Source organism: Sinohyriopsis cumingii, chromosome 13 (genome assembly GCF_028554795.1).
Source record: "Sinohyriopsis cumingii isolate HCF-2022 chromosome 13, ASM2855479v2, whole genome shotgun sequence".
In the NCBI taxonomy this organism is placed as follows: Eukaryota; Metazoa; Mollusca; class Bivalvia; order Unionida; family Unionidae; genus Sinohyriopsis; species Sinohyriopsis cumingii.
Window position 1 is genome coordinate 55,274,081 of NC_142973.1, and position 120,090 is coordinate 55,394,170.

At 35.4% G+C, this 120,090-nt stretch overlaps 1 protein-coding gene across 1 annotated transcript; it reads right to left on the bottom strand.

Moving 5' to 3' along the window:
* Positions 1-52,789: 52,789 nt before the first annotated feature.
* Positions 52,790-118,331, bottom strand: LOC149785600 (uncharacterized). Its single transcript, XM_089979409.1, has 12 exons — positions 117,947-118,331; positions 115,827-115,884; positions 114,552-114,760; positions 109,265-109,381; positions 71,336-71,452; positions 67,044-67,207; positions 66,015-66,261; positions 64,568-64,693; positions 62,501-62,692; positions 58,680-58,885; positions 55,778-57,767; positions 52,790-55,460 (listed from the first exon to the last, which is right to left on the bottom strand). The coding sequence occupies exons 2-12, from the start codon at positions 115,879-115,881 to the stop codon at positions 55,317-55,319; spliced, it is 3,567 nt and encodes a 1,188-aa protein (XP_089835535.1). The 5' UTR covers positions 115,882-115,884; positions 117,947-118,331; the 3' UTR covers positions 52,790-55,316.
* Positions 118,332-120,090: the final 1,759 nt, after the last annotated feature.

Consider the following 120,090-nt stretch of genomic DNA (forward strand, 5'->3'; position numbering starts at 1 on the left):
ACAGTCATGTGCTTCATCAGTCTGAATGTAGTGTTAAATACATTCATGCCTCTCATCACTTTTCATGTAGTGTTAAATACATTCATGTCGTTCATCAATGTTGATGTAGTGTTAAATACATTCATGTCGTTCATCAGTCTTGATGTAGTGTCAAATAGATTCATGCCGTTCATCAGTCTTGATGTAGTGTTAAATACATTCATGCCGTTCATCATTCTTGATGTAGTGTTACATACATTCATGCCGTTCATCAGTCTTGATGTAGTGTTAAATACATTCATGTCGTTCATCAGTCTTGATGTAGTGTTAAATACAGTCATGTCGTTCATCAGTCTGGATGTAGTGTTAAATTCAGGCATGTCGCTCATCAGTCTTGATGTAGTGTTAAATACAGTCATTTCCTTCATCAGTATGGATGTAATGTTAAAAACAGTCATGCCGTTCATCAGTCTTGATGTCGTGTTAAATGCATTCATGTCCTTCATCAGTCTGGATGTAGTGTTAAATACATTCATCTCGTTCATCATTCTTGATGTAGTGTTAAATACATTCATGTCGTTCATCAGTCTTGATGTAGTGTTAAATACATTCATGTCCTTCATCAGTCTGGATGTAGTGTTAAATACAGTCATGCCGTTCATCAATGTTGATGTAGTGTTAAATACATTCATGTCGTTCATCAGTCTTGATATAGTGTTAAATACATTCATGTCGTTCATCAGTCTTGATGTAGTGTTAAATACAGTCATCTCCTTCATCAGTCTGAATGTAGTGTTAAATTCATTCATGTCGTTCATCAGTCTGGATGTAGTGTTAAAGACATTCCTTCCGGTCATCAGTCTTGATGTAGTGTTAAAAACAGTCATGGCCTTCATCAGTCTGTATGTAGTGTTAAATACAGTCATGTCCTTCATCAGTCTTGATGTAGTGTTAAATACATTCATGTCTTTCATCAGTCTGGATGCAGTGTTAAATACAGTCATGTCCATCATCAGTGTTGATGTAGTGTTAAATACATTCATGTCCTTCATCAGTGTTGATGTAGTGTTAAATACAGTCATGTCCTTCATCAGTCTGGATGTAGTGTTAAATACAGTCATGCCGTTCATCAGTGTTGATGTGGTGTTAAATACATTCATGTCCTTCATAAGTCTGGATGTAGTGTTAAATACTTTCATCCCGTTCATCAGTGTTGATGTAGTGTTAAATACATCCATGTCGTTGATCAGTCTTGATGTAGTGTTAAATACAGTCATGTCCTTCATCAGTCTGGATGTAGTGTTAAATACAGTCATGCCGTTCATCAGTCTTGATGTAGTGTTAAATACATTCATGTCCTTCATCAGTCTTGATGTAGTGTTAAATACATCCGTGCCGATCATCAGTCTTGAAGTAGTGTTAAATGCATTCATGTCGTTCATCAGTCTTGATGTAGTGTTAAATACATTCATGTCGTTCATCAGTCTTGATGTAGTGATAAATATATTCATGTCCTTCATCAGTCTGCATTAGTGTTAAATACAATCATGCCGTTCATCAGTCTTCATGTAGTGTTAAATACATTCATGTCGTTCATCATTCTTGATGTTGTGTTAAATACATGCATGCCGCTCATCAGTCTTGATGGAGTGTTAAATACATTCATGCCGTTCATCAGTCTTGATGTAGGGTTAAATACATTCATGCCGTTCATCAGTCTTGATGTAGTGTTAAATACATTCATGTCGTTCATCAGTCTTGATGTAGTGTTAAATACATTCATGCCGTTCATCAGTCTTGATGTAGTGTTAAATATTTTCATGCCGTTCATCAGTCTTGATGTAGTGTTAAATACATTCAGTCTTGATGTAGTGTTAAATACATTCATGTCGTTCATCAGTGTTGATGTAGTGTTAAATACAGTCATGTCGTTCATCCGTCTTGATGTAGTGTTAAATACAGTCATGTCCTTCATCAGTCTCGATGTAGTGTTAAATACAATCATGCCGTTCATCAGTGTTGATGTTGTGTTAAATACATTCATGTCGTTCATCAGTCTTGATGTAGTGTTAAATACATTCATGTCGTTCATCAGTCTTGATGTAGTGTTAAATACATTCATGTCCTTCATCAGTCTGGATGTAGTGTTAAATACATTCATGTCGTTCATCAGTCTTGATGCAGTGTTAAATACATTCATGCCGTTCATCAGTCTTCATGTAGTGTTAAATACATTCATGTCGTTCATCAGTCTTGATGCAGTGTTAAATACATTCATGCCGTTCATCAGTCTTGATGTAGTGTTAAATACAGTCATGTCCTTCATAAGTCTGGATGTAGTGTTAAATACAGTCATGTCCTTCATCAGTCTGGATGTAGTGTTAAATACAATCATGCCGTTCATCAGTGTTGATGTCGTGTTAAATACATTCATGTCGTTCATCAGTCTTGATGTAGTGTTAAATACATTCATGTCCTTCATCAGTCTTGATGTAGTGTTAAATACATTCATGTCGTTCATCAGTCTGGATGTAGTGTTAAATACATTCATGCCGTTCTTCATTCTTGATGTAGTGTTAAATACATTCATGTCGTTGATCAGTCTTGATGTAGTATTAAATACATTCATGCCGTTCATCAGTCTTGATGTAGTGTTAAATACATTCATGCCGTTCATCAGTCTTGATGTAGTGTTAAATACAGTCATGTCCTTCATCATTCTACATGTAGTGTTAAATACAGTCATGTCGTTCAGCAGTCTTGATGTAGTGTTAAATACAGTCATGTCCTTCATCAGTCTGGATGTAGTGTTAAATACAGTCATGCCGTTCGTCAGTGTTGATGTAGTGTTTAATACATTCATGTCGTTCATCAGTCTTGATGTAGTGGTAAATACAGTCATGTCCTTCATCAGTCTGAATGTAGTGTTATATCCATTCATGTCGTTCATCAGTCTTGATGTAGTGTTAAATACATCCATGCCGTTCATCAGTCTTCATGTAGTGTTAAATATAGTCATGCCGTTCATCAGTGTTGATGTAGTGTTAAATACATTCATGTCGTTCATCAGTCTTCATGTAGTGTTAAATACATTCATGTCGTTCATCAGTCTTGATGTAGTGTTTAATACAGTCATGTCCATCATCAGTCTGGATGTAGTGTTAAAATATATTCATGATGTTCATCAGTCTTGATGTAGTGTTAAATATATTCATGCCTTTCATCACTCTTCATGTAGTGTTAAATACATTCATGTCGCTCATCAATGTTGATGTAGTGTTAAATACATTCATGTCGTTCATCAGTCTTGATGTAGTGTTAAATACAGTCATGTCCTTCATCAGTCTGGATGTAGTGTTAATACAGGCATGTCGTTCGTCAGTCTTGATGTAGTGTTAAATACAGTCATGTCCTTCATCAGTCTGGATGTAGTGTTAAATACAGTCATGCCGTTCATCAGTGTTGATGTGGTGTTAAATACATTCATGTCGTTCATCAGTCTTGATGTACTGTTAAATACATTCATGTCCTTCATCAGTCTGGATGTAGTGTTAAATACATTCATGTCGTTCATCAGTCTTGATGTAGTGTTAACTACATTCTTGCCGTTCATCAGTCTTCATGTAGTGTTAAATACATTCGTGTCGTTCATCAGTCTTGATGTAGTGTTAAATACATTCATGCCGTTCATCAGTCTTGATGTAGTGTTAAATACAGTCATGTCGTTCATCAGTCTTGATGCAGTGTTAAATACATTGATGCCGTTCATCAGTCTTGATGCAGTGTTAAATACATTCATGTCGTTCATCAGTCTTGATGTAGTGTTAAATACATTCATGCCGTTCATCAGTCTTGATGTAGTGTTAAATACAGTCATGTCGGTCATCAGTCTTGATGTAGTTTTAAATAAACTCATGTCCTTCATCAGTGTTGATGTAGTGTTAAATAGATTCATGTCCTTCATCAGTGTTGATGTAGTGTTAAATAAAGTCATGTCCTTCATCAGTCTGGATGTAGTGTTAAATACAGTCATGCCGTTCATCAGTGTTGATGTAGTGTTAAATACATTCATGTCCTTCATCAGTCTGGATGTAGTGTTAAATACATTCATGCCGTTCATCAGAGTTGATGTAGTGTTAAATACATTCATGTCGTTCGTCAGTCTTGATGTAGTGTAAAATACAGTCATGTCCTTCATCAGTCTGCATTAGTGTTAAATACATTCATACCTTTCATCAGTCTTGATGTAGTGTTAAATACATGCATGCCGTTCATCAGTCTTGATGTAGTGTTAAATACATTCATGCCGTTCATCAGTCTTGATGTAGTGTTAAATACATGCATGCCGTTCATCAGTCTTGATGTGGTGTTAAATACATTCATGCCGTTCATCAGTCTTGATGTAGTGTTAAATACATTGATGTCGTTCATCAGTGTTGATGTAGTGTTAAATACATTCATGTCCTTCATCAGTCTGGATGTAGTGTTAAATACATTCATGTCGTTCATCAGTTTTGATGTAGTGTTAAATACATTCATGTCGTTCATCAGTCTTGATGTAGTGTTAAAAACATTCATGTCCTTCATCAGTCTGGATGTAGTGTTAAATACCGTCATGCCGTTCATCAATGTTGATGTAGTGTTAAATACATTCATGTCGTTCATCAGTCTTGATATAGTGTTAAATACATTCATGTCGTTCATCAGTCTTGATGTAGTGTTAAATACAGTCACCTCCTTCATCAGTCTGAATGTAGTGTTAAATTCATTCATGTCGTTCATCAGTCTGGATGTAGTGTTAAATACATTCATTCCGGTCATCAGTCTTGATGTAGTGGTAAATACAGTCATGGCCTTCATCAGTCTGTATTTAGTGTTAAATACAGTCATGTCCTTCATCAGTCTTGATGTAGTGTTAAATACATTCATTCCGTTCATCAGTCTTGATGTGGTGTTAAAAACATGCATGCCGTTCATCAGTCTTGATGTAGTGTTAAATACATTCATGTCCTTCATCAGTCTGGATGCAGTGTTAAATACAGTCATGTCCATCATAAGTGTTGATGTAGTGTTAAATACATTCATGTCCTTCTTCAGTGTTGATGTAGTGTTAAATACAGTCATGTATTTCATCAGTCTGGATGTAGTGTTAAATACATTCATGTCCATCATCAGTCTGGATGTAGTGTTAAATACATTCATGCCGTCCATCAGTGTTGATGTAGTGTTAAATACATCCATGTCGTTCATCAGTCTTGATGTAGTGTTAAATACAGTCATGTCCTTCATCAGTCTGGATCTAGTGTTAAATACAGTCATGCCGTTCATCAGTCTTGATCTAGTGTTAAATACATTCATGTCCTTCATCAGTCTTGATGTAGTGTTAAATACATCCGTGCCGTTCATCAGTCTTGAAGTAGTGTTAAATACATTCATGTCGTTCATCATTCTTGATGTAGTGTTGAATACATTCATGCCGTTCATCAGTCTTGATGTAGTGTTAAATACATTCATGTCGTTCATCAGTATTGATGTAGTGTTAAATACATTCATGTCGTTCATCAGTCTTGATGTAGTGTTAAATATATTCATGTCCTTCATCAGTCTGCATTAGTGTTAAAAACATTCATGCCGTTCATCAGTCTTCATGTAGTGTTAAATACATTCATGTCGTTCATCATTCTTGATGTAGTGTTAAATACATGCATGCCGTTCATCAGTCTTGATGTAGTGTTATATACATTCATGCCGTTCATCAGTCTTGATGTAGGGTTAAATACATTCATGCCGTTCATCAGTATTGATGTAGTGTTAAATACATTCATGCCGATCATCTGTCTTGATGTAGTGTTAAATACAGTCATGTCCTTCATCAGTCTGGATGTAGTGTTAAATACAGTCAAGCCGTTCGTCAGTGTTGATGTAGTGTTAAAAACAGTCATGTCCTTCATCAGTCTGAATGTAGTGTTAAATCCATTCATGTCGTTCAACAGTCTTGATGTAGTGTTAAATACATTCATGCCGTTCATCAGTCTTCATGTAGTGTTAAATACAGTCATGCCGTTCATCAGTGTTGATGTAGTGTTAAATACATTCATGTCGTTCATCAGTCTTGATGTAGTGTTAAATACATTCATGTCGTTCATCAGTCTTGATGTAGTGTTTAATACAGTCATGTCCTTCATCAGACTGGATGTAGTGTTAAAATACATTCATGTCGTTCATCAGTCTTGATGTAGTGTTAAATACATTCATGCCTTTCATCACTTTTCATGTAGTGTTAAATACATTCATGTCGTTCATCAATGTTGATGTAGTGTTGAATACATTCATGTCGTTCATCAGTCTTGATGTTGTGTTAAATAGATTCATGCCGTTCATCAGTCTTGATGTAGTGTTAAATACATTCATGCCGTTCATCAGTCTTGATGTAGTGTTACATACATTCATGCCGTTCATCAGTCTTGATGTAGTGTTAAATACATTCATGTCGTTCATCAGTCTTGATGTAGTGTTAAATACAGTCATGTCGTTCATCAGTCTGGATGTAGTGTTAAATTCAGGCATGTCGCTCATGAGTCTTGATGTAGTCTTAAATACAGTCATTTCCTTCATCAGTATGGATGTAATGTTAAATACAGTCATGCCGTTCATCAGTCTTGATGTAGTGTTAAATGCATTCATGTCCTTCATCAGTCTGGATGTAGTGTTAAATACATTCATGTCGTTCATCATTCTTGATGTAGTGTTAAATACATTCATGTCGTTCATCAGTCTTGATGTAGTGTTAAATACATTCATGTCCTTCATCAGTCTGGATGTAGTGTTAAATACAGTCATGCCGTTCATCAATGTTGATGTAGTGTTAAATACATTCATGTCGTTCATCAGTCTTGATATAGTGTTAAATACAGTGATTTCCTTCATCAGTATGGATGTAATGTTAAATACAGTCATGCCGTTCATCAGTCTTGATGTAGTGTTAAATACATTCATGTCCTTCATCAGTCTGGATGTAGTGTTAAATACATTCATGTCGTTCATCAGTCTTGATGCAGTGTTAAATACATTCATGTCGTTCATCAGTCTTGATGTAGTGTTAAATACATTCATGCCCTTCATCAGTCTGGATGTAATGTTAAATACAGTCATGCCGTTCATCAATGTTGATGTAGTGTTAAATACATTCATGTCGTTCATCAGTCTTGATATAGTGGTAAATACATTCATGTCGTTCATCAGTCTTGATGTAGTGTTAAATACAGTCATCTCCTTCATCAGTCTGAATGTAGTGTTAAATTCATTCATGTCGTTCATCAGTCTGGATGTAGTGTTAAATACATTCCTTCCGGTCATCAGTCTTGATGTAGTGTTAAATACAGTTATGGCCTTCATCAGTCTGTATGTAGTGTTAAATACAGTCATGTCCTTCATCAGTCTTGATGTAGTGTCAAATACATTCATTCCGTTCATCAGTCTTGATGTGGTGTTAAATACATGCATGCCGTTCATCAGTCCTGATGTAGTGTTAAATACATTCATGTCCTTCATCAGTCTGGATGCAGTGTTAAATACAGTCATGTCCATCATCAGTGTTGATGTAGTGTTAAATACATTCATGTCCTTCATCAGTGTTGATGTAGTGTTAAATACAGTCATGTCCTTCATCAGTCTGGATGTAGTGTTAAATACAGTCATGCCGTTCATCAGTGTTGATCTGGTGTTAAATACATTCATGTCCTTCATCAGTCTGGATGTAGTGTTAAATACATTCATGCCGTTCATCAGTGTTGATGTAGAGTTAAATACATCCATGTCGTTCATCAGTCTTGATGTAGTGTTAAATACAGTCATGTCCTTCATCAGTCTGGATCTAGTGTTAAATACAGTCATGCCGTTCATCAGTATTGATGTAGTGTTAAATACATTCACGTCCTTCATCAGTCTTGATGTAGTGTTAAATACATCCGTGCCGTTCATCAGTCTTGATGTAGTGTTAAATACATTCATGCCGTTCATCAGTCTTGATGTAGGGTTAAATACATTCATGCCGTTCATCAGTCTTGATGTAGTGTTAAATACATTCATGTCGTTCATCAGTCTTGATGTAGTGTTAAATACATTCATCCCGTTTATCAGTCTTGATGTAGTGTTAAATACATTCATGCCGTTCATCAGTCTTGATGTAGTGTTAAATACATTCAGTCTTGATGTAGTGTTAAATACATTCATGTCGTTCATCCGTCTTGATGTAGTGTTAAATACAGTCATGTCTTTCATCAGTCTCGATGTAGTGTTAAATACAATCATGGCGTTCATCACTGTTGATGTAGTGTTAAATACATTCATGTCGTTCATCAGTCTTGATGTAGTGTTAAATACATTCATGTCGTTCATCAGTCTTGATGTAGTGTTAAATACATTCATGTCCTTCATCAGTCTGGATGTAGTGTTAAATACATTAATGTGGTTCATCAGTCTTGATGTAATGTTAAATACATTCATGCCGTTCATCAGTCTTGATGTAGTGTTAAATACATTCATACCGTTGATCAGTCTTGATGTAGTGTTAAATACATTCATGCCGTTCATCAGTCTTGATGTAGTGTTAAATACAGTCATGTCCTTCATCAGTCTGGATGTAGTGTTAATACAGGCATGTCGTTCATCAGTCTTGATGTAGTGTTGAATACAGTCATGTCCTTCATCAGTCTGGATGTAGTGTTAAATACAGTCATGCCGTTCATCAGTGTTGATGTTGTGTTAAATACATTCATGTCGTTCATCAGTCTTGATGTAGTGTTAAATACATTCATGTCGTTCATCAGTCTTGATGTAGTGTTAAATACATTCATGTCCTTCATCAGTCTGGATGTAGTGTTAAATACATTCATGTCGTTCATCAGTCTTGATGTAGTGTTAAATACATTCATGCCGTTCATCAGTCTTCATGTAGTGTTAAATACATTCATGTCGTTCATCAGTCTTGATGCAGTGTTAAATACATTCATGCCGGTCATCAGTCTAGATGTAGTGTTAAATACAGTCATGTCCTTCATAAGTCTGGATGTAGTGTTAAATACAGTCATGTCCTTCATCAGTCTGGATGTAGTGTTAAAAACAGTCATGCCTTTCATCAGTCTTCATGTAGTGTTAAATACATTCATGCCGTTCATCAGTGTTGATGTCGTGTTAAATACATTCATGTCGTTCATCAGTCTTGATGTAGTGTTAAATACATTCATGTCCTTCATCAGTCTTGATGTAGTGTTAAATCCAGTCATGTCCTTGATCAGACTCGATGTAGTGTTAAATACAATCATGCCGTTCATCAGTGTTGATGTTGTGTTAAATACATTCATGTCGTTCATCAGTCTTGATGTAGTGTTGAATACATTCATGTCGTTCATCAGTCTTGATGTAGTGTTAAATACATTCATGTCGTTCATCAGTCTTGATGTAGTGTTAAATACATTAATGCCGTTCTTCATTCTTGATGTAGTGTTACATACATTCATGTCGTTCATCAGTCTTGATGTAGTGTTAAATACATTCATGCCGTTCATCAGACTTGATGTAGTGTTAAATACAGTCATGTCCTTCATCAGTCTGGATGTAGTGTTAAATACAGTCATGTCGTTCATCAGTCTTGATGTTGTGTTAAATACAGTCATGTCCTTCATCAGTCTGGATGTAGTGTTAAATACAGTCATGCCGTTCGTCAGTGTTGATGTAGTGTTAAAAACAGTCATGTCCTTCATCAGTCTCAATGTACTGTTAAATCCATTCATGTCGATCAACAGTATTGATGTAGTGTTAAATACATTCATGCCGTTCATCAGTCTTCATGTAGTGTTAAATACAGTCATGCCGTTCATCAGTGATGATGTAGTGTTAAATACATTCATGTCGTTCATCAGTCTTGATGTAGTATTAAATACATTCATGTCGTTCATCAGTCTTGATGTAGTGTTTAATACAGTCATGTCCTTCATCACACTGGATGTAGTGTTGAAATACATTCATGTCGTTCATCAGTCTTGATGTAGTGTTAAATACATTCATGCCTTTCATCACTTTTCATGTAGTGTTAAATACATTCATGTCGTTCATCAATGTTGATGTAGTGTTAAATACATTCATGTCGTTCATCAGTCTTGATGTAGTGTTAAATAGATTCATGCCGTTCATCAGTCTTGATGTAGTGTTAAATACATTCATGCCGTTCATCATTCTTGATGTAGTGTTACATACATTCATGCCGTTCATCAGTCTTGATGTAGTGTTAAAAACATTCATGTCGTTCATCAGTCTTGATGTAGTGTTAAATACAGTCATGTCGTTCATCAGTCTGGATGTAGTGTTAAATTCAGGCATGTCGCTCATCAGTCTTGATGTAGTGTTAAATACAGTCATTTCCTTCATCAGTATGGATGTAATGTTAAATACAGTCATGCCGTTCATCAGTCTTGATGTCGTGTTAAATGCATTCATGTCCTTCATCAGTCTGGATGTAGTGTTAAATACATTCATCTCGTTCATCATTCTTGATGTAGTGTTAAATACATTCATGTCGTTCATCAGTCTTGATGTAGTGTTAAATACATTCATGTCCTTCATCAGTCTGGATGTAGTGTTAAATACAGTCATGCCGTTCATCAATGTTGATGTAGTGTTAAATACATTCATGTCGTTCATCAGTCTTGATATAGTGTTAAATACATTCATGTCGTTCATCAGTCTTGATGTAGTGTTAAATACAGTCATCTCCTTCATCAGTCTGAATGTAGTGTTAAATTCATTCATGTCGTTCATCAGTCTGGATGTAGTGTTAAAGACATTCCTTCCGGTCATCAGTCTTGATGTAGTGTTAAATACAGTCATGGCCTTCATCAGTCTGTATGTAGTGTTAAATACAGTCATGTCCTTCATCAGTCTTGATGTAGTGTTAAATACATTCATGTCTTTCATCAGTCTGGATGCAGTGTTAAATACAGTCATGTCCATCATCAGTGTTGATGTAGTGTTAAATACATTCATGTCCTTCATCAGTGTTGATGTAGTGTTAAATACAGTCATGTCCTTCATCAGTCTGGATGTAGTGTTAAATACAGTCATGCCGTTCATCAGTGTTGATGTAGTGTTAAATACATCCATGTCGTTGATCAGTCTTGATGTAGTGTTAAATACAGTCATGTCCTTCATCAGTCTGGATGTAGTGTTAAATACAGTCATGCCGTTCATCAGTCTTGATGTAGTGTTAAATACATTCATGCCGTTCATCAGTCTTGATGTAGTGTTAAATACATTCATGTCGTTCATCAGTCTTGATGTAGTGTTAAATACATTCATGTCGTTCATCAGTCTTGATGTAGTGATAAATATATTCATGTCCTTCATCAGTCTGCATTACTGTTAAATACAATCATGCCGTCCATCAGTGTTGATGTAGTGTTAAATACATCCATGTCGTTCATCAGTCTTGATGTAGTGTTAAATACAGTCATCTCCATCATCAGTCTGGATCTAGTGTTAAATACAGTCATGCCGTTCATCAGTCTTGATCTAGTGTTAAATACATTCATGTCCTTCATCAGTCTTGATGTAGTGTTAAATACAGTCATCTCCTTCATCAGTCTGGATCTAGTGTTAAATACAGTCATGCCGTTCATCAGTCTTGATCTGGTGTTAAATACATTCATGTCCATCATCAGTGTTGATGTAGTGTTAAATACATTCATGTCCTTCTTCAGTGTTGATGTAGTGTTAAATACAGTCATGTCCTTCATCAGTCTGGATCTAGTGTTAAATACAGTCATGCCGTTCATCAGTCTTGATCTAGTGTTAAATACATTCATGTCCTTCATCAGTCTTGATGTAGTGTTAAATACATCCGTGCCGTTCATCAGTCTTGAAGTAGTGTTAAATACATTCATGTCGTTCATCATTCTTGATATAGTGTTGAATACATTCATGCCGTTCATCAGTCTTGATGTAGTGTTAAATACATTCATGTCGTTCATCAGTATTGATGTAGTGTTAAATACATTCATGTCGTTCATCAGTCTTGATGTAGTGTTAAATATATTCATGTCCTTCATCAGTCTGCATTAGTGTTAAAAACATTTATGCCGTTCATCAGTCTTCATGTAGTGTTAAATACATTCATGTCGTTCATCATTCTTGATGTAGTGTTAAATACATGCATGCCGTTCATCAGTCTTGATGTAGTGTTAAATACATTCATGCCGTTCATCAGTCTTGATGTAGGGTTAAATACATTCATGCCGTTCATCAGTATTGATGTGGTGTTAAATACATTCATGTCGTTCATCAGTCTTGATGTAGTGTTAAATACATTCATGCCGTTCATCTGTCTTGATGTAGTGATAAATACAGTCATGTCCATCATCAGTCTGGATGTAGTGTTAAATACAGTCAAGCCGTTCGTCAGTGTTGATGTAGTGTTAAAAACAGTCATGTCCTTCATCAGTCTGAATGTAGTGTAAAATCCATTGATGTCGTTCAACAGTCTTGATGTAGTGTTAAATACATTCATGCCGTTCATCAGTCTTCATGTAGTGTTAAATACAGTCATGCCGTTCATCAGTGTTGATGTAGTGTTAAATACATTCATGTCGTTCATCAGTCTTGATGTAGTGTTAAATACATTCATGTCGTTCATCAGTCTTGATGTAGTGTTTAATACAGTCATGTCCTTCATCAGACTGGATGTAGTGTTAAAATACATTCATGTCGTTCATCAGTCTTGATGTAGTGTTAAATACATTCATGCCTTTCATCACTTTTCATGTAGTGTTAAATACATTCATGTCGTTCATCAATGTTGATGTAGTGTTAAATACATTCATGTCGTTCATCAGTCTTGATGTAGTGTTAAATAGATTCATGCCGTTCATCAGTCTTGATGTAGTGTTAAATACATTCATGCCGTTCATCAGTCTTGATGTAGTGTTACATACATTCATGCCGTTCATCAGTCTTGATGTAGTGTTAAATACATTCATGTCGTTCATCAGTCTTGATGTAGTGTTAAATACAGTCATGTCGTTCATCAGTCTGGATGTAATGTTAAATTCAGGCATGTCGCTCATCAGTCTTGATGTAGTCTTAAATACAGTCATTTCCTTCATCAGTATGGATGTAATGTTAAATACAGTCATGCCGTTCATCAGTCTTGATGTAGTGTTAAATGCATTCATGTCCTTCATCAATCTGGATGTAGTGTGAAATACATTCATGTCGTTCATCATTCTTGATGTAGTGTTAAATACATTCATGTCGTTCATCAGTCTTGATGTAGTGTTAAATACATTCATGTCCTTCATCAGTCTGGAAGTAGTGTTAAATACAGTCATGCCGTTCATCAATGTTGATCTAGTGTTAAATACATTCATGTCGTTTATCAGTCTTGATATAGTGTTAAATACATTCATGTCGTTCATCAGTCTTGATGTAGTGTTAAATACAGTCATCTCCTTCATCAGTCTGAATGTAGTGTTAAATTCATTCATGTCGTTCATCAGTCTGGATGTAGTGTTAAATACATTCCTTCCGGTCATCAGTCTTGATGTAGTGTTAAATACAGTCATGGCCTTCATCAGTCTGTATGTAGTGTTAAATACAGTCATGTCCTTCATCAGTCTTGATGTAGTGTTAAATACATTCATGTCTTTCATCAGTCTGGATGCAGTGTTAAATACAGTCATGTCCATCATCAGTGTTCATGTAGTGTTAAATACATCCATGTCCTTCATCAGTGTTGATGTAGTGTTAAATACAGTCATGTCCTTCATCAGTCTGGATGTAGTGTTAAATACAGTCATGCCGTTCATCAGTGTTGATGTGGTGTTAAATACATTCATGTCCTTCATCAGTCTGGATGTATTGTTAAATACATTCATGCCGTTCATCAGTGTTGATGTAGTGTTAAATACATCCATGTCGTTGATCAGTCTTGATGTAGTGTTAAATACAGTCATGTCCTTCATCAGTCTGGATGTAGTGTTAAATACAGTCATGCCGTTCATCAGTCTTGATGTAGTGTTAAATACATTCATGTCCTTCATCAGTCTTGATGTAGTGTTAAATACATCCGTGCCGTTCATCAGTCTTGAAGTAGTGTTAAATACATTCATGTCGTTCATCATTCTTGATGTAGTGTTAAATACATTCATGCCGTTCATCAGTCTTGATGTAGTGTTAAATACATTCATGTCGTTCATCAGTCTTGATGTAGTGTTAAATACATTCATGTCGTTCATCAGTCTTGATGTAGTGATAAATATATTCATGTCCTTCATCAGTCTGCATTAGTGTTAAATACATTCATGCCGTTCATCAGTCTTCATGTAGTGTTAAATACATTCATGTCGTTCATGATTCTTGATGTAGTGTTAAATACATGCATGTCGTTCATCAGTCTTGATGGAGTGTTAAATACATTCATGCCGTTCATCAGTCTTGATGTAGGGTTAAATACATTCATGCCGTTCATCAGTCTTGATGTAGTGTTAAATACATTCATGTCGTTCATCAGTCTTGATGTAGTGTTAAATACATTCATGCCGTTCATCAGTCTTGATGTAGTGTTAAATACTTTCATGCCGTTCATCAGTCTTGATGTAGTGTTAAATACATTCAGTCTTGATGTAGTGTTAAATACATTCATGTCGTTCATCAGTGTTGATGTAGTGTTAAATACAGTCCTGTCGTTCATCCGTCTTGATGTAGTGTTAAATACAGTCATGTCCTTCATCAGTCTCGATGTAGTGTTAAATACAATCATGCCGTTCATCAGTGTTGATGTTGTGTTAAATACATTCATGTCGTTCATCAGTCTTGATGTAGTGTTAAATACATTCATGTCGTTCATCAGTCTTGATGTAGTGTTAAATACATTCATGTCCTTCATCAGTCTGGATGTAGTGTTAAATACATTCATGTCCTTCATCAGTCTTCATGTAGTGTTAAATACATTCATGCCGTTCATCAGTCTTCATGTAGTGTTAAATACATTCATGTCGTTCATCAGTCTTGATGCAGTGTTAAATACATTCATGCCGTTCATCAGTCTTGATGTAGTGTTAAATACAGTCATGTCCTTCATAAGTCTGGATGTAGTGTTAAATACAGTCATGTCCTTCATCAGTCTTGATGTAGTGTTAAATACAATCATACCGTTCATCAGTGTTGATGTCGTGTTAAATACATTCATGTCGTTCATCAGTCTTGATGTAGTGTTAAATACATTCATGTCCTTCATCAGTCTTGATGTAGTGTTAAATACATTCATGTCGTTCATCAGTCTGGATGTAGTGTTAAATACATTCATGCCGTTCTTAATTCTTGATGTAGTGTTAAATACATTTATGTCGTTGATCAGTCTTGATGTAGTATTAAATACATTCATGCCGTTCATCAGTCTTGATGTAGTGTTAAATACATTCATGCCGTTCATCAGTGTTGATGTAGTGTTAAATACAGTCATGTCCTTCATCATTCTAGATGTAGTGTTAAATACAGTCATGTCGTTCAGCAGTCTTGATGTAGTGTTAAATACACTCATGTCCTTCATCAGTCTGGATGTAGTGTTAAATACAGTCATGCCGTTCGTCAGTGTTGATGAAGTGTTTAATACATTCATGTCGTTCATCAGTCTTGATGTAGTGGTAAATACAGTCATGTCCTTCATCAGTCTGAATGTAGTGTTAAATCCATTCATGTCGTTCATCAGTCTTGATGTAGTGTTAAATACATTCATTCCGTTCATCAGTCTTCATGTAGTGTTAAATATAGTCATGCCGTTCATCAGTGTTGATGTAGTGTTAAATACATTCATGTCGTTCATCAGTCTTGATGTAGTGTTAAATACATTCATGTCGTTCATCAGTCTTGATGTAGTGTTTAATACAGTCATGTCCATCATCAGTCTGGATGTAGTGTTAAAATACATTCATGTCGTTCATCAGTCTTGATGTAGTGTTAAATATATTCATGCCTTTCATCACTCTTCATGTAGTGTTAAATACATTCATGTCGATCATCAATGTTGATGTAGTGTTAAATACATTCATGTCGTTCATCAGTCTTGATGTAGTGTTAAATACATTCATGTCCTTCATCAGTCTGGATGTAGTGTTAAATACATTCATGTCGTTCATCAGTCTTGATGTAGTGTTAAATACATTCATGCCGTTCATCAGTCTTGATGTAGTGTTAAATACATTCATACCGTTGATCAGTCTTGATGTAGTGTTAAATACATTCATGCCGTTCATCAGTCTTCATGTAGTGTTAAATACAGTCATGCCGTTCATCAGTGTTGATGTAGTGTTAAATACATTCATGTCGTTCATCAGTCTTGATGTAGTGTTAAATACATTCATGTCGTTCATCAGTCTTGATGTATTGTTTAATACAGTCATGTCCTTCATCAGTCTGGATGTAGTGTTAAAATACATTCATGTCGTTCATCAGTCTTGATGTAGTGTTAAATACATTCATGCCTTTCATCACTCTTCATGTAGTGTTAAATACATTCATGCCGTTCATCAGTGTTGATGTAGTGTTAAATACATTCATGTCGTTCATCAGTCTTGATGTAGTGTTAAATACAGTCATGTCCTTCATCAGTCTGGATGTAGTGTTAATACAGGCATGTCGTTCATCAGTCTTGATGTAGTGTTAAATACAGTCATGTCCTTCATCAGTCTGGATGTAGTGTTAAATACAGTCATGCCGTTCATCAGTCTTGATGTAGTGTTAACTACATTCTTGCCGTTCATCAGTCTTCATGTAGTGTTAAATACATTCGTGTCGTTCATCAGTCTTGATGTAGTGTTAAATACATTCATGCCGTTCATCAGTCTTGATGTAGTGTTAAATACATTCATGTCGTTCATCAGTCTGGATGTAGTGTTAAATACATTCATGCCGTTCATCAGTCTTGATGTAGTTTTAAATACAGTCATGTCGGTCATCAGTCTTGATGTAGTGTTAAATAAAGTCATGTCCTTCATCAGTGTTGATGTAGTGTAAATAGATTCATGTCCTTCATCAGTGTTGATGTAGTGTTAAATACAGTCATGTCCTTCATCAGTCTGGATGTAGTGTTAAATACAGTCATGCCGTTCATCAGTGTTGATGTAGTGTTAAATACATTCATGTCCTTCATCAGTCTGGATGTAGTGTTAAATACATTCATGCCGTTCATCAGTGTTGATGTAGTGTTAAATACATTCATGTCGATCGTCAGTCTTGATGTAGTGTAAAATACAGTCATGTCCTTCATCAGTCTGCATTAGTGTTAAATACATTCATGCCGTTCATCAGTCTTGATGTAGTGTTAAATACATGCATGCCGTTCATCAGTCTTGATGTAGTGTTAAATACATTCATGCCGTTCATCAGTCTTGATGTAGTGTTAAATACATGCATGCCGTTCATCAGTCTTGATATGGTGTTAAATACATTCATGGCGTTCATCAGTCTTGATGTAGTGTTAAATACATTGATGTCGTTCATCAGTGTTGATGTAGTGTTAAATACATTCATGTCCTTCATCAGTCTGGATGTAGTGTTAAATACATTCATGTCGTTCATCAGTCTTGATGTAGTGTTAAATACATTCATGTCGTTCATCAGTCTTGATGTAGTGTTAAATACATTCATGTCCTTCATCAGTCTGGATGTAGTGTTAAATACCGTCATGCCGTTCATCAATGTTGATGTAGTGTCAAATACATTCATGTCGTTCATCAGTCTTGATATAGTGTTAAATACATTCATGTCGTTCATCAGTCTTGATGTAGTGTTAAATACAGTCATCTCCATCATCAGTCTGAATGTAGTGTTAAATTCATTCATGTCGTTCATCAGTCTGGATGTAGTGTTAAATACATTCATTCCGGTCATCAGTCTTGATGTAGTGGTAAATACAGTCATGGCCTTCATCAGTGTGTATGTAGTGTTAAATACAGTCATGTCCTTCATCAGTCTTGATGTAGTGTTAAATACATTCATTCCGTTCATCAGTCTTGATGTGGTGTTAAAAACATCCATGCCGTTCATCAGTCTTGATGTAGTGTTAAATACATTCATGTCCTTCATCAGTCTGGATGCAGTGTTAAATACAGTCATGTCCATCATAAGTGTTGATGTAGTGTTAAATACATTCATGTATTTCATCAGTCTGGATGCAGTGTCAAATACAGTCATGCCGTTCATCAGTGTTGATCTGGTGTTAAATACATTCATGTCCATCATCAGTCTGGATGTAGTGTTAAATACATTCATGCCGTCCATCAGTGTTGATGTAGTGTTAAATACATCCATGTCGTTCATCAGTCTTGATGTAGTGTTAAATACAGTCATGTCCTTCATCAGTCTGGATCTAGTGTTAAATACAGTCATGCCGTTCATCAGTCTTGATCTAGTGTTAAATACAGTCATGTCCTTCATCAGTCTTGATGTAGTGTTAAATACATCCGTGCCGTTCATCAGTCTTGAAGTAGTGTTAAATACATTCATCTCGTTCATCATTCTTGATGTAGTGTTGAATACATTCATGCCGTTCATCAGTCTTGATGTAGTGTTAAATACATTCATGTCGTTCATCAGTATTGATGTAGTGTTAAATACATTCATGTCGTTCATCAGTCTTGATGTAGTGTTAAATATATTCATGTCCTTCATCAGTCTGCATCAGTGTTAAAAACATTCATGCCGTTCATCAGTCTTCATGTAGTGTTAAATACATTCATGTCGTTCATCATTCTTGATGTAGAGTTAAATACATGCATGCCGTTCATCAGTCTTGATGTAGTGTTAAATACATTCATGCCGTTCATCAGTCTTGATGTAGGGCTAAATACATTCATGCCGTTCATCAGTCTTGATGTAGTGTTAAATACATTCATGTCGTTCATCAGTCTTGATGTAGTGTTAAATACATTCATGCCGTTCATCAGTCTTGATGTAGTGTTAAATACATTCATGGCGTTCATCAGTCTTGATGTAGTGTTAAATACATTCAGTCTTGATGTAATGTTAAATACATTGATGTCGTTCATCAGTGTTGATATAGTGTTAAATACATTCATGTCGTTCATCAGTGTTGATGTAGTGTTAAATACAGTCATGTCCTTCATCACTCTCGATGTAGTGTTAAATACAATCATGGCGTTCATCAGTGTTGATGTTGTGTTAAATACATTCATGTCGTTCATCAGTCTTCATGTAGCGTTAAATACATTCATGTAGTTCATCAGTCTTGATGTAGTGTTAAATACAGTCATGTCCTTCATCACTCTGGATGTATTGATAAAATACATTCATGTCGTTCATCAGTCTTGATGTAGTGTTAAATACATTCATGACTTTCATCAGTCTTCATGTAGTGTTAAATACATTCAAGTCGTTCATCAGTGTTGATGTAGTGTTAAATACATCAATTTCCCTCATCAGCCTTGATGTAGTGTTAAATACATTCATTTCGGTCTTCAGCCTTGATGTAGTGTTAAACACATTCATGTCCTTCATCAGTCTTGATGTAGTGTTAAATACAGTCATGTCCTTCATCAGTCTGGATGTAGTGTTAAAAACATTCATGTCGTTCATCATTCTTGATGTAGTGTTAAATACATTCATGTCGTTCATCAGTCTTGATGTAGTGTTAAATACATTCATGCCGTTCATCAGTCTTGATGTAGTGTTACATACATTCATGCCGTTCATCAGTCTTGATGTAATGTTAAATACATTCATGTCGTTCATCAGGCTTGATGTAGTGTTAAATACAGTCATGTCGTTCATCAGTCTGGATGTAGTGTTAAATACATGCATGTCGCTCATCAGTCTTGATATAGTGTTAAATACAGTGATTTTCTTCATCAGTATGGATGTAATATTAAATACAGTCATGCCGTTCATCAGTCTTGATGTAGTGTTAAATACATTCATGACCTTCATCAGTCTGGATGTAGTGTTAAATACATTCATGTCGTTCATCAGTCTTGACGCAGTGTTAAATACATTCATGTCGTTCATCAGTCTTGATGTAGTGTTAAATACATTCATGTCCTTCATCAGTCAGGATGTAGTGTTAAATACAGTCATGCCGTTCATCAATGTTGATGTAGTGTTAAATACATTCATGTCGTTCATCAGTCTTGATATAGTGTTAAATACATTCATGTCGTTCATCAGTCTTGATGTAGTGTTAAATACAGTCATCTCCTTCATCAGTCTGAATGTAATGTTAAATTCATTCATGTCGTTCATCAGTCTGGATGTAGTGTTAAATACATTCGTTCCGGTCATCAGTCTTGATGTAGTGTTAAATACAGTCATGGCCTTCATCAGTCTGTATGTAGTGTTAAATACAGTCATGTCCTTCATCAGTCTTGATGTAGTGTCAAAAACATTCATTCCGTTCATCAGTCTTGATGTGGTGTTAAATACATGCATGCCGTTCATCAGTCTTGATGTAGTGTTAAATACATTCATGTCCTTCATCAGTCTGGATGCAGTGTTAAATACAGTCATGTCCATCATCAGTGTTGATGTAGTGTTAAATACATTCATGTCCTTCATCAGTGTTGATGTACTGTTAAATACAGTCATGTCCTTCATCAGTCTGGATGTAGTGTTAAATACAGTCATGCCGTTCATCAGTGTTGATCTGGTGTTAAATACATTCATGTCCTTCATCAGTCTGGATGTAGTGTTAAATACATTCATGCCGTTCATCAGTGTTGATGTAGTGTTAAATACATCCATGTCGTTCATCAGTCTTGATGTAGTGTTAAATACAGTCATGTCCTTCATCAGTCTGGATCTAGTGTTAAATACAGTCATGCCGTTCATCAGTCTTGATGTAGTGTTAAATACATTCACGTCCTTCATCAGTCTTGATGTAGTGTTAAATACATCCGTGCCGTTCATCAGTCTTGATGTAGTGTTGAATACATTCATGCCGTTCATCAGTCTTGATGTAGGGTTAAATACATTCATGCCGTTCATCAGTCTTGATGTAGTGTTAAATACATTCAGTCTTGATGTAGTGTTAAATACATTCATGTCGTTCATCAGTGTTGATGTAGTGTTAAATACATTCATGTCGTTCATCAGTGTTGAAGTAGTGTTAAATACAGTCATGTCGTTCATCCGTCTTGATGTAGTGTTAAATACAGTCATGTCCTTCAGCAGTCTCGATGTAGTGTTAAATACAATCATGGCGTTCATCAGTGTTGATGTAGTGTTAAATACATTCATGTCGTTCATCAGTCTTGATGTAGTGTTAAATACATTCATCTCCTTCATCAGTCTTGATGTAGTGTTAAATACATTCATGTCCTTCATCAGTCTGGATGTAGTGTTAAATACATTCATGTGGTTCATCAGTCTTGATGTAATGTTAAATACATTCATGCCGTTCATCAGTCTTGATGTAGTGTTAAATACATTCATACCGTTGATCAGTCATGATGTAGTTTTAAATACATTCATGCCGTTCATCAGTCTTGATGTAGTGTTAAATACATTCATGTCGTTCATCAATCTTGATGTAGTGTTAAATACAGTCATGTCCTTCATCAGTCTGGATGTAGTGTTAAATACATTCATGTCGTTCATCAGTCTTGATGTATTGTTAAATACATTCATGCCGTTCATCAGTCTTCATGTAGTGTTAAATACATTCATGTCGTTCATCAGTCTTGATGCAGTGTTAACTACATTCATGCCGTTCATCAGTCTAGATGTAGTGTTAAATACAGTCATGTCCTTCATAAGTCTGGATGTAGTGTTAAATACAGTCATGTCCTTCATCAGTCTGGATGTAGTGTTAAAAACAGTCATGCCTTTCATCAGTCTTCATGTAGTGTTAAATACATTCATGCCGTTCATCAGTGTTGATGTCGTGTTAAATACATTCATGTCGTTCATCAGTCTTGATGTAGTGTTAAATACATTCATGTCCTTCATCAGTCTTGATGTAGTGTTAAATCCAGTCAAGTCCTTGATCAGTCTCGATGTAGTGTTAAATACAATCATGCCGTTCATCAGTGTTGATGTAGTGTTAAATACATTCATGTCGTTCATCAGTCTTGATGTAGTGTTAAATACATTCATGTCGTTCATCAGTCTGGATGTAGTGTTAAATACATTCATGCCGTTCTTCATTCTTGATGTAGTGTTACATACATTCGTGTCGTTCATCAGTGTTGATGTAGTGTTAAATACATTCATGCCGTTCATCAGTCTTGATGTAGTGTTAAATACATTCATGCCGTTCATCAGTCTTGATGTAGTGTTAAATACAGTCATGTCCTTCATCAGTCTGGATGTAGTCTTAGATACAGTCATGTCGTTCATCAGTCTTGATGTAGTGTTAAATACAGTCATGTCCTTCATCAGTCGATATGTAGTGTTAAATACAGTCATGCCGTTCGTCAGTGTTGATGTAGTGTTTAATACATTCATGTCGTTCATCAGTCTTGATGTAGTGGTAAATACATTCGTGTCGTTCATCAGCCTTGATGTAGTGTTAAAAACAGTCATGTCCTTCATCAGTCTGAATGTAGTGTTAAATCCATTCATGTCGTTCAACAGTCTTGATGTAGTGTTAAATAAATTCATGCCGTTCATCAGTCTTCATGTAGTGTTAAATACAGTCATGCCGTTCATCAGTGTTGATGTAGTGTTAAATACATTCATGTCGTTCATCAGTCTTGATGTAGTGTTAAATACATTCATGTCGTTCATCAGTCTTGATGTAGTGTTTAATACAGTCATGTCCTTCATCAGACTGGATGTAGTGTTAAAATACATTCATGTCGTTCATCAGTCTTGATGTAGTGTTAAATACATTCATGCCTTTCATCACTTTTCATGTAGTGTTAAATACATTCATGTCGTTCATCAATGTTGATGTAGTGTTAAATACATTCATGTCGTTCATCAGTCTTGATGTAGTGTTAAATAGATTCATGCCGTTCATCAGTCTTGATGTAGTGTTAAATACATTCATGCCGTTCATCAGTCTTGATGTAGTGTTACATACATTCATGCCGTTCATCAGTCTTGATGTAGTGTTAAATACATTCATGTCGTTCATCAGTCTTGATGTAGTGTTAAATACAGTCATGTCGTTCATCAGTCTGGATGTAGTGTTAAATTCAGGCATGTCGCTCATCAGTCTTGATGTAGTGTTAAATACAGTCATTTCCTTCATCAGTATGGATGTAATGTTAAATACAGTCATGCCGTTCATCAGTCTTGATGTAGTGTTAAATGCATTCATGTCCTTCATCAGTCTGGATGTAGTGTTAAATACATTCATGTCGTTCATCATTCTTGATGTAGTGTTAAATACATTCATGTCGTTCATCAGTCTTGATGTAGTGTTAAATACATTCATGTCCTTCATCAGTCTGGATGTAGTGTTAAATACATTCATGCCGTTCATCAGTGTTGATGTAGTGTTAAATACATTCATGTCGTTCGTCAGTCTTGATGTAGTGTAAAATACAGTCATGTCCTTCATCAGTCTGCATTAGTGTTAAATACATTCATGCCGTTCATCAGTCTTGATGTAGTGTTAAATACATGCATGCCGTTCATCAGTCTTGATGTAGTGTTAAATACATTCATGCCGTTCATCAGTCTTGATGTAGTGTTAAATACATGCATGCCGTTCATCAGTCTTGATATGGTGTTAAATACATTCATGGCGTTCATCAGTCTTGATGTAGTGTTAAATACATTGATGTCGTTCATCAGTGTTGATGTAGTGTTAAATACATTCATGTCCTTCATCAGTCTGGATGTAGTGTTAAATACATTCATGTCGTTGATCAGTCTTGATGTAGTGTTAAATACATTCATGTCGTTCATCAGTCTTGATGTAGTGTTAAATACATTCATGTCCTTCATCAGTCTGGATGTAGTGTTAAATACCGTCATGCCGTTCATCAATGTTGATGTAGTGTTAAATACATTCATGTCGTTCATCAGTCTTGATATAGTGTTAAATACATTCATGTCGTTCATCAGTCTTGATGTAGTGTTAAATACAGTCATCTCCTTCATCAGTCTGAATGTAGTGTTAAATTCATTCATGTCGTTCATCAGTCTGGATGTAGTGTTAAATACATTCATTCCGGTCATCAGTCTTGATGTAGTGGTAAATACAGTCATGGCCTTCATCAGTCTGTATGTAGTGTTAAATACAGTCATGTCCTTCATCAGTCTTGATGTAGTGTTAAATACATTCATGTCCTTCATCAGTCTGGATGCAGTGTTAAATACAGTCATGTCCATCATAAGTGTTGATGTAGTGTTAAATACATTCATGTATTTCATCAGTCTGGATGTAGTGTTAAATACAGTCATGCCGTTCATCAGTGTTGATCTGGTGTTAAATACATTCATGTCCATCATCAGTCTGGATGTAGTGTTAAATACATTCATGCCGTCCATCAGTGTTGATGTAGTGTTAAATACATCCATGTCGTTCATCAGTCTTGATGTAGTGTTAAATACAGTCATGTCCTTCATCAGTCTGGATCTAGTGTTAAATACAGTCATGCCGTTCATCAGTCTTGATCTAGTGTTAAATACATTCATGTCCTTCATCAGTCTTGATGTAGTGTTAAATACATCCGTGCCGTTCATCAGTCTTGAAGTAGTGTTAAATACATTCATCTCGTTCATCATTCTTGATGTAGTGTTCAATACATTCATGCCGTTCATCAGTCTTGATGTAGTGTTAAATACATTCATGTCGTTCATCAGTATTGATGTAGTGTTAAATACATTCATGTCGTTCATCAGTCTTGATGTAGTGTTAAATATATTCATGTCCTTCATCAGTCTGCATCAGTGTTAAAAACATTCATGCCGTTCATCAGTCTTGATGTAGTGTTAAATACATTCATGCCGTTCATCAGTCTTGATGTAGGGTTAAATACATTCATGCCGTTCATCAGTCTTGATGTAGTGTTAAATACATTCATGTCGTTCATCAGTCTTGATGTAGTGTTAAATACATTCATGCCGTTCATCAGTCTTGATGTAGTGTTAAATACATTCATGGCGTTCATCAGTCTTGATGTAGTGTTAAATACATTCAGTCTTGATGTAGTGTTAAATACATTCATGTCGTTCATCAGTGTTGATATCGTGTTAAATACATTCATGTCGTTCATCAGTGTTGATGTAGTGTTAAATACAGTCATGTCCTTCATCAGTCTCGATGTAGTGTTAAATACAATCATGGCGTTCATCAGTGTTGATGTTGTGTTAAATACATTCATGTCGTTCATCAGTCTTCATGTAGCGTTAAATACATTCATGTAGTTCATCAGTCTTGATGTAGTGTTAAATACAGTCATGTCCTTCATCACTCTGGATGTAGTGATAAAATACATTCATGTCGTTCATCAGTCTTGATGTAGTGTTAAATACATTCATGACTTTCATCAGTCTTCATGTAGTGTTAAATACATTCATGTCGTTCATCAGTGTTGATGTAGTGTTAAATACATCAATTTCCCTCATCAGCCTTGATGTAGTGTTAAATACATTCATTTCGGTCTTCAGCCTTGATGTAGTGTTAAACACATTCATGTCCTTCATCAGTCTTGATGTAGTGTTAAATACAGTCATGTCCTTCATCAGTCTGGATGTAATGTTAAATACATTCATGTCGTTCATCATTCTTGATGTAGTGTTAAATACATTCATCTCGTTCATCAGTCTTGATGTAGTGTTAAATACATTCATGCCGCTCATCAGTCTTGATGTAGTGTTACATACATTCATGCCGTTCATCAGTCTTGATGTAATGTTAAATACATTCATGTCGTTCATCAGGCTTGATGTAGTGTTAAATACAGTCATGTCGTTCATCAGTCTGGATGTAGTGTTAAATACATGCATGTCGCTCATCAGTCTTGATATAGTGTTAAATACAGTGATTTCCTTCATCAGTATGGATGTAATATTAAATACAGTCATGCCGTTCATCAGTCTTGATGTAGTGTTAAATACATTCATGTCCTTCATCAGTCTGGATGTAGTGTTAAATACATTCATGTCGTTCATCAGTCTTGATGCAGTGTTAAATACATTCATGTCGTTCATCAGTCTTGATGTAGTGTTAAATACATTCATGTCCTTCATCAGTCAGGATGTAGTGTTAAATACAGTCATTCCGTTCATCAATGTTGATGTAGTGTTAAATACATTCATGTCGTTCATCAGTCTTGATATAGTGTTAAATACATTCATGTCGTTCATCAGTCTTGATGTAGTGTTAAATACAGTCATCTCCTTCATCAGTCTGAATGTAATGTTAAATTCATTCATGTCGTTCATCAGTCTGGATGTAGTCTTAAATACATTCGTTCCGGTCATCAGTCTTGATGTAGTGTTAAATACAGTCATGGCCTTCATCAGTCTGTATGTAGTGTTAAATACAGTCATGTCCTTCATCAGTCTTGATGTAGTGTCAAATACATTCATTCCGTTCATCAGTCTTGATGTGGTGTTAAATACATGCATGCCGTTCATCAGTCTTGATGTAGTGTTAAATACATTCATGTCCTTCATCAGTCTGGATGCAGTGTTAAATACAGTCATGTCCATCATCAGTGTTGATGTAGTGTTAAATACATTCATGTCCTTCATCAGTGTTGATGTACTGTTAAATACAGTCATGTCCTTCATCAGTCTGGATGTAGTGTTAAAAACAGTCATGCCGTTCATCAGTGTTGATCTGGTGTTAAATACATTCATGTCCTTCATCAGTCTGGATGTAGTGTTAAATACATTCATGCCGTTCATCAGTGTTGATGTAGTGTTAAATACATCCATGTCGTTCATCAGTCTTGATGTAGTGTTAAATACAGTCATGTCCTTCATCAGTCTGGATCTAGTGTTAAATACAGTCATGCCGTTCATCAGTCTTGATGTAGTGTTAAATACATTCACGTCCTTCATCAGTCTTGATGTAGTGTTAAATACATTCATGCCGTTCATCAGTCTTGATGTAGGGTTAAATACATTCATGCCGTTCATCAGTCTTGATGTAGTGTTAAATACATTCAGTCTTGATGTAGTGTTAAATACATTCATGTCGTTCATCAGTGTTGATGTAGTGTTAAATACATTCATGTCGTTCATCAGTGTTGAAGTAGTGTTAAATACAGTCATGTCGTTCATCCATCTTGATGTAGTGTTAAATACAGTCATGTCCTTCAGCAGTCTCGATGTAGTGTTAAATACAATCATGGCGTTCATCAGTGTTGATGTAGTGTTAAATACATTCATGTCGTTCATCAGTCTTGATGTAGTGTTAAATACATTCATGTCGTTCATCAGTCTTGATGTAGTGTTAAATACATTCATCTCCTTCATCAGTCTTGATGTAGTGTTAAATACATTCATGTCCTTCATCAGTCTGGATGTAGTGTTAAATACATTCATGTGGTTCATCAGTCTTGATGTAATGTTAAATACATTCATGCCGTTCATAAGTCTTGATGTAGTGTTAAATACATTCATGCCGTTCATCAGTCATGATGTAGTGTTAAATACATTCATGCCGTTCATCAGTCTTGATGTGGTGTTAAACACATTCATGTCGTTCATCAATCTTGATGTAGTGTTAAATACAGTCATGTCCTTCATCAGTCTGGATGTAGTGTTAATACAGGCATGTCGTTCATCAGTCTTGATGTAGTGTTGAATACAGTCATGTCCTTCATCAGTCTGGATGCAGTGTTAAATACAGTCATGCCGTTCATCAGTGTTGATGTTGTGTTAAATACATTCATGTCGTTCATCAGTCTTGATGTAGTGTTAAATACATTCATGTCGTTCATCAGTCTTGATGTAGTGTTAAATACATTCATGTCCTTCATCAGTCTGGATGTAGTGTTAAATACATTCATGTCGTTCATCAGTCTTGATGTATTGTTAAATACATTCATGCCGTTCATCAGTCTTCATGTAGTGTTAAATACATTCATGTCGGTCATCAGTCTTGATGCAGTGTTAACTACATTCATGCCGTTCATCAGTCTAGATCTAGTGTTAAATACAGTCATGTCCTTCATAAGTCTGGATGTAGTGTTAAATACAGTCATGTCCTTCATCAGTCTGGATGTAGTGTTAAAAACAGTCATGCCTTTCATCAGTCTTCATGTAGTGTTAAATACATTCATGCCGTTCATCAGTGTTGATGTCGTGTTAAATACATTCATGTCGTTCATCAGTCTTGATGTAGTGTTAAATACATTCATGTCCTTCATCAGTCTTGATGTAGTGTTAAATCCAGTCAAGTCCTTGATCAGTCTCGATGTAGTGTTAAATACAATCATGCCGTTCATCAGTGTTGATGTAGTGTTAAATACATTCATGTCGTTCATCAGTCTTGATGTAGTGTTAAATACATTCATGTCGTTCATCAGTCTGGATGTAGTGTTAAATACATTCATGCCGTTCTTCATTCTTGATGTAGTGTTACATACATTCGTGTCGTTCATCAGTGTTGATGTAGTGTTAAATACATTCATGCCGTTCATCAGTCTTGATGTAGTGTTAAATACATTCATGCCGTTCATCAGTCTTGATGTAGTGTTAAATACAGTCATGTCCTTCATCAGTCTGGATGTAGTCTTAGATACAGTCATGTCGTTCATCAGTCTTGATGTAGTGTTAAATACAGTCATGTCCTTCATCAGTCGATATGTAGTGTTAAATACAGTCATGCCGTTCGTCAGTGTTGATGTAGTGTTTAATACATTCATGTCGTTCATCAGTCTTGATGTAGTGCTAAATACATTCGTGTCGTTCATCAGTCTTGATGTAGTGTTAAAAACAGTCATGTCCTTCATCAGTCTGAATGTAGTGTTAAATCCATTCATGTCGTTCAACAGTCTTGATGTAGTGTTAAATACATTCATGCCGTTCATCAGTCTTCATGTAGTGTTAAATACAGTCATGCCGTTCATCAGTGTTGATGTAGTGTTAAATACATTCATGTCGTTCATCAGTCTTGATGTAGTGTTAAATACATTCATGTCGTTCATCAGTCTTGATGTAGTGTTTAATACAGTCATGTCCTTCATCAGACTGGATGTAGTGTTAAAATACATTCATGTCGTTCATCAGTCTTGATGTAGTGTTAAATACATTCATGCCTTTCATCACTTTTCATGTAGTGTTAAATACATTCTTGTCGTTCATCAATGTTGATGTAGTGTTAAATACATTCATGTCGTTCATCAGTCTTGATGTAGTGTTAAATAGATTCATGCCGTTCATCAGTCTTGATGTAGTGTTAAATACATTCATGCCGTTCATCAGTCTTGATGTAGTGTTACATACATTCATGCCGTTCATCAGTCTTGATGTAGTGTTAAATACATTCATGTCGTTCATCAGTGTTGATGTAGTGTTAAATACAGTCATGTCGTTCATCAGTCTGGATGTAGTGTTAAATTCAGGCATGTCGCTCATCAGTCTTGATGTAGTGTTAAATACAGTCATTTCCTTCATCAGTATGGATGTAATGTTAAATACAGTCATGCCGTTCATCAGTCTTGATGTAGTGTTAAATGCATTCATGTCCTTCATCAGTCTGGATGTAGTGTTAAATACATTCATGTCGTTCATCATTCTTGATGTAGTGTTAAATACATTCATGTCGTTCATCAGTCTTGATGTAGTGTTAAATACATTCATGTCCTTCATCAGTCTGGATGTAGTGTTAAATACAGTCATGCCGTTCATCAATGTTGATGTAGTGTTAAATACATTCATGTCGTTCATCAGTCTTGATATAGTGTTAAATACATTCATGTCGTTCATCAGTCTTGATGTAGTGTTAAATACAGTCATCTCCTTCATCAGTCTGAATGTAGTGTTAAATTCATTCATGTCGTTCATCAGTCTGGATGTAGTGTTAAATACATTCATTCCGGTCATCAGTCTTGATGTAGTGGTAAATACAGTCATGGCCTTCATCTGTCTGTATATAGTGTTAAATACAGTCATGTCCTTCATCAGTCTTGATGTAGTGTTAAATACATTCATTCCGTTCATCAGTCTTGATGTGGTGTTAAAAACATCCATGCCGTTCATCAGTCTTGATGTAGTGTTAAATACATTCATGTCCTTCATCAGTCTGGATGCAGTGTTAAATACAGTCATGTCCATCATAAGTGTTGATGTAGTGTTAAATACATTCATGTATTTCATCAGTCTGGATGTAGTGTTAAATACAGTCATGCCGTTCATCAGTGTTGATCTGGTGTTAAATACATTCATGTCCATCATCAGTCTGGATGTAGTGTTAAATACATTCATGCCGTCCATCAGTGTTGATGTAGTGTTAAATACATCCATGTCGTTCATCAGTCTTGATGTAGTGTTAAATACAGTCATGTCCTTCATCAGTCTGGATCTAGTGTTAAATACAGTCATGCCGTTCATCAGTCTTGATCTAGTGTTAATTACATTCATGTCCTTCATCAGTCTTCAGGTAGTGTTAAATACATCCGTGCCGTTCATCAGTCTTGAAGTAGTGTTAAATACATTCATCTCGTTCATCATTCTTGATGTAGTGTTGAATACATTCATGCCGTTCATCAGTCTTGATGTAGTGTTAAATACATTCATGTCGTTCATCAGTATTGATGTAGTGTTAAATACATTCATGTCGTTCATCACTCTTGATGTAGTGTTAAATATATTCATGTCCTTCATCAGTCTGCATCAGTGTTAAAAACATTCATGCCGTTCATCAGTCTTCATGTAGTGTTAAATACATTCATGTCGTTCATCATTCTTGATGTAGAGTTAAATACATGCATGCCGTTCATCAGTCTTGATGTAGTGTTAAATACATTCATGCCGTTCATCAGTCTTGATGTAGGGTTAAATACATTCATGCCGTTCATCAGTCTTGATGTAGTGTTAAATACATTCATGTCTTTCATCAGTCTTGATGTAGTGTTAAATACATTCATGCCGTTCATCAGTCTAGATGTAGTGTTAAATACATTCATGGCGTTCATCAGTCTTGATGTAGTGTTAAATACATTCAGTCTTGATGTAGTGTTAAATACATTCATGTCGTTCATCAGTGTTGATATAGTGTTAAATACATTCATGTCGTTCATCAGTGTTGATGTAGTGTTAAATACAGTCATGTCCTTCATCAGTCTCGATGTAGTGTTAAATACAATCATGGCGTTCATCAGTGTTGATGTTGTGTTAAATACATTCATGTCGTTCATCAGTCTTCATGTAGCGTTAAATACATTCATGTAGTTCATCAGTCTTGATGTAGTGTTAAATACAGTCATGTCCTTCATCACTCTGGATGTAGTGATAAAATACATTCATGTCGTTCATCAGTCTTGATGTAGTGTTAAATACATTCATGACTTTCATCAGTCTTCATGTAGTGTTAAATACATTCATGTCGTTCATCAGTGTTGATGTAGTGTTAAATACATCAATTTCCCTCATCAGCCTTGATGTAGTGTTAAATACATTCATTTCGGTCTTCAGCCTTGATGTAGTGTTAAACACATTCATGTCCTTCATCAGTCTTGATGTAGTGTTAAATACAGTCATGTCCTTCATCAGTCTGGATGTAGTGTTAAATACATTCATGTCGTTCATCATTCTTGATGTAGTGTTAAATACATTCATGTCGTTCATCAGTCTTGATGTAGTGTTAAATACATTCATGCCGTTCATCAGTCTTGATGTACTGTTACATACATTCATGCCGTTCATCAGTCTTGATGTAATGTTAAATACATTCATGTCGTTCATCAGGCTTGATGTAGTGTTAAATACAGTCATGTCGTTCATCAGTCTGGATGTAGTGTTAAATACATGCATGTCGCTCATCAGTCTTGATATAGTGTTAAATACAGTGATTTCCTTCATCAGTATGGATGTAATGTTAAATACAGTCATGCCGTTCATCAGTCTTGATGTAGTGTTAAATACATTCATGTCCTTCATCAGTCTGGATGTAGTGTTAAATACATTCATGTCGTTCATCAGTCTTGATGCAGTGTTAAATACATTCATGTCGTTCATCAGTCTTGATGTAGTGTTAAATACATTCATGTCCTTCATCAGTCAGGATGTAGTGTTAAATACAGTCATGCCGTTCATCAATGTTGATGTAGTGTTAAATACGTTCATGTCGTTCATCAGTCTTGATATAGTGTTAAATACATTCATGTCGTTCATCAGTCTTGATGTAGTGTTAAATACAGTCATCTCCTTCATCAGTCTGAATGTAATGTTAAATTCATTCATGTCGTTCATCAGTCTGGATGTAGTGTTAAATACATTCGTTCCGGTCATCAGTCTTGATGTAGTGTTAAATACAGTCATGGCCTTCATCAGTCTGTATGTAGTGTTACATACAGTCATGTCCTTCATCAGTCTTGATGTAGTGTCAAATACATTCATTCCGTTCATCAGTCTTGATGTGGTGTTAAATACATGCATGCCGTTCATCAGTCTTGATGTAGTGTTAAATACATTCATGTCCTTCATCAGTCTGGATGCAGTGTTAAATACAGTCATGTCCATCATCAGTGTTGATGTAGTGTTAAATACATTCATGTCCTTCATCAGTGTTGATGTACTGTTAAATACAGTCATGTCCTTCATCAGTCTGGATGTAGTGTTAAATACAGTCATGCCGTTCATCAGTGTTGATCTGGTGTTAAATACATTCATGTCCTTCATCAGTCTGGATGTAGTGTTAAATACATTCATGCCGTTCATCAGTGTTGATGTAGTGTTAAATACATCCATGTCGTTCATCAGTCTTGATGTAGTGTTAAATACAGTCATGTCCTTCATCAGTCTGGATCTAGTGTTAAATACAGTCATGCCGTTCATCAGTCTTGATGTAGTGTTAAATACATTCACGTCCTTCATCAGTCTTGATGTAGTGTTAAATACATCCGTGCCGTTCATCAGTCTTGATGTAGTGTTAAATACATTCATGCCGTTCATCAGTCTTGATGTAGGGTTAAATACATTCATGCCGTTCATCAGTCTTGATGTAGTGTTAAATACATTCAGTCTTGATGTAGTGTTAAATACATTCATGTCGTTCATCAGTGCTGATGTAGTGTTAAATACATTCATGTCGTTCATCAGTGTTGAAGTAGTGTTAAATACAGTCATGTCGTTCATCCGTCTTGATGTAGTGTTAAATACAGTCATGTCCTTCAGCAGTCTCGATGTAGTGTTAAATACAATCATGGCGTTCATCAGTGTTGATGTAGTGTTAAATACATTCATGTCGTTCATCAGTCTTGATGTAGTGTTAAATACATTCATGTCGTTCATCAGTCTTGATGTAGTGTTAAATACATTCATCTCCTTCATCAGTCTTGATGTAGTGTTAAATACATTCATGTCCTTCATCAGTCTGGATGTAGTGTTAAATACATTCATGTGGTTCATCAGTCTTGATGTAATGTTAAATACATTCATGCCGTTCATCAGTCTTGATGTAGTGTTAAATACATTCATGCCGTTGATCAGTCATGATGTAGTGTTAAATACATTCATGCCGTTCATCAGTCTTGATGTAGTGTTAAATACATTCATGTCGTTCATCAATCTTGATGTAGTGTTAAATACAGTCATGTCCTTCATCAGTCTGGATGTAGTGTTAATACAGGCATGTCGTTCATCAGTCTTGATGTAGTGTTGAATACAGTCATGTCCTTCATCAGTCTGGATGTAGTGGTAAATACAGTCATGCCGTTCATCAGTGTTGATGTTGTGTTAAATACATTCATGTCCTTCATCAGTCTGGATGTAGTGTTAAATACATTCATGTCGTTCATCAGTCTTGATGTATTGTTAAATACATTCATGCCGTTCATCAGTCTTCATGTAGTGTTGAATACATTCATGTCGTTCATCAGTCTTGATATAGTGTTAAATACATTCATGTCGTTCATCAGTCTTGATGTAGTGTTAAATACAGTCATCTCCTTCATCAGTCTGAATGTAGTGTTAAATTCATTCATGTCGTTCATCAGTCTGGATGTAGTGTTAAATACATTCATTCCGGTCATCAGTCTTGATGTAGTGGTAAATACAGTCATGGCCTTCATCAGTCTGTATGTAGTGTTAAATACAGTCATGTCCTTCATCAGTCTTGATGTAGTGTTAAATACATTCATTCCGTTCATCAGTCTTGATGTGGTGTTAAAAACATCCATTCCGTTCATCAGTCTTGATGTAGTGTTAAATACATTCATGTCCTTCATCAGTCTGGATGCAGTGTTAAATACAGTCATGTCCATCATAAGTGTTGATGTAGTGTTAAATACATTCATGTATTTCATCAGTCTGGATGTAGTGTTAAATACAGTCATGCCGTTCATCAGTGTTGATCTGGTGTTAAATACATTCATGTCCATCATCAGTCTGGATGTAGTGTTAAATACATTCATGCCGTCCATCAGTGTTGATGTAGTGTTAAATACATCCATGTCGTTCATCAGTCTTGATGTAGTGTTAAATACAGTCATGTCCTTCATCAGTCTGGATCTAGTGTTAAATACAGTCATGCCGTTCATCAGTCTTGATCTAGTGTTAATTACATTCATGTCCTTCATCAGTCTTGATGTAGAGTTAAATACATCCGTGCCGTTCATCAGTCTTGAAGTAGTGTTAAATACATTCATCTCGTTCATCATTCTTGATGTAGTGTTGAATACATTCATGCCGTTCATCAGTCTTGATGTAGTGTTAAATACATTCATGTCGTTCATCAGTATTGATGTAGTGTTAAATACATTCATGTCGTTCATCAGTCTTGATGTAGTGTTAAATATATTCATGTCCTTCATCAGTCTGCATCAGTGTTAAAAACATTCATGCCGTTCATCAGTCTTCATGTAGTGTTAAATACATTCATGTCGTTCATCATTCTTGATGTAGAGTTAAATACATGCATGCCGTTCATCAGTCTTGATGTAGTGTTAAATACATTCATGCCGTTCATCAGTCTTGATGTAGGGTTAAATACATTCATGCCGTTCATCAGTCTTGATGTAGTGTTAAATACATTCATGTCGTTCATCAGTCTTGATGTAGTGTTAAATACATTCATGCCGTTCATCAGTCTAGATGTAGTGTTAAATACATTCATGGCGTTCATCAGTCTTGATGTAGTGTTAAATACATTCAGTCTTGATGTAGTGTTAAATACATTCATGTCGTTCATCAGTGTTGATATAGTGTTAAATACATTCATGTCGTTCATCAGTGTTGATGTAGTGTTAAATACAGTCATGTCCTTCATCAGTCTCGATGTAGTGTTAAATACAATCATGGCGTTCATCAGTGTTGATGTTGTGTTAAATACATTCATGTCGTTCATCAGTCTTCATGTAGCGTTAAATACATTCATGTAGTTCATCAGTCTTGATGTAGTGTTAAATACAGTCATGTCCTTCATCACTCTGGATGTAGTGATAAAATACATTCATGTCGTTCATCAGTCTTGATGTAGTGTTAAATACATTCATGACTTTCATCAGTCTTCATGTAGTGTTAAATACATTCATGTCGTTCATCAGTGTTGATGTAGTGTTAAATACATCAATTTCCCTCATCAGCCTTGATGTAGTGTTAAATACATTCATTTCGGTCTTCAGCCTTGATGTAGTGTTAAACACATTCATGTCCTTCATCAGTCTTGATGTAGTGTTAAATACAGTCATGTCCTTCATCAGTCTGGATGTAGTGTTAAATACATTCATGTCGTTCATCATTCTTGATGTAGTGTTAAATACATTCATGTCGTTCATCAGTCTTGATGTAGTGTTAAATACATTCATGCCGTTCATCAGTCTTGATGTACTGTTACATACATTCATGCCGTTCATCAGTCTTGATGTAATGTTAAATACATTCATGTCGTTCATCAGGCTTGATGTAGTGTTAAATACAGTCATGTCGTTCATCAGTCTGGATGTAGTGTTAAATACATGCATGTCGCTCATCAGTCTTGATATAGTGTTAAATACAGTGATTTCCTTCATCAGTATGGATGTAATGTTAAATACAGTCATGCCGTTCATCAGTCTTGATGTAGTGTTAAATACATTCATGTCCTTCATCAGTCTGGATGTAGTGTTAAATACATTCATGTCGTTCATCAGTCTTGATGCAGTGTTAAATACATTCATGTCGTTCATCAGTCTTGATGTAGTGTTAAATACATTCATGTCCTTCATCAGTCAGGATGTAGTGTTAAATACAGTCATGCCGTTCATCAATGTTGATGTACTGTTAAATACGTTCATGTCGTTCATCAGTCTTGATATAGTGTTAAATACATTCATGTCGTTCATCAGTCTTGATGTAGTGTTAAATACAGTCATCTCCTTCATCAGTCTGAATGTAATGTTAAATTCATTCATGTCGTTCATCAGTCTGGATGTAGTGTTAAATACATTCGTTCCGGTCATCAGTCTTGATGTAGTGTTAAATACAGTCATGGCCTTCATCAGTCTTTATGTAGTGTTAAATACAGTCATGTCCTTCATCAGTCTTGATGTAGTGTCAAATACATTCATTCCGTTCATCAGTCTTGATGTGGTGTTAAATACATGCATGCCGTTCATCAGTCTTGATGTAGTGTTAAATACATTCATGTCCTTCATCAGTCTGGATGCAGTGTTAAATACAGTCATGTCCATCATCAGTGTTGATGTAGTGTTAAATACATTCATGTCCTTCATCAGTGTTGATGTACTGTTAAATACAGTCATGTCCTTCATCAGTCTGGATGTAGTGTTAAATACAGTCATGCCGTTCATCAGTGTTGATCTGGTGTTAAATACATTCATGTCCTTCATCAGTCTGGATGTAGTGTTAAATACATTCACGCCGTTCATCAGTGTTGATGTAGTGTTAAATACATCCATGTCGTTCATCAGTCTTGATGTAGTGTTAAATACAGTCATGTCCTTCATCAGTCTGGATCTAGTGTTAAATACAGTCATGCCGTTCATCAGTCTTGATGTAGTGTTAAATACATTCACGTCCTTCATCAGTCTTGATGTAGTGTTAAATACATCCGTGCCGTTCATCAGTCTTGATGTAGTGTTAAATACATTCATGCCGTTCATCAGTCTTGATGTAGGGTTAAATACATTCATGCCGTTCATCAGTCTTGATGTAGTGTTAAATACATTCAGTCTTGATGTAGTGTTAAATACATTCATGTCGTTCATCAGTGTTGATGTAGTGTTAAATACATTCATGTCGTTCATCAGTGTTGAAGTAGTGTTAAATACAGTCATGTCGTTCATCCGTCTTGATGTAGTGTTAAATACAGTCATGTCCTTCAGCAGTCTCGATGTAGTGTTAAATACAATCATGGCGTTCATCAGTGTTGATGTAGTGTTAAATACATTCATGTCGTTCATCAGTCTTGATGTAGTGTTGAATACATTCATGTCGTTCATCAGTCTTGATGTAGTGTTAAATACATTCATCTCCTTCATCAGTCTTGATGTAGTGTTAAATACATTCATGTCCTTCATCAGTCTGGATGTAGTGTTAAATACATTCATGTGGTTCATCAGTCTTGATGTAATGTTAAATACATTCATGCCGTTCATCAGTCTTGATGTAGTGTTAAATACATTCATACCGTTGATCAGTCTTGATGTAGTGTTAAATACATTCATGCCGTTCATCAGTCTTGATGTAGTGTTAAATACATTCATGTCGTTCATCAATCTTGAGGTAGTGTTAAATACAGTCATGTCCTTCATCAGTCTGGATGTAGTGTTAATACAGGCATGTCGTTCATCAGTCTTGATGTAGTGTTGAATACAGTCATGTCCTTCATCAGTCTGGATGTAGTGTTAAATACAGTCATGCCGTTCATCAGTGTTGATGTTGTGTTAAATACATTCATGTCGTTCATCAGTCTTGATGTAGTGTTAAATACATTCATGTCGTTTATCAGTCTTGATGTAGTGTTAAATACATTCATGTCCTTCATCAGTCTGGATGTAGTGTTAAATACATTCATGTCGTTCATCAGTCTTGATGTAGTGTTAAATACATTCATGCCGTTCATCAGTCTTCATGTAGTGTTAAATACATTCATGTCGTTCATCAGTCTTGATGCAGTGTTAACTACATTCATGCCGTTCATCAGTCTAGATGTAGTGTTAAATACAGTCATGTCCTTCATAAGTCTGGATGTAGTGTTAAATACAGTCATGTCCTTCATCAGTCTGGATGTAGTGTTAAAAACAGTCATGCCTTTCATCAGTCTTCATGTAGTGTTAAATACATTCATGCCGTTCATCAGTGTTGATGTCGTGTTAAATACATTCATGTCCTTCATCAGTCTTGATGTAGTGTTAAATACATTCATGTCCTTCATCAGTCTTGATGTAGTGTTAAATCCAGTCAAGTCCTTGATCAGTCTCGATGTAGTGTTAAATACAATCATGCCGTTCATCAGTGTTGATATTGTGTTAAATACATTCATGTCGTTCATCAGTCTTGATGTAGTGTTAAATACATTCATGTCGTTCATCAGTCTGGATGTAGTGTTAAATACATTCATGCCGTTCTTCATTCTTGATGTAGTGTTACATACATTCATGTCGTTCATCAGTGTTGATGTAGTGTTAAATACATTCATGCCGTTCATCAGTCTTGATGTAGTGTTAAATACATTCATGCCGTTCATCAGTCTTGATGTAGTGTTAAATACAGTCATGTCCTTCATCAGTCTGGATGTAGTCTTAGATACAGTCATGTCGTTCATCAGTCTTGATGTAGTGTTAAATACAGTCATGTCCTTCATCAGTCGATATGTAGTGTTAAATACAGTCATGCCGTTCGTCAGTGTTGATGTAGTGTTTAATACATTCATGTCGTTCATCAGTCTTGATGTAGTGGTAAATACATTCGTGTCGTTCATCAGTCTTGATGTAGTTTTAAAAACAGTCATGTCCTTCATCAGTCTGAATGTAGTGTTAAATCCATTCATGTCGTTCAACAGTCTTGATGTAGTGTTAAATACATTCATGCCGTTCATCAGTCTTCATGTAGTGTTAAATACAGTCATGCCGTTCATCAGTGTTGATGTAGTATTAAATACATTCATGTCGTTCATCAGTCTTGATGTAGTGTTAAATACATTCATGTCGTTCATCAGTCTTGATGTAGTGTTTAATACAGTCATGTCCTTCATCAGACTGGATGTAGTGTTAAAATGCATTCATGTCGTTCATCAGTCTTGATGTAGTGTTAAATACATTCATGCCTTTCATCACTTTTCATGTAGTGTTAAATACATTCATGTCGTTCATCAGTCTTGATGTAGTGTTAAATACATTCATGCCGTTCATCAGTCTTGATGTAGTGTTAAATACATTCATGTCGTTCATCAGTCTTGATGTAGTGTTAAATACAGTCATGTCGTTCATCAGTCTGGATGTAGTGTTAAATTCAGGCATGTCGCTCATCAGTCTTGATGTAGTGTTAAATACAGTCATTTCCTTCATCAGTATGGATGTAATGTTAAATACAGTCATGCCGTTCATCAGTCTTGATGTAGTGTTAAATGCATTCATGTCCTTCATCAGTCTGGATGTAGTGTTAAATACATTCATGTCGTTCATCATTCTTGATGTAGTGTTAAATACATTCATGTCGTTCATCAGTCTTGATGTAGTGTTAAATACATTCATGTCCGTCATCAGTCTGGATGTAGTGTTAAATACAGTCATGCCGTTCATCAATGTTGATGTAGTGTTAAATACATTCATGTCGTTCATCAGTCTTGATATAGTGTTAAATACATTCATGTCCTTCATCAGTCTTGATGTAGTGTTAAATACAGTCATCTCCTTCATCAGTCTGAATGTAGTGTTAAATTCATTCATGTCGTTCATCAGTCTGGATGTAGTGTTAAATACATTCCTTCGGGTCATCAGTCTTGATGTAGTGTTAAATACAGTCATGGCCTTCATCAATCTGTATATAGTGTTAAATACAGTCATGTCCTTCATCAGTCTTGATATAGTGTTAAATACATTCATGTCCTTCATCAGTCTGGATGCAGTGTTAAATACAGTCATGTCCATCATCAGTGTTGATGTAGTGTTAAATACATTCATCTCCTTCATCAGTGTTGATGTAGTGTTAAATACAGTCATGTCCTTCATCAGTCTGGATGTAGTGTTAAATACAGTCATGCCGTTCATCAGTGTTGATGTGGTGTTAAATACATTCATGTCCTTCATCAGTCTGGATGTAGTGTTAAATACATCCGTGCCGTTCATCAGTCTTGAAGTAGTGTTAAATACATCCATGTCGTTGATCAGTCTTGATGTAGTGTTAAATACAGTCATGTCCTTCATCAGTCTGGATGTAGTGTTAAATACAGTCATGCCGTTCATCAGTCTTGATGTAGTGTTAAATACATTCATGTCCTTCATCAGTCTTGATGTAGTGTTAAATACATCCGTGCCGTTCATCAGTCTTGAAGTAGTGTTAAATACATTCATGTCGTTCATCATTGTTGATGTAGTGTTAAATATATTCATGCCGTTCATCAGTCTTGATGTAGTGTTAAATACATTCATGTCGTTCATCAGTCTTGATGTAGTGTTAAATACATTCATGTCGTTCATCAGTCTTGATGTAGTGATAAATATATTCATGTCCTTCATCAGTCTGCATTAGTGTTAAATACATTCATGCCGTTCATCACTCTTCATGTAGTGTTAAATACATTCATGTCGTTCATCATTCTTGATGTAGTGTTAAATACATGCATGCCGTTCATCAGTCTTGATGGAGTGTTAAATACATTCATGCCGTTCATCAGTCTTGATGTAGGGTTAAATACATTCATGCCGTTCATCAGTCTTGATGTAGTGTTAAATACATTCATGTCGTTCATCAGTCTTGATGTAGTGTTAAATACATTCATGCCGTTCATCAGTCTTGATGTAGTGTTAAATACTTTCATGCCGTTCATCAGTCTTGATGTAGTGTTAAATATATTCAGTCTTGATGTAGTGTTAAATACATTCATGTCGTTCATCAGTGTTGATGTAGTGTTAAATACAGTCATGTCGTTCATCCGTCTTGATGTAGTGTTAAATACAGTCATGTCCTTCATCAGTCTCGATGTAGTGTTAAATACAATCATGCCGTTCATCAGTGTTGATGTTGTGTTAAATACATTCATGTCGTTCATCAGTCTTGATGTAGTGTTAAATACAGTCATGTCGTTCATCAGTCTTGATGTAGTGTTAAATACATTCATGTCCTTCATCAGTCTGGATGTAGTGTTAAATACATTCATGTCGTTCATCAGTCTTGATGTAGTGTTAAATACATTCATGCCGTTCATCAGTCTTCATGTAGTGTTAAATACATTCATGTCGTTCATCAGTCTTGATGCAGTGTTAAATACATTCATGCCGTTCATCAGTCTTGATGTAGTTTTAAATACAGTCATGTCCTTCATAAGTCTGGATGTAGTGTTAAATACAGTCATGTCCTTCATCAGTCTGGATGTAGTGTTAAATACAGTCATGTCCTTCATCAGTCTTGATGTAGTGTTAAATACATTCATGTCGTTCATCAGTCTGGATGTAGTGTTAAATACATTCATGCCGTTCTTCATTCTTGATGTAGTGTTAAATACATTCATGTCGTTGATCAGTCTTGATGTAGTATTAAATACATTCATGCCGTTCATCAGTCTTGATGTAGTGTTAAATACATTCATGCCGTTCATCAGTCTTGATGTAGTGTTAAATACAGTCATGTCCTTCATCATTCTGGATGTAGTGTTAAATACAGTCATGTCGTTCAGCAGTCTTGATGTAGTGTTAAATACAGTCATGTCCTTCATCAGTCTTGATGTAGTGTTAAATACAGTCATGCCGTTCGTCAGTGTTGATGTAGTGTTTAATACATTCATGTCGTTCATCAGTCTTGATGTAGTGGTAAATACAGTCATGTCCTTCATCAGTCTGAATGTAGTGTTAAATCCATTCATGTCGTTCATCAGTCTTGATGTAGTGTTAAATACATTCATGCCGTTCATCAGTCTTCATGTAGTGTTAAATATAGTCATGCCGTTCATCAGTGTTGATGTAGTGTTAAATACATTCATGTCGTTCATCAGTCTTGATGTAGTGTTAAATACATTCATGTCGTTCATCAGTCTTGATGTAGTGTTTAATACAGTCATGTCCTTCATCAGTCTGGATGTAGTGTTAAAATACATTCATGTCGTTCATCAGTCTTGATGTAGTGTTAAATACATTCATGCCTTTCATCACTCTTCATGTAGTGTTAAATACATTCATGTCGTTCATCAATGTTGATGTAGTGTTAAATACATTCATGTCGTTCATCAGTCTTGATGTAGTGTTAAATACATTCATGTCCTTCATCAGTCTGGATGTAGTGTTAAATACATTCATGTCGTTCATCAGTCTTGATGTAGTGTTAAATACATTCATGCCGTTCATCAGTCTTGATGTAGTGTTAAATACATTCATACCGTTGATCAGTCTTGATGTAGTGTTAAATACATTCATTCCGTTCATCAGTCTTCATGTAGTGTTAAATACAGTCATGCCGTTCATCAGTGTTGATGTAGTGTTAAATACATTCATGTCGTTCATCAGTCTTGATGTAGTGTTAAATACATTCATGTCGTTCATCAGTCTTGATGTAGTGTTTAATACAGTCATGTCCTTCATCAGTCTGGATGCAGTGTTAAAATACATTCATGTCGTTCATCAGTCTTGATGTAGTGTTAAATACATTCATGCCTTTCATCACTCTTCATGTAGTGTTAAATACATTCATGCCGTTCATCAGTGTTGATGTAGTGTTAAATACATTCATGTCGTTCATCAGTCTTGATGTAGTGTTAAATACAGTCATGTCCTTCATCAGTCTGGATGTAGTGTTAATACAGGCATGTCGTTCATCAGTCTTGATGTAGTGTTAAATACAGTCATGTCCTTCATCAGTCTGGATGTAGTGTTAAATACAGTCATGCCGTTCATCAGTGTTGATGTGGTGTTAAATACATTCATGTCGTTCATCAGTCTTGATGTAGTGTTAAATACATTCATGTCCTTCATCAGTCTGGATGTAGTGTTAAATACATTCATGTCGTTCATCAGTCTTGATGTAGTGTTAACTACATTCTTGCCGTTCATCAGTCTTCATGTAGTGTTAAATACATTCGTGTCGTTCATCAGTCTTGATGTAGTGTTAAATACATTCATGCCGTTCATCAGTCTTGATGTAGTGTTAAATACAGTCATGTCGTTCATCAGTCTTGATGCATTGTTAAATACATTCATGCCGTTCATCAGTCTTGATGTAGTGTTAAATACATTCATGTCGTTCATCAGTGTTGATGTAGTGTTAAATACATTCATGCCGTTCATCAGTCTTGATGTAGTGTTAAATACAGTCATGTCGGTCATCAGTCTTGATGTAGTGTTAAATACAGTCATGTCCTTCATCAGTCTGGATGTAGTGTTAAATACAGTCATGCCGTTCATCAGTGTTGATGTAGTGTTAAATACATTCATGTCCTTCATCAGTCTGGATGTAGTGTTAAATACATTCATTCCGTTCATCAGTGTTGATGTAGTGTTAAATACATTCATGTCGTTCGTCAGTCTTGATGTAGTGTAAAATACAGTCATGTCCTTCATCAGTCTGCATTAGTGTTAAATACATTTATGCCGTTCATCAGTCTTGATGTAGTGTTAAATACATGCATGCCGTTCATCAGTCTTGATGTAGTGTTAAATACATTCATGCCGTTCATCAGTCTTGATGTAGTGTTAAATACATGCATGCCGTTCATCAGTCTTGATGTGGTGTTAAATACATTCATGCCGTTCATCAGTCTTGATGTAGTGTTAAATACATTGATGTCGTTCATCAGTGTTGATGTAGTGTTAAATACATTCATGTCGTTCATCAGTCTTGATGTAGTGTTAAATACAGTCATGTCCTTCATCAGTCTGGATGTAGTGTTAAATACATTCATGCCGTGCGTCAGTGTTGATGGTGTGTTAAATACAGTCATGTCGTTCATGAGTCTTGATGTAGTGTTAAATACATTCATGTCATTCATCAGTCTTGATGTGGTGTTAAATATATTCCTGTCCTTCATCAGTTTGGATGTATTGTTAAATACATTCATGTCGTTCATCAGTGTTGATGTAGTGTTAAATACATTCATGCCGTTCATCAGTCTTCATGTAGTGTTAAATACATTCATGTCGTTCATCAGTCTTGATGCAGTGTTAAATACATTCATGCCGTTCATCAGTCTTGATGTAGTGTTAAATACAGTCATGTCCTTCATCAGTCTAGATGTAGTGTTAAATACAGTCATGTCCTTCATCAGTCTTGATGTAGTGTTGAATACATTCATGTCCTACATCAGTCTGGATGTAGTGTTAAATACATTCATGTCGTTCATCAGTCTTGATGTAGTGTTAAATACATTCATGTCGTTCATCAATCTTGATGTAGTGTTAAATACATTCATGTCCTTCATCAGTCTGGATGTAGTGTTAAATACAGTCATGCCGTTCATCAATGTTGATGTAGTGTTAAATACATTCATGTCGTTCATCAGTCTTGATGTAGTGTTAAATACATTCATGCCGTTCATCAGTCTTCATGCAGTGTTAAATACATTCATGTCGTTCATCAGTCTTGATGTAGTGTTAAATACATTCATGTCGTTCATCAGTCTGGATGTAGTGTTAAATACATTCATGTCGTTCGTCAGTCTTTATGTAGTGTTAAATACATTCATGCCGTTCATTCAGCGTTGACATGATGGTAAAGAAAATCGTGCTGTACACGCTGCTTTGGAGTGATAATTAAAACAACCAATATGTTCGCTCAGTTTTGACGTGGTGTATATTCATAATTATTTATTATTTTCATACGACGCTTCTTGATGTAATTACTACAAGCGTAATTCAAGAATATTTGTATAAGAAAATAATGCATTGTTATATTAAATGAAAACAAGGTCACTATATCAACTTTATATTTCATGTTACTGATACATACCATACATCGTAGCAATATGACTGAAAAATTGTTAAAGCTACGTTAAAAATCGAAACCACACACAACAATTTTCCATCTTCCACTTTTAATCGATGGCAGACGTTTTTTGATTTTTAGATGAATTGTGTGTTTTAAAGGAAGCAAGAAACTAAATATAAAGTTTGTATTGAATAAAAATATTATTCAAGACACAGTTATCAGTGTTTTATCATCATGGTTTCTGTGATAAGTAAAATAATCAAATAACCTATGAAATCCTTTATTAAACAATCTGCAAGTGTTTTGGTAAGTGAAATTTTTTTTTATGTTTCCATCATTAAATACATAGCCCAATACTTGCTCTAATGGCTCTTGATCGTTCGTTGGGGTAGAGTCCTTAATTTTTTTATTCAGTGTTAATGATCATCACCGGAAGTTGGAAAGCTGTATAATTAGTGTACTAAATATGAGCATAAGTTAAGAAAATTACAAATCCAAAAAGTTTCAAACTTTTCATCGATATTAGAGGTTAAATGATATTGATATGTTTCCTGTGGATTTTTTAGAAAGGATGTAAGAAATTCAACTTATAAATTATGCACTGATAATGAATTAATTCCAGTTAGTTGCATCAGTATTTACATATAGCGACAACAGCACGTACTTTGCAAAATAATGCTCTAAAGATATTTCTGGCTTTATAAAAAGTAAATATTTTTGTTATTTGAACATTCTAATCAATCACACAGCAGATAATATGTATTTGGTGATTAAAGCAATTTAAATTATTCAACAAAAATTATTGATTATGAATAGACGTCATGCTAAAAATAGATGGTATCATTTCTTCCTTGATCTTAAAATTTTGTACTTTGACTGATAAAATTGTATGCTTTGACAATATTAAACACATTGAATTGTTCAGAGCATATTAAAAGAAACTTCAAGCATTCAGTGCTCATTTCAATCATGTGATAGTAATACAGAATAGGTTTATGTGTATCAGAGTAAATCTATCCAGGTATTCAGTAAAAATGTTCTCTTACAAGAGCCAGTACTGGTGCAAAGGCGAACCCTCCATTTTTGAGCCCCATCCCCGGACATCGCATATTATAGACTTTTCATTAGGAGTAATACACGCTAGGCTTGGCAATTTATTACTTTTACTAATTAGTCTACATAGTTAATGATAATAAATGAATAACCTGAAAGTGTAGTTTGCATTTGGAACATCCTCCCCCAAATCTTGGTGCCCTAAGCGGCCTTCTAGTTCGCCTAATGATTTAAACCGGCCCTGTGACAAGACCGTTTACATCCAAGCACATTTTAAGTGAATCAGTATCCATGTCAGATTTTGGTTAATGAGCTGTATTCTGGTATTTGATCATACCATCTATATATTTTCTTCTCCGTCATGTTGAATGAAATCGCAATAAACCCTTTATTCTTTACGGGTGAACACATATCCATTTTTGTTGTAAGTATATTGTAAATGTCTTTAATAAATAAAGATGTTTGGCTAACTTGTCGTTGACCAAATTTAGGAACCTGATGCCATGATTTATGCAGTTAGCCTTTGTTCTAACTAATTGATTTAGGGTACCATTTGAAAAGAATCGCGGTCTATTATGTTATAAACATAAACACGCACCCATAGCGAAATATCTAAGGAGCAGCTTGTTTGGTGTCGTTCTTCTAAAGATGCATGTACAAAACAAGTTTCATTACACAGTCGGACGCAAGAGAAATGGGCTTATATGTGCATATTTAGACGGCAACTGGAACATGCAACTTTGATTAACGTTATTGTAGTAAGATGGTGTTGGTGAAGTTTTCCTTATGTCTTTATATATATATATATATATATATATATATATATATATATATATATATATATATATATTAAAAGGTGATAACTGAACCCTGCAAAAGAGACTATGCTAAGTGATATTTAAACCCTGCATAGGAGATTAGGTTAAGTGATATTTATATTCTGCAACACAGACTAAGTAAAGTGACAATTAACCCCTGCAAAAGGGATTATGTGCGATAATCAAAATGACACGAACTACTGATTCGGCTAGTATGGAACATCAAGGTACTTTAATGAACAAAACTCCTGATTTAGCTAGGGACAGTTGTTCTTCCGTGGTAGGATCGAACATCAATATCCTTTACTGATCAAAACTTCTGATTTGGCTAGGAAAAGTTGTTCTTCCGTGGTAGGATCGAACATCAAGGTCCTTTACTGAACAAAATTATGCATCAAACCCAGCAACTCGAAATTGTTTCTGGGTCATCAATATGAGTATTGTAGTTTTTAATGTGAGTATTACAGTCATCAATATGAGTATTGCAGTCATCAATGTGAGTATTGATGTCATCAATATGAGTATTGCAGTCATCAATTTGAGTATTGATGTCATCTATATGAGTATTGCAGGCAAAACAAAAACAATCTGATCAGTGTATTCTGATAGATGAGGTCTTTCGTTTATGGTAACATGCGTGTCTTTACTTATGTAACTTGTGTGATTTATTAATGAAATGATAGCAAAAGGTATCTACTTTAGCTTAATAGTACAAATGCATGTTTAATGGGTTTAATAGTCCTTGATGTTCCAAGAACAATTGAAAAACATTTTTTCAAGCACATATGTTATTATATATTTATTTTGTTTGGTCACATTTTGATAGTTTATGTGCATGGAATTTCAAGTGGACCCCTTCTATAAGAACAGCGAAGAGTTTAGACTAATTCACTAGCTCAGTTCTGGGGCTATGCTATTCACTTGTAACTGGGTCGGGGTTACAAACAAGCAAACACAAAGATCTTGGAGAAGTGGTAAAAAAAATAAGTTACAATCTCTAACGAATTTAAAAATGTCTGAATTCAAGATGTCAAAACTGATTCAGTAAGTATAAAAACTGAATCAATCAGCATAAAGGGACTGGCTTGAAAGTTTGATACCTGTACTACTTTATAAAACTAAAGAGAGTCAGAGAGCGCAATTAAAAACCTTTTACTCGGGTTAATATTCATTTTATCACTTTTATAAGAAGATTTATTTCTGTTTACTTCTATAGAAGAAAACTTCAGGCAAATAGAGGGTAACAACTATTGATTGGTAAATATTTCAAATTCTGCATAAAGAACATTCGATACACCTCTTTAAACTGATCCGAATGAACTGGAATAAAAGCAACCTAAGATACACTTACTGTTTACGTTTATATGCTTTTGCAACATTTTAGTCTTACAATGGTGTTTCGAGTCTATGCTCTTAAAATTAGTAACAGAAAAGAGTGAAAGGCAACAAGCTTTGTAAAATTTAACAAATAATTTTTTCCCCTAGAATTCAAAGTGAAAATGAGACAAAAGAACATACAGAATTGCGAATTGAATCCCAAAATCATCCAAGAATTACACACACAAGTCCTAGTAATTTAAAGTCCTGAATAAAATTTAGTAAAAGTTCAGAATAAATCCAAAAACTGAAGGCGATGATGTGTCTGTGGTAGCTTATAAAGTGTGAATGTGTCAACAGTCTTTTGTTGAATCACAGTAATATAATTGCAGGTTTGAATTCACTATAAATTTCAGTGACTGTATCTATGTAATAATTTTATCAGAGCTCTTTTGTATTTCCAGAGAAACTAATCACCTGAATTTAATAATTTGCAGAAAATAGATTCCAGCCCAAAATTACTGGTCACAACATATAATACAAATTAACTGTGCTAAGACTTAAAGTATGAATGAAATAATCCTCTACAAGATTATATAATTCTCTGCTTGATCTCAAGTCACAATTTGCATTTTTAAACAAAAAACATTACCTAAAGGAATAAACCTTCTAGAATGATATTAACGTTTATAAAATAAAAACCATAACATGAATTACACTTAGGGAATTCAAAAACCTAGACCGAAATACACATATTTACTTCTTCTATTACTAATAATCCTGATATCAAGCTCATACACAGAGAGAATAATTTAGCTATGTATTAGTTGTTTACACAGAATAGAATATAAAAGTCAATCAAGTCAAGCAGAAATGAACTCAGTTTTGGACAATGTCAAGTCCAAATTACAATGTTATATTACAAAAGCATGAAATAAAATTTTAAAATAATATTTTTTTTAAAACTCAGACTATATATATATATATATATATATATATATATATATATATATATATATATATATATATATATATATAATATTGGTGACACATTTTCATTTTGAAAAGTAAAATTATCAGCCTTCTATGTAATTAAAAAATGACTCTGTTATATTTATCGAGTTTCCCATGTCCTTTTTTCTGTGTATTGAACTAAAAGATCAGGAAGGTTTTCCTTCTTTGCAGCGTTTAACGTCAGTACATGTAAATTAATATCCTCTAGAAATTTCTTTATATTGAAAAGGCCACAATCTATGAGATGCTATCACCCGTCAAATATAAACGCTCTTAAGATCTAAGTACAATTAAAAAGTAGATATGTTAGGGTACAATTCCTTTTATATGGAAATTGTTACTTTCATCTATTAATTCAGCCGAGTTTAATATTATATATGGGCGTTTGCTAGTCCATACATTGTTGTTGCTTTAAATCTGATTTTATGTAAGACAGCCCGAAAAATCCAAATTATAAGTCAATAGACGAGCTAGGTTAGGAACTGTTGGGGTGGCGGTAATAGGTGGGGGACAACATTGACTGTGGACTTGATCATCATTATAGTTAAGCATACCAGTCAAGCCATCAATACAATTAGCAAACACTAATGTTAAATATAATACATATCGCAGATTAGGCTTCAAGTCAACATTATTCGAAATAAACATGAAATCAGTAATGTCGGTCTCATGAGTGAATATGTATTTATCCATTTTCCCTGTAGGGCAAGTGACTGTGAAATTTTACTCATTCAGCATGAAGTTTAGTCTTACTATAATTATCCAAAATTTTGATTACCAAAACGCTGAGTTCTTCTATGATGATATCTTTTTCAATGATTTGGCAAATTTTGTACATTGGAACGTTTCTAAATGCATTTTCTTGCTATATACACTAAACGTACATCCTACTTTAATCATATAGTTTACCAAAATGCACTCTTAAACCTACAATAGCTGAGGATCATTTGAATCTGATAATGACAGATATCCTTAAACATACATTAGCTAGGATTATTTGAATCTGATAATGACAGATATTTGCGACAAAACTAACAAAACTGTACAATGGACTCCACATCACAATCTAGCCCTACAATGTTTTACCTTCCATTATACATCTGAGAGTTGACGTCCAACAATGTAGAACCACATCATCCTAGAGCTAATCCAATTCGTGAAGCCATGCTAATCAAACATTTCTCTTAAGTTTTGAAGAAAACTTTCTGTTTTGTACGGAGTAAATTCTGCTTGCACTTGTATACATTAGTCTTCCTTGTTTCCTTTTTCTCACTGTACCCACTAGATACATTGCAAATGTCCGGTATGACTAGTGTTCCACTCCAACTTCACTATGGTGGTTCCTCCAGGTCCTTTCGCTTTTTCCCTTTTCCGACCTCTCTACTGTCTCGCCTCTTTTCGGCCCTCAAACGTTGTGTGATTCGTTGGATACATAGTAGATATTTCAGTGGATATGTCCGTGGAGCTATTTTCCCTTACAAAATAAACAGAGACAACCTAAATATTATGTCAGTTGTCCTACTGGGAAGAGATCATTACTCTCATCTCCTGATGTCAGATATCGTTCTATCAGAATTCGAACAGGCCGAATGCTGTCTGGTCAGGCTAAACATGGCAGACTATAAACAAACCTAGTTTCACAAAATTAATATACTTCCTAATGGCTATTTCATTACTGATTCCCATTAACATTACACGAGACATAATGGTTCCGTTCTCGTCTCAATTACACAAATGAATGAACGAAATTCAATAAATGTCTTACCTACGTTATTTTCAGTGAATACACACATTCAAGTCTTTAGCATTCATGAAATCATCTAAGATCGATGAATTCAACGGATTCTCGTGACTCATATCAACTAAAGTAATGCATGAAATTTTAGAATACCCAATTTATATACAAACAAGACAATAAATTCAAACAATTCGTTAAACTTATATAAGAAGATCATTGTCTGAATTCAGACATCTGAACTCAACACAGTCATACGCATATCAAGAATATTGATCTATGAATTTAAACAAATAAATTCATGCATAAATAAACAATTAAATTCAAGCAAGTCATTATATTGGTATTAACGAATTGCATGAAACTGACGCAAATACCTTGTGCTTTCAAGCTTTCTTCGCACCTACCTCCAACATTGTGTCCGGTGACTTTCCAGACATCCGGTAATTTTCACCAATGTTTTACAAAATAATTTTTTCCAAATTTACTCTCGGGGTCCCTTATATTTTCACTTTTGCAGGAAAATTGCAAACTGACTAGATTTCTTTCGATGAGGGCAAATTAACCCCAATGTTTTTTCTTGTGGGAACCATGCACTTATTTGGCGTATCCAATCAGGATTAAATATATTTACCAACTTTTATAACTAGACGCCAAAATTGCGGTCAGCATGACTTATAGGTTTCCAAACAACAGATCTGGAAATTTTCAAATCTGATAGTTCCGATATAAAATCGAAGTTAACCGTCCCCTTTCTAGTCGTTTGACGGCTAAGTAAACGAAGGCTTAATTAAGAATCATTTCCTCTCTCGACACAGACATTATAAATCATTGCAATATAGCGATATAAGAAGCACATGTCCCCATAAATCAAATTAATTGTCCTCTGGCTCCAAGTTAATGTGTTCTTCATAGACAGACAGAAAGTTGCATCCTTACAGTAATGATGTTTGCAATTGTGGGGATTGAAATAGCTGTAAACTAATTAGTATTGTTTATATTAGTCAATTAACAACACTCTAACAGGATATGCGTTGCTACAAGAACAAAAAACCTCGCACTTTAATCTTTAATTTGTTTTATAAAATTTGCATTTTTATGTATCATTAATTATTACATATGGACCACGGGATGTTTAAATATTTGCTTTGAAAAGAATATCAAAAATGGTTTGAACAATATAACACTAGAACATAAAAGAGGTGGATCTTGTACACAGTTGTAAATATCAGGTGTTGTGCACGGCCTAACACATAGAGCCAATAAATCCAGTTACAACATTAAGGTCTAAACTGTCTCTTTACTTCTTTACTACTTATTAATGAGTGAAAAATACTAAGTGCTCCACCCATATTTTCTACCTCGCCGATAGACTATTCGTTCTTCACTTTTAATAAAGAACTTCACGATTTTCAGGTTGGAACCATTTAACCAAATCATAACTAAGGTACTTAAACGAAGCTGAAAGTAGTGTACATAATTCTGAACTGGATGGAAGCTAGCAGGCAATAGTTCCAGGCTGCATGAAAGAATATCAGCTAGATTAGAGGGTTAAGTGCAGCTAAAAGATGATGTGTTGTTAAAGCTTTCAAGAGGAAGTGAGCACCATTTGATATTGCTAAGTGAAACAGCATCGGTGACATGGCAAACAAAGATTAAGTACAACTAATTCAACCATCAAGTGTTTATTATAATCTATAACGAGTACGACAGATACAAAGAGCTAAAAACGCGATAATGAAAGAAACTGTACAAGTGTTATAGTTTTACAATTTCGTTAAATATAGAGATGCAGAAATTAAAGCAAACATTTTAACAGATGGGCAAAATTAAGAGAAACTTATCGGACAGAAACAAGTGAAAAAGATAAAGGTTTAATTACAGAATGTTTCAATTTTAGACGAACAAATGGCTTGAAAAGACGCGAAAACTGTCATGTTGGTTAAAAAATTTAACATTTATATAAATCTCAGTAATAACCGTTTTACAAATAACATTGGAAGTGTTAAATTAACTGAAACAGAGTTGCTGAAGAATAATTGAACATAAATATTAACCTAAACATTGATAAAGTTAAAAGCAAAGAGTGAATGAAACTATAATAAAAAAAAGAAAGAAGACAGCTGTAGATTGCACCAGACACTGCCTTTCTGTCCCCACATATGAAGATAAAATGAAATTATATACAACAACGCAGTTTATGTATGTTTGAATTAGCTGACTCAGTTAGAAAGTGTTTTCGTTAAAGTTTATATGCACATACTTTTTTCAGATCTATCATAGGGGTATGTGCATTGTAACGTCGTTCTTTAAATCCGGACAATGTTTGTCAGGGGCGCATTTAAACAATACAAAAAATGTAAAATTGTTGCAATGTTGTATTATCTATGATAACTCCAATTTAAAATAAAAGCAACTTTTTTCAGACTTAATGATACCTTACAGCTATATATAGCTCTAGTTATATCATATTCCAATGTTATTAACATTTTAATATGCGTTCCTCTCTGTACTGGAGTTATTCTAAAATAATAATTGTATTTTTCACGGTTTTATGTGACTTAAATATACTGCCTTTCCTCTATAAATATGTTAAGTAAATGTATGTCCTTTCATGTCATTTTCACGTTCTCAACACTTTTAACTGTTATCGGACAAGGTTTAAACTAATACATTACATGTTTATTTTCTAAGCTTTTGCAAACTTTCTCATTCTTAGATCAATCAGGAAACTTCTTTTCATAAGCGTCTTCGTGGATCGTATGTACGTGAAATTTTAAATAGTCAACCCTGTCAAACATCAATCACGTACTTTCGCCAATGAACTATCCAAATTTGCGTTCAATGACATCATCCATTTCACATCTGTTCAATATGTTTAGAGGCTTTGCTTTCTAGTGAAATTTTTATACACTCAGTTTGTCCTCCCTAATGATTGGGTAATTTCCTAAATTTTATCGTTGAGTCTAAATAAGCTTTTACAAAATATCGAATGTTTAAATTATCATTTTTGTTTCAAAGATGGTTAAATGTCATTGAAAAAAGTATAAATGCTTATTGTTTCCATCATAAAATATGTATTCATTTAAATTTTTCTTCATAACTTTCTATGTCATATTTCTCATGACAGTTTGTTTACATAAACGCCTTAATTTTTTAATATCCTATAAAATATTAAGGGAAGTTGTGATTGTTTTCTAACTTGTTTTCAGATTTGGTTCATCGGTAATATAAATTAACGATCAATAATTCAATATAAGGTTAACTATTTTGAGTTTTAAGTTATTTTCCATGTGTCTTTAATATTTAAAATTTGACGTTTATCATAATTTTTACCAATTGCAAACTTTTCTTTATAGGGAAGGTCACTATCACACAGCAGATCTTTCTCTAACCAACTCGATGGGACATTTTACTCTGAAGCATTTCCCTACTTTTACAAAAAGCAACCGTTTCTGGAAACATTATTTAAGGATTACTAATTTTATAAATTATTACTTATTAATGAAAGCAATAACTTGAAAACATTATCCATCTTTTAATCAAAGGTTTTCCTTTGTATATAAAATATACATCCTTCGTCATACAACATGTAGTGCAAACAGACCGATGGCTTTGCCAATGACATGCACAGATTGACTACCATATAGTGTTCAAAAAATACCTTTATCTTCGTACCAAGACAAATCCTAACATCTGGCTTCGTTACAAACTTTATATCGACTTATGAGCTCTACCCGCATTTCCCAAAACATATTCGAAAACATACGTAGAATGCGATAAACGTAATACAAATACGTAGAATGCGATAAACGTAAACAATATTCTGAATCAGCCACAAAAATTATTTTTCCTACCTAATGAAAGTATTTCTGTTGCTGGCACCAAGTATTTACTACCCAGGGATAAAATAGTATCAAAACTATATTATTTAACAGCTCCGTTTGAAGTGTCTTTCCAAAGCACACTCAAGAATTCATTTATTTCCATATCAAAAATACATCAATAAATACAGATATTTCAGTATGAAACCTTTATTGCTCTCTCTATCTCTATCTCTATCTCTCTCTCTCTCTCTCTCTTGCTTTCTTTTATATGCTTCCTAATGAGGAAATAAGTAAATTTAACCAGACCTCTATATTCAGCAACTGATTTGCACTTAGTAAACTATGTGCTCATTTCTGAATAACTTCGTACTAATTTGGACGTAAGAAGGACATGCCAAGTCTTAGCAGCTCCAATTTTCGAGCTATCTCTTCTTCTACATGGTCATTCATATGATCAGTTTTACCATTGTCAGGAATAAGTTCTTCGTTTTGATTAGAATGTTGTCCACTCCTCTGAAAAATTAAAAGACAAATATTAAATTGGAAGCTCACTACCGTAGATGCCAATTTACATAAAATGGATATGATATTTAAGCAATTGTGCTTTTGTCTTTGCATCTTTATTAACATGTGTGAGTAAAATAGATAAGACAGAAGAAAGTAAAAGTGTGTTTTAGGAAGAAAGTACGAGTGTTCATTTACAACTGTATGTTTGTCTGAATAAACTCCTTAAATATCCGAGGCAAATGCATATTTTAACAATATCACATTTATGAATCAAAATCATTATACAACCAAAGAAAAGCTAAATATATTGTGATTTCAACTACCTGTCTGATGATCGGACTCTCCGTTGTGTCTCCGTTGCATTTACGTTTTCCGCTCTCGTAAAAAACACCAACTTCTTCATTGTTTGCATGATTGGAATTGCGAAAAGAGGAATTTGCCCGGCTTCCTGTGAACCACAGTTGCCCATTAGTATCCTCCGTAAATGGAGATGAGTGGCATTCGGACATTTCGTCATATTCTTGGTCAAAAGGGATCACTTCTTCGACGTTGAAATACGTTCTGTTTAAAGTTTTCTTTCCCTTTGTTAATATAGATTCACCGATTACGTTCATTGCAAACAATGACCGAGATAATCTGTAACTTAACTGATCATTTACACCATCATTTAAGTCATATAAAGATTTTGAAAGCTTATTATTCAATTTTCTTACCAATAATGCCAAATCTACGTTTTCGTTTTTTGTCTTATCTGCACTGATATACGAAGCAGATTTTGTCTCATTTACGCTCCTTAATTTACTGTCAGTAAAGTGTTCGTTATGTCCATAAGTGTATGGAACCTGTGAATGTTCACTTGTTAATGGCGAAGTAAATATCTTTGATCGTGTACTGTCATCAGAGTGCCTTAAATGACACGTATTGGTTTGATCAGGTTCGGAGATCTCCCGTCGCACATTTTCGTGCAAAGAAAGCATATTTAATTTACATGAACTGTGACCAGAAGTTACTTTTGTATTGCTATCAATAATTGGTTTTGGGTCATTGTTATTTATTTGTTCTCGTCTGTCTCCTTTACGTGTCTGAGAGACTGATACACTGGGTCTCAGTGATATACACTCCACATTGTTCAACGCATTGCTTTTTAGCAGACTTTCTGTCCTTGAGCTTCCCATTGAGATCATTTCTGATTCATTTATTGACTGAGGAGAGAAACTCTTATGATTTACCCCACTTGAATGTTGTGATTCTAGGACATCACCTGGCATGTAATGCCCGTTCGCCGAAGTGTTCACTTGCGTCAAAGAACTTGTATTTTCTGCTGTGTTAGTTATTTTATATTGCTGCATATAGGACTCCACTCCTGAAACGTTTGGATCGTAGTTGAAGCTGCTAGACAGATTCTTCTTCGAAAAATCTCTAACTGTTGGGCACGAATCATCTTCAGAGGAATCTGAAAGCTCTAGTGCATATGGTCCCTCGGTTGAGTTCGGCGAAAACCTGATGGATTCCTGCTCCTCAAATTGTGTAGAGAGTTTCTCTTTAAGTAGCAAAGTGCTTATCTGCGCTTTTGGATCACCTTTTCTTGTCAATGTTACATCCATATTTCCTGCAAGATCTGATCTAACATTTGAACTAATCTCTCTGTTTGATAGAAAGGTATCCACTGAATCAAACGCACCCCTTTGTTCTGGTGGAAAACAATCGCTTTTGATAAATTTTTCATTGTCAGATGCATCCTGATCCAGAGCACTGTGCGACAGATCAATAAACCTTTCATCGTCATGGGAACCAAGATCTGAGGAGGACGGGCTTCTAGGCAAAGAATATTTTTTGGACTGAGCAGCCTTACGTGTTCTCACCCGACGCTTTGCCAAAAATATATTGGATGATTCACATGAAGAACCTCTATCTGTGTATTGGTCGTGTGTTTGTCTCTTCCAATCTCTTCTCTTGAATGGGGAATCCTCTATTGATTCATAACTCCTGCTTCTATTTCTAGTTTTATATTCCTGGAAGTGTCGAATAAGATAACTGTCACTGACTGGTAGATCCTTTTCAGGAAGCATGTTGTATTCATCGCACTGATCATATTCGCGATTGGAAGGAACATTTTGATAAAATGGGCTTAATCGTTGTAAATGTAAGTTATCACTGTCAATCTGAAATTGGGAAAGGTCTTCCCTGCTATCTATAACTTCGCTGCTGTCTTCAACGTTTAGAAATATTTGATCTTCTTCCCAAGCCCTTATTTGTGTCAACTCCTTATCACTAATCGAGTCCTTCTTTATAAGCTGCAGTAGGAGTTTCACTCTGAAAATATGCAAAGCAAATAGTCACATAACTGAAGTGTGAAAATAGGATATTTTATTATGTTGTTTCAAAATCGTTTATGGTTTTATGCTCGTGAATCATGGTCAATTAAATAGACTTGCCCGACCTGAACGGGCGAGAGTGCCCCAGACGTTATGACTCAAGAATCATATTTTCGACTTATAATTGTTTACTTGTGTTCATCATACGTATATTATCATAATTTGTAAACAGTTGTTCCTCAGTAAACAGATGATTTAAAGAACATGCATGACAGACATTTTATGATAAAATATATTACAGTGTAACTAATAAATATTTGTGAAAAAACTTCTTCGAGTTTTAGGTAGTCTCTAACTCAGAACGATGCTGAATACAAATTGTTCGAGCTAATTAGAAGTTATTTCCGATTACATGATGCAATAGTTGTACAACATAGTTTGATGTCGTTTGATGCATAATAATGTGTGGTTTGGTTTAGTGGAGTTTAACGCTATTTTTCAACACAAGATAGGCAATATATGGTGGCTAGTATATTTGGCAGAGGAAGAACCCAAGAAAATCAGGAAAGAACCACCGATTCACCGGAAGCTAATGGAAACCTCTTTCATATGCCCACCTTGGTCGAAGAGAGAATCGAATTCATGTAGACAAAGGTGAAATAGTGTGAGCGATCTGTAAAAGCAAACGCATTAGACCACTCGGCCACCCGGGATTCAGACCACTCGGCCACCCGGGATTCAGACCACTCAGCCACTTGTGATTCAAACCAGTAGGAAACCCGGGATTTAGACCTCTAGGCCACCCTGTGCCCCTTGATGGATAATAAAGCTGAATATAACTGAAAGTGAGTTTATATGTAGCTCAAGTTAAGAATTATGTAGAGCACCGCATTAAAATTAATATTACTACCTATGACACAATAATGTTGCTTCTTCCTTAACACTGCTATCTAAGACGGTGGGTAGGTGTTTATTTATAATTGCAATGTGATCTGATCTTGGTGCCGGGTGTTTCTTTGCGTGTATCAGCATCAGCCGTTTCCAGGCCTCTGCATTGTTCTCACTAAAGATGTAAGAGGTTACAGACCTCAGGGTCTTCTTGTACCAGGACTTGCACTGTAAATAGATGATCAAAAATAATATGCGCTCTCCGTGTAACTCCAAACATTTATCGTGATATAGCAATTTATGCGTGATATGTGACCAGATTACAGTCACATCATTGAAAGTTCCTATTTAATGATATTGTTTTCATACATCCATTGTCAGGTTGCATTAATTGCAAGCGTTATGTATGACTGCACACAGAATCTAATTTTTTTCAATACGCAATGGTTTCTTAATTAGTTGCACGTTCATTAGTGCCTCCAAAAGTTGCATCGCATTTCTCTTCTTAAATTGTTTTTGAATAAAGGTAGTGTCAATACCTATGTCAAACGCTTTGTTGGTATAGTACAAATATATCATAACGGTCCTACCTACGTGATTTATATAATTTTGACACTATATAGGTATAGCATAGTCCACAAACGTTTGATGCGGTCATAAAGGCTTTGTTAAACGAAGCTTTTTTTAATATAATAAATCAGTGCAGCACTGTCCAGAATGTAAACCTTGAAGTGCACGAAGACAATAGTTGTTATAGTTAGACTATTAAAACATCAGATCTTTTATATAAACTATGTAATTAACACTATCTGCCTGTGATGAAATTACCGTTTCCAAATATCGATCAGACTTCTACTAAATTTGTTTACAATTACTTCAACTGGTATATATATATATATATATATATATATATATATATATATATATATATATATATATATATATATATGTGTGTGTGTGTGTGTGTGTGTGTGTATAACTGTCTGTTTTGATTTAGATGGGGATACGTACTTAATAGTGTAAAAGAACTGAAAGTAATTCTAATAATGTAACGGGATAGCGCCAAAGTCTGCGAATATCAGGAAACTTTATGCAGCGCTGTCACACTAAGACAACTGTACTTTTTAAATTCATAATAACAAGACTGTACCTAAATGAATAACTGCAACCAAAAGTCTAGATTACTAAGAAGTTTAGCTACGTAAATGGAATGTGGGTATTGGTGATCAAAAGTTGGAAATATTGATACTGCTTAGACTCAGCTCTGTAGAAAACTAATGAAGAGTTCCAAATGCTGCTGTTAGCGACGAAAGAAGTTACTTCATCCATTCGTGAAATATAATAAATAGTATAAACAATTTGAATGATTGTTTATGATCAATTTATATACGAATATAAAATACAAATAAGAATCGTACCAGCCATCACTTGGATTGGATAACCTTAGGCATTAATGAAGAAATTAGTACGAATCGTTTTGTAAAGGTTGCCAACACCAAACCTCAACTTTTGTCATTACATTATACCATTTACAAAACGAACCAGCATAGTTGCTAACATCCAGGGGGATGAAAGGTAGACGGACTGAGATGCGGGATATTTGTGTACAGCAACAAAATGCATCAAAGGAGAAAATCCAGTGTTAAAGGGGCATGCCCTTCTATAGATGGGAACACTGTGGCCTCCCACTGAAACAGATTGTACATGGTGATCTCTAGTCTGCTGTCAGATACGATCCTGAGGTCTGAAGGTCGCTCCAAGCTTTACAAATTTAGTCTTGCAATGATGCAAGAGACTTAATAAGTCGGCTAAATGTCACATGGCAACACAAGTAAGGTCAAATTGTTACTGAGAGACCGCAGACATATTGCAAATATCAAGTCAGGAAAAAAATGACAAAGCAGACTTTAAAACAGTATGAAAAACCTATAAAAAAAATCCGTATCAGCAAGAAAAGACCCAAATCTGGTAACCTACAGTGCAGTACGTACCGGTAGTATAGGTATAGGAAGGCCTGTGTTAGATGTGTCATAGCAGCAGACTTATAATGGAAGCACACAAAAAACATTCATGCTCTTTTTCATAATAAATAATAAAGAGATATCGGCGAGTTTCCTATAGAAAATGCAACTTATAATCCCTTTCACGGTGCAAATTCAATACGCATAATTTGTTTATTTTCCTCGCATTGTCTGAAGAAGAATTTATTAAAATTTATTAGTCTGAAAAATATTTGTCAAAATCTCAGGGGATAATTTTGAACAGAAACATCAAGAAACATACGTAAGAAATTCTCAATTCAGTTTCAATATAAACGAGTTTTTATTAAGTGATTATCTATTTTAGTCGAAAAGAGCAACATGAAAATAAATACAAATAGGTAAAAATATGATATAAGTCAGAAGTAGTCTAACATTGTCGTAAGAAAGACTCATTTGAAAGTTATAAGTATTGAAGTATGCTAAATATATTTAATTTGTGAGCTGGCCTTTCTCGATGGTTATATACTATATGTATTTGGATTATGTGATTGATCTTGGTCAGTAATTGAGTTTATGGCCTACCTGACTACTCACATCTTTTTTATACACAACATATTATATAGCTTATAATTTTCTATAATACTAGATTATATATTAAAATAATTATTAATTGGAGATATACATCTCTACATATGTTGAATTCCTGGTCTAGATTTATTTAGAAATTAAGAGTTTTCTGCAAGCAAGTTATTTACGAATGTAATGGGAAATGATCCTCGTCCTGGCTGTGCTAGTGTGTATTTGCTTTTTATATAAATGACGTTTATCTCAGAATTACTCATTTCTACCTTAACATCTGAAGTGGAATCAGTCTTATTGTTGTCTTCAGTTTTTATTTGCGAGGATGTATTGAAATTATTCACTGGAATTATAACGTGCTTATTAATACGTTTTGGACTATATCACTATATTGGGATTACAGTGAAGTCATTCATTGACATTTTGTATTATACCATTGTAATATATCAATACTGTTAACACATCGCTACATTCCATGATATTGGTACAACAGACATTCAAATTGGAATTCATTCAGAGCATCACTTGAATTTATTTTGGAATACTCTATAATTTTGAATTTGTTATAGAACTTGTAGGACTATTTGGTATTTATATCACAATACTGTAAGTTCTTTTTAAAGTTTCACAATGTATTTTGGGGAAAAACTATTTGTTGAATTTTACAAAACTTTGTTGATATCCTCTCTTTTCTGTTACTGGGTTCAAGATCATAGAATCGTGACAAGTAACTGTTCATATTACCTATATAAGATCACTTATATTTTCGCGATAACATTTTGTGAAACTGAGAAATCGGTAAACCAGAAGATTCCCATATTATTTATGTCTTCATTTCCTCTTAAAATAATCACATGGTTCACAAGAAGTAAAATCGAATGTCCTCTAGAATGTCTCGTTATCTGACTAAAGCAATGCAATATAGATATTGCCAATATAGGCAAACCCTTATACATTGTGATATACCACGGAAGCTAAATATTTCGAAACAATAGTTTTGAACAAAATATCAAATATATTGCCAAATGTTTCAACAACGGGAATGAAGGAGCATCTAGACTGCAGCTGAAGAGCATAAGACTGGGACAAAGTGAAATATTCTTTGTAAGAACTGACTGCTAAACATACTAACAGTATGAAAAGCCATTTTTGATAAAGGACCAGTGACTCTACGTGCATTATACTAAAAATGACTTTAGCATACCAATGTGGAAAAAATATTATTTTACCTTGGCATAACATAAAGAAATGCTATCAGTATGTTCCATTTTTAATTTAATACCTTCTCGAAGACGACGTGGAATACATGAATGTTCGTGTAGGTGTCGTTGAGCCGGTTAAGCTGCCTTGCAAAAGGCTGCACAGCCTCGGACAGTTTAGCAGCAACCTCTGCTGTTTTAATTTGCTTCCCGTGGTCGGCGGAAATTAAGTCCTTCATGTCGACCAGTAACTGTGTCGCATCAAACAGCATATCCTGTTTGTAAAAGCAAATTATGAAAACAACAGAATATTCGAATAAATCTAAATGTTTATAGAATACATATAGAAGCAATGCAATATGCACATTCTCTTTATCCAGATACAAATTTAGAGTTAAACTATTTCATACACATTTATCATCTGAATATTTATTCTGTTAATAATTTTTGAAAAATTAAATATTTATAAGAAAGGGAGTCGTAGTGGTGCGGGTTGGTCTTAGATAGTTTAACAGTGCAATACTGGTAAATGGCATCAGTGAGAAATTTACGCAGTATTTCAGAATGAGTCAAGTAATTAAGCTACACCGTAGACAGGGAAAGACTGTATAAACCCGTAAGACTGTATATACACAGAACAAATCGCAAATAGGGTAGGTTTCTGTAATACATGGATGTAGAGATTGATGAAGTAAAATATGTCGAAACGCTTTGGAATGGATACAAAATATACTTAGTAAAACAGCTATGGACAAAGAATTTAAAACAAATTGATGAATAACATCGCATCAGTGTGGAACATTAAAGAAGACACAGATAATCTACTATTGGCTTTAACTGACACAGCTAAATGACTATAGTAGACCAATCACAGTTCTTTAGGAGAAGGAAAAAACTGATCCGCATTAGACTGAAAACAATTTTGTATAATAGCAGTATTGTGCCTTTCTAGTTCCTAAGGTCCCGAGATTTTTAAACCCGGGTTGTGGGAATGGTGTCTTCCAAGAAGGCTGAGGGGTACGCAAAAGGATGTTTCAAGCTGTTATATTTGCAAACCACTATATAGCAGCACAAACATCGCTCAGTACACAAACCACTGAACAACAGCGCAAATATTTAGAATACAAACCACTGTTCAAGTACACAATCACTCCGTATGAAAACCATTGTACAACAGCACAAATACTGTCAAGTATGCAAACCAATGTAAAATAGCACGAACATTCAGCCTCCAGAATATTCTACAACAGCACAAAACTTCAGTATGCAAAACAATGCACAACCACACAAGCCGACTTTGAACAGAACCAGGTCCTCCTGCAATTACCGGTTGCCATCAGATACACATAGCAATGTTTCCAGTTGTTTCTTTATCTTCCTTGTTTGGAGGTGATTGGGGATTAACCCCGGTTTTAAGTTTCTCTAGTTAGTTTTTGTTTGGCAATGAGAATAAAACGTCTTGCCAAAAACACTCGGCAACCGACCCCATCTGGTCTGGGGATTTAACATAGTACTCATGCATGCTAACCATTGAGCTACAGCACTTTTCTGGATTGGTGGTGCCACGAAATAATGTGTTCGAAAATGTGTGTATATTATACATGAACGAAACTTAAAACAGGATTACCAGGCTGTGTATTATTTTGTTCAATTTGGCTATTTCTAAATACCAATATTGAAATTTTGAGTGACATTTGGCTCATACAACCAACAGGCTATGTACACGTCATTAATTGGTCAGTGCAAAAAGTACCCTTACTAATTTTGTAGAACTACAGGGCAGTATGTTGTGATTTTGACAAGCTGCATCGGACCCAACACAATGTAGCGGATCTCGGAAGCTATATCAACAACCTAAGATTTGACAAGAGGCTCTAGAGGAATAACGGAGCTTAATCGTCTGGGGATATTACTTTGTAGCTTGTTTTAGAAAAATATAATGTACAGAAATATGAATAATTTCATCGGCACACGTTGCTCTGGTAAAACATAGCTCTGAACGTCATAATGTTTATTTTCTGTTAAATTATACAGTACCAAAAAGTGTCAGTAAAAAGTGATAACTTAAATATTCTCTTCATAGAACCGAATAAGAAAACGTGAACCGAAGGCGGCTAAGTAGCACGATTGGTGCAAACATAGATGGTTACCTTTGCCGGTTGAAATATCGAGGCTGTAAAATGCGTTCGGTAAATCTCCGCCTGGCTAACCGTGTTGCCCACATACGGATGGTGGACGAGCTGGGGCCAAAACTCAGACTGGATTCTGGTTTGAATCTGAGTAACAAAGATAGCAAGAAGGCTTGTGAAATGCGTAAACACGCGCTGCTATTGGTGTACATCCGGAAATCCACTATGAACAAATTTATTTGAAATTAGTAGTCTCATTTAGAAAACAATCTTCACAAGTAATACCTTTCTTCATTTAAGAAATAAAACGTTATTGCATTCATTACTAGCTTCTACTTTGTACTAATATAGCCATCAACTTCTCATTCCTTGTTAAAGTATAAAGAATGTTGTAAGTCAAAGAGCTATTTAGCCAGTGTCAGAATGGATTCATTATTACTGTGACTACAGGGACAAATAAAACTGTTGTCTTTTAGTAGGTAATAATATCGATAACTTCCATGGTAGCTTCTGAACAATATCCATATACCATTACAGGTAGTGGAGCTTTCATCCACATTTCGTATGCTAACTAAGCCACGCCAACTAGAGTGTAGGCGCGTAAATGTTTGGCCAATGAAGGGAGTGCTGTATTCGATACAACAGTTGAATCTACATTGTTTTACAGAAATGCATTTTAAGCTTTGAACGGATATTCTGTGATTCTTTGATACCCAAGTTCGGTTCCATAAATCACAACCCAAATATGTATTGATAATGATGGACTATTTGTGTGTTACGTGTCACCTTTTCATTAAAGTGTGCGATTCAAATGCATAAAAGTTTGTTTGGAACACACCCACCTACAGTTTACACACTTACCTGTATTTGGTAACAGCCGCATGTAGCCACTAAATTCAAAAGAACACAGTGTTAGGGTTGTTTTGTTCTATGTGGATATAGAAGTCGTCAAACATACTATTTGCTCCAGAAATATTCTGTACATATCGAAAATGGAACCCATCAACCGATAGTAGCTCAAGTGACGCGAGGAAACCCGGTGTCTCCAACATTCAACAATATGTTGCGGATAGATGTGTCTTTTTTAGGAACAGGTGATATAATACCAATAAATATTCCACCAGTATCAACACATCTTTATTGCGGGGGTGGCTGATTTATCGCAATAAGTGCTTCACAAACCGATCTTTCTTTCCAAAATGAATTTAGCAAAGACTAGCCAATAAGCCATAGGGCACGCCTATGTGTGTAACTAGACTGGTACTGGAGTCTCAATATATGTACAGCCTTCTAAACGTGATTGATGATCAAAATACAGAAGTTTAAAGATTAATCAATTCAACTATATACAAAAGTCTTTTCGGATTAGATAACCACCCAAGCATTAATATTTAGTCTGCAATAGCGTTGTGTGCAATTAATACCATTTCAAAAATCAACAAATAAAATAAATGATACATTGATGTACCTTATTTGCACACTCAACACAGTTGCGGAAGTTTGCCTCAGACCTTAGTTCACTGTCAATCTTTTCTTTCAAAGATTCAAGTTCACTTAATACCGATGATAATTCAGAATGCGCGCGCCTCAGGTTCCCAATGGCCTCGGTGATGAGCGTTGCGTGTATCTGGCAAAAGTTTGTATCTTCATCTGGTTTCTCTAATTTGTGAATTGTTTGCTTTACCTGATCCATTGCCTCGTGAACTCCACTGTTACTTTAAAAAAGAAATTATAAAGAATGCAGAAACTGTACAGATCGTCGTAACGGTATATATTTACTGTTATCATTGAGAAGTCGAACTTCTGATGTCCTCCTGATTAATTGCTTTGATCTTTAGTTAGATTGATATACGCATTTCCTTGATAGCTGGTCTCTATATTACTTTATTGATAGTACAGGTTATAAGTGCTGTGTCATTTTAATTGAAGCAATAGTTTAGAAACAAAATAGCAACAACAGCATCAACAACCAAAACTATACATGGAAAACACAGTGACTGCTTTGTGGTATTTGACCTAATTGTCTAGTAAAAAGTATAACAGTCGTATTTGCTTGAGTGGGAAAGCCTCGAAGTATAGCGGGGACGTTTTTTCATAATCTACATCTGCAAAATCAGATCTACTCACTATTGTTAACAAATTCTTCCGAATAAAAAAATATTTATCTTTTCCATCTCACGATTACAAGGCATCCTAGGCTAAGCAAAGTTTTCAAATAGCATGCGCTGAGTTAGATCTATAAAGTATAGATTTTTACACCTATCAACATATCATTATGACTTAAGTGAACAAGGCCAACGAACTCAAGCGAGTCTTCACTGGAGTTACCTGACTATATTATAAAACCAATAATTTGGAACAAAAATTAGTTTGGTTAATTAGAACTTGTGGAAACTTAGTCTATTAACGTACCTCAACGCCCTATTCGGGGTGGCAACTTTGTGTCCTACGATTGCAGTGTTCTTTCCCTTAATAAGTTAGTCATGTATTTACTTACCCTACCACAGTTTTATATTTCAGCTCAATATCTTCTATCAGGTTGTTAATATCTGCAGCCTCCATGTCCATTGTGTCGAGTTCCTGCAATAGACTGATTTTGTCCCTGGCATCTGGAAACATTTTCAGAACTTCTGCAGCACCCTCCACTGCCACCCCCACCACCTGGTAGGAACAAATATCATACCGGAAATATGTTAGATATCATAAGCAAACATTCATGATGTTTCTCAAGTAATAACAAAGATTTGTTTGTTGTTGAGTTTAATTATAGTGGCGTGCGCACAATTGTGCATGTGCCACTTTTTTCTGACTGCACCGCAGCCTGCTAGTTGTTCCTGGGGAAGGGGATGGTGCTACCTCCCCCAGGCTTTTATGGATTCAAGGAACCCTGATAGTTTGGCCTCAATCTCTGGGTCCATAAAGGTCCCTACATTTGAATGGTTGGCTGTCATTAGTGGGAAGGAGAGCTCGGGAACGGTCCTGCTTGCTTTACATCGCTGGTTTCTTGTTGCATTTGCCTGGTGTTTCTTGAATTTTTTTTTTTATTTTTTTTTTTAATATTCAAAATGTTCTGAAGGGGGGGGGGAATGTTCTATGCTGTTTATAGGGGTTCTTAGTAGAAATCATGTATGAAGAGAGATTTTCAAGGTTATTATGGTATTACTACTCGAGGTGTTTAGGGTTTACTTCCTACGTTATGTTATTTATAAGTTTTTAGATATTACCTCTTTAAGTTATTTATTAATTAATGTTTTTAGAGATTGAATGTTATTTATACTTTATTTAGCAAGAGACCGGAGTCCTAGCCGATTACACGGTTCGTTAAGGACATCTAGGACCGGAATCCGAGCTGATTACTCGGTTCGTTAAGGACATCTAGGACATCCGATTTTGCGGTTTCCTTAGTTTTTTATAGGTGCTTCGTAAGTGAATTATTTATTATTACTTTTATAAAATTGAAAGATATGTTATGGGTTTTTATGTGGTGGCTTCTAAATTTATTTAGCTAGTTACTGGGTCTTTTGGTTTTGTGGGGATAGTAATTATATTTTGTTCCTAATTCCTGCTGAGTCTATGAATTGATTTATATTTGTATATGCTGATTGTTTATTTTTATAATAAGTAACTCTGGGTATGTGTGTGGTGATCCAATCTCTTTTTGGTTTTTGATAAATATTTTCCGAGCGGGTTGATATTTTGGGCATATATTGAATACGTGGTGTAGATCTTCGGTGGTGTGGCAGTTAAAGCAGTTAATGGTTGCTGGTTTGGGTCCTATAAACCTTCCAAAACTGCTTGCTAGTTTAGTTTTTCCAGTTATTATCCTGTTTATGGTTTTCTGTTCTAAATAGGTACCCTTAGGTAGCTGTATATTCCTATCTACGTTTTTTGGGGTTTCATGGTGCTTTTTACCTTTTGTGGAGGAGTTCCAAAAATCTTGCCATGTTTGGTCTATATATGTTTGTGCGAAGCTTATTGCTTCTGTAGAGCTATAGTTAAGCTTGATAGAGTTTTGATCTCCTAGTTTTGTTTTTGCAACTTTGTCTGCTGTTTCGTTGCCAAAGATTCCAATGTGCGACGGTATCCACATGAGCTCGACTAATTGATGTGCTGTGGTGATATCGTCGATTAATTGGCATGCTCTGTCGAGGAATTGTTCCCGAAAGTGTGTATTGCGATTTTGGATCGATTTTTGACCGTTGCAAAATAGAGGCCAACAGTATAGGTCTATTGGCTCATAAAACTTATAATGCGTCGAAAAAAGTTTTATAATTGTTTTATTAACTGATTTAAAGAAACAAAGATGATAATTTGTTTGCGTGAGACTAAATAAAAGTACGACATTGCTTCACTTTCTGTGGTGTTTCGTTCGTTCAGAATTGAGAATCTTTAATACGTTAATTTCTGTGACAGTTTACCTCCAATGAGTAATAATTGTGGATACCAACTTAGTTTTCTCCACGAACCATTAAGAGAGACAAAATATGAGCAGTGATAGTGTGTATTGGTGAAAAAAGTAAACATTGAGCAATGATATAGATATAGAAGATAATCAAGTCAGAGAAGATTCCCAGACCATGCTGTTTCAAGATAAAATGCATAGAACACACCAAAACAACAGTTCAAAAGACCATATATTGCTTTTTAAATAATACTGTATCATATAATACAATTATAGACCTTTGTTGCGGTCAATGTGTACTTTATGAACCAGTAAACCTCATATTGACCGTTGCAAAATAGAGGCCAACAGTATAGGTCTATTGGCTCATAAAACTTATAATGCGTCGAAAAAAGTTTTATACTTGTTTTATTAACTGATTTAAAGAAACAAATTGCAAATTAATTTGGTTAAAAGTATACAAAGACATGCCATTTGACTGCGAAACGCTAAGACATTAAACGTAATGTTGTCACGGAAAAATCAATAACGTAATGGCCATGCGACATTAGGAAATATCGCATATCACGTGATGATGTGTCATCAGTTCAAAACCCATCTCTCACGGGAATCATTTAATAATGGTAGGTCATCATAAATGCACTGATGGATATTTTGGGCGAGTTAGAATTACAACAGGAGGAGTTAGCGATCTACGTTCTCTTTAGACGAGTTCACAATATCCAACACTACATACGCAATACCTTATTAATTTTAAAACAATTCCAATTGTTATGAATCGAAAATAAATTCTGCAAACTGATTGGATATAAACGGGCACGTGATACTGATCATGAATGAGGTCTTTAACCATTGCGTATTGCTATGTCATACCGATGAAAATTTATAAACTAGATCTCGGCAATTAATGCACTTTTAACAGTAAGTACAGTTAACAGTTCATGTAAAACCATTCTTAATGTGAATTTTTTTAAAAAAGAAACTGAATATTGAATTATGAAAACTTGATTTAATTCAACACATAGCTACTAATAAGCAAATAATTGTGGTTTGATCCTCGGCAGATTAACGAGCGTAGAACTTTACAAGAAAGATTATACAGGATAATAGATATAACTAACAATTATGCAGTTATTTAACCCATCGTAAGTAGTATTACGTTTTGTTGAGTTACGATGAAGTTTAAATTACTATCATTAACATCAGTGCTATTGAACATGTTTCAAACAGTTACTGGGATCTCTTATCTGGGTGCGGGACACATTGAGGGTTATCTCGGTTGAGTTGACTTGGTCACCAAGAGCTTGGAAAAGGAACTTTCATTTATTGGAGACGTGAAGAAAGTTGTTTTGCTGGAGAAAAACAGTGTATGACTGAAGTTTCCAAGATCATTCTGGTTCAAATTTGTATCTTGGTGCATGATTGCGGAGCCGTTGTTATGGCAACATAACTGCTTAATAGGTAAGCATACCAGTTTTAGTCAGAATCGACACTGTAAACTGCATGGCTGAGGTGGATAGAGTGGTGATGGGGTTGAGGTGACCCTCTATCTCAAGGTAAACAATGCATCCTCGTCCTCGGGTGAAAGAGGTTTTATGCGCTATTTTTGCTATTTTGTGACACTTTTCTCTACAAGCAGGTTTATTTTGGCAGAAAGTGTATGGTTCAGAACCTTTTGTCCCTAACGGCCAGACCATTTTAATTTCTGGTCGGATTATTTTGAAGAAAAATAAGTTTAGGCTCTCAAATAGCGTGAAAATATTCTTTCTCTGATTTAAACCACCCATCACCATCACCTTGTGATAAAAGAAAAACAAAATTTTCCGATTCGAAAAAAAATTCCAGCTCCCAGATATATGTTACATAACCTTGTCTCTGAGTTTCTGAGTTGTATGTTTGTTCTCAGAGCTACAACTGTTTCTGTTTCTTTCCTTCGATCGACTCCTTGACATAAATTCCTCCCTGAGGAACATTTCTGTTCGATGTCTGATTTTGGAAATTTTTGACAGAGCTTACATCGATTTGTGTAAAGGAGCATTTTTGAGGGTGGGGGGTCTGAAAAATAAATCTTTCCAATGTCTTCAGATGTTAAATATGATATCCAATCTGTCAAATTACATGCACTGTCAACGAGCAATTTCATAGAGTCTGCATTACATATGGCTGCCATTGTCAAATCACCTCCAAACGTACTTACGTAACTACGACGATCGTGTTACTTTACACTACGTAGCAACAAATTTATTTCGTCCTGGGTGTGTGCACGACAGCACCCAATAAGTGCTTCACGACGTTCAATAAGTGTAAAATTTACTAGATCATCCCAAACAAGTCATAAATAATATAATATAATATAATATAATATAATATAATATAATATAATATACCTTCTTGAAGATGACCCAGGCTTCATGGTTATACTGTAGCGTTCCTCCGAAGTCCCAGGTAAGACTGGATGAATGAATGTAGTAAAACAGATCCCTCTTATTCTTCAGTAGTACCACCTGTTAGAACGTGCCACAAAATTATGAACTGGCTGATAGAAAGATAGGGATACAGGCTGGACGTTATAGAGAGTGTGCAATAGTCAGGGTCTGAAAAATAATCTGGTGTTTGGGATCCGAGTTCTTATTTACTGACAGTTACAGTAACCTCTGGACCCAATGATACCAGAGGAGGCAAATCGTTGTAACAAATGATATTTATTTTATAAGTGCTCATAATGAAACATGAAACTTGCATTGGAATAATCAATATATCGTTAAATGAAATATCGCTAATTAAAAAGTTTTTAAAACACTACGTTAACTGATATATTTAAAAATGATCTTTAAAAGATACATGTTTGAGGTATATAATCTATATGTGTCAGAGAGAGAGAGAGAGAGAGAGAGAGAGAGAAGAGCGTAGATTTTTCCGACAATATATTTACCGCATGCAAATTTGTTGAGTAAATAGATAATCATTAATAAGTTTTAACGGCGACAGTTTCAAATGGATTCTAGCCAATGACAATAATAAGAATATCACTCAAACGAGTATGCTTAAGGTGATATACGTTCAACGAAACTATATTGAAATATTACTCTATAAATATTGAAAATTAATATCTAGAACAAAATACTAAAATTTCACTGTTCGGTGTTACTTTACATTCTAAATGTCAATGCTAGTAGTTTCCGTCTTCAGACCATTTTTAAATTTCCAAAATTCCCTTAGGCGTGTCTTAGGAAGTGAGAGAAAACGGAAATTAGAGCGTGCCAGCGTAAAGGTTGCAATCACGATAAAAATATAAATTATCCATTACCATGGTAACAAGAAGCTGGTTGATCTTTGAAAAAGTGGTGGCGCAGAGAGCAATTGAGAAATAAAAAAGATAACTGAAAAGTAATTATAATTTTGTCATAATTTCGTTTGTTGCGTGAAATACTAGACTTTGAATTATATCCCACTGAATTTGTCTCATTTTAAGTTACAGATTTTACACACATGTATAAATGCGGGAAAACTCGACATTGTTAGACAAATATGAGCTATGCGACTCAGTCAGGAACATGGATGAAACAAAATAATTTTGCTGTGAGCACAAATGTCGGAAGTTAATAAATTACGTCGGCCGTGCAGACACAGATATCATGGAATCAAAATATGACGTACTATATTGTCTGATCGGGATTGGCTGTGGCACAAGTTTTGTCATATATAGCATTTATGGTCCTCAAAAAATGAGGTTAATTAAAAATTTGAAGATTGGTGAGGCCAGAGAAACAATATGTAGTTCTGGTAACTCGACCAATCATATTTTAATGCCCCGACCCTACAACTTTTCATCATTCTGGCACATAAATTAAATACGGTACAGACTGAGGCAAGATTTTCATATCCGAACCGAAAATTTAGGTTATAAACTGAGAGATGAACTAACGAGAGCTGGATTTTTAAAAAGGAATTGAATAAATTAGTACTGACCTTCCCACTCTTTGCTATTTTCATATCATACCGGTACCATATTTTCATTATAAATTTTGGCTATTTGTTTTGGTGATAATAAGATGGGTAGTATTGCCCGAGATGCTCGTGTAGAATTCTATTTAGTTATTGTAGTTGCTGAGTGTTGTACTTTAAATAGCATTTCCAAATGTATTTGTACAGTTCATTGAATGCTTAGAAATATTATACTTTTAACACAAATGGAAATTTTCCACCTGCTAAATCTTGATCTTTAAAAGATACATGATTCTGAATGACGAAACCATTATTCTGAGTTTTAAAATCGGTTCTTTATTGAGATATTAGAGTGGCTGTGTATACCAACAATGACTCAAAACACTACTTTACTCTGCGTTTGGACCCTAAGACGCACGAAAATAGAAATATTTCTAAATTAAATAACGAAATCAAATTTCTTATTTTTGCTGAAAATTATTGGTTATAAGTTTTTCCTGTAGGGATGAACACTTTAGATATTTACTCTATTGCGAGAGAAGAGTGACATCATCTCTTGATAGCTGGGAACGATAATCAGGTTTTCTGCGTCCGGTCGGGTGGTCGTTCATTGTAGAAACTATCACAATCATACAAGAACACTTCGTTCAAATACAGCACATAAAAAGAGGTTTAATCTTATTTTGGTGGATTAGATGAAAAGCAGGAAACTAGTTTTCACCAGGCATTTGTTATTTTCTATTTCAAGACACATTTCTGCTTCTACATGTCCTACAAATTGCATCTTCACTGACACTACGTCATGGACGAGAATTAGAAATAGTTCATTACATCTTTGATATCATTGGAACACAATTCGTTATAATTATGATCGACACATCAATATTTCTTGTGTCTTTGCATTATTACATTTGTTTTAACTACGATATACCTGTCGACTCTGTGTGACGACTGTAAATTCAGAAATATTAATCGGTTTGCATGTTATATATTACACAGTAATGAGAAAAGCAGTAAAACGATCAGTAATTATTTACTAATTAATTTGTATCATTACAAGCGATGTCTTGTGGGCATAATAAATCAATCCAGGTAGATCATGGTGATTGAAATGAATCAGCACAGCATGAGTCAAACTGGATGATTTGTCAAATTTAGAAAGTTCTTCCATAAATATTTGTAGCTGGTGTTTCGTTTGTTAATGGATTCGGTCTATGTAAAAGACCTGAGTAGAACAGATTATGTGAAGCTATAGATGACTTGAAAACCTTGTCATGAGACGTCTGTCAGCTTTACAGCTCGTTGTCAATACGAATTCTTGTAAAACATTTTGGTGAAGATAATCGCGATTCATTGGCTTTGCACGGTTTTTATATAGTAGACTGTACCATGTTGTCTTACGGCACAGAAGGTCCCAAAATGAGGGTGTTTCAAACCTCTAAATTGTAACTGGAAATTAGAACCACAGCTAGACTCAGAATAAAGAAACCGAGCGTAAATATCACTTTTTAAATTAAATAATTGCATTTGCTTTCAAAGCGGCATCCATAAAACAACTTAAACTACGTTAAGCGCCAGAGATAGATTGTGTACTGAACAACATGGTACAAAACGAAGCTGTAAAATTTTCCAAATACTAAGCAGCAGGATTTCCAGAGGGGATTCATTTCCATAACGGCGTCGTTTAACTTCCATGAAGCTATCTTCGCTAACCAGGAATTCGAATGAAAATTATATGCCTCGTTTTTGTAAATAAGGAAGGCGTTTGACACTGCATGGCACGATAACCTTTTCATAAAACTTTCCCTGTTGAAAATTACTGCCAAACTTATCACTGTAATTAAGGAACCATACTCTAATACCTACATCATCGTAACTATAAATGACATTGAATCTGATCCAATATCAATCAAGCAAGGGTATCTATCAACGCAGAGTGATTTCCACGCTTCTCTACATCGTATCTATCAATGATATTTTAAAGTTGTTAAAAGATTCAAAATTGGAATAGCTATGGAATCAATCTCTTCTCGAAAACCATGCGCTTGCTGATGATATTACACTTATAACGACAACACCTGCTCATTTTCAAGCAATGATTGATATCGCTAACATGTATTCGGTAACCTGAAAGTTTAAAATCAATGAGAGAAAAAAAGAGTTATTTTATCATCTCGAAGAGAAACTGTAATAATTTCAAGTGGAAAATCGGTCTAAACATTATTCCCATGTCCCGAACTACCGAACACGAAGGTATCCCTATGAGCACCGACACGAGCTACCTATATAACTTGGAAAATGCATGCTCAAAAGGAAGAAAATCACTGTATTCCCTTATCGGGAATGGGGAAAAACTAAATTAAACCCCTAATCACTGCATGTCTATATAAAAAGATGGTCTTCCAACAGGACTTTATGATTGCGGGAGATGGTCAAAATTGGATCGAAAGACGTTAAATAATTGGATGTATTTCAGCATCAGTGTGTAAAATCACATTCAAGAATTCTCTCGTGACATCAGGTCTACAATGAGCGAAAGCATTCTAAAACTAAACAGAATTATGGCTGAAATAATAAAAGAAACCTCAATTTCCTTTGCAGATTATGTCATATGCCTGATATTAAATTGTCTGAAAAAAATATTTGAATAACTTTCTTTGTAAGAATGACCGTATGAACCTTTCTGGCTAGGAAAGAATGCAAGCAGATTGTACAGAACAGTATAAATGAATATAAAAATTATCACCCCAGAACATATGACTTAACGATTTATCCTTTCAAAGAGTTCAACATGTACATCACCGTATTAAATAAGCTATTTTGTGGCAAATACCAGGGTCAAACAAAGAGCTTAAACAGGTACCCATTTCATCCAGGTATCTGGTCACCACATACAGTGCGATACTTCATGATTGTCAACATTGCGATACTCAAGTTATTGCTCATATGTTTATATCTTGTTGAAAAACATAAAAATGATGGCTCTGTTTGTGTAGCGTATCTTTGGTAATGTCGATATTCTACATGGTAGAGATCTTCATGATACAACTGACTAAGACTTTGTTCAGCACTTACTAGGAACGGAATCCCATCGAACATATGACCTGAATGACCCCGAAGTCTACATAACTTTAATGATGTCAGCTCCAATATGTTCTGCAGAAACCTAGCTTGAAATTTGCTACGAATCTGAATGTTTGTTTGCTTGTGATTTTTGTTGTTGTGTTCTTATCTGGGACTTTTCCCTTGATTTCCATTTTTATTCATTGCAATGTGCTAAGACCACGTATCCAGTAGGGGATGACCATATTCCCTTTATTCCTCGGTAGGGGGACAGTAGTGGTCGTAAAATGGTCTGAAACATTTTTATCGGTTGAAGCTGGAATTGCATGGAGTTCATACCAATGAAACAATAATCGTATTCCTTCATACATACATACATACATACATACATACATATACGAGTTTGTGATTTATATATGTAGTTGTACATCATGTCTTTGTTATTCTGGTGTTTCTACGATTTCTCTGTGTTGTTATTAGTCTCCTAATGGAAGAAACAAAGATGGACAGAAAGAGGGATACAAAAGATTTTCTCTAAACTAGAAAACATAAACAGTGGTAGTATCTTGTTTCGGTAGATTAGAAGAAAAACATGTGACTACTTTGCATCAAGCAATGTTATTTTTAAATGTCATTTAAGACTCAAAATTTCTTCCCGTATTAAAATGGAAGACAATTAGATTTAAAATCGACACATCAATATTGCTTTTTTTTCTTTACACGATGTTTACTTCAATTACAGTATATGTCATCTCATTTGCGTGACGATTGCAAATTCAGAAATATTAAAAGGTTTGTATGTCGTAAATTACACAATAACAAGAAAGGAAGTAAAAGCTCAGAGTGATTATCTAAAATAATTTGTATCATTATAAATGATGTCTTGTGGGCATAATAAATCAATGCAGGTAGATCATGGTGATTGAAATGAATCAGCAAAACATGAGCAAAGCTTGATGATTTGTCAAATTAATTAGAGAAGTTCTTCCATAAATATTTTTGCTAGGTGCTTGATTTGTTTATAGCCTGAGTGTACGTAAAACATTAGAGTATAACAGATTTTAAATGCTATAAATGACTTGAAAAGCTGGTGATAGAAAGTAACGTTTGCGTTAGATTTTAGCTCGATGACAATATCAAATTCTAGTGCAACATTTTGGTGAAGATAATCGCGATTCTTTGGCTTTGCAAAGTTTATAATAAGTAATCTGTGCCATTTATTCTTACAGATCAAAATGTCCCGAAATGATTCTGTTTCAAGCCTCTAATTTCTAATTTTAATTTAGGGCTACAACTATAATTCAGACGTATGTCTTCAGGTAATTTCAGCTTTAACTACCGCTTGGTTTACATTGACAGTGTACAATGATACTGTGTCGCCACGTTCGAGCTAATATACAAAACGTTCTCTCCAAAGATTACGTCTATAGCGAACGAAAACATGCTTGGACTGAACATAATTGTCGATGAAATTGATAAAAGAAATTTCATTTTGAATTTTCAGATTATATCAAATACCTGAGAAAACTTGGTCTAAAAGAATAATTTTAATGAGGAATGACAGTATGAAACAAATTGGAGATTTATTTCCCTTTCTTCTACGATAGGAGAGAACGCAGCGGTCGTCGAATGACTATTCCTTATCGGCTGACGTTGATAGGCTACGGCGGTTCATATCAATCACACACACACACACACAAACACACACACACACATATATATATATATATATATATATATATATATATATATATATATATATATATATATATATATATATATATATATATATATATATATATATATATATGGAGAGAGAGAGAGAGAGAGAGATAATATTCATATGTATATATGTACGAGTTAGTGATTTCTACAGGTAACTGCACGTCATGTCCTTACCATTCTCATGCCTTTACCGTTTTTCTTAGCTGTTAAGAATCTAGTAACGGAGGAAATGCTGATGGAGTGAAGGATGGAATGATTTAGACCCCAAAATCCTCAAAATTCAAATATTTCTAAATTTAAGAACGAAATTTTAAACAAAATTTTACAACAACCATTTTTATTTTCTATTTCAAGACACGTTTCGGCTTCTACATTCCTGAAAATAGAATCTTCGATCATACTATTTCATTAACTAGCGTGGTAACGTTGACACTGGTCGGAAATGAGGAATGCTTGAATAACTCGTGTAAACAAATAATGTGACTTATGACTCAGAATTTGCTCTGATATTAAATTGGAAATGTAATTCGTTACAATTAAATTCGACACATCAATATTGATTTTTTTTCTTTACATGAGGTTTACTTCAATTACACTGTGTCATTTCATTTGCGTGACGATTGTAAATTTCGAAATATTAAAAAGGTTTGCATGTCATAAATTGCACAATAACGAGAAAATACAGCAAAACGCACAGTAATTATTTACTAATTAATTTGTATCATTACGAACGATGTATTGTGGACATAATAAATCAATGCAGATAGACAGTGTCGATAGAAATTGAAATGAATCAACACAGCATGAGTACGGCTTGATGATTTGTCAAATTAATCTGAGAAAGTTCTTCCATAAATATTTGTGTCAGGTGCTTGATTTGTTTATAGCCTCACTGTACGTAAAACATAGAGTATAACAAATTTTAAAAAGCTATGACTTGAAAAACTGGCGGTAGGTGGTGTCGTTGGCGTGAATTAAAGATAATCGCGATTCATTGGTATTGTACAGATTATATAGTACACTCTTTCATTTGATCCTACAGCTCAACAAAAGGTCCTAAAATGAAGTTGTTTTAAACCTCTGAATTCTAACAGTAAATTAGATCTACAACTAGACTTAGACCGTTGTTTTCTCGTAAATTTTGAGATGTGTAGTTTTAACTATCGCGTTGCTTAAATCGATATTATCTAGTTATTCTCAGTTGCCTCGTTTTAGCTACCATATAAAAATTTAGATATGACGACTCCCTCTTTATGTCTTCCCATTCGTGGCACAACGCTGATACGTGAATGATTTTACTTTACCAACAAGGGCTTGAGAAATGATTAAAATAATTATTATATTCCATTCCGTTAAGTCAAAACAAATTGAAGAGTTAAATAGTATGGTCATGATTCTTATAAAACATGCCATAACAAATGCTATCACTAAAAAGACATACTAGCTCGATAAAAATGCTTACTGGTCACCAAAAGACTATGAAGTACCTGAAACGTTGTCTAAAAGAATATTTGTAAAGGAGACTGTATACCTTTCTTTGCCAGAATGATCTTGTGAAACAAATGTCATTTATTCCTAATATATATATATATATATATATATATATATATATATATATATATATATATATATATATATATATATATATATATATATATATATATATATATATATATATATATATATGTGTGTGTGTGTGTGTGTGTGTGTGTGTGTGTGTGTGTGTGTGATTGCTCACATTCTTTACTCGTGGTCAAATCCGGTACTCCATACATTGTGATACAGTTGCAATACTTCGTACACCAATGTTAATACTCAAATGCTTAGCTCGTGGTCAAAAGCAAAGCATTAGGGATCTATTTTGGTCACAAAGTTAAAATTTTTATATTATACTTGGTGTATATCTTCATAATATATTTGACGGAAAATTTCCACAGTACTTACTAGAGAGGGAGTTCACCTAAACAAGTGTGCTGCATTCTCCCGAAATCTACAGAAATGTTATGATGTCAGATGTAATATTTTCTTCAGGAAGCTTACACGAATTTGTAAGTATTCGGAATGCATGATTGTGGGGTGTTTTTTGTTTGTATCATTTGCTTATTTTTTTCTTCAAACATGGCTAACTAACGAAACGTGATAAATGAATGAAAAAAACTCAACATTATCCCTTTGGGTTACCTCACAGACAATTCGATTTCGCAGCATTACTTCGTTATATAACTGTTCATACTTTTGATGTAATATTCGTCGTAGTTCTAAACTTTGAAAATTGTATTATGTCGGTCATACATATGATGATCTGGAGAATGATCGAATTGCTTGTCAGGGTTTCACGTAAAAAATGGAAAAAATCGACCTTGAAATTTTTACTTGATGCTTGTTAAATAACTGCGTTTTTTGATCCATTGGAATGTACTTGGTAAGAACACGTACCTGATAGGGGAGACAATAATATCACCGTTCTCTATATTTTGCACCAAGGATATTTATTTTGTATTTCTTCTTATACTTATCCTGAAAATGGCTTCCTTGCTAATTATATGACTATTTCATGAACATTTATTTTTGGGGTTATTGTGTGAGTGTGTTGCTATGGTTATTTTAGTTAAATATTTATTCTTTTGATGCTCTGATACGTTGAATGTTCGGGCTGTGTTTGTTATGCTCAAATCAATATTTTTAAGTTGCAACCATTTATTACCTTTTTCACTGCTTGGTATATTTACTAATTTTAATATTCACTCAATCTGTAGCTCTTACCATTGTGATTCAGTGCGTTATAGTCTTCCGGATATTTCTTTTTATTTTATGCTAGGCCGTGGATTATTGTATTTTCCATGTGAAATAATTGTGATAATTTAAGGAAGCGAATTACGTCAAATAATTTCAATGCCGCGTCGATAACACGATAAACGTGAAATTCGAAGTTATTCTTAGATATTGTGCCGTTCCAATTAAAGAAAACGAATCTAATTCAAATCCAACCAAACGCGAAATTTCTTTTTTCTTAATGTGCTATTTTACTTTTAAATTGGGAAGTAAAATAATGTAACGGTTTATATTTTCTATGTGAATAATAAAAAAAACAGCAGAACAGAAACAGTAAACTGCTGACATTGCGCGAGATCAAGCATGAAATCTGCTACCTCAGTCTGTTATACAGTATATCTTGCCAGCCAATACGTTTGAGCATACAATAAGAAGAAAGATTGCTAGCTAAGTAGCAGGGAGGGCGAACCATACAAACTTTAGAAGGTTCCAAATCCCGAAATAAGATCTCCACAAGGAGGGGTTTCAACCAGAAATAACGTCAACTACGTTTCAAGAGGAACTCTCTGAGAAATAAGCCTCTTTGGGAGGTCCTCCTGAGTTAGTCCAAATGTGGTTTCTGGTTGAAAACCCATTAATGGCGCTTCGATTACAAAAAATGAACCAATTCGTTGTCGTCACCCTCCCTGCTGCTATTATCCAAAAATTTTATCAAGACCAACTCGATATCTTGTTCGAGGATCATGTAAATTTATCGTGATAAATCCATGCGGGGTTAACTGAGCCTGACTAAATAAATTTCTAAATTTAATTATGTCCATATCGCCGCTACACCAAGTTTGGTGAATATTTCTTAGTGTGTGTGTATCAACTCCGTTGAACACAGCAAGGATATTACAATTATCTCTGATCACTTTAGGAATTTGTGTATACTGTTGAGTAACATAAATCACATCAGTGTTTTTATGCCTGCCCCTGGAAAATATCCAAGCGGGGTTTGTTTGCCTATCCAGCATGACATCATCGTACGCTACTAAATTGTTAATAAACCCATCAAGATCTTCTACAGATGGCGTATCATTGATGTCGGTTATAAATTCAATGACGTAGTCGCCGTTTTCATTTAACGATCTTGCGTTTTCATTAAAATCTTTTAACACTTCGTAACACCGCTGGTCATCAACTGATGGTGCTACCAAATACAACTTATCCCACTTGAGCCATCTCATTATCAGGTTAAGAAGCAATTGTGTCTTACCCGATCCAGATGGTCCAGTTATGATCATACGAACATAATTTGGCAACGCAGCATGATGCTTGACCGGTTCTTGCTTTCGTGTTGCAGAAAAATCAATTACATTCATGTTATATATAAAATAATTATGGATTTATATTGCGTGAAATGCAGTACGCGCACCCCAACAAGTGATCTAACAACCATTACAACAAAAAATAACAGATCAGCGGTTACGGGTAAGTGTGAACGATGCGGTACAAAGAAATTTAAATTTATTCCCGCGCAGTCAGGTGACAAGCCAAAGCCAAAGACAAAGACAAAGCCAAAGCTAAAGTCAAGTAAAACCAAAAGCAACACGGAGGTGATATTGCAGCAAAATTAGGAAAATTACCTGGAACTCCGTGCGCTAAATACCCAGGAGAAAAACATCTTCCAGGATATAATTACTGCGGGCCTGGAACCCGACTTGATATCAGACTTGACAACCAAGACCAACCAAAACCAGGCGAGTACCCGATAAACGCTATTGATAAAGCGTGTCATGCTCATGATGTAGCTTATAAAGGTAAAGATCTACAAGATAGACATCTCGCAGATGTGAAATTAATTCACGCGCTAAATTCCATCACTGATAAATCTTTCAAGGAAAGGTTAGCTAGTTGGTTAATAAAATCCGCAATGAAAGGTAAATTAGCTCTAGGTGCTGGTAATTAATTATAATGGAATCGATTTATTATTCCCCAAGAGGATACTGGAGGGGTAACGCAGCAATTAGTAAACTCGCTGAAGCAGCAAAAGTTACACGTGTTACTGCTAAAAAGTGGTTATCCAAACAGGCAATATGGCAAATTTACCAACCACTGCCTAAACAAATTCACTTTGCACATTTCAATGTCAGTGTTCCTAATGAAGTTCACCAAGCTGATATATTATTTTTACCTCATGATACCGTTAAAATACAAAGACGTCAAATAACATACAAGTATGTGTTAACTGTAGTTGACGTTGCAAGTAGATATAAAGAAGCAGAACAGTTGTCAACAAAGAAGCAACCGAAGTAGCCGATGCGTTTAACCGAATTTATCAACGTGGACCTCCATAATGGCCAAATCTGCTACAAGTTGATCCTGGCAAAGAATTTCAGAGTGCAGTATCATCGTTGAGGAAACAACATAACGTCACCATCAGACGAGGGCATACTGAAATTCACCATGATCAGGCAATTGTTGAACGATTTAATCGAACACTTGCTGAGCGGTTATTTGGATATCAGTACGCGAAGGAATTCATTCAAGACAAGAGATCACGCGAATAGGTTGCAAGATTACCAGATGTGATAGCTGCATTAAATAATGAAATAACTCGAACAACCAACATGAAACCTATTAACGCAATTACCAAAAAAAAAATATACCAGTTCAACGACGTGATTTTTCAGCACAGCCAATACTGGGCGATGTCACTGTGAGATATCTATATGAACCAGGTGAACTTGAAAAGGGTAAAACAAGAGCGACTGATCCTATCTGGAGCATCACCACAGACAAGATATCTAGCATAACTAGATCTACTGGTAGACCAACAATCTACAGACTGGATTCAACTGCTCCTCAACGTGGATTTAGGCGTGAACAATTGCAAGTAATTCCCGAAGACACACAATTACCGCCCGGATCACTTAACTAGCGCCAAGGGTACCAGCACCCCGACATCGATTACATTCAAGACAGGTCAGCATCACATTTTCTCGTGTATGACCGCGACTATTATCTTTTCTGTCTACGGTAAATTGTCTTGGATTATTACTCGAATACTGCCACAACATTACACAATTACAGCTTACACAGTGATTATTCTGCTGTTGTTTCAGCGCGCTGATGAAATCAGTGTCAAGATCAAAATCTCTATTATTTTGTCTGTCACTTTGTTTATAACCGGCTAATTGTTTTCTTATTATATCGACCTGACATTTATCGTCGTCATCGATCACTGACTCGTCCAAGACAATTCTCCGTAGTTGAGATAGTCTTCTGACTCTAGACACAGCCAAGTAAACTAAGTTTGACCACTCGATGCAATCATCAATGATCCAAACAACTGTATCAGAGATAGTCAGTCCTTGAGATCAATGTATCGTCATTGCGTATCCTAGCGTCCACGGGGACTTATCAGCGCGCAGTGCATCCTCAGCAACATTGACATCAACTGCGACAATATCATTTAATATGAGATTCTGTTTCCCTGACTGTCCTGGTATATCAACGTCAATATTCTGTAGTCGTGTATCAGCTGGACTATAACACAACGGCACTGGCAACGTCGGAAACTTCTCCCGTTGTAACTGAAACAAACGCTGTTGAAGTGTCTCTGACTATCTTTCTACTTGCCACCATCAAGTCGTCTGGTCTCAACGCTTGCAGAAAGTCGCTCATTGAAGTCTCTGAAATTATTTTATGCATTATTTCGCATTGAATTGTATTCGGTTGTAGTCTGATTAATTTCTTGAACTCGTTTAATTCTGCATCAAGCGCTCTATAATCATCATTTATTTCTTCATAATAATCAACAAAATCTTTTAACCACAAATGTGGAGATGGTCCAACAAAGGACGGTGGCTGACCGTGATTGCCACACATTATCACAGCTGCATTTTTTGTTAATAACCAATCGAAAAATATTTTTAATGTTTCTAACGGTACCGTACATATTTCATCCCAAATTATGATCCTTGGAATATATTTCTCTCCCATTCGATCAGGAGTCTTGTCGCCCTTGTATCTGAAAAGCTGTGATATGTTCATGAGTTAACCCCTCGTTGTTTCATCTCTCGCGCGAGTCTGTGTGTAGGTGTTAACACGATCATATCTGTTATATATAAAATAATTATGGATTTATATTGCGTGAAATGCAGTACGCGCACCCCAACAAGTGATCTAACAACCATTACAACAAAAAATAACAGATCAGCGGTTACGGGTAAGTGTGAACGATGCGGTACAAAGAAATTTAAATTTATTCCCGCGCAGTCAGGTGACAAGCCAAAGCCAAAGACAAAGACAAAGCCAAAGCCATATCTGAATTCCGAAATAATTCAATCGCTCGAGTCGTCTTACCAGACCCTACCGGCCCATTGAGATAAACAGTCTTGTGTCTGGATACTGGATCGTACACAGATGGTGCACTCGACATTTCTGATAATTCTGATTTATAATAACTATCTTTAATCTCAACATCTGCGGATTCGGAATAATCATATACCATTTCTTCTTTTATTCTCCACGAACCCCATGATGCATCATCAGTTGTAAAGCGAGTTACCGAATTCAGGTATTTCTTGTTGATATAAAACGAATCCGTTGCAACTCTAACTGCAGTGTCAGGGAATATATTTATCATCGATAGCAAATTCATAGAAACATAAGCTAGCATCGAAGATCTTAAATGAGTATACTGAGGTGACTCGCCATCAGTATAACTTACAATTGTACCCAGTCGAGTTCCGTCAGATAAATAAGCGTTTTCTCGACTTACAAATATATCTCTCGCAGTTGCATCAGCGATTATAAAATCGTATTCAGCATCGTCCATAATTAGTCGTGCATAATGTCGTTTATGATGATATGCACCGCCTTGAGTAAACTTGCCAATTATTCTTCTACCGATATCCTTCGCGGTTCTTTTCTCTTCGAGGTTGGCGATTAATGTACTGTAATCATCACTTTCGCAATCAACCAGTTCAGGCTTCGGTAACCAAACTTCAGTCTGTGCCCGGTATGATATAATTGCCTCACTGACCGTCAGCGATATCAGTATTTTACAGTCAAGCATATATCGTAACAACACTATTGGTGCCCAGCACTTTTCACTAAAGTGCCGACCAAACCAAACATAACAAATAACATGAAGACCCTTAGCCATTTCGAATGACACTACACGAGCGAATCCTGTCAGGTCAAAATCGGGTAATGGCCCATTAATGGCCACTCGCGTCATCGAGTTCGTGGGGTGTCCAAATCTTTTAAAGTATCCAGAGCATTCTCCCATCCCGAGAAAACTTCCTGGATAACACGCAACCATATCAACTGATATCATTTCCTTGTAATTATACTTGGTATTCCACAATCCGCCGTGTCCTTATTCGCAACAACTTAATTGTACATCTTCGAAAAACTCACTTCGGGTTGGCTTCCACGAATTTTTTTCTCTGGCAGCGTGGGCCGTAACTGATGGAACAGTGAAACAATTAGTTAGTAATCGATCAGTATCTTTTGAGTATCTCTGCTCAAGTTTTCTCATTATTTCATGAAGAGATTCTTGACGGTACAAATCGCCGTTAGGTCTTAAAAATTGATCATACTTGCCATCTTCGGAACTTTTAAACAACCACACTGGCACAGGATCGTTTTTACCTATCTCATTAATAGCATCGAACATGTTTCTCCCAGAGTTCTCCCCGGAAAACTCCGGGGGGTAAAATCTTACAGTTCGATCTCGTGAAAATATTGTGACTGCCCTGGTCCACGCGTGAGCGTTATGCTCAACGATATTTCTTGGAGCTCCTTGCGATTTATATTTCGATTCGTATAATACTTTCCCTGCTATCATTCCTACGGTTATTGGGAATGTTAGTGTTTTTTCTAACTCGGCAACATCGTTTATTGTAGCTCCGGTAACCTTCACCCGTTCAGCCCATTTGTTTATTTTTTCACGTCGTAACGCCGTTAGACCGTTTCCGCGCATCACATTTGTAAAATGTTCTGTTACTCGCTCAGCTACACAATTTATTTTTGATAATCTCATTGGGGCAAGATCATTAATGTTGGGTTTTTTATCGGATAAATTCCATAAATGACTGCTGTTACAGGATACGCTCGCTCATAATATGGTTTATCAATCCCAGTCAGCGCTCCTGGTTTGGAATTTTACTCAGTATGACAGCTTTTCCATTAGCAAGGACAGGGTCACGTTTGTCACGGGTAACCCAATTATCTGTTTCTGCTAGCACGATAATTTTTACTCTGAAAAAGTATTTTTGATCACCTTGATATTCATCACCTTGATGTTTATCAAGGGGGAGGTAATCGATAATCGTTTTCGCTCGTGCAGCGTTCATTGTAGCGTCCTTGACATCGTCGTCACGTATAATTTTGAATGTAGACCACACGTGAGATGCTCCATCATCACGAAATTCTTTTTTGGCATCTCTTATAATATCAATCAGATCAGTCAGGGCTCGCCTCCGCGAGTCAGGGGTTAGTCTGTCAAGATCGAATCTGGAAGTTTTCCAGGGCTTGATTTTTGGATAATCTCTCAAATTCATCCATATTATATTTAAGACAAACATTTAAATAATATATATATATATATATATATATATATATATATATATATATATATATATATATATATATATATATATATATATATATATATATATATATATATATATATATATATATATATATATAATGTTTCAAACCAATCAGTGCAAGTGGTTTAAAGTGGAATCTATAACCCCTTGTAACAAATTCTGCAGAAAAGAATTCTGCGGGGGACATTCACAAAGCGTTCGAAGGGGGAGTTTAGGACTAATACTGTGTCTGCGATGTGGTGTTGGAGTCAGCGGTAAAACACAGCTGTGTGCGAGTTGTTGTGGAAAAAGATATCGTGAATTTAAGCGATATTTTGATAAAAAAAAATAACAATGATGCGCTGAAATGTGAGCGCGATTATATAACTAAGTTCTCAGACAAATTATAAATTAGACAAATGACATTATTATTGTATAAATGAACCAAGAATTTGTCAAACATCCTATCATCAAGGATTATGAAACTTCTCGTAATGGAATAGTTAGATATTGTCTGCTGAAGGAACCAATTGGTGTTGTTAATAATTCTGGTTATCTTAGATTTACCGTTGGGAAGAAAAATTACCTCTGTCATCGTTTCGTGTTCGAGGTTTTTCATGGGGTGATCAAGGATGGACTTGTGATCGATCACATCAACCGTATAAAAACCGATAATTCTTTATTCAATCTGAGAGCAGTCACGCAGAGCGAGAATTGTAAACTTGGACAAACTGGCTGTAACAATAAAAGAGCCAATGCAGTTGTATCTATAAATCTAAAGACAAACGAAAAAAAAATATTTCATTCGATGAATGCAGCTGGCAAATATTTTGATATTCACAGATTCTCAATACACTCCGTGGCGGAAAGTATAACCAAATCCGCACTCTCTAAAAAATATAATCAAATGATTACTTTTCATTATTGTTAGATGTAGGTTGCTGTGTTTTATTTAACTTTTTTGTTTGTACTTCGCCAAAATCCGAGGTTTTTTATGTAAATTTTAGCATTATTTAAGGGAGATAACTCCGTTAAGCATATGTCATGCAATTAGTTCCCTCCCCCCCCCTTGATTTCATCAAGGTGGCGCTCTACAGTTTCGTATTTTGCATAGGGTTAGGATTTTAAAGAAAAAGAATTTCCCCGGCTTTCCTCACTGGTTATACTGGCTATTTAAAAAAGACCTTGTATATCTTAGGTATAATGCAAAGAACCTTTAATTCCCTTTATTTTGGTGTATGATTGATGGGTGTACTATGGGTTATAGAGTATACAGCTTGGCCTTACTCCAGATGTGCACCTTTCTAAAAAGTGCTTGCGCAACACTCCCCTTTGATTTCATCAAGGAGATTGCGCAACACGTGTCATTAGCTATTTTACAGGTAATATATTATCCAGCGCGGCAGAACTGTATAGTTATTTTTTCACAGCCATACAATTTGTGGCGTAACCGTCTTATTGTATACACACACTGCATCACAGTCTGTTACAATGCGTTAACATTTCCGCGTTGATAAAATCAAAAATTGTCAGTACAGGTAGGTGTTATTTTTTCACGGGTAATGTTTAGAATTAAAATCCAGTTCAGAACTTAAATTCAGCTGCAAATTGTTAACTGTCTGTAAACAGTTAGGTGCATAATAATTGCTAAAACATATATCATTAGATTAGGACCGTGGCAAGCAGTAGCGGGGTTGATTTTCATTCCAGCAAAGTCAACAGGCAGCGGTTCGAGTCTCGTAACGGGCATATTGTCGACGGTACCGATTAATTGGGTTTTATAATTGGTGGCGGCAGCCGAAGCCGTTCATGTACATCTCTCTCCCACGTCAAATCGTGGGGGGGGGGTTTCACCCCTGGGATTTGATCTTGGGGGGGTATGTACATGAATGCAATACACAGCCTTCTGAATACTCTGACATTTCGTTTCGCTTTCGCTTAGAAAATTCGGTGGAGGTATGTTTGTGACGCGCCCACAAAATAAACAGTAGCGTGGATGCATAAGCTCTAAGTCACATGGGTACCCCACAAAACAAAACATTCAGAAAGAATGCGGCCAAAAGGAAACGATCATGGGGATGCCGAGAAGACCATAAGAAAGATCTTAATAAGGCAAAAGTCTCAAAGGATCCTCGTGGAGACGCATAGGCCAGTGCAGGGGCCCATGAAATGATAACCGCTCATCTTAGCTACTGTTTACTTTTGGTCTAAAATATTTTTCTTTTAAATATATAATATCGGTATATATAATAATATGAATTACGAAAATATCAATGATGTAATTGTTGCTATTAAAAAAATTAGAACGTGACGGAATTAATATATCTGATGAATTAAATCCTGAAAAAAATCATTTCTGATTTTGAAACACTGCAAGAGGCTAAATGCGAAGGACGGTATATTTTGCCTGCTCAGTACAGATTTATAAAAAAATATTCAAACGGCTATGTATCAATCGCTAGCTACGGTAGAAGAAGCACAAATAAATGAATTTGTTTCGTTGTCTCGTGCAATTGAAAAAATTAGATCACAATTATCTGAAGAATACGAATCAAAAAAAATAATTAATACTCGCGTAAGGCAACTAAAAAAAATTTATGTCAGATTGTGAAACGATCGAAAGTTAGACTCCTTGATTTTATGAAGGTGATTTCAGGTGATTTCATCAAGGTGATTTTATCAAGGGTACTTGGAAATGAAGTCAAGTACGTGGAAATGAAATCGAAAGTAAAAAATATATTTTTTACTTGTATCAATCTGATGAGTTAATTTTTTCCACTTGTATCAATCTGATGAGTTAGATAATATTTCCTTAAGTCGATCAAATTTAATGCAAGAGTACGCATAACTTGGAATCTGATCTTCATCACACGTGATCATAGAAATACGTTCTCGCTGTAGTTTATCCAGCTGCGATTGTGTTAATAAAAAATCCTCGTTACCGTATACATCAATAACCAAATCAACTGGGCCGACTAGAAACTGTGTAAACACTTTTTTGATGTAGTTTTCAAGTACTTGCTTGTCGTGTATGAAAACCTTCACATGTTGGTACATTATATAATTACTCGTAAGGTCTAATCGGAAATCTTACGATGAGATCCTTGAAAATCGTAGATATTTGGGATGGCAAATCTTTACGATCGTACAAGTAAATTAATATTAACTATTTCATATCTCAAATCCAGAAGGTGGCCAGACTGGTCTGTTAGTTTGAAATGTATTCTTGATAACAGTGGATTATGACATCGTAGATAGACTGGATTGATTGGCTCTTGCACAATCAGATATCCAGATGGATCTTTCGGGGTGAATGAATAAAGAACAACTCCTTGCTGGGCTTGATTTGATACTGTCGTGTCTGTGCTGTAGCTGCCATCAATTACATCACACACAAGATTCACCACTACCACTGGGGTTATATTTACGATTTCCGGGGATACATGTCGTCCTTGCCCTGTTGGGTCATTGTTGTGCCGGAGAATAGTTGCCGGTGGTAGTGTATTTTAGTACTTCGTAAGTATTTCAGGAAAGAACTTCTCAATGATTTTGTTGGTTAATTTTCTTTATTCGTCTGCGTTTAACCCGGGGAGTTTAAAATTCGGCAGATCAGCCTTTGTTATTTTGTAATAATTGAGAAAGCTTGATTCATATGATTGAGTTGCTGTTGTTATAAGTCTTTCATGAATAAATTCAATATCAGATTGTATTTGATTTAATATTTCTATTTGCTTAATGATTTCATTTTTTGTCGACGACGCGTCAAGGATATACTCGGTTAATAATTGACGTAATTTTTTTTTGTTGCGTTTCATACTCACGACTAATATCTTCAAAAGTAATTTTAATATTTTACTCGCAATACAGTCGCGGCGGTGATCCATAACACCACACCCAACTTTTAGAATCAATCAATGGAATATAAAGTGCGCTCTTATCCGTTGTAATATTTACACCTTTCCATAACGGATTATTTTCATACTTTGGAATATAACCATGATACAATTTTTTGTCGGAGGTAAAGTCAGACTTTCTGGGCTCTGGTAACGGTGGAGGTATAGGTGGTGGAATTTCAGGCCATCCAAACACTGTTCTAATCGAAGATTGATATATATCCACGGCGTAGTCAGGGGAGTTTATCTCAATTGCAGAAGACGGCGTTGGATCATGAACGGTTATCGCTATTTTGGATTCCTTCCCGGTGATATTTTGTATTCGACGTTGCAATTCCTCAATGATTTCTTCGATTTGATAAGACCCGGTTAGTATTCCAACAACGTTCCAGTCGGGTGTACCATCTGATCGGTTTTTATTTGCAAACACAAACGAATTATTTGCTGGTAATCCGCCAAATGATTTTGATCTGATATTGGGCCAACTGTGGTATACTCGCAACTGTGCCAGCGCGATCTCGCTTACCGAAATCTCAGTTGGGAAATTAATACTGAATTCAAGTTTGGTTGAGCTCACTGTTATCATTGAGGTTTTCACGGGGCTTGTGTTTGCGACTATGTCGAGCAAAGCTCGATACTGAAGTGATTCTGTCATTATTCATTTTCGTTTCCTTCAAAACGTGGATTTGTTTGCATGTGTTTGCCATGTTCGTGAATTCGGAATCTGATATTGTTGTATCGTCGAGGCTTGATGATATCAACGACGACAATTTTGAATATGCTGCTGTTGCTGTGATTAGCCGCGTGACATAATCGTGCAATTTTGTGCTCGTACACGTTGATATTTTTTTTCACGATTATATTAAAATCACCAGCCGCGGCCGCTCATGATGAAACGCATATTGTCACCGCGATGGCAGTTGTTCCCGGGGTCAGCGCTGATAACACTACTCCTGTGGATGAAACTAACGCGGATACCGAGTATACTGCAACATCTACAATGACTGCTCGTCGCTGGTATTTTTTGACTTTCAGCGTATACTCGTCAATAATGGTTTTTAACTCTGACTGTCATTCACGCACTTGATCGTATCTATATTGTTGCGCATCTAATGTTGTCGTTGACGCTGTCATCGTTGACTTCGTCGTTGACGCTGTTAACGGGGCCATTTATTATTTTACGCAGTAACCAATTGAGGTGTTTCAGCTACAAATTCCAAACACCACTAGTAAGATGTTGCGTTTAATGTCTTATCGGCTGCTTCCAGTATAAACAATTCTTCGGTTCCGCTATTTAATATGATAATCACAACCCCGGAAAACTTGTCAGTGGTATGTTGCCAGAGATATGTTGTAAATATCTCAAATTTTGCCTCGGAGAACACAGAGAGTCTGTACACGCCAGTGACTGTTGCGGTTTATTTGATAGTATTATTTTGTTTAGACCGTGTTGCGAATCCAGATGATACCGTGTATACTATGTTGGTAATGTGCCTGGGAGTTACCCCAGGTGGGATTTTAATCAAACTGGTTTTATTAACGATCTCAGGAATCCCACTTACGATATCTTGCTGTGTTTGTTTGATTGTGTCAATATTGGTTTTGATATCAGAAAGTTTTGCGTCAACGGTGAGCGGAGTGGCAAAGAATTCTTCTGCGGTTTCATTAATTTTTCTAAAGTTTCTGCGAAGATTTGCAACCGCGTTTACGTGAACGTCGTATTCGGACCGCAGCGTGGATAATTTACTGTCTACGTTGTCGACGTATAGTTTGTTTGCGGCGTCGTTGTCGAATTTTGGAGTTGTTACAGCTACTATTTTGTTTCCGTTCATGTTGAGTTCACCTGTCATTGTGTCACCGGTATTTTTTAAGCGATTAGCAACTCTCTGTATGATTTTATCTCTGATGGTTGTAAACGATATACTTGAGTCTCTGATTTTTCCGCTGTCAGTAAACAAGGGGATGTTATCTGGGGTAGCGCCAAGAACCCTGCGAACTATGTCATTCCATTTGATATTGCTGGTTTTTAGCTTACCATGTCGATCCTGAAAAATAGCAACCTCATCTGGGTCTATTCCGGATAACGATAAAACATTGTCGATTTCATCTTTGCTCGCATATTTTGATAAATCTACATTGCCGCGTTTTTTTTTTTTTTTGTTTTTTTTTGTCTTTGCTTCGATTAGAGATCTTACGTAAATATCAACCATTATTCTTTAGGGATTGTTTAAATCGGTCCGCGGTATACTCGTGCACGCCTTTGTGAGGCAGTTTAGTTGATTTTGATAACGCGTCAAGCACATTAATTACTTCACTGCCGCATATTGGTGGATCGGTTAGTGTTTGTGTTGGTAGCGTTGAGTATCAAACTGGAATGGGAGCGAAAGTACTTTGTACTTTGTGTGTGCATTTTAGAAATTCAACTGGCGGTGCTAACCCATACGAATCGAAAAAAACAATTCCACGTGGATCAATCGCATAAGCAGCCCAGTGAGTTCCAGGGCGTTCGCTGGCGTCGAGATTAATAATTCCAGTTTCTGGATTATTCGGTTGTCTCGGTAACTGATCTCGCATAAAGACGCCTCTGAAATTTTTTATTTTAAGTTGTTTAGCGGCATCGAGCAAATCAAAATTTGACATCGGTGTAAAACTGCTGGTTTTCAAAACAGTTTTGGGTACCATGAGGGCGGAGTTCCTGGAAGTCTTAGGTCCGCTCCTTTTTTTTGTATCCCTGCCCAGTTGCTTTCTTTAATGCCATTCCAGCAGCGGTTCCAACAGCTCCTAACGCAACTGCTTTTGCGACAGCTGGGGCAGCAGCAGCTATTATCGCTGGCAACGCGGCGAGAAGTGGAAATATACCACCGGTTTTAACATGTCCTTGATGGCTTTTGGAGCGAAATCAAGTTGAAGTCCGGTTTGTGCTTGCTTTGCTTTATTGAAATGTTTTAGTTGGGTTTTAGTCAGCGATAACTTGTTTGGGCCACCATTAGCAATTTGGTCATTTTTTAGTGTTATCGTTGTCCCACATGCGCTCGCGTTTTTCGATCGTAATTTCTTTGCCTGAACGGGAGTCAAAGTGACATTAACGCGACTATATGACATTTTTATAATAAACGCGATTGATCTAATTGTCTACATGTTTTCCACTGGTGCATCAACGACTCTCATTCGACCACTAGCACCTTCAAGTAACATTGCCTTGTCGCTAAGTATGACCGTGATTGCTCTATAGGGGCCATAAAAAACTAGCACAACACCTTCGCCCGAGATAACTGGTGGGGTACCAACACGAGCTCGGAAGTGTATATCAACGACAGACTGCTTGGATAAATCAAGATGCTCCAGCGGAAAGTTATAAATCAGGTACAAATTTGTGAAATCAAACTGTGATATTTGCGTCCCAGTATCTATATTTAGATTACGCGCCAGAAACGTCAGCCAGCGATTATATACGCGCGCCACATGATTATGTGTAAAACTTAATGATATGTCTTCAGACAGTTCTTGTTGTCCTTTTATTCTCAACGAAACCTCGGTAACGTTGAGTTTGTCAAATATCATATGAGACCGTTCCTGGTTATTCACCCGACGAATATCTTGCAGCACAATAAAAATATGTCGTGGCGCAGAAACCCCTTGTTGTGATGCTATATGCCAAGTAAATATATCTCTGACGGAACTTTGGATGGCGTCTGTGGTTACTGTTAACCACGATAGCAATGATTTACCACCTTGATTCATAAAAGAGAGTAATCGCAGTTCTTCTGTGATCGATGGAGTTAATACCGGCATCCACAGTGAAAGTTTTGTTATATTTACCATACCAGCATCGACGCCAGCTCTTCGCCAAATCGCATCATTATCATCGGTTTTTCTTACAAGCAAAACTGTGAGTTTACCTCTAAAGATAACATTTCTAGCATCCCTGCAAAATCTGAAGATGTGAGAGAGTGGAATCGCACACGAAAACTTTTATTATTTCCTGACAACATTGCTCGGCGTGTTGCAAATCCCAAGTTGTAAGTCGCGCTAACACCTTTTATAATATCAAAATCAGCACCTGGTCTGGCTTCATGTTCAAAATCAACTGGCTGTGGATCAGCTGCAGTACCTCGTGATGTTTGTAACTTAATATATTGAATATGATCGGCGTTGTCGGAAACATCTTTAGTAAACATCATCGATGGCCCGGATGATCTTGTGTAATCATCAGAATATCTTGCTAGACCAAGTATTGTTGTAGCAACATCGACATCATTCTGAATCGATTCGATATTTTTCCATCAATCATATATGTGGAGCTACTAAACAGTACCATAATACCATTATTGACAAAACCAACTCGGTCATTGACGCCGTAGTTAGTACCATCCGCCTTTACAAGTTCACCTTCTACTTCAATAAACGCCTCAGCGGGCAAAAAGTATCTACTTGCATCATGAACTTGAAGTTCGATACGCCCTCGTTGATTTGGTTGTCGCGCGTCATAGGAATAAAATTGATAATCACGCACTGAGTTATCTCGCTTGACCGGCGCATCTATGTCGAATGCTGAGTCGGATATGCGTTTGAACATTTTATACAATTGCCTATTTTCCAAATGGTGATTATCGTCGTCGCACACGAAGTCCACTTCCTGCTATCAAATTTGCTGTTATATTTCTTTCTGCGTCAACCCCTTGATCTATCAACGCCGCTAGTTTTTGATTTGCAGCTTGATTTATCACCTTACTGACATCCGTGGGCATAATTTCAGTGCTTGCCAGTTTTACTGGTGATGATTTTCGTCTTATTAATCGTGCTAGTCTTTCTTTGATTGCCGAGAACGCCTTACCAGCAACGTTGGCAATTGCACCAGGAGCTTTTTCACCAACAACATTAATAGCTTTCATTGATAATTGTTTTGCAAGAGGACCTACTTTTGGTGCTAACCCCGCAAATAACCCCTGAACATCATCACCGAGTCCATCTCCGTAAGTTGCTCTATAGATTGGTAATCGTGAGTTTACTGCTCTGACCTGCATGGGCGTATAATGTCTATTGTATATGACCATGTTATGCTATTTGCTATTGTTTAACAATTAGTCACTGTGATAGTCATCAACGAGCTCATCAATAAATTCTCGGTAAATATCGATATCCATGATAACACCCTGAAATAATCGTCGGCAAATATCGGCTGCTTCATTGATTATTTCTGGTGAGTTATTTCCAGCCCGTTTTCCTCCTATGAGGACTTCTAGCCGTTGCACATCTTGTACTATGTTTTCAGGACATGATGTTACTATTCCAAATCCGGTTTCTTTTTGTGCTAGTCGGCTGTGCTTTTATCGGTGTTGTTTTTAATGATGTTTTTAACGGCTTTGACAGATCTGCGGTCACAACAGGGCTTGCAACGACCCTTGCTTTAACATCTTTCTTAAATTGTGTAAACTCATTTTCGTATTTTGCCGTGACCCGCTGAATACCTTTATGTGTAGTAAACACCAACCGTTGCCATTGGTCATAATTTAACGATGGTGAACCCGGCTCCAGGTAGCGTTCATGATCATTAAATTCACCTACAAGATCAACCGCGTTATCGTAATTTTTCATCTTAATATTTTTTTCCACATCCTCGCTGATTTTTGCTTTACCAGGTTTGTATTCCGGCGGAGCTTCGGCTCCAGGTAGCGTTTCTGACGCATCTACGAAAACTTCTCCGGGCGGTCTTGCTGCAACTTCCCTGATAGCAGTGGCAGCTCTTGCAGCTGCTTCAGCGGATCGTTCAGCTGCGGTTGCTAGCCATCTTGTCGCAACATTTTGTTCTTGAGCATTACGCGATAATGATGTGGTAACAGGCTTAAACAATAGTTCAGTTGATTCTGTAAAACCTTCCTTAGCTTCTTGTTGTAATTGTAAATTTTTTTCTAAAATCATCTCTGACAGGAAGAAATTTTTTGATTGATTCTAGTCGCTCTCGTGCTAATCTAGCTGTGTAGGATTCCGGGTGTACCATTATTTGGTACAACAATTTTTTAATTCATTGTAGCAGGGAGGGCGACGACAACGAATTGGTTCATTTTTTGTAATCGAAACACCATTAATGGGTTTTTCAACCAAAAACCACATTTGGACTAACTCAGGAGGACCTCCCAAAGAGGTTTATCTCTCCGAGAGTTCCTCTTGAAACGTAGTTGACGTTATTTCTGGTTCAACCCCTCCTTGTGGAGATCTTATTTCGGCATCTGGAACCTTCTAAAGTTTGTATGGTTCGCCCTCCCTGCTGCTAGCTATCAGTGAATAACGAATATATTTCATCTGCTGGGTGAAAACCTTAGGTATATTTTCCAAGATGTATTGAACTCAGTCCATAGTTCAGATCTTTTGAGATTAATCCTAACAATTTATCTCAGAAGTTAGCAATGTATTCTGTGAAATTGTTACTCGGTATTACGTGAGATTTTGCGCTATGGTCAACAGATAAACTTCGTCGTGATTTCCCTTCCTTCACTTTGTTACTTTACACATGTACATACCAAGGTAATAAAATAAAACAGAAGTTGTTTCATTCTTGCCGTTTACCGAATAGGATATACGTTCATAAGTGAATTGGAAGTACTGAATTAACTAAGAATAAAATACTTTCTTTGTAATGAAATGGACATGTCATAACCCCGGTTATTAAATGGCTTGATAAATGAGTTCTGTTCATAAGGAGACAGTAAACGTAAATGACGTCTTCCTTAGAAAGATCGTCCGGTGTAATATGGTTCCCCATTTATAAGTCCCGACAGACGTAATAAACCAATCCATTCATAGGAATATGTCATTTAGCAGGCTTGTACAAATACCCATTGATATAGGAAAAAATAAAAAAATTAAAACCTGAATATTCTTTACGTAAAATATTTCAACTTGCTTCCTTTCCTTTTGTTTCGCAACTATTCCATCTTCTATAATCTTGCCCTGATTCTAATTTATTTGTATTCCGTTATGTCTTTAATTTTCATGACGGAATTGTATCTCTTTGTACGTTCTGTATTCGTTGATGATCAAAAGAAACACTTCATGGCAGAGTGAATCGTCACAATTGTCTTTCATATTATGTCGTCAATACAGTTCAAGTTACTAATGGCAGACGCTACTACTTCATCATACCTTCAAATTGTCTTGTATAATGAGGTTTCCCATTACAGCCGTTGCAAACAAAAATCCATTAAATATTATAAACGACCTTGACCTCAATGTAGCCTCCAGAAAAATAAACTTGTCACAATTTGCAGATGATAGTGGCATATGGAGGAATGGAAATCCTGCCAATAACACAGTAGTTAAAGAAATCCAGCAGAGCCTAGACAACATATGGAGATGGGCGGACAAATGGGGTTTCAAAATATCTCATGAAAAAACTGTGACAATCATATTCACCCCCAAACGAAATAACAACCTAGTCTATCCAAACTTCTATACACAAAATCAATTAATCAAATAAGTAAAAGTAGTAAAATTCCTAGGAATGTTCTTTGACAACCACCTCACATGGAAACAGCACATTGAACAACTCACCCAGAATTGTAACAAAGATCTCAATTTACTCAGGAACATCACAGGGACTGACTGGGGATCCAACCAGGAAACCCTCCTCACGATATATAAAAGCCTAATTAGATCAAAACTGGATTACGGTTGCCAAGCATATAACTCGGCTAAGCAGCCTGTACTACAAAAACTTGACACTATCCAGAGAAAAGCCTTGCTATTATGCACAGGAACACTCCCCTCAACATCATTAGAAGAACTACAAACACTAACAGGAGAACTACCCTTAAAATTACGTAGGCAAGAACTGCTCCTCCGATACTCCATTCGATTAGATACCCACCCAGACAACCATCCCACCAAAATAGCTATAAATAAGTGTAAAGTTGTCTTCAAACCCAAAATCATACCCATCACACCAAGTGGCAAAGTAATCGTTGAACTAAGAGAAAAGATACCTCTACTAAAAAAACAGGTAACAAACAATACAGACCAGAACAAATCACCATGGTTACAAAAACCACCAAGGATTAACATTGAAGCTACCAAATTAGGCAATAAAGAAGGACAAGAAAACTTACTAAAACCTGTACTGGTAAACGATATCAACCAAAAAATACCCGGACTATGTTAAAATATATACCGATGGATCAAAAACAAACAACCCACCAAGAACAGCAGCAGCAATAGTCATCCCTGAATTCAATATACAAACGGGATCCAGATTACCTGACTATTGCTCCATTTACACCACTGAATTCTGGGCTATACTTGAATCACTACAATGGATCAAAGACAACCAAATACCTAAAGCAGTCATTATAAGCGATTCCCTAAGCGTTATCAAATCGATCCAAAATCGCAATACACACTCTAGGGAACAATTCCTCGACAGAGCATGCCAATTAATCGACAATATCACCACAGCACATCAATTAGTCGAGCTCATGTGGATACCGTCGCACATTGGAATCTCTGGCAACGAAACAGCAGACAAAGTTGCAAAAACCAAACTAGGAGATCAAAACTCTATCAAGCTTAACTATAGCTCTACAGAAGCAATAAGCTTCGCACAAACATATATAGACCAAACATGGCAAGATTTTTGGAACTCCTCCACAAAAGGGAAAAATCACCATGAAACCCCAAAAAACGTAGATAGGAACATACAGCTACCTAAGGGTACCTATTTAGAACAGAAAACCATAAACAGGATAATAACTGGAAAAACTAAACTAGCAAGCAGTTTTGGAAGGTTTATAGGACCCAAACCAGCAACCATTAACTGCTTTAACTGCCACACCACCGAAGATCTACACCACGTATTCAATATATGCCCAAAATATCAACTCGCTCGGAAAATATTTATCAAAAACCAAAAAGAGATTGGATTACCACACACATACCCAGAGATACTTATGGACTCTAATAAAAATAAACAATCAGCATATAAAAATATAAATCAATTCAAAGACTCAGCAGGACTTAGGAACAAAATATAATTACTATCCCCACAAACCCAAAAGACCCAGTAACTAGCTAAATAAATGTAGAAGCCACCACATAAAAAACCATAACATATCATTCAATTTTATAAAAGTATTAATAAATAATTCACTTACGAAGCACCTACAAAAAACTAAGGAAACCGCAAAATCGGATGACCTAGATGTCCTTAACGAACCGAGTAATCAGCTAGGATTCCTGTCCTAGATGTCTTTAACGAACCGTGTAATCGGCTAGGACTCCGGTCTCTTGCTAAATAAAGTATAAATAACATTCAATCTCTAAAAACATCAATTAATAAATAACTTAAAGAGGTAATATCTAAAAACTTATAAATAACATAACGTAGGAAACACACCCTAAACACCTCGACTAGTAATACCATAATAATCTTGAAAATCTCTCTTCATACATGATATCTACTAAGAACCTCTATAAACAGCATAGAACATCCCCCCCTCCTTTTAGAACATTTTGAAGAGAAAAAAAAATCTCGAAAAAAACAAAAAAAAAAATCTCGAAAAAAAATAAAAAAAATAAATAAAAGGCAAATGCAACAAGAAAACAGCGATGTAAAGCAAGCAGGACCGTTCCCGAGCTCTCCTTCCCACTAATGACAGCCAACCATTCAACTGTAGGGACCTTTATGGACCCACAGATTGAGGCCAAACTATCAGGGTTCCTTGAATCCATAAAAGCCTGGGGGAGGTGGCACCATCCCTTCCCCAGGAACAACTAGCAGGTTGCGGTGCAGTCAGAAAAAAAGTGGCACATGCACAATTGTGCGAACGCTACTATAATTAAACTCAACAACAACATTAAATATTGCAATAAATCGGCTACAATCAAAAGGTGGTTATTCCCAAACCACCTAAACAGAACGTTTTCATTCTTATACCACCTGTAACAGTTGCCATGCAGCTCTCCAACCAATTCAAAATCGGTATCATGCTAGGCACTTTAATATCACCTCAATAACTGTGGTTCTCTTTGACCAAATAATATGAAATCGGGTTAATCTTATGAACAATATTGTTGAATCCATTGTCAGTTTTGCCTTTCAAGGGCTTCGCTGTTAGTAGTGCATAATATAATATAACGATGAGGAACATGTCCCCATCCATTTAGTATTCTATTTCTTTATCTGTATCTAATCACTACAAACATATAACAGTGCCTAGGTAAGACATTTTTGGACTCACCGCTTATAATGAATGAGTATTGATATTAATTTTTACAATATATTTTATAACTTTTAAAAAGGAATTGTAATTCATAAAATTTACTTCCACTAGTAGCTGTGGTCTTGAAAAACAACAGTAACAAGAACAAGAAATAAAGAATGCAAGAAAATATAGAAGAATAGGTAACCAGGAGGAAATACGTAAGATATGAATAGATGTTTTTCGAAAATGCTTAGAGTGAATAAAAATAGGGGAGAAGGCTGCCTTTCTAATAGTACATTTCGATTCAGTCCATGATGGGTTCCGCTGTGTAGAATTAGTTCTTTGTGGGGAAAGATTTTATACAATGCCCCAACTTTTCATAATTCTTTTAAATTAAATTGTTATTCTTTGTTATGTGTAATTCAAAAAGATTATTCATTTTTAAAATTTAAATCAGGTCTTGTAGATCCAAATTATTTGTTATCTATAAGTGATATTTAGTAATAATTAGGCACTTTATTGCAGTATAATCGGTTTAGTAGTATGTTTTAATTGTTCACTGTTTATATTTGTGATTTTAGCAGTTTTAGCCTCTTCTCAAAATAAAATTGTTATTGTGCTTTGTTGAGTTGTGAGCATCTTTTTGTCAGTAAAGTCTCATTTCTTCCTACATAAATAATCTGTATTATTTATTTTTAAATCTGTATTATTTATTTAAATCTGTATTATTCATTTATGTAAACTACAAGTTAGATTAAAGTACATCTTCTAAAATTACATGGTAGTTAATCGTGTCTTTACTAAACGAAACTGGAATGAGAATGTTGACAATTGTTTTCAAATGCATCCTTGATGGTGACAAATTGTTTACCTCTACATCTTTTACAAATACAAATGCATAATGTAGTGAACGGTAAGAACAAAGTTTAATATTGCACGGTAAATTTTGTCGATATTCTTTAATATCGCATGGTAAATTGTGTCTATATTGTTTAATGGTTTCGGTCGAAATTTGTGTGCAAGTACAAATATATGCTATCTATTGTCCAAAGATGTTAGATTATTTAGGAATATTATTTTCTTTTGTGTCGTTATACATTACGACTGGTAAAACTCAAGACGCTATCAGAAAGTTCCGAACTAAGTCAATGTGAATTAGCAAGCTTAATAATTTCTTTGATATCTATTCTTGATGTTGGACCTATCAACATTTCTTTTTTTTTAAAACAACTTCTTTGAAAATCAGCTTTTATGAAATTGAGAGAGAATTAAAATTCCGCATTGTAAATAGAGTTGAAAATGTTTATTGTTTCACTCGTCATTTATCTATTGGTAAAAGCGGTGCAATTTATTACCTAAAAAGTTACAATCATCTGGTTATGAATTATCTGCAGACAATGTTTTGCCGAATGTTCATTTCTAATTTTCATCCTCCCAAACATTTTGCTTTTCATGCCCTTTTCTCATTAGCTTTAAAAACTGACACATTTCATTTTTGATGAAATAAAAAACAAATTAAAGCAGCTTCTCCAGATATGAGATAAGAAAGCGTGTTCATTAAGCTATATGAATTTGTATTATTCTTTTATCGTGTTGATTAAGCTATATACATGTGTACATTTTCTTTTATCGTGTTGATTAAGCTATATACATGTGTACATTTTCTTTCATCTTGTTGATTAAGCTATATACATGTGTACATTTTCTTTCATCTTGTTGATTAAGCTATATACATGTGTACATTTTCTTTCATCTTGTTGATTAAGCTATATACATGTGTACATTTTCTTTCATCTTGTTGATTAAGCTATATACATGTGTACATTTTCTTTCATCTTGTTGAGTAAGCTATAAAAATTTGTATATTTTTATTTCATCGTGTTGATTACGGTATATTAATTTGTACCGTTCTTTTCATCGTGTTGATTAAAATAAATGAATTTGCATCTTTCCTTTCATCTTGTGATATTTTACTCTTCGTGTTGTTTCTTTAGCTTTTGGTATTTAAAACTAATGTGATTGTTTTCCAACTTGTCTGTCAAGTTAAAATCTGTGTTGGTAGTTTGTAAATTTACTTTCCCTGCTGATTTCTGTATCCTATATTTATCTTGCTGTTATCTTTGTTTTACTTTCTATTGATATTCTAGAAGTATTGTGATGGTAGTTCAATATAACTTCAACGTAATAAAAACGTTATTTGCAAGTGATCATAACAAAGGCAGTATGTGGAAAAGATGATATTTCGATGTTACCGTGAATATTGAAAATTAATTTGAAATTTATTTGGGTAAATGAAATAAACGGATACAACGGTTTCTAAAAAATGTGAAGAATAGAAAAACGTGAGTGAATTCGGCGGTCGGTACTGTAAACTATGTAAAACAACAAACAATAATCAATGGTGGAATGGAAATAAGGAGTAGATGAGAAAATGAAATGAAAATTTACAGCACCATAATGATTAGTACCTTAAGAGATACAACAAGTCCGATAATTACAAGAGGTCACACTTAACAAGAACTAGAAATCGATATGAGTTAAGAGATGACATGAAATTCGAAAGAACCAAATAAATATTTTATGTTCTGTCCGTTGGTTGTAACCTTGATGGATCAACGTCACAAATTCTGATGATATTTCAGACTGATCATTGATTCCGTATTAATAGGCAAGACATAACTGATCCAGATCAACAAAGGAAATGCTTTCCTTGGTCAAAGACTAGGTATAAGATTTCCATTGATACACATCATGAGAAAATGCTTTTATTTAGTCACACACTGTGTATATGATTGTCAGTGGTAACATATCATGAGAAAATGCTGTACGTGTTCACATGCTAGGTATATGATTGATAGTGGTAACAAATCTAAAATTGATAATTACTTTATTAGATCCGCTGATCGAAGTGTTTAGATAAGCATAAATTTTAATATGAACAATGGTTAGTTGTAAGTTGACTAAAAAGTTTACTTTCATTAGTGAAAAATAATTTGAAATGAACTCTGAAAATAAACCTTGCCATAAAGGATATAAGAAAACTTATAATAAACATCATGAACGGAAAAAACAATATGGTGTAAAATTCAAAGTTTAGAAAACATAAAGACAGAACATTCAACCAGCTATAACGTTGAAATTACTCTGTATTACATCATTTAACTTCTATTAATTTGGCTTAACTTTGCTTAACTTGAAGGTCTCAATAAAGATGACCTTCATGTTGATCATTTCATTCCATGTTCATGATTTTAATTTGCCTGATCCGGAACAAATGGAGCAATATTATTCTTTCTCGATCATTTAAACTTGTATAAAATATCATCTTCGTACAAATGAGAGACCGGTCCATAACATGCACCCTTATTTGTAAGAAATATCAGTATTTCTTTAATCCTTTCAAAATGATTTGAGCTTTAAGTAAATTTTGCAATTATTATGTCTGAATCTAGAACTTTATATTGAGGAAACGCGTACTTTTTTTAATCGAACTTTGTTCTCCAGAAATTATAGTTCTGTGTTCAGTAATAATTGTAGAATGACCTTGTTAAGATTAAGAGACCTTCCAATTATGCTGTACATTGTCCTGAATACAGATATGCATGTTTGCAAACTTCAAAATGCGTACTTTTCTCTTGTTGGATCACATTTCTATCGGTGATAATAATGCTTATATATTTAATTATTATAATCAGTAAAAGCAATCTGCAACTCAGTTTCTTTTCTAAAGCATCGCATGAAATATTTTTGATGTTTGAAATCAACTAATCTTCAATTTCTCGTATAATTTTAACGCAACTAGCCTTGATACAGTTCTAACCCCTCCAATCTTTAAAACACTATATTTCATATTACTGGCATCGTTTCTTTCGTGATAAACTAATGAATGATTGTATTGCCACATTGAAAACTGTTAAATTTAATACATTCTAGCTTTATGTCTTTATTTATTATTTGCAACTAATGTCAAAGTATTGTTTGCAATTGTCCTAATAGTGTTATGTATATTTAATTTGTATTGTGTGATTTACTTTTGTCCGTATTTGAGCGTAGGAGTTTGGGCATATACGACAAATGTAATTTTGTAAACATGTTTACTTAGGTTTTTATATTAGGGTTGTTTATATAGTAATTATTTATTCTTATCTATAAGTTCATTTGTTTTTAGTTTGAGTTGAGAAGATTTACTTATTTAAAATATCCAATGGAATTACAATGTGCTCATTAATCATTTTCTGACTAAATCACTTTTTTGGAATCACTGTGAATTCATTCAAGGATATTTTGGAATATATCGCTGTGATATATCAAGACTGTTGTCGCATCAGCACATTCAAAACTTCGAATTAATAAGAAACACTAAACTTTTGGATTCGTGATAGACCTTTTAGGACTAAGTGGGATTTAATTCCCAATATTAGAAGTTTTGTTTTACATTTTCAATTCATATTATAGGAAAATAAATTATTTGTTGAGTTTTACTAAACCAAACCTGTTGGTCTTTCGATCATTCCTATTACATAGTTTAAGACCATAGAGTCGTAACAATAGTCTGACTTGTTTAGAAATTGCTTGCGATTTTCAAACACCCAGGTGTTTCTGCTATTGAATTTCTTTTACATTTTGAGATCTAATGTTCTCGTAGTCAAATGCGGATTTTTAAAAATAAGGGAAACTATGAGTGGATCAGCACTGTCAGTATAACATCTAGTAGTATATTTTGGGTATATTAACTTGAATTGGCTAATGGAATATTTCAGCAAAATCAGAACATCAACAAAGGACTTGTATATGATATCATCGTTTGTTTTGCTTGGCATTTTTTAATCCGATAAAACAAAATGAACTAAACTAAATCCACAACTCAGATGATCAAATTTGCCAAACGCTCCCAGCGAAAAATAAAAACAATCAATAATAAAAGTATTCTTAATTAATTAAGACTTTAACAATTAGGTGGTGTCCCTTTTCATTATAAAACAACACTCTAATAGATCTCAGAATGCAAACGTAACATAGAGCCTAGAAGTACCTTATATGACACACGGTACTAATGATATGGAAAAACTGGACGCAGCCTGGAAATGGGTGAACATAAATTAGAGTATATATGGGTTTGGCTGACTAGGATTGGTTAATAATGTAAGTTATGTTTTAGGAAAAAGAATATTTTGAGACCTTATCCTAGCTGTAAGTAAGAAAAAAGACACTTTGTTTCACTGATGGAATTTTATTCCTTCAACAGTCTTGAGTTTGGAACACTCATTACTAAAATTAGCACCTGACTCTTTGGTGCGGAATTGAAATCACATGTTTCAAACACATGCAGGTCCATAAAATGCCGCGGCTCATATCCTTTCCTCAACACAGAAGCTGACATCCAGGTTTCATCTATACTGATAAATATAGATTTGATTATGAGCACTCGTAAATTTTAAGTTATTGAATTTTTAATATCATGGTGTTTACATAGGTTTACTATTGGAACTGAATTAGTACCATGAGTCCTATACCCGGCAAATCATTTGTGCACCAAAAGAACTAACCAGTAACAAATTGAGCTGCAATAGGAATTCTTCTCAACACTGGGCATTCTTTTAGACTCCTTGATTCAATGCAATCTCTGAACACAAAGGATTATGCTACGAAACTCTTGCACTCGCCGAACAACTTGGTTACAAGACTGTAACTGGAACCTCATTACCAGATAAAGGAACATACAACGTTACGATGATATTGGGAGTCTCTGTATTTTTTTTTAATCAGTGAATAAAACTAAGCTTTAGAAAATATTTTCCATCAAAATTGCCATTATAGACATTCTAAGACCGCAATTACTATATACATACCACTCCTTATCTTAAAATGACGCCCAGAAATAAAGAAATAATTAAGAGTGAATAATATATACAGAGGAAACTCGATCTAAACGTGGGCATTTATCTAATTCGCAGTTTTATTTGAACGGTCTTTTGATAAAAGAATAATACTAGAAAATTGCATTCTATGATCTGTTGTACTTGATGCCGTTATGATAAAAACCCGCTCCTTTTTCTTCCTTGGCATCAAGCACCTTTTTGTTGTATTATTATGAAATAGAAATAAAACGTTTCTCACTTCTTCTAATATCACCCATTTTTTCATTTAATATCTATGTTTGGCCAGGCTGTACAGAAAAAGACTTATTACATAAAATAACGCTCCAAGAAAATCATTAACAAAAATATTTAATGAAGACAGCAAAACCCGGTAAGCACTGCAAAAAAAGAGTAATTTCCTCCAGACCTCAAGGAAACCACACACTTCTCATATTATGTTTTATGAAAAATGAGTTCATTTATAGCAAAGTATGGTATTTTAAATCCTAGTTTAGTTTTTAAAAACACAATCTCTCTCCCTCCCCCCCCCTTAACTTCCTAAGGACGTGACGAACACACTTAATACAGTTAAACTTTCTAAGCCAATACAGTTAACGTTCCTAAATCAGCCATTCTATAACCCGTCCTCGTCCACAAACTTGCCTTACATTTTGGTCACTGTGGAGTCATTGCGATATTATTCAAACCTCCTTGCACTGGTTATCACTTCAAAAGGGCAAAAAGCTATCATGCGCGTGGCGAACGTTTCAGAGACGTTTCCTTGCAAAGACTATTAAAACAAAACCGTTATTGTACCTAGAAACAACAGCTCTTAAACACGAGTCTTTTATAAAAAGGTTGATAAAGAAAATAGCACTTTCCCTACGCGTTGAACTACTGTCGATCCAAATTGAATCATTTACTTTGCGTAGAAATAAGCGTTCTTTTGCAAATAAATTGATTTTAAAATTTTAGTTAATAACCTACATCGCGAATGAACTTATTTTCCTTTCCAATAAAGTTATTTTAGTATTTTATATTCTTGGCAGAGAAACTTATTTTCGACTTTAATGAAGATAATCGGATGAAAGATGTATGTATGTATGTATGTATGTATGAGATACCGCCAATACATCATGTAGATACGGAAATCCTTTACCTTTCATAGTCTCGCTATTTTCACTCTCCTAAAGTAACACCGTCTCGGGGTTTTAATAATTATTTCATATCTAACGGCAGATCAACACGTGAAAGATTATATCATGCTGTTGCGACTGTACGGTTATAAACTAAGTAAAAGAAAGAAGCAAAACCAGCATGTTTTGTAACACGTAACAAATTCTCAAAATTAAATAATAAAAATTTACAGGAAATTGGAGTATTATGAATGAAATCAAAATCAATCCTAAAAAAAATTCTACACAAGTCCAAATGAATCGAGTTTTCCGAATGAATTCCATGACCTCGAATGTGCAGATGGATTAACAGTCTTCATGTATCACAATGGTAGTGTCCAGAACTCCTTTGAATAAATTCACGATAAACACAGAATATTATGATTTTTAAAATTCCAATGAATAATACAAGCAAATGTGTCCTCTCAAATTACATCTAGACACAACATTAACACATCTATAGACTGATGTTAGCACAAGAATATATGACATAAGAATGAATTAACCGTCCACCCATGCCTTCTTATACACACTCAAATGGCCCTAAATCGAATTTTTTTTTCCTATTCGCTACCTGACTTCTATCACAAAAATCCATGTTACAAAAAGAACCCACCTGACCGAGCCATCCAATGGGAATTTTCTCCGAACTCGTAAAAAGGCTTAATATAAATAGCATTATTAAGGATCGTAAACTCCTATTTATGGATCCTATGCAATCTACAAGTACTTGCTAAAAGTAAAAGACAATACCGATATACATGACAATGCTTAGGCAATCTGAGTAACGTGCCTCAGTCAAAGACACACGACTGCTGTCAATTCAGCCTGGTCTAGGTGGAGTTTGAACCCGCACCCTTCTGGTGGTGAGAACAACCAGCCAACCACTCAACTACTTCTGCTCGCACTACATTCTAAAGAAAGGGATATCCGCAACTCTAAATGTATGGGTCACTGATGAAACATTTTCTTTTTAAGATTACCAGTGTGCATTGTATACTTTTGTTCATCTTACTCACCACTTAGGCAAAGTAAAATTTCGGCTTAATCTCGTTGTTATTGCACAGTACAGGGGAAATGGGGAATATACGTATTAGCGATCTACCGTATAATGAGATCCATTCTCCTTGTGACTGCCAATACATTTCTTCAGGAAACGCAGCTTGGCTCTGGATTTGGGTTTGATTACATAAACTGTTCGCACTGACCCTCTTCGTTGAATCTGTGGATGAAACATATATTATTCGCAACGAGAGCACTGTGGTGTAAACGACGTTTGAAAACTTTAACACATAAGTATGACAATTACTGACGAAAAAGACGACATTTTGTCAGACAAGGTCGCGTAAGTATAATAACTATTGACTACTGCCCACATTGACAACGATGTGTAATCAATGATAACTTAAATATGATAATTACTGACGAAGAAGACGACGGACTAGAGCCCTCTCTGCTGTATAATCATATCCACTCCTTCATAGAGCCCTGTCTACCGTAGTATATCATATCCACTTATATTTTATAGAACCCTGTCTACCGCAGTAATCATATCCACTCCTTGATAGAGCCCTGTCTACCGCAGTATATCATACCCACTTCTATTTTATAGAGCCCTGTCTACCGCAGTAATCATATCCACTCCTTTGATAGAGCCCCGTCAATCGTAGTATATCATATCCACTCCTTGATAGAGCCCTGTCTACAGTAGTATATCATATCCACTCCTTGACAGAGCCCTGTCTACCGCAGTAATCATATCCACTCTTTGATAGAGCCCTGTCTACTGTAGTAATCATACCCACTCCTTCATAGAGCCCTGTCTACCGTAGTATATCATATCCACTTATATTTTATAGAGTCATGTCTACCGTAGTAATCATATCCACTCCTTTATATGGCCCTATTCATTAAAAATATTTCAAGTGCCAAGAAAATAACATAAACAGTAGCTCGACGGGAAAAATAAATAAATATAATGCACTACTAATGTGTGCTCAGTCGCGTAATGTGTTGTGATGTACTGCATTCCATAGACACTCGTTGTTGAAATTAGACATTCCATAGACACTCATTGTTGAAAGTAGACATTCCATAGACACTCGTGGTTGAAATTAGACATTCCATAGACACTCATGGTTAAAAGTAGACATATATTTAATCAGCCAAATGCTAAGAAAAGTTTTAAATAGTATGGTTATTCCTGTATCTAAAATCAATCCACAAGAGATGAAAACCAGTATTTTGCATGGGTACAGGTTGTATTCATTTATTTTGCGATGCGTTAGGTAAAATTTATATATCTGATGTGCAAAGAATTCAGATCAAAATATGCAAGAATTATGGAAATATTTTGAAGCAACAAACATGTGTAATACAACGAGATAGCTGATAACAAAGTAAGAGATGAAAGAGAGAATGCTCAAAGTTGCGTGACAATGAAGGTAGCGCTCATAAAACTTGCGAACACAACCACTTAACAGGCGTATGTATATATGATAAATACGTATCAAATGCAATTTGATTTTTTAAATATCCTAAATATATAACATAGTTCATTTATAAAATTTCAGATTGTGACAGCCATTTCTTCATCTAGAAACTGAAACAAATGGTACAGATCAAAGGCGAGAAATATATTTCCTTCAACAAGTATACATGACACTTTCCTAAAAAAAAGCGAAATAGCCAAAAAAAAAAAAAAAAAACCAGTCAGGTTTACAGACTGCTTTAAATTCATAGGCAATCCATATAACGGCTGGCGATAATTACAAGTTATGAACACTGTACAGAGACACTTAACCATTTTATAAACATGACACCTAAATATGTGATGAAAGGCATATACCCATACAAGTACATGGAAAATTTTAAAAGGATTAACTGAACATCTATACGTAAATATTTAGATATAAAAGTTTGATTTATTACTTAATGGTTCATACATATCAAATCACAACTACCAGTATGTAAAGGAAACATTTTAACATTCGAACACCTGGATATCTACATCACCATTATGTCTTGAATGATTCACCTTTTTTTTTTTTTGACACTTTAGCCTGATCTCTTATTAACTGTTCTTGAACCTGCATCAAAGTAGCCCACATACCTTGTAAGCTTACAGGACTCACGGTACTAGTTCATTTCCCATAGTAAACCTACGCAAACACCATGATATTAAAAATTCAATAACTTAAAATTTCCGAGTGCTCATGATCAAATCTATATTTATCAGTATAGATGAAACCTGTATGTCAGCTTCTGTGTAGAGGAAAGGATATGAGCCATGGGATTTTCTGGACCTGCATGTGTTTGAAACTTGTGTTTTCAATTCCGCACTAAAGGGTCAGGTGCTAATGTTAGTAATGAGTGTTCCAAACCCAAAACTGTTTAAGGACTGAATTTCCATCAACAAAAAAATGTCTTTATTTGTTTTCTCACTTACAACGAGGATAAGCACTCAAAAGATTCTTTTTCCTAAAACATAACTTACAATATTAACCAATCCTGGCCAGTCAAACCTATATATACTCATTTTATGTTCACCCATTTCCAATCTGCTTCCCATTTTTCCACACAATTAGTACCGTGTGTCCTACAAGGCCATGTGCATATATATGCACTGATATTATGAAGGAAGCCTTTGCAAGCTATATTCATACCTTTTTTCTTCTTTCTAAAAAAAAAACAAAACGATATAAGCGTGGTAGATGACGCGTATACATGTATTTACAATCTTTTAACCCACAGGAATGGCCTAAGGGAGGTAAATCGGGAACTAATATTAAGCCTGTATTTTAATCAAGAAACATTCTATAGGTTGAAATGTGGTAAGGTGACAGTCCAAGTGAAAATTTATTTTGTATGGGTGTGTACTGTAAGTATACGTGTATACACGTATAAAATGCGTCATCACATGAAAATAAACTATAACAATAGTTGCCTATAAACTATAACAATAGTTGCCTCGCTGAATTATATATATATATATATATATATATATATATATATATATATATATATACGCAACAGCAACCACAGTAATGCAGACTTCCCAGTATGTCTGCACCAACTGCAGTAGGGACTGTCACTCACGTATAGGCCTGCACAGCCACAGCAGACGTTGCCAACAGAGACAGGCAACACCCCAAGGGCGCTATTCGCATGGTCTTTCGAGACCGAGTCGCCAATGATGATAAATATATATATATATATATATATATATATATATATATATATATATATATATAATATATAAGTCGTAATATTGCACCTTAGGTGCATTGTAGAGGTCCTTATCTTCTTTAACTTCGTTTTCGTTTCTCGAAGTATAATAACACCAAAGTATACCCATTTACCAGAAAGGACGAGACTATTGTTTGTTTTGTTTTTATGAAGAAGGAATCTGTTCATTTAAATACAACATTTCAATGCTTTTCTAAGGTAGCTTATTTCTTTGTCTTAAACCCAACAAGTGAACTGAGATTTTATTAATGAAACTATTTTCTCCATTGTAATCCTACTAAATTCTCTCACACCTGGTCCGCATTAAAATAATCCTACTTAATGATCTGACATCTGGTTTTCATAAAAATAATCATATTCAATTCTCTCACATCTGGTTTTCATTAAAATAATCATATTTAATTCTCTCACATATGGTCCTCATTAAAATAATCATATTTAATGCTCTCACATCTGGTCCTCATTAAAATAATCCTACTTAATGATCTCACATCTGGTCTTTATAAAAAAAATAATCCTACTTACTGCTCTCACATCTGGTTTTAAATAAAATAATCAGATTTAATTCTCTCACACCTGGTCCTCATTAAAATAATCCTACTAAATGCTCTCACACCTGGTCCCCATTAAAATAATCCTATTTAATGATCTCACATCTGGTCTTCATAAAAATAATCCTATTTAATGCTCTCACATCTGGTTTTCATTAAAATAATCCTACTTAATGATCTCACATCTGGTTTTCATTAAAATAATCATATTAAATGCTCTCACATCTGGTCCTCATTAAAAAGAACCTACTTAATGATCTCACATCTGGTCTTAATAAAAAAATAATCCTACTTACCTCTCTCACATCTGGTTTTCATTAAAATAATCCTATTTAATGCTCTCACATCTGGTCCTCATTAAAACAATCATATTAAATTCTCTCACACCTGGTCCTCATTAAAATAATCCTACTTAATGATCTCACATCTGGTCTTCATTAAAATAATCCTATTTAATGCTCTTACATCTGGTCCTCATTAAAATAATCATATTAAATGCTCTCACATCTGATTTTCATTAATATAATCCTATTTAATGCTCTCACATCTGGTCCTCATTAAAATAATCATATTAAATGCTCTCACATCTGGTCCTCATTAAAAAAATCCTACAATGATTTCACATCTGGTCTTAATAAAAAATAATCCTACTTACTTCTCTCACATCTGGTTTTCATTAAAATAATCCTATTTAATGCTCTCAAACCTGGTCCTCATTAAAATAATCCTACTAATTGCTCTCACGCCTGGTCTTCATTAAAATAATCCTACTTAATGATCTCGCATCTGGTCTTCATTAAAATAATCAAATTTAATGCTTTCACATCTGGTTTTCATAAAAATAATCCTATTTAATGCTCTCACATCTGGCTTTCATAAAAATAATCCTACTTAATGATTTCACATCTGGTCTTTATAAGATATAATCCTACTTACTGCTCTCACATCTGGTTTTCCTTCCTATTTAATGCTGTCACACCTGGTCCTCATTAAAATAATCCTACTAAATGTTCTCACACCTGGTCTTCATTAAAATAATCCTACTTAATGATCTCACATCTGGTCTTCATTAAAATAATCCTATTTAATGCTCTTACATCTGCCAGCAGGGTAGCAATGACAGTGACAGTTATCAGCATCATAAATAGAATCTAAGTCTGGAAATGTCCAGGGAGCTGCTGCATTAGAGTTGTATCCAGGTCCGCCTCCAATATCTCCCCTATTAATATTTTAAGAAAAGTGTATAGTCTTTCATACAGTCCATAAGGAATTGGTAGATTCTGTCAATAGCGCAATGGTAACAAAAGAGATTCAAATATCTCTGGTTCCCAGTTCGATCCAGTCCTTCTTCATTTGCCAAAGTCAGTGGGCCCCTCAGTCAATGTTAGCGTTTCATTGTGTCCTCCGGTGTTCTCCGTCTTAAAGTTCACGTGCGACCAAAGCCTGGGCTGTCCAAAGTACAACTAGTAGTAGGAAGAGAGAGGATCACAACGCAAAAGAAACTATAAAGGAATAGACTTTGAACTGTTTATATGAAGTAAGTAGACTTTATATTGATTTGATCTTATTTTTTTAATTTCCTCAAAACTTTACCTCAAGATATTTCAGCGTGCCTGCAAGTCGTGTTATCGTATCCAGTGTGGCGCCATGTTGTAGGTCTACCAGAAACGATGCAGTTCCCCCACACATCTCCAGGTACACTGAGACCAGTTGACCCACATCCCGGATGTCATACCGAGGCAAATTTGGCGTCCCTTGCCCAGGGAATGTCACCACGGGCACACCGCAATTATCAGTACCGCCTGCATTATGGATAAAATGTTCGAAATAAATACGCATATAATAACTCCGATTTAGGCTTGTAAAACATATACTCGTGGCACAGAAATTATGCACAGAAATACATACAGAAAAGAAGTAAAGGCATTTGTAGAAAAAAGGAAACGAGGGAGATAAAGAAAGAAAGTCGTATAATCTTTGAGTTGCAAGTATCTCCAATTATCGGGGTAGCAGGATATTTCGTCTAAAAAAAACCCATAGTTTTTGCTGTTTTTAACAACTTCATTTTGCCCATGGCATCAAATGATATGCTTCTTGTCATTTAAGAAATATGTGAACAAGACAACGTGGGGGGTGTCACCTGTATCTGTCTGCCTGCCCGTCCGTAACGAAACATGGCAGTTATCATTACACATGGTAATTCTGTCCAAGAGGGGTGTTATTTTTGGCTCCCTCTCATCAGGATCCTAGGAGTGGTTAAAGGACAAATGTACAAACATTTCAATATCAACGACACATTCGAATATTTTGGATCAATCTTCATACGTGGTATCATATCAGGAAGGCATGCCGAATTCGAAATTAATTTTGGGTTACAACCCCTGGGTTACTGTACGAAATTAATTTTGGGTCACAACCCCCGGGTCAATGTACGAGATTAATTTAAACAACCACTGGATCATTGTACGAGTCTACAGATAGAGAATGGTGCGAAAATATTGATCTCGTTGAACTTGCTTATGTTTATACCCGAAATTCATTCGGAAGTTTTACCTTAAGCAGCGAGATCTACTTAGTAAAAAAATCTGAAAGTTTATCGTTCGTGTATATACTAGTAGGTAGGCATGTAGATAGATAGATAGATAGGGAGGTGGTTGGGTGGGTGGATGGATGGATGGATGGATGGATAGATAGACAGATAGACAGGGAGGTGGGTGGGTAGGTGGGTGGGTGTGTAGGTGGGTGGATGGATGGATGGATAGATAGATAGATAGATAGATAGATAGATAGATAGATAGATAGATAGAAGACTGCAGAAGGAACCATGGTATTAAGAGAACGTGGAAGAGGAAGAGAAGAATGAGTTACCCGAAAGGATCACAACTCCGGACGCCAGAAGATCTTGGTTTACGTCAAAAAGCATATCCTGAAATTATTCATACGGTGTTAATTCCTATTTGCAATTTTTCAATCAGCTGTGTTACATCCGATACGACCACAGTAAGTGCTGCATTGCAATACGATACGACCACAGTATGCGCGCTGCATTGCAATACGATACGACCACAGTATGCGCGCTGCACCGCATTCGTCCAACGACTTAAGCGACGAATAAGATATTGTTCTTTTCTTTCGCTCGAATCCGAAAATCACAAGTTAGATGCCGGGAAACGACAGATTTTTACCTTTAGCTATCAAAACATCCAGACGTTTTGGTGACTCGGTATATCACATTCTAGCATGTATGTATGTATGTATGTATGTATGTATGTATGTATGTGTGTATGTATGTATGTACCTACGTACGTACGTATGTATGTATATATGTATGTATGTATGTATGTCTACCTATGAAGCATGCCAACTCTAAATTGACATTTTTTCACTGAATAATAAGACGACCTGCTGCATCGATTTTATGAATGACACCAGATTTTATGTCACATGTGTGCAGTCAATAAACTGCCATATTTAATAGTGCACACAATACAGAAATAATGAAACATAATTGAATAACCTGCGCAATCCTCTTAAACCGTGTAGTCTGATCACATAAGCCAAAACCTGTCTTTGATCCTTCAAAGTATCAGCCTCCAAAAGAACACGAATATAGCTAAATTTAATCAGATTGTATAACGTGTTAGTGTCTCTTTAAGTGTGTGGTTGTTCGAACTGAAAATACTGATGACCCTATCTAGTGTACATAGGTATGTAACATTTTGTAATTGAATCTCGGTAAACAATTAGTTATCTAAATAAGTTTACCTTTTTTCCGATTTTGCTGTGAAGAATTCACCATCAAACGATCCGAACTTCTATATCAACCGTCTAGGGAGAGTTGGGGATAAAGGCATTTTTAAATTCATTTTTGAATCATCTGCGTCCACTTTTGCAGCTTAAAAGAGGATGTTAGTTGTTACCCTGTCTGTCTATATGTATGTCTCTCTGTCTATATATTACATATTACGTCATTAAATAATACCCCGTCATTAACTAACGAGCAAAGAAAATAGCCAAGATCAACCCATCTCCTCGCCAGAAATGTATAATGGATGGTTACTCAAAAAGGCTATGTACAGATCGGAAGACGAGGTTGCGGTTATAAAAAAATTAGAAGCCGAAACTAAGTTCCAATCTTCTTTGCTACATACATACCAGCCTCCTAATCAATTACATTTTAAAACGTTTTCATACTTTGTGGTTTTCGCCTTCAAGCATCATCTTTCATGAGAACCAAACCAAGTGTGGTGTTGCCCCTGGATAGAAACCCACGATGGCCTAAGTGAGAGATCTATGTTTGTGTTCGTGTTCTTAGGCAGACATTGTGATTTGGGATAGTAAAATAATTGCAATATGCCCTGGTTGACTCGACACTTGCATTTATTAAAATATTGACGATTGAATGGAGATATATCCATATTGCTAGTACCTCTCTCTATATTCGGATTTGTTTTTAAATGTATTGCTATCAGAAACACACACATGAAAGCTTCCAGTGGCATTGCCCTTGTTCTGACATATAACGTTTTGAACATGTTATCCGATGGAGAGAAGAAAAAAAAACGTGTGCTTTACATGATAAATATTTTTTCAAAAATCCCAACAATTGAATTACATATTTATAGTAATTAATTTGCTTAATTAATGTATCTGAACCCAACTGGTAATTCAAAACACAAAACAACATTAGCCTCAAAGCTTAATTTATCCTAAACAGTTACCCGCCCAGTCTCGTTGTGTATACGCAGTAATAAATATAAATGGTTAGTGATTTTCAGTCTTAATACAATATTCCTTCCAAGTGTTAAAATGGGGAATATAGCTATTTTTCTTGTGCTATGAATTTATTATTAGTCATTTTTACCACAGATATGTGAATGTTACAGAATGCACACATACACACAAACATTGTGTATGTATTTGTGTTTATGTGTGAGTGAGACAGACAGACAGATATAGAGAGAGAGATAGGTAGAGAGAGATGAAACCTGCTTTGGGAGACATCTTTTTATGTCCAGTGATGCGCCATAACTATAAGTCTACGTCGTTATTACAACGAATTCTTCCCGTCTGCACCCATAGAAAAATAAACGATTTTTCTAGTCTAATCTATACTGCAACAAAAAATAAAGCAATTACTTTTTCTAGCGTCGCCATGCAATTACTGTCTGGTATATCCTAACGTTTACCGCGGTACCGAGTCTCTGTAACCGTCATACATGCTTTAATACTGATACGCTGTTTGTGTATGACATTTACTGATTTTCGAATTTAAATTCCAATTTGTAATTTTTATATTGTTAAAACTGAATGTTGAACATTTTTGTTTTCAAGTTGAACTCATTAGTCATATTCTGTAAACTTTCCTTGAATTTTCTTGATATTCCTCAGGACAACCTTTATTGATCACTGACATCCCACCTCTGTCCACGTGGGTTCGAGTCTCAGATACGTCCAACGTGGGTATGTGAGAAAACATGTCAATACCTTCCCGTGGATAGGTGGTTCTTAATGGAGCTTTCCCAGGTTCTTCCGACCGCTCCGGTGGCCTAGTGGTTAGAGAGTCCGCCTCGGATGTGGGAAGTCGCGGGTTTGAACCCCGGCCAAGTCATACCAAAGACTTATAAAAAATGGTTTTAACAGCTGCCTCGCTTGGCGCTCAGCATTGAGAGGTTAGTGATAGGGCTGGTCGGTCTGGTGTCAGGATAATGTGACTGGGTGGGACATCATGCTACATGTCTGGGGCATGATGTCCCAGTGAAAAAACATCACTATAAACTGCCACACTGCAGACATGGTAGCGATATGACTGAAAAATTGTTAAAGCTACGTTAAAAATCCAAATCAAACACACACACACAAAGGCACAAAGGTTCTTCCTCCAACATATATAGCCTACTGGCCGCCATTTATAGCCTATTGGGTGCTGAAGAAAAGATGGCGTTAAACCCACAAGAACAAATAAAATCTCATGTTCCCCATCGTTCATTTGGTTGGCTTGTTTGCGATCATTGTTGATTCAATATACATTGCATTCTGAGGGGAAAACATTATCAACATAATTTATACTAACAACTAGCAACTATTCTACAACGCACACTTCATAATTATTAAACTGTTTTAGTCATCCATACCTCTACAACACATTTGGTCAAGGTTAATAAACCGATGTAGAATAAAGGTTGTGGAGTGTCCTTGTCGAAATTTGACGTTTTTCTTCTTTTTCTATTTTTTTTTCTCAGAAAGTAGGAGAATGACATTGAGTGTGAAGGTTGATACACAACTTAAAGTACATTAAGTTTCCGAAAGCGTTATACTTGTGCAATTGATTGGAAATTTTATGGCTTTTATTTATGTTGACTCGCTAAGACTCTCTGATCAACCCTACTGAAATTGAGCATAGTCCAAAGTCTCTCTAATCAACCACCCTATTGAAACTGAGCATAGTCCTAAGTCTCTTTAATCAACCACCCCCCAATTGAAACTGAGCATAGTCCGAAGTCTCTCTGATCAACCCCCTTATTGAAACTGAGCATAGTCTGAAATCTCTCTGACGACCCTATTGAAACGGAAGTTTTTTTAAAAAATATACTTGTAATCTTGTTTCTGAATCCATTATCAGAATAAATTATCATTTAAAAATAGTTATGTAGCTCATTAAAGGACTCTCTCTGTAGACATGTATACAGACATACAGACATGTATAAAGACAGACAGGCATAACTCGAAATGCTGCTCTCCCAATAACTTGTTAGAGCGTTTTGGATGTGTCGTGCATTCCAGGTTGCAAGCAAGCGATGACGAACGAACGAACGATAGATAGATAGATAGATAGATAGATAGATACATGCATGCTTGCATGCATACATACATACATACATACATACATACATACATACATACATACATAGATACATGCATGCTTGCATGCATATATACATACATACATACATACATACATACATACATACATACATAGACACCTTACCCTCTCATTGAGTATGCTTTAACAAAGTATATTCAATTACGACCTATACTAACTTATGAGCACTATAGGATTTGGCAACAGCTGTAAACTGGTGTCTCAATAGAATTTAAATTAAACTGTAAATGCATGACTGAGCTGGTGATT

Coding starts and splice junctions, on each gene's coding strand:
- LOC149785600 (XM_089979409.1), bottom strand. CDS start 115,881: ATGCTTTTTGACGTAAACCAAGATCTTCTGGCGTCCGGAGTTGTGATC. Junction 64,694..66,014: donor GTGTTGAGTGTGCAAATAAG/GTACATCAATGT, acceptor TTTGTTACTCAG/ATTCAAACCAGAATCCAGTC. Junction 57,768..58,679: donor GCAACATTATTGTGTCATAG/GTAGTAATATTA, acceptor GCATATTTTCAG/AGTGAAACTCCTACTGCAGC.